We start from the raw sequence: 144179 nt of genomic DNA, 5'->3' as shown, positions 1-144179 counted from the left end.
GCCAATCATAAGTTATTTCAAGTTCAATCTGTTCATATGTTAGCTCCATTTGATTCTAGTCTATCCATTAGCCATCTTTTCCAAATCTTCCCTATCTTCCAAGATTCATTCTTCTTTCTATGCTTTTTTGTTTGCAGTCTTCCAGGATTCCTGAAAATAGTCAGCATTCTTAGTGCTTTTAATCCTCCCCCTCTCCACTCATTATGATCTTTTCTTTGGAATTATTATAATATCAATATTTTGTGTTTGTCTTATGGCATTTACTGTAAAGACATACCTTGTTTTATTGTGCTTCGCTTTACTGGGTTTTGCAGATATTTCATTTTTTACAAATTGAAGGTTTGTGGCAACCCTGCATCTAGCAAGTCTGCTGGCATCATTTTTCCAGCAGCATTTGCTCGCATTGTGTCTCTGTGTCACATTTTAGTAATTCTTGCAATATTTCAAACTTTTTCACTATTATTATATTTGTTATGATGATTTGTGATCTTTGATGTCATTATGGCAAAAAGATTATGACTCACTGAAAGCTCAGATGAAGGTTAGCATTTTTTAGGAATAAAATATTTTAAAATTAAGGTATATACAATTTTTTAGACATAATGCTATTGCACACTTAATAGACTATAGTGTAAACATAACTTTTTTTAATTTATTCTTGGCTGCGTTGGGTCTTCGTTGCTGCGCGCGGGCTTTCTCTAGTCGCGGCGCATGGGGGCTGCTCTTCATTGTGGTGCGCGTGCTTCTCATTGCGGTGGCTTCTCTTGCGGAGCAGAGGCTCTAGGCACGTGGGCTTCAGTAGTTGTGGCATGTGGGCTTCAGTAGTTGCGGCACGTGGGCTGCAGTAGTTGTGGCTCACAGGCTCTAGAGCGCAGACTCAGAAGTTGCTCCGCGACATGTGGGATCTTCCCGGACCAGGGATTGAACTGGTGACCTCTGCATTGGCAGGCGGATTCTTAACCACTGCGCCACCAGGGAAGTCCCAACATTGCTCTTTTTTTGAAGTGTAGTTGATTTACAATATTGTATTAGTTTCAGATATACAGCAAAGTGATTCAGGTATTTTTTTTTCAGATTCTTTTCCATTATAGGTTATTACCAGATATTGAATGTAGTTCCCTATGCTATATAGTAAATCCTTATTGTTTTATCTATTTTATATATGGTGGTGTGTATCTGTTAATCCCCTCACCCCCCCCTTCCCCTTTGGTAACCATAAGTTTGTTTTCTATGTCTGTGAGTCTGTTTCTGTTTTGTAAATAAATTTATTTGTATTATTTTTTAGATTCCACATATAAGTGATATAATATCTGTCTTTCTCTGTCTGACTGACTTCACTCAGTATGATAATCTCTAGGTCCATCCATGTTGCTGCAAATGGCAATATTTCAGTATTTTTTATGGCTTAGTAGTATTCCATTGTAGATATATACCACATCTTCTTTATCCATTCATCTGTTGGATGGACACTTAGGTTGCTTCCATGTCTTGGCTGTTGTAAATAGTGATGCTATGAACATTGGGGTGCATGTATCTTTTCAAATTAGAGTTTTCATCTTTTCCAGATATATCCCCAGGAGTGGGATTGCTGGATCATATGGTAGCTCTAATTTTAGTTTTTTAAGGAACCTCTGCACTGTTTTCCATTGTGGCTATACCAGTTTACATTCTCAGCAACAGTGAAAGAGGGTTCCCTTTTCTCCGCATACTCTTCAGCATTTATTATTTGCAGACTTTTTGATCATGGCCATTCTGACTGGTGTGAGGTGATACTTCATTGTAGTTTTGATTTGCATTTCTCTAATAATTAGCAATATTGAGCATCTTTTCATGTGCCTATTGGCCTGTGCGTTCTCTTTGGAGAAATGTCTGTTCAGCTCTTCTGCCCGTTTTGTGATTGGGTTTTTTGGGTTTTTGATATTGAGTTGTATGAGCAGTTTGTGTATTTTGGAAATTAACCACTTGTTGGTTGCATCGTTTGCAAATATTTTCTCCTAGTCCATAGGTTATCTGACGTAACTTTTATATGCACTGGCAAGCCAAAAAAAATAATGGGATGTGATATTTGCTTTATTATGATGGTCTGGAACTGAACTCGCAATATCTCTGAGGTATTTCTGTATTTTGCCTTGCCTTATGGTTATCTTAAACATATTACTCTTTTTTATTAGAATCTAATTTCCTTGGGCAGGGTCTGCTCTATTACTGACTAAATCCAGTGCCTTGCACATAGTAGGTGAGTTCTAGTTGACGGGCACAGCTATCTATCATTCAAATTTATATTTGCATTTACAGATTCATTAATATCTGTAATTCTCAACCCACTTTGATAAGATGCAAAGTTCAGTACCCAGAGTCCAAGCAAAACAGAGATCCATCTTCATTTGTAAGCTGAGATGCCCAGACCCATATACCCATCATTAGGCCTTATTTTGCTTTAGATGTCTCTTTCCCTTTAGTATTTTATTATAAAAATTCCAAGCATGAGGAATTATATAGTGCAAACCCATATACTGATCACCTAGATTCTCTAATTAATATTTTGTTTTATTTGCTTTGACATATCTATCCATGCTTCTGTTCATCCATTAATTCATCTTACTTTTAGGTGCATGTCAACATATGTTGCCCATCTCGGTATACTTCACTCCTAAATACTTCATGTATGTCATTAACTAGAGTTTAATATTTGTGGCTTTCCCCGCTCCTTTTAAATAAATAAAATATTACAGATGTAGATAAAGCCCCTCGCAGATCCCTGCTGGCTCCCTCCCTTCTCAGGGTTGTCATTCTCATGTATTTTTAGTTTGTATGTATGTATACCTAAACGAAATAAACTTTTAAAGACATGCATAAATGGTATCTCTAATTTCCTTTGCAACTTTTTTTTGCTCGGTATTAATTTGAGATTTGTCTTGTTCCTGTATTTAATCTCAGTGGTACCTGGTTTTGGCATCAGCGAAAAATTTTGTAGACTCTTTGGAATTATTTCTTTTATTTTTGTCTGTTGAGTATATTTAAGATTGGAAGAACCAATAAGCTGGAAAGGATAAAACGAAAACATTTAAATATTAATCTTGGATTGAATTGTGTACGTTTATAAACTGATCTATATTTATGGATGAGAATTCTACAAACATGAATTGCTAAGGTTTTTAAGCATTTAACCACTTTATCATTAATTTTGGACTTACTTTTTTATGTGGCCCTAGTAGTTGTACCCACATATTGAATGTAGGCGGTTGAGATCTAATCCATGTATTCATAATGCATTTCTTAGCAACCATCACTGTTCTTTTTAGGAGCTGTGTTTTTAAGAGCCAGTGCAGCTTTGAGGAGGATGTTTCAAAGATATCTTTTTCTATTAATATAGCACAAGGAGCAACATAGATGACAATAGTTTTGACACCTTCTGCATTACCACAGACCCAAATTAAAAGGTTTAAGTTTGCTCCAGTATTTAACATCAGTATGTTGTCACTTTTTTCCCAGCCTCATCAACACAGTAGATAGACATTATGAATGTTCCCTTGTATATTAAGCCTCAATTGGAGTTACTTTTTTTAACTTAATTTTTATGTGAATTTCACCAAAAGATTGTAGAATATTTCACAGGTACTAATATTTCACAATGCTTCTTTAAAAGTGGTAAGCTTTTATTTCTACTTTAATGGTAAAATAGTTGCAAATATATATTAATTAATTTACCAGGTCAACACTTGTCACTTCACTCTTTTTCCACTGCTCAATTTTCTATAACAGCACTGCTTAATAGAATTTTCTGTGACGGTGGAAACGTTTTGTATTTGCACTATCCAATATGGAAGCCACTAAAGTGCAACTGAGGAACTGAATTTTTGATTTAATTAATTAAGATTTAAAGTTAAGTAGGCACATATGGCTAGTGGCTACTGGATTGGGCAGCATAGCTCCATAAGCTCCACCAGCCCAGTAAACTGCTTCTGCAGTTAACCACCTACTCCCTAATTTCCACATCCGATGAACATGTTTTGTTTGTCAGCTTCTTAAACCTTTCTCTGGCATTTGATTGACTGGGTCATTATTTTACAAACTTTCTCCTTCATTCTCTCCTGGTTCTTAGTCTTCCTTATTGTCACTTTTAGGGTTGGTATTGACGTTTTTAGATGTCTACTTTGGGCTGTCTTTTGTTCTTATACTACACATTCTCTCAGAACTGACTTTAGCTATTCATTCAGCATTTACTGAATATCTACTTTATCAGATACTGGAGCTGGAAAGAACTTATCCCGTTCTTCAAGGAACTCCCATGGCCTCAGCTGGCACTGGTGCTGAAAATGATCTCTCTCTCCCCCTCCTTCCCTCCTCTATTTCTTTCTCCTAAAGTCTAGACTCAGTACTCAACTTCCTTTTGATAGGTGCCTCAGTTACATATTAGGTACTGACCTTATCTCCCATTCCCAATACCCTCCCCCTTGAAATAAATTAAAACCTTCCACCCATTATTCTTTTTTTTTAAACATCTTTATTGGAGTATAATTGCTTTACAATGGTGTGTTAGTTTCTGTTTTATAACAAAGTGAATCAGTTATACATATACATATATCCCCATATCTCCTCCCTCTTGCACCTCTCTCCCATCCTCCCTATCCCACATCTCTAGGTGGTCACAAAGCATCGAGCTGATCTCCCTGTGCTATAGGGCTGCTTCCCACTAGCTATCTATTTTACATTTGGTAGTGTATATATGTCTATGCCACTCTCTCACTTCGTCCCAGCTTACCCTTCCCCCTCCCCATGCCCTCAAGTCCATTCTCTACGTCTGTGTCTTTATTCCTGTCCTGCCCCTAGATTCTTCAGAACCTTTTTTTTAAAAATATATATTCCATATGTATGTGTTAGCATATGGTAATTGTTTTTCTCTTTCTGACTTACTTCACTCTGTATGATAGACTGTAGGTCCATCCACCTCACTACAAATAACTCAATTTCGTTTCTTTTTATGGCTGAGTAATATTCCATTGTATACATGTGCCACACCTTCTTTATCCATTCGTCTGTCGATGGACACTTAGGTTGCTTCCATGTCCTGGCTATTGTAAATAGAGCTGCAATGAACATTTTGGTACATGACTCTTTTTGAATTATGGTTTTCTCAGGGTATATGCCCAGTAGTGGGACTGCTGGGTCATATGGTAGTTCTATTTTTAGTGTTTTAAGGAACCTCCATACTGTTCTCCATAGTGGCTGTACCAATTTACATTCCCACCAACGGTGCAAGAGTGTTCCCTTTTCTCCACACCCTCTCCAGCATTTATTGTTTCTAGATTTTTTGATGATGGCCATTCTGACCGGTGTGAGGTGATACCTGATTGTAGTTTTGATTTGCATTTCTCTAATGATTAATGATGTTGAGCATCCTTTCATGTGTTTGTTGGCAATCTGTATATCTTCTTTGGACAAATGTCTGTTTAGGTCTTCTGCACATTTTTGGATTGGGTTGTTTGTTTTTTTTTATATTATCATATCCATATTGCCTGAATTAAGCCTCTTTCTTTAACGTGGCATTCATAGTTCTGGTTCTCAGGAACCCATAGCATTTATTCCTAACCATTATCTCCCTGATACATCAAAAGGATCCACTTCCTGCTTGTAGCTTTTTACTCATTTGCTAATTGTTAATGTATAAGTTGAGATCTAAACTCCTTGAAAGAAAGCTCTTCATGACCTACTTTGAGGTTAACATGCTTTAACTAGGCCAATCCAATTGAGTTTCCCCAAAATGCTATTTCCTTTTCCTCCTCCATGTTTTCCTTGTGAGAACTCCTCATGTTTAAATAATCAGCTCTTGAGATGGGAAATGTGGTCTTCACATTGATTTTTTTTTTCAGTGTGCACGTGATTAATGTCAGCAGAAAGCAAAGGACTTGAGATAAAACTAAAACCAAAATAAAAGCATTAATGATAAAATTTTAACTGTAGTCTTTGATGTTAGAAATATAATTAGATGTTAAACATTAAAAAGAAGTTACAATATCATTTTCTAATACTCCCTTCTCTAGACAAAGCCAGAAGAGTGTTTTTCTTCTTTCCGTCATCAGCATCACTATCTTTAACATATATTAAATGCTTCCTACAGAGCAGGCACTATACTGAGTGCTGTTTATTATCTCAGTCCTTACAACAGCATAGTTAGGTCTGTAGATACTGAAACTAAGGCACAGAGGGTACCTAACGTTTCCCCTCTTTTTTTCATTTGTGTGATTCTTCTCAGTAGTCTGCCAAAGTGGCCTGTATCATTTTTCATTCCCACCAGCAGTGAATGAGAGTTCCTATTGCTTGCATTCTCACCAGAAATTGGGGTTGTCATTGTTTTGGATTTTAACAATTCTAATAGGTGTGTAGTGGTATCTCATTTCATCATTGTTTTAATACTCAATACCCTTAATGACATATGATGTTGAACATGTTTTCATTTGCTTATTTGCTATCTAAATGTCTTCGTTGGTGAGGTGTCTGTTCAGATCTTTTGCCCATTTATTTAATTGAGCTTGTTTTTGAGTTTTAAGAATTCTTTGTATATTTTGGATACTAGTAATTTGTCAGATATATGCTTTGCAAAGATTTTTCTCCTAGTGTGTAGCTTGTCTGTTTGTTCTCTTAACATTATCTTTCCCAAAGGAGATGTTCTTAATTTTAATGAAATTCAATTTTTTTTTCTTGGAACATGCTTTTGATGTTGTCACCTAGATTTTTTCCTCTGTTATCTTCTAAAAGTATTATAGTTTTGTGTTTTACATTTAGGTCTATGATCCATTCTGAGTTCATCTCTGTCTAGATTTTGCACATGGATGATCAGTTCTTCCAGCACCATCTGTTGAAGACTGTTCTTTCTTCATTGAATTGCCTTTGCTCCTTTGTCAAAGATCAGTTGACTGTTCAACTGTATGAATCTATTTCTGGGCTATTTATTCTGTACAACTGATCTCTTTGTTCTTTTGAAAATACCATACAGTCTTTATTACTGTGGCTTTATAGTAAGTTGAGTGTCAGTTTTCTGACTTTGTTCTTTTTCTTCAGTATTATGTTGACTCTTCTGGGGTCTTTTACCTTTCCATATAAACTTTAGAATCAGTTTGTCAATATCTACAAAATTACTTGCTGGAATTTTTGTTGTGACTGTGTTGACTTTATAGATCAAGTTGGGAAGAACTGATTTCTTAACAATACTGAATTTTCTTATCCATGGACATGGACTATATCTCCATTTACAAACATACCTAGGAGATATTGCAGGTTCAGTTCCAGGCCACCTTAATAAAGAAAATATCACAATAAAGCAAGTCACATGAATTTTTTGGTTTCCCAATGCATATAGAAGTTATGTTTATACTATACTATAGTCTGTTAAGGGTGTAATAGCAATATGTCTAAAAAAACAATATACATACCTTATTAAAAAATACTTTATTGCTAAAAAATGGTAGCCTTCAGTGAGCCATAATCTTTTTGCTGGTGAAGCATTTGAGGTATGGCATGAATTACCAAAATGTGACACAGAAACACAAAGTGAACAAATGCTGTTGGAAAATGGTGCCAATAGACTTGCTTGATGCAAGGTTGCCACAAACCTTCAATTTGTAAAAAACACTGCAGGCACTGTAAAGTGCAATAAAGCAAAGTGCAATAAAATGAGGTATGCTGGTATTTATATCTTCTTTGATTTATTTCATCAGTGTTTTATAGTTTTTATCATATAGATCTTGTATCTGTTTTGTTAGGTTTATACTATACTTAGTTTTTTTTGGTGCTGTGTTTTGTTTTTAATTTCAAATTACAGTTGTTCATTTCTATTATCTAGGAAAGCAGTTGACTTTTGTATATTAACCTTGTATCCTGCAACCTTGCTCTAATCACTTATTAGTTCCACTAGTGTTTTGGTCAGTTTTGGGATTTTCTGCACAGTCATGATATCTGCAAACAAAGAGAGTTTTATTTCTCCCTTCATAATTGGTATACCTTTTCTTGTCTTACTGCATTATCTGTGTTCAGTACGGTGTTGAATAGGAGTTGTAAAAGGGGATATACTTGTCTTGTTTCCTGTCTTGGGAGGAAAGCATCTACTTTCTCACCATGATTTAGCAGTAGGGTTATTGTAGATATTTTTTATCAAGTTGAGGAAGTTCTCCTCTATTCCTAGTTTGCCAGAGACTTTTTGTTGTGAATGAGTGTTGGATTTTTTTCAAATGCTTTTCTGCGTCTATTGATATGATCATGTGATTTTTCTTTTCTAGCACATTGATGTGATGGATGGCATTAACTGATTTTCAAATGTTGAACCAACCTTGCATACCTGCAGTAAATTCCACTTGATTGTGATGTATAATTCTTTTTATTGTATTTTGGATTTCAGAATTTTTTGGCATCTGTGTTCATGAGAGATACAGATCTGTAATTTTTCTTCCTTGTAATGTCTTTGTCTGGTTTGGGTAATAAGGTGATGCTGACCTCATAGAACAGTAGGAAATGTTCCCTCTGCTTCTGTTTACTAGAAGTGATTATGAAGAATTGGTATCATTTTTTCTTTAAATGTTTGGTAGAATTCACCAGTGAAACCACTTGGGCCTAGTGCTTTCTGTTTTGGTATGTTATTAATTGTTAATTCAATTTCTTTCATAGATATAGGCCTATTTATATTATCTGTTTTTCCTTGTTTGAGTTTTGCTAGACTGTATCTTTCAAGGAATTGGTTCATTTCATCTAATTTATCAAATTAGTGCACATAGAGTTGTCATAATATTCCTTTATTATAAATGGCTGGGAGGTCAGTAGTGGTGACCCCTATTTCAGTTTTGATATTAATAATTTGTGTCTTCTCTCTTTTTCTCTTGGTTAGCCTGGCTGGAGGTTTATCAATTTTATTCATCTTTTTAAAGAACCACCTTTTGGTTTTCTTGATTTTCTAATTTTCTTTTCTCAATTTCATTGACTTCTGCTCAAATTTTTATTATTTTCTTCTACTTACTTTGCATTTAATTTGCTCTTCTTTTTCTAGAATCCTAGCTTATTACATTGTTTATTTTATATCTTCTTTTCTAACATACTCATTTAATGCTGTAAACTTCTCTCTAAGCACTGCTTTTGCTGCATCTCACAAATTTTGATAAGTTGTATTTTCATTTAGTTCAAAATATTTTAAAATTTCTGATGAGACTTCTTTGATCTGGGTGTTATTTACAAGTATGTTGTTTAATCTCCAAATATCTTGGGATTTTTCTAGCTATCTTTCTTTTGATTTCTAACTTAATTCCACTGTGGTCTGAGAGTATACTTAGTATGATTTCTGTTCTTTTAAATTTGCTAAGGCGTGTTTTATGGCCTGGAATGTGGTGTATCTTGGTGCACGTTCCATGTGAGCTTAAGAAGAATGTGTAAAGTCCCAGAGTGTGTCTGCAAGGGCCATCCTTACTCCGGAGGCTCTAGGGGAGAATCTCTTTGCTGGCCTTTTTCAGTTTCTGGAGGCTACGTGTACTCTTTGGCTGGTAGCTCCCTCCTCCATCTTTAAAGGTCATCACTCAACCTCTATTTCTGTGATCACATTTCCTCTCTTTTTCTGCGTTTCTTTTTAAGGACTTTGGCGATTATATTTTATTCACCTGGATAATCCAGGATAATCTCCCTTTCTCAAATCCTTGACATAAACATATCTGCAAAGTCTCTTGTACCGTGTAAGGTAACATATTCCCAGGTTCCGGGCATTAGGATATGGACATCTTGGGGATGGGGTGGGGGTGGAGAACATTATTCAGCCCACCACAGTAGTAGAGTCAGGATTTGAACTCAGTCTTTCTAGCTTCCCTGTCACCTTCCACATCTAGTTATCTCCTTTGTGCTGAGTTTTATTTGTCTGTGTTTACCTTTCCCATTAGGATGTGACTCTCCTGAAATAGGACACATAGGATTTGAACCGAATTAGTTCAGATAAAGGAAATTATATGGAATGTTGAGTTATCAACAATAGAGAAAAATCATTGTTTTCGATTCCTCAGTCTTTTAAGGCTGTGTGCATGTCTGACTTTTGTGGTTTATCCATGTACCTCCTAATATTAATATAAATTATAAATTAAATATTAAGATAAGTATATGCATATTTACCTAAATTTAAGTAGCTTCCTGTGGCTAATGGCTGTGTTATCTCTATCATTCCACCGAACTGCTCTTATGGAGCTCTGTTATATATGCTAAAGATGGTTTGTCTGAAATGAAAATTCTAACAACTCATTTTGCCTTAATTTTTGTTTTCTTTTTTTGTGGGAACAGAGGTAAGGTCTACAATGATATACATTTTAGAGGAATTTTATGTCATTATAAGTATGTAGTTTGTTTTGCCAGATATTCTTCTTTCAGTCACTAGACAGCATAATTAATAGTAAAAAGCCATGGTAGTTTATTGTATCATATCCCTTTATTCCTAGAAGTACTTTATGAGAATTCAACTATTAACACAGACTACTATAATAAGAGACTGTGTGAAAGCACATTTGGATAGTGTTTTCATTATGCTGGCAAACTTAACTATGTTTCTATGCAATGTATGTGAGCCCCACCCAAACTTTAACATGTTTCCCATTTTGATGAGGTTCAATCAAGGGAAAATGCAACAACAAAAAATCTTCCTGTGTGGCCTGTAGATATCAGATCTGAAGATTATTAATGCATTTCCAGCTTGGGACCATAAGCAAACAAACTCTTCCACAGATAACTACACCCTTCCTGTTTGGGATTGAGTTTACTGTGGAACAGATTTCGGAAATATGTTTCTGACCGTTGTGAATTTTATTTATAAAAGTTTGGAGGGTGAGGTTCTTCCTTTAACAAAAAACTAATTATTTCCTGTCTAATGCCCAACCATTGCATTTTAAGCAGTCTTTTTAGAAAATCTGTCCTGTAGTAGAGAATTACATTGCTTTGGGCAGTTCTAGTTGTTCTTGTCAACTAATGTACAAAAATTTGTCTATTTCAGTGAATAATTCAAAAAGGATTTACAAGTAAAAAATAAAACACAACCTTTAAATGCTTGTATTATCTTGTCTCCAGAGTGACAGTAGTTTGCAGTTTAAATGTATGAACACATTTTAATACGGTTTTACTTTTGATATGCAAATCTGTAGTACATTTATGTTCTGTAAATATGCTAAACAAAGAGTTACAGTTTAGGTAAAACAGCAGATTTACATCAAAGAATTTGCAGGTTAATTCACAGTGTAACCTTATCCTCATCTAGTTACATCTGCTATAAAAGAAGCCTATAAAATTTAGGCCACCCACAAAGTGGTCTTCTGAGGCCTGTGGTTGGTGTTAGAATGCTGTTATTATGTGGCTTGACTGGTTTGGTAAGGAATTTACCTTCCCCCATGGGGACTGCATTGGCTTCATTAGGTTAGGTACTCTGTGTTTGTTAGGCCAATTCCTGTGCTCTGTTGCCTTGACAGCCTATGTAATATCATGTGAATGGTATACTGTTTCCTAAGTTGGTTTATTAGAGTAGTTAGTAATATCAATTCTAGGTCATGTAAACCTTAAGATAAACTGGAATAAATGTTTGGTTTAAATAGTTGGATTAAACTTAATGGCTGTTAGTAAATTTCATCACTATTTAGAAAAAGGGGTGTGTGTGTGTGTGTGTGTGTGTGTGTTAGTGCTGAGATGGAGAAGGCAGCTGAGGGTTTTATATATTTTAATTTCTAGGTCATTTGAAAAACGTATTCTTTTTAATTTGGGGCTTGTGAATAGTTTTCAAGAGCAAAGAAATGAATTTAGTATAATTTAGCAACCTAGTACTGAGAGTCAAAAATAAATATTCTTCTTTAAATAGCTATTTTAAAGGATAAAAAAAATCTTGCAGACATTTAAAAAATATTAGCAACCACCACAACTAGCAGTGATCATTTGAGGATGGAAAACTATCATAAGCAAAGTAGTGTCTCAAATTACTTCTTTCTAAGGTTTTAAAAAATGAATAAAATCCTTTTTCAGAGAATAAACATGTTATGTTGATTGTTTTTGTTAAATTTGGAAACGTTAAAATTAATGTGACAGTTCTTTTAAATCAGACAATTTGTATTTCACTTAATTTTCATGGAGACTTAACTGTAATATTTCTTTAAATACATGAATTGCAGAGTATGAAAAATAGCATAGAAATCTAAAATGCATTTTGTGACTGTAAACTGAAGAAATAACATTTAGTCTGGAGAAAATTTAGCAATTTTGGGACAGGAAATAATACCTAATTGCCATTGATAAAAATTATATATACATATTGAAGTAAAATAGTACAATATATACATTGAGGTGGAAAAAATTTATACATATATACACATGTATACATGTGTGTATCTATATATACATATATGTGTACACACATGCATGAACCATGTACGTGTATAACATACCATTTTGATCTTAACTCTGCCTTGGTGATTTTAATTATGGTTAAATATTTATAACTTGAAAAGCTTTTTTCAAATAAATACTTTCAGCCTTCTTATAGTTGTTTTTTGTATACTAAATAGAATTTTAAATTTGTCATCTGGTCATGATTCAAACAAATAATCTGAGGTTAGGGGCTTGGAAACTTAACTTCTTCCAAACAAGTAAAGAATAAAGCCATCAATGTGCCTTACCTAGCTGGCATTTGTTCTCAGTTCTTCTCGTTTCTAGTCTGATGTCCTGTTAGTAGACTGCCTGATGCTTGACAAATGCCATGCCAGATTTCTGTAGTCAGTGATGTGGTGTATCAGTGCTTTTCTACTCATTCAGCTTGTCAGCAAATCTCAGAGATAGAGGTTTAAATGGCCTCTGGCAGTAGTATATACTCAGAGCCAGGAGAGGTTCATCAGTACTGTGTCTCCCTTTTAGATTTTAGCACCATAGTTCTGCCAGCTGAATCAGCTCAATGTTTGGCTAATTATTCTTAGCTAACCACAATGTATTTCATCTTTCTAGGTTTACCGACAAGACTGTGAAACTTTTGGGATGGTTGTGAAAATGCTGATTGAAAAAGATCCTTCATTAGAAAAGTCTATACAGTTTGCATTGAGACAGAATTTACATGAAATAGGTGAGCGGTGTGTTGAAGAACTCAAGCATTTTATTGCAGAGTATGATACCTCTAGTCAAGATTTTGCAGAGCCTTTTTAGATTACTTGCTCAGGCAAAAAAAAAAAAAGTTTCTAGATATTTTCCCCCCTGGATTGTGTAAATCCTTAATATATGGAATTTTTGTGGTGAAGAGAAATACTTTATGATAGTGACCATATTTCCAATATCAAATAAACATCTAAAATAGTCTAAGATATTTTAATTAGAATTTTTTTTTTATCTACATGTAGAGCTTCCTAATCCATACTTATCTTTTTTTCCCTCCTAAAATGTTGGGTCAATTAATTTTTCAAGCTTTCTTAAAAATGCAGTCCTGGAGAGCAGCTTTCTGCACTACTCATGTCCTGTAGTCTTCCTTAGTATGCGATCATTTGTTTGGTCACACTAGTGTAATGTATAGGTTAGAGATCATTACACTTAAACATTTATAGTCTTTTTGCATTTTATAGTAAGTGATACCATGTGAAGATGTTAGAATCCTGAGGTGATTTTATTGACTTGTTGCTTGCTTATCTTAGGCTTTGTAACTTTTAATATGTTTAAGTATATTACCCAAATAAACTGAATACTTTGTTATCTTAGAGAATATTTGCTTTGAGGATAATTCTCATTGTGATAAAACAGAGCACTTAAATCTCTAAAAGTCACCCCATAATAAAATCCTGTTTTCCAAGTAAATGAACTTAGTGTCTTCATTAAAATGGTCCTGAAACTCCTGACTAGTCTCACTGATGTGTGAGTTTTAAACAATATCATATATAAGACTAAGAGAAGGGGCAATTTGAGAAGAAAGATGAGGCGTATTTTAAAGTTGAGATTTCTTTAAAACTTTCTAACCAGAGGAGAAAAATTTACAATATGGGGGAGTAGTGGAGTTTCATTTTTTCCATAGGCCCATATTCCCCATCTCAAGAAAGAAGGTGATTGATGACATATCCATAATTAAACCATTTACAGATTATGCCTTTGTTAATCTCTGTTTGTAGTCTAACAGACTCTTTGTTCTGCTGCCCTTTTTAGGGGTGCATAGCCCTCTAAAAGTGTTCTTGAACGAAACGAAGCAGAGTAGGCTGTAAGCCTAGCACAACTACCCTTCACCAAGCAGCCTAGGTAAACAGTCCTTCATGAGTGAGCCATCCAAATCACGGGTTAGTTAAGAATCTAACTGGGACAATTAGGACATTCCACTCATTTCCTGATCACTTCCAGCTGCCCAATGGCATTTAGCCAAAATATGTAATTTCATGGCATGTGTTCGGAAACCTTTAAAAATGTTTGTTATTGCTACCCAATTTCATTATCCTCCCATCCTTTTTCCATTTCTACTCTCTTCTCACTTGAATTCTGGCATTATTTTTAGTGGCCTCTATTGATTATATCCAGAGAGCTACCCCAGAGTAGATAAAAATTATATTAAAAGTGAAAATAGCAGTGTAAATAATTGTAGTGAATCCTGTAATGCGTGCCTCAAAATATGTATTATGCCATTCCACAAATTAAAATTGAAGGCAACAATTATTAAGTTTCCTATATGAGACCACCTTGAATTTAGATATTGTACATAAGCCAGAACTAAACCCTATGTATCATCTTTGCTATTCTTCCCTAATGTGAACAGTGGTTTTATCTGTTATCCACATTAGAAAGACTAAGAAAGTAGTCTTGTTTCTCTCTTGCGCCAATGTTTTTCTTCTTAAATATTCAAATTCCAGGATTCATTTCCTTAAGTCAAGATGTCACAAGTTTAAAAATAAAACTTGAGACTCAACTACCTTGAGGCAAAGGAGTTGTTCACTTTGTTGAAATTCATTAAACTAGAGAAGTTTTACTCACAGATGCATTTAAATATAGGCTCAACAGATAATTCCTTTTCCCCTTTCCCCAAATTACATTCAACACTTAAAGCTGTTTATAGCTTGCCATCAGCATTATTCTGGTAGGCTTGTCAGTGTTAAATCTGTTTTATTTTTAAAGCTTTTTAAAGTCTTATTTTAAGATACATGAATTCAGATATGTGCCCGAGTATGTATGTTGCAAAGTGTTCTTGATTAAAGAAATTTGTTTGTAAATGATCCATTGTTTTTGAGTATGCCCAATTCCTGTGATAAAGGTTTCACTGTCTTACCATTAAGCCTTGATGATCAACAGGGGAAGAGCAGATATTGTGAAGCTTTTTGTGAATTTTAAAAGTGCAAAATAAAGCAACTGGGTTTAAATAATTAGATTGTCTTTTTTTTTTTTTCTTAACAGGCTTAGAGTGTTTTGCTTAAATGTAGATTTTTATTACTCTCTACTGCAAGATTGCTCCTGACTCAGCAGCAGGATGGAGGAAGTTTGAGGATGAGAAACTATTAACTTTGGTGACTTGGGGAGTCTCCACATCTGAGAAAGCAGTGAAGCGAGATAAGATTGATCGTACAGTAGTGCTCAATAATTGTGTAATTAGGAATCTGAGTTTCAGAGAATTACAGAATTAAAATCCTACGTCTTTATAGTAACTTCTGGAGGACAGGAACCACATTGTCTTTGTGACCCCAGTTCCTAGCATAGTTTGGAACGTTGTAGGTCCCCCTATTTTTTGATCCTTCACAAAGGAAGTGACATTTGATCCCCTGGGTCTTGGAGGAATAGGACTTATTCAGGGAGAGAAGGAAAAGTATTAGAATTTCAGGTTGGGGAACACAATAGGGGACGAATGTAGGAAAAGGTAGGTTGAGAGCAGAATATGAAGGACTTTGAATCTGAAATCTCCTACTTAAGAATAAGATTTTAAAATAATTACCTTTCTATTTACTCTTGCCAAAAATGTTGATTTCTCACAGCCCCTCAGCCACTTCCCAGCCCTGAGCCAATTCACAGACCCAGAACCTCATGAAGGAAAGGGAGGGCAGATCCCCTTAAGAAAGGACGATGCTACAGTGCCGAAATATTGTATAGTGGTTTCAGCTTCATTTCACACTTTTTCCTACAAGGGATCCTCAACTCCTAGGAAAATGCTGACAGTTTTTTGGCAACAACTTTGGAGATGGTGATCTGGTCATCCCTGAAATATTCATGGTGGACAATATTCAGTGTTTTGGGCAGCCAGCCACCCAAGCGGCATAATGTCTGTCACACTGCTCAGGCTGGCACCGGCACCTCCAGTGAGTAATGGCCACATTCTGCTTGTTAGACCAAGGTTTGTGGGTTAGCATCTCCTTCTTGCCGGTTCTCTTGAGAGCACTGATGGTACCCAATTCAGTGAAAAAGAAAAAAGTGGTGGGGTGGGGGCAGCTAGTAAAACTAAGGTATAGTTAGCAGAATCTGTTCTTCCCTATTTCCGTGGTAATGGAATTGAAATTGAGTCACATGACAGCCTAATTAGGACTATATTTGCTGTGTCCTTCTTGTCACAGGTGTGATCAGGTGACTAAGTTCTCTCCTGTGGAATTTGAGTGGAAGTGCTGCTACTTCTGGGCTGGGACCCTTAGGACAGTGGATGTACCTCCTTCATGCTCTCTCTTATCCCTTCCCTAAAGTAATAGGAATAGCAACCTGGCCTTGAATTGTTGCAGAGCCACAGATGGAAGGTGCCTGGATCCCTGTGTGACCATATGGAGTGCTGAACTGTTACGTGAAAGAGGAATCAATGTCTTTATGGTTTAAGCCATATTATTGGTTTCTGGTTAGCAGCTCACCTTTTGCTCAAACTAATACAAATGATATTTGAGGGTTAGCTTCACTGAAGTTGGCTTTCAGCAGGCTGCCCCAGCCCTGCATTTCCATTGTACGATAATAACTGATCTTGGAGTAATGGGGACTGATTATATAAAAGGCTTTGCTAGTCTACTGAGTCTGTTTCAAGTTGTGTTTAAGATGTCACTTGATGACAGATATTCTTAAGGCTGCGTGCACATTTCTATAGCAGTAGAGACAGCCTGCTTTTTAGAGCATGTTGTTTTTTAAGCTCTGTTCCCATAGATTAATGGTGTTCTAATGTTAGACCATTATTATTGAAATTGTGTAAGGTTTTTGGGGGGGTTTGTGTTTTAATTTATTTTTTAATCGAGGTAACATTTGTTTATATGTTTCATGTGTACAACCTTATATTTCTACTTCTGTATACTCTACAGTGTGCTCACCACCAAAAATTTAGTTTCCATCCCTCACCATACAGTTGATCCTCTTTAGCCATTTCATCCTCCCTCCCACCCCTACCCCTCTGGTAACCACTGCTCCGTTCTCTGTATCTACATGTTTGTTTTTGTTTGGTTTGCTCATTTGTTTTGTTTTTTACATTTCACATGAGTGAAATCATACGGTATTTGTCTTTTTCCATTGACTTATTCACTTGTCATGATACCCTCAAGGTTTATCCATGTTGCTGCAAATGGCAAGATATTCTTTTTTATGGTTGAGTAGTAGCCCATTGTATATATGTACCACATCTTTATCCATTCAGCAGATGGGCTTCTAGGTTGTTTTCATATCTTGGCTATTGTGAACATAGGCGTGCATGTATCTTTCTAAATTACTGTTTTCATATTCATTAGATAAATACCAAAAGTGGGATAGTTGGATCATATGGTATTTCTAAATTATTCTGAGGAATCTCCATACAGTTTTCCATAGAGGCTGCACCAATTTATATTCCCACCAACAGTGTATGAGAGTTCCTTTTTCTCCACGTCCTCACCAACACTTTTTTTTTTTTTTTTTTTTTGTGGTACTCGGGCCTCTCACTGTTGCGGCCACTCCCATTGCGGAGCACAGGCTCTGGACGCGCAGGCTCAGCGGCCATGGCTCATGGGCCCAGCCGCTCCGTGACATGTGGGATCCTCCTGGACCGGGGCACGAACCCGTGTCCCCTGCATCGGCAGGCGGACTCTCAACCACTGCGCCACCAGGGAAGCCCCCAACACTTGTTTAAAATTGTGTAAGGTTTTAAATCTTTTTCCCATTTGTGTGTGTATGTGAGAGAGAGAAAAGGTTGAAGTTTATTGAAATATAAACATTTGAGGACATGTAAGATAGAAAATAACCACAACATATACAGACGCTTGCTGCAAGAGGACATCTGAGATCTCTATCCACCACCTAAGCTGCCCATGTGCTGTCCTGGTTTTCCTGGTTAGAACATGTATGAGATGGGGGGGGGCGAGGACAGAGTAGTCCTGGCTGACCGGCACATGCCGTCAGGACTGCACCATCCGGGGAAGCTCCCCCTGCCTCAGGGCCCTGTTCCTGGGACTCCTGCCGGTGCCCCCCCTCAGGCTTTCTGGCTGAGACCCTGCTGTTGTCCTTGAGGGCAGCGAGGGTTCACTGAGAGGGTAAGCCTGGGCAAGCTGCCCAGGGAGAGGGAGAGGACCCGGTGACAAGACATGGTATGCTGTCCCTGCATCCTTCGAGTGGGAAGAGGCCATCCTTCATGACCAAACCCCTGAGAAAGACACACGGACCAGACGTCTCCAAGCGGGCCCAGCACCAGCCGACTGGTGTGCCCACACCCTACTCTTGCCTGAGGCTTCTGAGGCCAGAAAGGGAGTCAGCCCCCAGCAGATGGGGCTGCGTGTGTGAGAGAGAGAGAGAGTGTGGAGGGCTCAGGGAGGGGAGAGAGAAGCTACGGTCCAGCAGAACTGCAGCTCAGCAGGCTGAGGTATGTTTCGTGCTCAAGCGTTCACGTTCCCTTTCCTTTACTGGCCAGGACTGAACCTTAGCCATGATGTGGGCTTGGCCAGTGTGGCTTTCCACCATCCCAGTGGGTGGAGTTCTACTGAACCCTGTGGGGCTTACTCAACTGAGAGGTGAGTCTTGTGTGAAAGTCACCTTTTCTTTCCAACACAAGAGCAACCTGGTCCACCCCAGCGGCCAAGAGGAGAGGCACTGCTTTCTCAACATCTCATCTTCTGGGGCAGCTCAACCTCTGCTGCAAAGGCCACGGCCTCCCTGTCCTGAGGTGGGAATGTTGAGTGAAGGAGATACGCCCTGCAAGCGGGGGGAGGGGCATGGGACTAGTCCCGCCTTGTAGGAATTTCCCATTTTTAAAAACTTTGTATTCTGTTACTTCTGTGTAGACTCTAGTGTACCATATCGGATGTAGCTTACAGTACGTTTCAGGTTTAAGATACTAAATGTAGGATTCAGAGGAACACCATGTTTTTCATTTGTTTCATTATCTGAACAAGGTTAGAATGGCCACACTAGTTTCTTTAGATTCACACACACTTTCATGTGTTATAAGCCAATGAGGATTTTTTTTCTCGCTTTACAGTTAAGGGCAGAGGGTATAAGTCATCTAAGGTCATATAGCAGGAAGGAACAGAGGCAAGGTTTTACCCAAATCTTTCAACTCTACAACTCAGTGTTCTTGGAAGAAGTGGAAGTTGGGTGGTCATTCAGAACTAGGTTCCAATCCTGACTCCAGGACACACTAGCTATTGGTATGTACAGTTAAAGCGTGATATGATTGTAATGGGCAATATATAAAAATAACTTCACAAAAAAGTTTCGATAACTTTCAAATCCTAGCTCAGGAGATTTTTCCTGGTTTTCACCTATCGGTTCCCATGACCTGTGCTTTGGAGTTAGTTAGTTTAGAACACACCTTTGAGGCTCCTAAGAGGCGGTTGTTAAGGGGCAGGTAGCAGGTAGGGTCACAGCGCCCACAGCCAGAGCTCTTTGGCTGCGGTACTTGGACCCATGGTGGTTTGCCAAGAGCCATTTCAGTGGAATGAGCCTGGTAATTCAACCCTCCTATTCTAGGAGCCAAGATTAAACACAGTTAACACTTTTTCAGCTTTGCTTACAACTTGTTCAGAGATTCCAGACTATGCTGCCAATAGCATTGTAGAAAAAAAATCTTACTTTTCATCCTGTTAATTGGGGAGAAACAATATTTGGGAGGAAAATACCTTGTCTTCCACATACTCTATGCTATCTCCAGACTGCCTACATGCTCTGATAGGGAGATAACCATTTCCAAACTTCATGGTTTTGTTTAACCTCTTGCCCATTCAGAGTCCCAAGCATTAATATAAAAAAGCACCAACCGTCTTTACAGTTCCCAAATCCCATGAGCCATGGTGCTTGGAAGGATCATCCTTTCAGGAATCCTTGCCTAATATGTTGGTAAATGAAAGAGTCAGAAAAGGGAAACAACACTTTATGCTGAGTGGGAAGACTCTTCTGTTGGCTGACCCAATAAATCCAGTCTCCACAGAATACAGAAGCTGGAAGGAGACCTTTGAGGTGGCTGAGTACTCTCATTTTACGGAAGTGGAAACTGAGTCAGAGCTTTTAACCTGCCTGAGTTAATGAGAGACGTGAGTGAGTCTCCTAACCCAGATCTCCTGAATCTTGAAGTCCAGTGTGCTTTGCGTCACTCCAAGGTCAGCTTTATGGTAGATTTATATTAGACCAGTAATCACCTTTTCCAACATCAGTTACTTGGTTCATTGACCTAAGAACACTATAACAAGTATTAGCATTTAAGAGAACTAGTTTCTTATTTTTAGTATTTTTATGTTTGGAATCAAATGCTTCTGGAGAATGGGCTGCAAGCTACTTCTAAAGTTGTCCTAACAGCACCTGGTACACACACAGCAGTAGGAATGTGAAATTTCTTTTGCAAAAAGAGAAGTTGAGGCTAAAATGGATCTCTCTCTAAAATGGGACTACCTGACCAGCTAGCTGGGTCTGTTGAAAAAGAATAGACTGGCTCTGATCCTGTGACCAAGTCTATACACACACCCCATGTCTTACTTTTCCTCCACACTTCCTTCCTAAACATTTTGTGGAAGCCACCCTTCAACTTTCTTCCCCTGGTAAAGTTACTGCTTCTGTGACTTTGGCAAAACGTGAGCTCAGAGATGCAAATTTCAGTTGCTCCTGTGTATTTCTCCCGTTTACCTGGAAGCCTTCCTCGTGTGCTTGAAAGTGAACAGAAAGCCCATGTGACTGTACAGGAGCATGCCTTGTTTTTAGACAGTTAGAAGAATGTCTAGAGAATCTAGGCAATTAGCAATTTTCTCATTTGCCTAATTAAAAAGGCTTTTTATAATTGTGTTGCTAACATTAAATTGGTAATGAGGCTCTTAGTGGAATTTTTTTTTTAATCCCAATAATTTTTCTTCCTTGTGCCTCAAAAAACGGTCACATGTATTTCTGTAAACAGTAATTAGTCGTGCCTCCTCTAGACAGCTCCAAGAGACAGCTTCAAGTGCTTAATTTATAACCCATGCATTGGTGGCTTGCTGATGGCAGGCTCATTTTGTTCAAAGGGTTTCAGAAATGTTTGAATTAGTTGCTAGCATTGAGAATCTGGCAGACGTTTTACAGAAGTTCAAATTCCTGGTTCCTTTTGGAAAGTCTGAAGGTCTAGCATGTACACTGCTTCTCTGTCCACAGCAGCAGTCGAGTGCACCTTAGGAGAGAGCAGGTCAGTCAACCAAAGCCTGCCCACACAGTGTTGACAGTCCTGTGCACTATGCACCCTCGGGCACTCCCCAAACACCTCCACACCCATACTTGCCCAGCCTGTCACCCAAGGACCTTGTGGGGCAGGGCCACATGCCCCACAGGGAAATCTAGCAGTCTTCAGTGCCCATTCCAATTTTACTACCCCTTTAGGATGGCCCGTGCTTTGTATCTAAAGTGAGAGGGGTTAGACGACAGCAAATCTCTCCTTGCACTTCTGGTACTTTTTATTTAACTCAGGAACTGGAAAGCAGAATGCCAAGAAGAGCAAGTGCACACACAAGGTGAATCATTTTCTTTTACTGAGTGCTGAAAGGAGTTCCCATTGACATTTTATCAGCATCCCTACGTGGGCTGTTTGGTCTGAAGTGAGGAAAATGCAATCATTAGGGTTCTGCTTCACTCAGGTAGAGATCAGAGTCAGTGTTTTAATATTTGATATTTACCTTGGGACCAAATTTTAGAGTTTAGTGACTGACTAGACGCTTTGTTAACTAAATCTATAGAACACTTTATAGCAACTGTAGGCCTAGTTTTCTAGCCTAATTCTTTACAGAACTGCAAGGTAGCTGCGTCCCTTTCTTCCTTTGTAGGTAGTCTTCTTTGTTATTGCTATTAACCAAGATTTAAAATCTTTAAAGATTACATTATTATTATGAATAAATATTTCTGCATTCCCTTAAAACCTTTGGCAATCTATATAACCCTTATATAAGGAAATGAAAAGATGAATAGGGTGATTATTGCCAGAAGCAAAAGCAACTATGACTTGAAAACTACAGAGGACAGTGACTTCAGCTTATACCTGCCTTTCTCCAGGTTAAGTAAGGCTGAGTATTACCTGTTTACTATTTGTTATCCATCCTTTCCAAGCAACAGTCTTTTCTAAAAGGATGCCCATTGTTTGCAGCATAGGTTCTGAAAAGGTCTTCAAAAATCAGGAAGTCTGCTCCTGTGTCACGTGAGATTGTGAGGGAAGAAGCACTCCCATATGTTGTAAATGTAGAGCAGGAGATGGCCTTCTGGAGGAAAACTGGTGATAACTATCAAAATTTTAAATGCATAACCCTTGTCCCAGGAACTGTGGTGCTCAGAATTTATGTGCATATGTGCCAGTGCAGGATAAGGTGTCTATGAGGAAATTCAAGCCCATCACTAAAGGACTGGTGACGTAAATTATGGTATATCCAAAAGTAGACTATTATGCAGTCATTGCAAGAACAGAATGAGGCAGACCTATCTGCACTAATGTGGAATGTCCACATGTAAAGTGAAAAAAGCAAGTCTAAGCCGGTCTAGTTGGCTGCCATTTTTAAAAGATACATTAATGTAAATATGGTTTGAACATCTGAAGGATACACTAGAAATGGAGTACAGTGGTTACTTCTAGGGAGGGGAACTGGGGGGTGGAGAGTGGAAAGGAGATTCTTCACTGTTTTTGTTGTTGTTTTTTAACCATGTGTATGCATTTTCTTTTCACTGCTATGTTTTTAAAATGAACCAGACAAGGGAAATGATGATACAGTTACTGAGGAAAGAGCTCTCCTCTCATTGGTGTGTTTCTGAAGGGCCTCTGTCTAGCCCAGATACCAAACCTTGCCCTATCCAGGGGTGGGTATAGTGGATGCTGTCAAGCACTGGTTTTCCTATTGGATTCAGGTCTGCCCTCCCAAGGTCTAACAGCTTTTCCCCATACCAGTAAATACGGACAGCTTTGCTTCTGTGCCTCAACTTCTATTTTGCGCCGAGGTAGGGCAAGTGGACACGCAGGAATCAAATGTTGGTCTGTTAATGGTAGGAGAACGGCAAGGTAAATCAAAGGAGCAAAATGGATCCAGTGATCTGGACATGTTTGTTTGCAGAGATCTGTGTTCAGAAAGGTAGTTTGTTATTTATTAAGCATTTATTAAATACCTTCCTAAAGTTCTGAGATACCACTGGGACATTGAGTTAGGACTGAAACATATGTGCAAGAATGGCCCATATCAAAATATTAGCTCATCAGTTCAAATCCAACGTAATTCTCCCTTGAAATAGAACCACATATTAACTTGAAGTAACCAGTAACACAGCATCCTCTAAAGATTTTAAAAGAAAAACATAACCAGAAGGCCCGTTTTCAAAACTGCTGCTAAAGGCCAACAAATTAGCTGGAAAGGAAGGATGAAAAGGAATAAATCTACAAAGTACTCTGCCACAGAAAGCAGATCCTTGTAGTTTTTTTGGTCTCTTTCCATGAGATAATCACTACCTTGCTGAAAATGGGAAAGGCAACCCCTGCCCATCCCAAGGGGGAAAAAAAGTATTCACCCAAACAGCTTCTACTTGTTTTTACCATATATTCTAGGTGTACGTGTACGTGTAGGTTTTTTTTTGTTTGTTTGTTTTTACATTTATACAGTTTACATTGCTTGACCCATAAATAACACTTGTAAGATTAATAGGGCCATAGTTTTAAAGAGTATTTACATAGCCCCACCATGCATACAGAGCCTTTTTAATATTGAAAAAAAAAAGGGAACTTTCCATCACTAGGCAATATAAATTTGACCATCTAAACTTATAAACCCTGACTAAAATACAAGCAATCATTTCATCCATAAATGCTGTTTCTGGTTCCCTAACAAATCTAGCACTGCAGTGTAACAAACATCTTACATTTCAGGGATATAAAAATATCAGCTTTAAAATCTGAACTGTACAGTATATACATTAATATTTGCACCGTTAAATTAGGAATACACTTAAGTCTATGAAATACTACATTATAAATAGCAATGTTCTTTTCGATCTCTAGCTGGAGCTAATACAATAGAATGTTTACCTGGCTAATGAGAGTTGGAAGGGGACGACGTGGCCTCGCATGATGGGACGCACAGTGTTGGCTGGGTCACATGACTGCGTGCATGCCACACAACAGGACAGACTGTCAGGACCTGGGCCAACCTGGCGCAGATAAAGGACAAACACTAGTGCTTTACAAAGGTGGCTCAAGTTCTCCATTGTCTAAAATCAACACCCCCATCCAATCACCTCTCAACAGGTTCTTGAGGATCTCTTGAGGGTTGGAGATCAAAGCAGCTGTATCAAACTGTGATGCACCCGACAGGCACAAGAGGTCACGTCCACCTGGCACCATCCAAGCAGGGTAAATGGAGAAATCACACCTTCCAAAGGTTAATCTGACACTGTAAACAGCAGTCGGGGTCTCATTTACATGGGCAAAGCACTTGAATCTATTTTAGCAACTCTCCTATGGAAGAAAAAAGATACGATTTAAGATGGTTAATGGCTAAGCTTACGATCTCCACAGCTACTCGGTTAAGAAATGATACAGTTTTTGCCTTTGTGTCCCTTTTTCTTCTTGGATTTAGTTGTCCTCTGGCCAAACTGAGGAGTGGGGAGTGCGGAAGTTGGACTAGAAAGGTCATCTGTATAGTATGCATATCTCTGCGGCCGGGGCTGAGGAATTGGTTGTCCAAGAAAGTATCCTTCTTCTTCTGAGTCGGAGGAGGAGGAGGTGGTGGAGGAGCACCAGGAGCCATCGTCCTCCCCGTAGAGTCCCAGGAATCGAGGCCCCCCCGGGCTCCGCAGGGTGTAGCTGGAAGCGGCGTGGGCGTACTGCCCGTAGAGCTCAGCGTTCCGGACGTAGGCCTGGATCTCCCGGGCACTCTTACTCTGGATAAACTTCTCATAGTTATCAGGGGCGTAAAGCCGCAGCCTGTCCTTGGGAGAGTGTTTTCTTTCTGTAACAAGGTTCAGAGCATTGTCTGAGCGGGACTTCCTACTTCTTCTGCGGCGATGGTGATGAGACCTGGGTCCCCTTTCTTCAAAATGGTACACCCGTCTCCGAGTTCTCTCACTCATTGGCGGCTGCCGGATTTCGATGTTCTCATAGCTTCCGTTGTCAATGACATCATCCGAAAACTTGACCTGCTGTGGCCTGGACTGAGACTTGGACCTTCGGAGCACTGGCAGATGGACTGGTTTCTCCTCAGGCAGGATTTTTTCTGGACACAACTCTGAACTGAGACTCTTCAAGGACTCTGTGCTCCTATGCAGCATGGAAGAGTTCAGAGTCCCCATATTGCTCATTTTCTCACAATCTTCTGCCTCTATTTCCTCAAAGTTTTGCAGAGAATATAACGATGGCCTTGGCTTGCTTTCTCCATCCACCGAAGCCCCTAAAAGAAAAGCCAAGACAAGATGTGATTCTCAGTAATCCTGATACTCTGACAATTATTACCAACAAGCTACTGAAAGGAAGCATTTCAAAGTGAAGTCTCTCAAACCTCAGTATCTGATTAACGATCACTAGGCAAAACCAACATACTATAATATACACTTAATTGACAAGAGGTATGAATTCTGTTATTGAAACAAAGGGCCCAGCATCTCCTACGAGCCCAGCCGTTTTGGAGCCAAACGTGAGTTACAGCCCATGGGATGAGCAGCCAAACTTTAAAAGCTCTTCATAAGAGTCCTGTCATTAGCTTATTGATAGGACACACAGAAGCTTCTGTCTCTCAACCCATTAAAGCCAGATTGCTTCATCTGATCGTCTCTCAAAGCAGTCCTTCCCTTTGCTCTCACACGGCTACCATTACGGTCCTCTTCCTACAGCCAGACTAGTCTTATACCTGGTCATGCAGCCCAAGGGCCACGTCCAGCCCACAGCCTATTTGTGGATAGAGTTTCACTGGGACACAGCTATACCTATTTGCTCCCATGCTATCTATGGTTTCTTCCACAATGACAGAGTTGTAGTTGCAACAAAGACTGTAAGGCCCCAAAGGTCCTCTCTAGCCCTTTACGGAAGAAGTCTGCCAAACCCCCGACCTTGACCTTCATCCAGTCTTCTGCCCCTTCAGCCCGTGAACTAATCATGCCACTTCCACATTAATCTCATTTTAAAACTTTTCTCAAAACCAATATTGCACTCCTTGTTATAACAGGGCCCAGGCAAGTTAAGAGAAATGGATGTAACCCAGATAGCTGCAAGGAACAACAGGAAGTGGTGTGAACTGTGGTCAGCTGGAGGCTACACAGCTTCCTACTTTCTAAAGCCTGTTTTTCAGCCCATCATTGTCAAGAAATGTCAGCACCAGCACGTCGTATACCAAATGTTGTCTATTTTTGAAATTAAATGTTAAAACACCTGTCACAGGGCCTAGCAAACAGGAGGTGCTTAATATTTAGTCTTACCCACCATTCCTCAAGTCCCCTTTATTGTAGGCCTTAACGTTGACAAGCCCGACCAAAGCCAGGAGGGTAGCTGTCTTACCCCTCCTTGCCCAGTACCTGGCACAGGGTCCCTCCTGGCAGCGGGCAGCTGCTCAAGCCTTTCCTGCCTGTGTTACAATGTAACATAACCTTTATGAAAGGACTGAATGTCGTTCGTTGGACTAGAAAACTAGCCAAGTGACAGCAGTATTTCTGCATCCAAAAACTTACTGCAAATGTAAGATTCAGGAGGGCTGGGTCCCAGGCTCAATCTTGTCTTTAAACACTTACGTAAAGTTGGCATTTAGCCGCTCGGCACCGCTTGCGGTATCTTAGTTCCCTGACCAGGGGTTGAACCCTGGCAGTGAAAGCACCGAGTCCTAACCACTGGACCACCAGGGAATTCCCTAGCCTCTTGGAAATTCAAGTTTCCTCATTTGTAAAATGCAATACTATCCACTCTCTCAGGTCATTTTAAGGATGAAATGTAGATAACTGACATGAATGTGTTTTGAAAACATTAAAGTGAAATTATTTTATAATCTGGGTAAAAAAAAAACTTAGCTATTTTTGAGCTGTCTGTCGCCACAGGGCGATTCAGGAAAATACAAGAAATGTTCTGTGCTTATAGAGTGCACATGTTGATTTTAATATCTTGAAATTCATAGTATGATCCAAAGAGTCCAATATCTTTCTTCAGATACAGATGCAGACTCCATGATCCCAATAAATTCATTTCTCCTCTTCAAAGCAGGGATAATAAGACTTATCCCCAAAGACTGTACTGAAAATATATTTTATATGTATGCACACATGTACACACGTGTTTGTTTTGCTACGGGGTTTGGCATTTAACTGAAACTCCTTCCTCTCCTTGGTCTACAGTTGTAAGTAACATAGCCCCCGCTGGTGCTGACCTGTAATTTGTGGAATGAACTTTTTAGTGGCTCCTTTTTCAGATACCCCATAATCCCTAGATTATGTACCTGTGATATTAGACAAAGCCAAAGAATCCATAGAATCCCGAACACTCTGCTCTGGTTTCAAGTCTGACAAACACTCCAGGGAATCTTCATACCACTGTGTTTGATCATGATTATATCCCGAAGCCCCATGGTCCAGATCCAATTCCTGGAGCCTTCGACTGCTCGCAGGGCCCGGGTGGCTGCCATAAGCAGAATCGCCCAGTCCATCTTGTGACTGTGCCCAATACATATCAGATTGGTATTTTTTACTTGCAAGGCTCTGGTTATTTTGCTTTAACTCGGTCTTATTTTTAACCATGTTATCAGATATCCAGTGCTCACTGGCTCGAATGTCCATCTCATTGGGCTGCTGCTGAAAGAGGCTTTTATCACCAAACTTGAGGAGCAGCTGCGTCATATAATCTTCATGCTCAGCCCATTCTTCAGGGTCTTCTGGGGTTTCGTGCTCTACTCTGCCTTTCCAAAATTCTTCATTGACGAAACTTGCTCCTTGCCTGGAAAGACTCAGATCATCCAGTTTCCGAGAAAGCGTGTCGTCAGCATTGCCTGAAAGGCCAGGAAACTTGTAGTTCAGAGCAGGGGACAAGAGGAGAGACTGTCGACACTGATCTGCTGACCGGCTGCTTTTGCCCATCCGGACACTTCTTCTGGAGTCTCTTGATCGAGCCGACTGGAATGCAGAGTCCGAAGAATCCGAGGCATGGACGTCTTCACCAAGGCTGCATGTCTTTGAGCAATAAATCTGACCTTGTTTGGGAAGGAAGGGGCATCCCAACAGAGAGGTTTTGCACTGGGCGCAGGAAAAGCAGGCCTCTGTAGCGTGCCAGTGCTGCCCATCGTAGGTCATCTGCGCATGGTCCACACCTGTTTCAAAAAAGGATACAGTAACAGGTCATAGTTCCATCGTGAAACAAAGGCAGAAGAAAGAGAAAAGACAGACTGTGGGCATGAGGGAACGCTTGGGGGTGATGGGACTGTTCCAGATCTTGATAGGGCTGTGAGTTACACAGGGGCAATTAATTCTCATTATTTGCAGATTCCATATTTACACATTTGCCTACGTGCTAAATATTTTGTAGTTCAAAAGTCAATACTCACAGAGCTTTCAAGGTCATTTGTGGACATGTGCAAGGTGGCAAAAAAATTTGAGTCAAGTGACGTGTGTGTGTCCCAGCTGGGGTCAAAGGGCACTACTGCACTCACACCTGCGGCCGACTTAGGGCCATTTTTTCGCATTTTTGTGTGCTTTCTGTTGGTGGTTTTGCTGTTTAAAACGGCCCAAGCATAGAGCTGAAGTGCTGTCTAGTGTACCTAAGCGCAAGCAGGCTGTGATGTGCCTTGGAGAAGCAATCCATGTGTTAGATAAGCTTTGTTCAGGCAGGAGTTACAGTGCTGTTGGCTGTGAGTTCAATGTTAATGAATCGACAACATATATTAAATAAGGTATCTTTAAACCAAAACATACACAAAACAAGATTATATATTGATTGGTTGATGACAATGTTGCGACCAGAGGCTCACAGGAACCTAACCCACTGTATCCCTAGGAGCAATGGCTCAGTATGGGGTAATTCAGTGCTCACGGCGACTCTACAGAACACAACTAGCAGAAGTAATGAGAATCCAGTATACACCCATTTATCAGAACTCATCAAACTGAAACATTTAAAACCTATACATTTCACGGTATGTAAACTATCCCTCAATTAAAAAAACAAAAAAAAAAGGAAAGAAAGAAAAAAGAGTGTGGGTAATCAGAGACACACTGATGGATAGGTGACAGAGCCAACAGGCTGGGCCATGGACGCACCAATATGCTCGCCGCAGGTCTCACAGTACTCGGCGTACAGGGACTCGAAGCAGCCGCAGCAGAACGGGCGGCCGTCCTTCATGATGTACCTCTGTCCCCCCAGGACCGTCTCGCACTCAAGGCAGCAGAAGTGTTTCATGTGCCAATGGCGACCCTCTGCTTCTGTGCACTCATCGGCAAAAATTATCTTCAGAGGAATATGAGGCCATAGGATGAAAAAAAATCATTGTGAACGATTTTAAAGGTCAAGTAACTGCACGTTTGCTGGGCAACTGACAGGCACTGGATCTTAAAGTCGCTTAGACAGTGTACTTTGTTTCTTACAGCCTCAAGCTTAACTGACTAACTTGATTTAGCTATAAAACAAGAACAGAAAGTGAAAACGTTGAAAAAGAGAAACTAAGCGCATGCTTATGCTTTAAAAAACAAAACAGAATTCTACATCGGATATAATTCACTTGGTCCTATTTTTGCTCCGCAATCACACTTTGTTGGCATAACCTGGCAAAGAATACATTAACATTGAAATAATTTAGTGGTTTGTGCACCTTTTAATAAAGAAAACTCATTAAAGTGGCTGTGGAGTCAACATAGTTAGCGCTCTCTGAATGCTGGATTATGTGAACACCACTTGTGTAGATAACACTTCGTTTGACGGTGCCGTCTCCAGATTAAGGACTTTTAATTTTTTTACATTTTTGGTTTCAAAAAATTTTCAAATAGCACATCACTGAAAAAACTTAAACATATAAAAGTAAAAACGGAAAGTTTACTGTCACTGATTGAAGTAGACTAGGGAGATAATAATGAATAAATGCAATGAGGTTCCCTGGATGGGGTGAATAAATGCAGTGAGGTTCCCTGGATGGGGTCTTGGAATAAAAAAGGGACATCAGTAGAAAAACTGAGGAAATCTAAATAAAATCTATGGTTTAGTTAATGGTATTACACCAGTGTTAACTTCTTAGTTTTGATGCATATACCATGGTAATGTGAGACATTTTAACAATAGGGGAAGCTGGGAGAAGGGTACACAGGGACTCTCTGTATCTTTGCAACTCTTCTATAAATCTAAAATTACTTAAAAATGAAGAGCTTAAGGAAAAAAACTTCACACCACCAGCCCTCCCGAGCTAACGTGCTCACCACGGTTAACTTAGTGTATGTCTTTACATACCATTTCTGAGTGTTTGCAAATAGGTATACAATCTTGTTCTGCCCCCCTTTAACAAAAGTAAGATCAATTGCTGCATACTCTTCTTGCAACTTGCTTTTTTCTCACAGTCCATCAAGGACATGCTACTTATCAATACACAAAGACACCTGCTACTTTCTCTTTATTAGCTGCATATTATTCCATTGTACCAACGTGAAGGGTTATCCTAAAAATGTACACACAGAGCGCAAGCAGGAGAGATTTGTATTTTGCTTAGGTGTGAACAGTGGAATATTGGCTTACTAGCAGCTTATTTTTTTCCAGTGTTAAGGGATGAACTTTTTTACCTCGTCACATGCTGAACACCGGGGTTTGAGCAGCTCAGCATGGTGCCGGCCACAGTGAATTTTTCCATCCTGATAAAAATAGATGAGGTCGACCAGCAGCTCGTTGCACGTGCAGCAGACAAAACAGGATGGGTGCCAGCATACTCCAGGGCCCGCTCGAGAGGCAAACACTGCAATTTCACCTCCATTTATTTTCAACCCACACTAAAAACAAAAGGATTTAGATCTTAAATGACCCCTTTTTAATGACTGGATTCTTAGCCTTTTCCACTTTACGCTAAATCCCAAATTTGTCAGCAAAACTTTAATTTTTGTCCCCTCCTGCTTTTTTTTTTTTTTTTTTTTCCCGGTACGCGGGCCTCTCACTGTTGTGGCCTCTCCCGTTGCGGAGCACAGGCTCCGGACGCACAGGCTCAGCGGCCATGGCTCACGGGCCCAGCCGCTCCGCGGCATGTGGGATCTTCCCGGACTGGGGCATGAACCCGTGTCCCCTGCATCGGCAGGCGGACTCTCAACCACTGCGCCACCAGGGAAGCGCCCCCGCCTGCTCTTTAATGTTGGATTGTTCGTGATTCTCCACTGGAATGAACATGCCTCAGATTTACTAGCACACTGGACTGCTCCTCGGAACATGCGCAGTGGTTTTCTGGAGGCGTCCTCCTGTTGGATATACTCCTACTCTGAGGACAGCCAGTAAGGAGGCCCCGAATGTCTTCATTACGTCCCTGCGTTCTTGAACACTAGGTGCACCCCAGCACCGCGCTCCAAGCCAAGACCCCACAAAAGGCCAGATTTCTCCCGATGTTTACATGCCTCCCCCATAATACACAGCAGTGTAGCCAGTTACCAACACGAATCCCCACATAGTAAGAAGCTACGCTGCCTTTCGTTCTCTCAGTTTTTGGAGGCTTTTAGGGCCCACGCCTGTGCTGGCGCTGCCCCCTACCCCCCGAGCTGATCCACGCACATCACTACTCATCCTAGAACGGGCTACCTGCTCGCACACAGCGTGCATCACTGCTCTGGACAGAAGTTTAATCGTCCCTCTTCCGAGTGCTTCTTTCTTCCGCTGAGCACTGAACACTTGCAACTCTTTTTTCTCCTCTTCACTCAAAGTCTGGCAATACCGCACCTTCACAGAAAAGAAACAGAAGCACCACTCTGAAGCAAACAGCCTCCGTCACCAATTCTTTATTTCCAGAATCAAGTTTCAGGAAATAAAACAGCAAGTTGAGCTGGCCTGCCCCCGTGAATCGCCAGTTTAAAAATGCCCCGATACGTTTAAAATGACACCAAATCTTGCAGCCTTTCTAGCAAAAGGGAAATGCAATTTGAAGGAATAGACCTTTTTTTTTTTTAAAGATGAAAAGTTTAATTTAAACTCTTACCAGCAGAGACACTAAAAAAAATAAGACATGAACCTTTCTACAAAAGGTTTAAACTTGCTAATTGCCACCTTCGTTCTACATTCTACAGGCCCTCAAGTCCACTGCAGGCCTGAGCCACCATAAAGCACTGACTCTGGGTGAAGGGGTAAGGAGATGGCAGGAATTTGTAGGCTCCTGATAACTGGTGGGTGGCTGCAAACACTGTAAAAACCAACTTGTGTTAAGTTTATTGCACTGACACCCTTTTCTCTCTTAAAGAATGGAAAGCTGTATTCTCCGGCCCAATTTTAACTGAAGAAGGGCAAAAGGGCCCTAGCCAGGGAGGAGCTGGGGTTTATGGGAGGCACCACGATGCTCAGGGTGGATTTTTTTTTTTTTCCTAATTAGCCTTCTTCCTGTTATTTTACCTCATTATCATGTGGTGGCAACTGGTACAAAAGCTGTTTAATTCGGTGTTTCTCTCCAGGGCTGTTAACATAAGGAACCTTTTCCTCTGGTAAGCAAGCAAAATAGAGCTGGATCTGAGAGAGAGAGAAGAGGACATCAGCACACAGGAAGCGAACACTTCAGCTCATTCCATCTTCAAGTTACCCTGCCCTTTAGGTACTGGCTCTGGCCTCTGACAGGATTTGGCTACTCGTAGCTAATGAGAAGAGCAGCTGAACCAACTGAGCAGAACTGCAAACCCTCAGATAGCTAGTAGCATCCAGCTGCTAAATTGCTCTTCAGGAATGCAATTCATAGTGACAATTAGGGGCATCATAAATTATGGACCATGAGACATGCACATTTAATGCTAGGGTCAGCCGAGAGAGTCCTAAATGAATACTGGAAATGACCACGCAAGGCTGTGTGACACGGTCCACAATCCAGCCACTACACAACACATTGGATTTGCTCTCTGAATTTTACACGTTGCAAAGACAAAAGCTGTTTTGTTAAGCTCTGTAAACTCTCCCTTATCAGGTTCTCTCAAGCTTCAGCTTTCTTTGCTTGCATGGGTGCTATTTTCTAAATATCTGGAGTCAGTTTCCCTAAGGAAACTGGAAGGGAGCTATATTAACCTGTACTTAGTTCACTTTGAAAGGAGAACTCAGTTTTTGTTTGAGATTTTTTTTTTCTTTCTGTTGTATCTAAAGGAAATCCTTAATGAGTACTGCGAAGGATACTGCAGTGCTGAGGAAACATGAAAATGATTGAAGGGAAAAAAATAGGAGATTAGGGAATTTGGGGCCTGTCTGCTTCAATATCTTAGTGTATCACAAAACCTACTCACCCTAAGCTGCAAGAAGGGTTCTCTCTTAATAAGCAGTTTATCAAAACATTGCTTTCCTACCTGGAGGACCAGCTCGCCACCCTCTTCCATTGTATCAGCTGCAGGAGCTTGTACGGTTGTAAACACTTACTGAATACTAGCTACCTGTGTGCCAGGTACTGTGCTAGACCCCGGATGAATCGGAAACCCCTCTGCTCAAAGAAGCTCCCATCAAAATGGGAAACACAACCATAACTCAGAAGCAATCATACGCCTAGTTGGCTCTTTTAATTTCAAACTATCTTGGCCCTTATGTCGAACACCAGCAATTTTTAATAAGTTCATCATTATAAGGATATTAGGAAGATAAAAATAGGTACACAGAATGTTCTCATCTTCCTTAAAATAACAATACAACAAAGCACAAAATGAGCTCTTTAATTTTTTTTCCAATTTACACCATGTGGTGACAGAATCTTTCATGTGCAAGGTTACAAAGGTCAAATCCTACGCAATAACACTTCAGATGGTCTCTCACAGCTCTGTATCTCCTCTCTTCCAAAGCAAAGGCACTGCTGAGAACTGACTTGGAAACTTTCCTCTTTCCTTTGATTACTTTTTGTTGTTACTGAAGTTTTTTAAAAAGTTAAACTCCTCCCGCTCTCTCCAAAGGGATACCCAAGTCAGAAATCCACATGACAAATGCATAGGCAGTACTCTGGTCTTCACTCAGTAGGGCAAAAATAGCATCCTTATAGGGCTTCTGGATCCAAGAGTACAAAAGGGATTGAAAACTTCCATGGAGAAACTAAGTGTGACCTTAAAAGCAAAAATTTAAAACCATCCAAAGAGTGAGGCCCAAGGACACAGCATGTCACTGTGACAGTGATAGTTGATCATTTAAAAATAAAAAACCCTTGAAGACCTTAAATCACATTGAAAAATAGAAAAACAGAGGACTCGGTTCCTACCTGCTCGGGTCTGAGGCCTGGGGGGACCCAGGCGTACTCCTCCAGCGCACAGCCCGAGTCGTCATCTGACGTGGAGCTCCGCTGGCACCCGAAGGCAAGTTTGCTCATTTTGGGCTCCATCTCCAAAGGCATCATAACAAAGTCAAACAGCCAGCTTCTCAGTCACAGGACATCAGACAGTGGCTGCTGTGGGCAATATAAGACAAACCGAAGAGATGAACCCGAAGGCATTGCTCGCACCCTCCAAGAGCTTTTACTGAATGCCTGCGTACACATGGTGGGGCCCAGAGAAAGGGACCAAGACGCCAGTGTCACCGTCCCCAGGCCCCGGAACTTAGAATCTAGGGCCGCATGATTTGGAAATAGGCCCTTTACCAGCTCAGCATTTCAGAAAATGCCACCCAAACTAGTTTACTTCCAGATGCCTTTAAAAGGTGCTTCTCTGTACACTGTTCATTAGAAAGGTTCTCAAGAAAACTGCTTTGCTGACTGCCCACAAATGAAATCCTGCGAAGCCTCAGGGGTTGTAGGAAGAAGCTGGGTTTGCGCACCCCCCCTTGCCCACTACTGTGTGCCGTGAAAAGATGGCTCCAGTCACCCCACTTGGTTCCCTGCATTTCCTCATCCATCTTCCCAGCGGAGCACGGCTGCCTGCACAGATTGGGTCGGCTGGGCCACACTGCTTAGGTTTCAGGTTTCCAATAAAGTTTGAGAGGCACTGAACTTCGTTTACTCACGGAGTAGAAATAGCACAGTTAAATCCTTTCACAGCACATTAAATCCGCAAGCCTTTACTATCCATGGGCTAAAGTCAGCCAGACGTTCATTAATGAGTTCCTTCATAAGACAGTAATTGAATCCAAGCACCAGGTTAAAATAAAATCCAGCGTGGTGACAACTCATGTTTAGCGGTGTTCCTAGAAGGCTTCCACTGAAAAGCTCTGCAGTACCTACTGTACTGCATGCTCTCAGCCTGCTGCGGGGCACAGATTCTTAACCACTGCGCCACCAGGGTAAGTCCGCCTCTGAAAGTCTCCTCAGATGAAGGCCTATAAAGATGTCAAGACAACAGTCCCTGACCTACAGCCCAGGAACTTTGTTATCACCTCGTATGTTCCTTCTAAGTTTCTTCCGATTCTGAAAAAATCATCCCCTGTCCCCAGGCACTAAGAAGAAAAAAAAAGATACAAGACTTTCAGGATCAGATGCAGCTTTTTATACCTGCCCCTTTCCCTCCACCAAAAAAAAAAAAAAAAAGAAAGAAATTTACAGATAATTAGCCCAACCCAATTTTAAAGCAAACAGGGCTTAGGGAAGTTAAGTGACTTGCCTAAGGTCACACAACTAAAAACCAGAGTCTAGTCACACTGTGTGTCTGACACATCAGACTTCCAAAGATTCTTCTGCCTTAAAAAATTCTCTCATTTGCTGCAACAAGTATTAAAGACAGTGGAACGTAAACATTGTCAGTCTGACACTCAGTCATTTGTCAGTGACTCTCACAGTGCAACACTAGATACTTATTGTTAGAACACGGTACCTATTAAAAGCCTGTGAGTATGAAAACTGACGATTTTTCTCTGATGAATCAAAGGACACTAAAAAATTAAACTTGTAACAGTTCACAAATGTGAGGCCAAACATCCAACGACTACAATCTTTATTAGGAGGAGCAATGCCCAACAGTAGATATTATTCCAACTAATAAATGTAACTTTCATTCACCCCAAACAAAAAGTAAAGATGACCTCATTTCCTGCCCCACCACTGGGAGGGACTGACCTTTTACACAAGACATAAGTTCACACCGGTGCACTTCATTCACGTCTGAGGAAAGGCTTTCTAAACACTGGCACATTCCTTGTACTCCTCAGTAAAAAAAGGACGTGTTAATGAAAGTCAGAACATTTCTTGGATCTAGTCTTTCCCTTTTGTTTTGAAAAAAAAAAAAACCCACTCCCCCCATATGGAAGGAAGAGAGCTAGAGGTTAAGAATTTAATCCGTAGCTCAAATACCCGCACCAGGAGAATGGGTGCCTTCAATGCAAATGAACCTGAATCATGAAATACGCACATCTACCCTTTGCCAAATCTGGCAGAGGAGGGAAATGTGAAGGTACCTGCTCTGCACAGACTTACTAAGATCATAAGTATTAACTAGAACCTAAACCTTAAATGTCACTATATTTTAAAACAAGAGAAAACACCACAGATTAAGACAAACTGCAAATTTTCCAGGCTAGAACAAAGATGCAGATGACCAAAGAGCTGAATTGCTTTGACAGCTATATTGCTTGGTTAGCCTTCTGTGGAAACTGCACAGAAAATGACTACTGTCATCAAGGGAAATCACTTAGCACTCAGTGCCATGGTCCTGTCCTCCCGATCACCTGGACATGCCGGCTGCGTCTCCAGCCTGCAGCTCCCACAGCCATCCCAGCCTCGGTTCAAACTGAACTGTCACTCACCACTCATCGGCGAAGCGACGAACTTCGTGATGAACTGAAGGAACATGAGTAACACAGGCGCAGCTTTCAGTGTCCTTTGTTGACACTCTGACAGCTACCTCTCACCTCTGTGCCTAGCCTGGCGTGATCAGTGCTGTGACATCTGATCACCACGTCAGGCAACCCACGCGGGCGTATCTTGCTTAAAACCGAGAAGGAAACCGAGCCTCAGAGCGATCCTCCACGGGTCAGCTGTGCAAGGGCAGTGGCCTTAGAACCAGGCTCATGGGTGACCTTAAACCCCTGCAGCCCTGCACCGCCTCCTGGGTGGAACCTTTACTCTGGTGAAGTAGTCACGCTGCTGCACTGCAAACATGCACGATGACACAGCTGGACGGGGGGGCCAGTCCACTTCACCCAGAGGGGGCATTTTAAGGAGGACATACAGTCAAAAAGAATTATAAAAGTCCAATGGCCTCATGAGCTGTTGCTTCAGCATTCTTAATTTGGAGAAAGCCTCTCATTTTCCTTTATATCAGAGGATAATTACTTAAAATGACAAAACATGATATTTACTAACAAGTTCTAAGAGCTGGCCAAAAAATAAACATTAAAAAATATATATATATAGGGCTTCTCTGGTGGCGCAGTGGTTGAGAGTCCGCCTGCCGATGCAGGGGACACGGGTTCATGCCCCGGTCCGGGAAGATCCCACATGCTGCGGAGCGGCTGGGCCCGTGAGCCATGGCCACTAAGCCTGTGCGTCCGGAGCCTGTGCTCTGCAACAGGAGAGGCCACAACAGTGAGAGGCCCGCATACCGCAAAAAAAAAAAAAAAAAAATATATATATATATAGCCTTCTGTGGTGGTCCAGTGGACAAGGCTCTGCGCTCCCAATGCAGGGGGCCCAGGTTCGATCCCTGATCCGGGAACTAGATCCCACATGCAAGCCGCAACTAACAGTTCGCACGCCACCACTAAGACCCAGCACAACCAAAGAAAGAAAGAAAGAAAGATTAAAAAATAATAAGTTACTTCGCGTGACCTCCACGTGCCAGGCGGTGGTACACATGCTGCATTACCACTAGGTATTTTTTCTCTACCTGATAGCATAACAACCTGAAGTTGGATTTTTCTTTTAAAAAGTACCCGTCTTGTCAGCAGGCCCAGAAAGCATACTGTTAAGTATATCGCCATCTCAGACTTCAACATATGGAAGCAGCATGGTTCTTGCACATGTAAGAATGTATAAAATAACAGACAAAAATGTGATCTCACAAATATACCTTATGTAGACATTTACATTACTACATGGTATTTGCTTTGCGGCACAAGAGAAAGAGGGAAGCCTGGCCATTACTTATGCTCTCTGGGTGATGATGAAGGGTCTTCCGAATGCCATCCACACGTGGTTGTGTTTGCTTTGCCAAAATACTACCTTTTAGGCCAAACATGAAACCACGGCTGAATTAGATCTAACAGGAAAATTCCATTCATTCTCTTTCCAGGTGCTGTCTCTTAAGGTTGACCCTGTGAAACAGGACCCACAAATCAGGTTTGCAAGTAAGCTGAATGATAACTGAAACAGGATTATTCTGCTGCGGGCTTTGATATGGAGGGAAACAGCTCTTCGAGATTTCTTTTCAGCAGAACCACACTTAACGTGGACAAGAGTGGCCCCGTCCTGTGACTCGTCCTTTAGTCATTTTGTATGTTATTAACTACTTTTGTACATTTTTATTTTGATGTAATTTCAAACTTCAGAGAAGTTGTAAGAAGAGTAAGGAACTCCTAGACAGCCTTTCACCCAGACTCACCAGCTGTTTGCATCTTCTTTCCTTTGCTTTGTCACCCCCACCTCGTCCTCCTCAGCCTCACCAACACACCCACACACTTTTGTGGGAACCATCTGGAAGTATTTTTCACATTCTCTTACCTAACCCCAATTAAATTAAACATGTTCTCTTAAAAAAAAAGTTTATTTAAAAACAAATAAAACTATGTGCGGGCTTCCCTGGTGGCGCAGTGGTTGAGAGTCCGCCTGCCAATGCAGGGGACACGGGTTCGTGCCCCGGTCCGGGAAGATCCCACGTGCCGCAGAGCGGCTGGGCCCGTGAGCCATGGCTGCTGAGCCTGCGCGTCCGGAGCCTGTGCTCCGCAGCGGGAGAGGCCACAGCAGTGAGAGGCCAGCGTACCGCAAAAAAACCAAAAAAAACAAACAAAAAAAAACAACTATGTGCAAGGTACCGTGTTAGATGTTGGAGATAAATAGAATAAAAAAAGCCAAAATAGCTCAGGCCGCCAGTATTCCGTGCTTATTCTGAGGCAGGTTTATTGTCCTGGTCTTGAAATGCTGCCATAAACTGAATGAACTCAATCACAAGTGTTCTGTGCTAGGTTTGTTAAGGAAATGAACCAGTAGGGACCCCACCGCTCCAATGTCTTTATGATTCTGGATGTAAATAAGTCTGATAAGGCAGGGAAAAGAAGTAAAACGGTTTGAGTCTGACCATGAAGGAAATTTGTATGGGAAGCAACATCTTTAAAGCTAAAACCACTGTCAAAGAGGCCTGAGGTTGGGTAAGGAGAGATGATATATTTTTCCCAGAAACACGAGGATTCAGGGTTGCTCCCCAAAAGCCATGCAACAAAGTTGAAGAGTTCCATTTCCCCCCTTTGTCCTTTCTTTCCCTTCTTCCTTCAAGATAGTTAAATAGCTACTTCTCACCATTTAAAAAGACTCAGAGACAAACAGCCCGCAGATGTATGACTTCTCAATCATCATATACTTGTCAAGAGAACACGTGATGCAAGGGACAGGAGCAGTGCTGAGGGAAGGCAACCTGTTGCCCCGGGCATTCGGTAAGCTCAGCCCTGAAGTCCTCAGACCTTTGACAAGTCACCAAACATTGTGGGACCTGGTTCTTTAAAACAGCAACTATTTTCCTTCCAAAGATGGCCTAAGGATGTGAAAGTTTTAAAGAAGAAAATAATTATATGAATATAATGAATTAAAGTTACCACTGACATGTACCAATCACCACTGTTACTTCCACTGATTACACACATCTTGAAGCTGACCAGTGACATTCGGAATAAGAACACTTTAGTAACAAAGACAGAATGTTGACGGGGGAATTTCATCTTCTTTGTGAGTTCGGGACACTCTAGCCTCCTGAAGGGCAAACAGTTTTGATAAAACTATTGGCCACTACTGGCCCTCAGAGTGAGCTTCTAACCAGTCCCTACATAAAATCTCTGACACAGACATATACACACACACCCCATGTCTGCGGAGTATGGCAGGGTCTTTCCAGGTGTCTTTGGCAAAGCAAAAATTGGGAGCACCCAGTACATGACTGGCTGTGAGATGGCACTTGTTCCCCAAATTCATTCACTTAAGGAGGGGTTCCTTGTGAGATTTACTTTCCAGATTCATTTACTTCACTCATTCATGCATCCTTATATTTAAAGACCATTATTGAGTCATTCTGGGAAACATCAAAAATCAAGGAAACTGACATTTATTCCATTAAAAGCTAGAACTTAGAAAACAAAAAAAAGTACCAACTGTCATAAGAATGTTTCCAAATTCCATTTGGAATTTCCTTGTTTTCTTTAATGGCGGTATGTGTTTAAGTTATATGTGATTTAGCCTTTGGCAGATCATTTCTTTTCATTTTGAGTAGAAAATGAACAATATAAAGAACACTGGCTTCAGGATTCAAGCAAATGGAGTTCTAAGTCAGCCATCCAGTTAGGAGGAGTTGAGGGCTATCTCACAACGCTGATGTGATGTCCAGAATTGCATGACTTCAGACACGTGCCTTTAATTTGTTGCTTTCAGTATTCTATAAATTAGGCAAATACAGTTTGAAAAGTTGTCCAAAAGTATACAGAATAATTATGCTGTGGACAAGGGCTTAAGCATTCCTCCCATAAGCACAGTAGTCACTGGTTAAGGAAGATAACATACAGTATGTGAAGGTGTTATTCAAACTAAAAAACTGCCTTATTATTTTGCTATGCTATTTTGGCCATTTGGAGATCATTTATTTTCTACTGGGCTGTATGCTGCATCCAGGATAGTTAAGGATTATTATTTTGATTGATCTTGACATATACATAAATGAGCCTTTACTATTTTCCCTAAAAAGCTTAACAGGTCAACACAGTATATGAAGGTCCAGAGGCAGTAAAGAGTTGACATTTTGCTGGAAGACACGTTATTCCAAAGAAGCAACAATAGATGACCATGGTCATCTATGCACTGAGTAACATTTTCAAGAATTACACATCTCAAGCAGAAGACTTTGAGCTTAACCCTAATGAGAAAGGACAAGATGCATATGAGTAGGAGGGTGCCACTCCTGGTCTTAAAATTAAAAAAGAAAAGGAAACTGGGAGGGGCCTATTAGCCCACTGTCATCAAGAGAGCCTAAACATGGTGGCTTGGGGAGAGAAAGTAAAAGGAGCCGATAAGAAAGGGGAAAACTGGGTCAAACAGAGTTCTGAGTCCTAGGTGGCTGAAAGATGATGCACCAATATGGAAATACTATATAGGCAAGTCAGAAGGGGAGTTAGGATTTGAGAGCATTGCGGAGAATGAGTTCAATCAGATTCAGATTGAGGTTATAACTGTACATCAGTTCTGGTATGGTTCCTATTATTCATCGTTTTCTTGGACCAAGTTACCAAATCAAATTAAAATCATGCAAATAGAAAACAATAATTTTCAGCGCCTGCCATTGAATAATGAAGCCTAAGGTCGTACCCCTAATTACAAATACTTTTCCCAATGAAATTCCACTCTAGTTCCTATGAGAAGACTACCATAGCATTATAGGATCCCTAGAAAAAAGTATTTCTTGTGTGAACACGCCCAGGGAAGTTAGAAGTCCTTTGATCACCACAAACCAGAACAGATACTGATTTGTGAAGTCACTTGGGCTAACATTCCCTAAGCGTCCCCTGCTGCTAAGTGCCATCCTGTGGGCCACAAGCTGCTTAACAACTTCTTTGTTAAACTGCTTGTTAACAAGGCCTTTGTACATAGAAGATGCAGATCACACACACCCATTCAAGAGCTCCTCTAACTCAGCCGGGCTAAATATGCAGGTGAGTGAAATTTAACTACAGACTAATTTGGTAGTACAGAACCTCCTAACACTTCCATCCTTTTCAACACACACACACACACACACACAATGTATGTACGTATGTATGCATGTATGTGTGTGTGTGTGTGTGTGTGTGTATATATATATATATATATATATATATATATATCTCCTAGTTTTATGACGTCCTTAGCTTAAAACTTTAAAAAAGTCAGAGACCTGCAAAAGCCATAGGTCTTAAAACTATTACAATCAAGATTTGAATTCCCTAGTAAATGACACCAAACTGTAATCTCTTTAAAGTTTTCACACAAACAGCACTCAAGCCTACTGTCTGCTAAAGACAATAAAAAAGTCATGGCCAACAGAGGGCAACCCAATTTAACTTATACTGAAATGAATTATGATAACTGTAAAATAAAAACAGAATGAAGGTATCCGAAGATATTGCTTATGGAAACATTCCTTGACTAAAAGGACTTCATACCAGCAATTAGTGGCATTAGGCCATGTGCCCTTTGGCCTTTTCTGTATTTTCCAGGTAAACCTCCATCCAACTTGTACATTTTCCGACAGCTGAATGGCCCGTCAGGCACCATACCATTGCCAAGAAGCTATCCATTTTTCCAAGAGGAAATGTGGAACTCTGCAGGGTTTCAAAGCATTCTTATTTCATGCACAAATACATTCCACGACAGAAAGACAGCCTGCTTAAACAAAAGGAGGAAACATCATGACAAAGCATGGTCCCTTGCTAGAGCGGCGCTTTGGGGGTAAACCGGTCTGTAAAGATAAAATCCGAAACGGTGGCTACGGTGTAAGACGGGCCACGCGAGGCACTGTTCTAATGAATTCACTATTTTCCATAATGGGGGAACGCAGATATTTTCTCAAAATCGTGTTCAAGTCTCCTATTGATTTTTTGAATTTCCATTTTCAACGGCGGCCCAAGGAAACGGCAGCCAGACTTGACTCCAATGTACACACAGACTCGGGTTTCACCCCGTCACCTGTTGGCTCTCGAACAACACTCCTCTTTGTGAAAGTTACAGCTCTCATTTGAAACAAGTTTCCAGAGAAAACACTTCAAGAAAGTGTTTGAGAAGTCACGAGACTCGAGTTGTAAAAACAAATTCCACACATAGCCTGACTTAGCTGACACAGATTAATGTGAAAACCCGGGCTTTTAAAAAAGGCCGCGGGAGGGGAGTCGGAGGAAAGGATGCCACCGTCCTTAGGGAAAACCCTGCGGGCTAATGAGAGATGGGCCGCGGGTGATGGGCCGCCGGGCTCCGCCGGGCCCTCCGCGCCCGCCTCGGGAAGACGCTCGGAGCGGGAGCCCGCGCCCCCGCGCCCCGCGCCCCGCAAACCCACCCTCCGCGCCGCGCTGGCTACTCGGGCCGCTAGGGGGCGCCCGGGCCGCGGGTCCCACTCGGCCCCCGGCTCCTCCGCCTCCGCGGCCTCCCGCACCCAGAAGCCGAGCTCCAGACCCAGCGGCGGGGAGAGAAGCCCTCCTCGGCGCCGGCGCGAGGCCCGCGAGGGCAGCCTCCCGACGCCCTCGCCACCTCCAGAGAGGGCCCCGCGCCGCCGTCGGCGCAGCGTCATCTCCAAGGGACCGCACTTGCCCCGCGGCTGGACGCCGGCACGGAGTGGCCGCGGATCCCCGCGTCTATCCCCAGCTTCGGACGCGAAGCCCTCCCCGCAGTCTCAGCGTTCAGCCGCTGCCGCCCGGCTGCTATCGAGTCCCGGGACCCAGACGGCGGCTCCCCACCTGCGGCCGCGCGACCGAACGCGGCCTGCAGCCCCTCCGCGGAGCCCTCGGCGCGCACTCGCCGCCCCCCGCTCTGCGACCGGCCGAAGCTGGCGGCCAGGCGCGGGTGGCTCCCGGAGGAAAACAGGGCTGGGTGCTCTGCGGGTCACCCGCGCCCACCCATTTCCGGAGGAGACCCCAGCAGGGCGGGGACTGAGGGGCGGGGGCAGCGAGCGCGGGGGCCCCGTCGCGGCGCAATGCTGGCCCCACCCGGCGGGTGAGGGGTCGCCACCGCCCGCCGTGACGCGCTCACTGCCGGCCGGTCCTCCGCGAGCCCCTTTTCGGTGCAACGCGGAGATCCTCACCCGCGGCCGCCAGCTAACCTGCCGTGGGGGAACCGGCAAGAGGTCCCCCAGTTCCCCAGACACCCTCTGTCCCTGACGGCGTCGCCGACTCTGCTTCCCACGTGTTTGAGTCGCCTACCCCAGGCCACAGCGTCCCCCACGCCCCAGCCCCGCGCCTCTCCAAGATCCTTCACCGCGGAAAGAAAAAACCCGTCTCCCCTCTAGCCCCGGGAGCCGGCCCTGGGCCGGCGATCTTCAGAAGTAACCAGAGCCTGCATTAAAGAAAAGTAACCATTTCGCTTCCTGCCGGTCCTGCCCTCCTCGCAGCGCTGCGGGCCGGGAGCCCGGCTTGTGATCCACGCCCTGCTCCGCACCCGGCTCCCGTCCGCAGGAGGCGCTTGCCCGGCCTGATCTCGCTGCCACCCGCTTTCCAGGAACTGTCACTGCAAACCGTGCCCCTGGCAGGTCTCCACGAGGTCCCGCGCACACGCTACTCCTCGAAAAGTTACCCCCCCACTTGGCCAGCCTCGTAGCTCGAGCACCTACCTCGGTCCGCCCGCTCCGTTCCCGGGAGCCCTAGTGAGTGGAGCAGCTGACATGCAAATACCCCAGGAGACTTATGTAAACTTCCCCCTCCCGCAGGTGCACGCGCGGGCCACAAAACGCTGGGAGCATATGCAAGGCCACCTCTTAAAGAAATCATCTCCACTCTGCCCATGACAATGATGTCAGCAAATGGCACGTTTAACCAAGTTCTCACTTGGAAGGGATCATTAACATATGAATTCTCCTCTTAGGACTTTCCTCGCATTTCGGAGAGATTCCTACTGCTTAGCGCAGGAGATTTATTTTTATCAGTAAATAACAGCAAAAGAAAAGGTACCAGGTCGCGGGATGCACTCAGTCAAGTACATGAATAAGAGTTTTTATAAATAGGTTAAGTGAATATCATTATTCAAACACAAGAACTATGCTCATACTCAAGGCTAATCTTGTTTCTGAGCTACTTATAGGTACACTAAGAGAAAGCGAAGCTTGACATTAGTTGTCTACAGAAAGAACAAAGAGAAGCAAAAACAGGACCTCAAAGCAAGCCCAGAAAGAAACTATAGATTAATAACCCACAGCAGAGGACTCAGTCTTCGGAACTACAAATTTTAATTTCTACAGTAGCCTCCTTATCACAAGGTGAAAAAATGCCAAAGGAAGGGAGAGAAAAACATGCAATATTTAAGAGTTCTATCAGTTTATAAAATGCACATAAATAAAAACAACTTAAAATGGTCACCAGTTCCTTGGGTATCCTACCTCTTTTTCAGGCTATATATTTTTTAAAAATCCTTAAACCATCAGGATTCCTTGGGAGTGATTTGCAACATATATGTTTCTACAGTATACAACTGAACAATAGCCCATTGTAACTGACTTAAAAATACACAAATAAGTTGCCATAAATAGAGCAGTCAAGTAAATAATTCTGCGGCCAATTTCTGTTATCTCCGCTGCAAAGCAAGGCAGCTGAGAAGCTGCTTTTTTTTTTAACTTACTTTTTTAAAGTGGCAGAGACAAGAAAAAAAAAAAAAGGTTGCGACTCGGCTGGTAGACTAGCTTGGAAACACTGATTTAGACAACAGGATTTGTATTTTAAATAGACTCTCTGTTGGCAAATCTAGACCCCAGTTTTGAAGACAGTTCCCAGACAGTTCTCCTATAGAACTCCTCTAGCCTTCAGGTCGTGTGGGGATTTGTGAGAGGGTGGTGGTGGACTTCACAGGTGACCACTTTCCTCTTTGGAGGTGTGAAATTAACCATGAATACCTAGGCCAGATTTCCTTTTTCCTATTTCATTCCCTTTGGGCTTTCTCGGGGAAGTCATCAACTGACAGTGTACAGTCCATTACTGATTTAAATCCAACCCTGAACTATCGTATCATTATAATAAAGGGAGTATCAGCACGCCAATGCTTCACGCCTGGTGGATGGATCCTTTTTGAAAGCTTTTAATGCAGAACTACACATTAGCCAAGGCCCCAGAACCCTCCCAACTACAAGCCATAGCAACACTTTCGAGTATTAAATGTCAGCCATTGTAAGTATGCTTCCTCTCATGCAGTTGCTTGTAAATACTGTTTGTTACATTTTCAACCAGTACTGTCAGCTTTATTGCCTATTGTAAGTGTTTTCAGTGATGAAGCAGTTTGGAGGCAGTTAAAAGCTTCCTACTAAAGTTCAATCTGAATGCAGCAGAGCTTCGTCTGGTCTGAAAGGCACTGTTTTTGTCAAGGGCGAACTTATTCAGGATGGGGAGCAAGACCCCCAACCAGCACCCTTTTGTTTCAGCCAGGAGGAATATTCACTGCTTGCGGATCACACTTGCGAGGAGGTTGAGAAAGGAAGCCCAGAAATTCACAGGATTCGGTTCCCTCTTGCGATCCTGGTCTCTGCCCTGCTCTCACTCAGAGAGGCCTTTTCTAACTACCCGCCCCAAATATCACACACCCCCTTTTATTTGTGCTGTTGTCTTCACAGCACTTTGCTTGACATTATACGTCTATTTGTTCATGTTTGCTTTCTCCTCCCCTAGAAGGTAGGGACTTCGGGGATTCGTTCCTATATTCTCAGCACTGAGATTCATGCCTGGCACTTAGCAGACAAGTTCAGTAAACATGAGTTAAATGAATGAATGATTTTTGGACATTCCTCTCAGGCCCTCACAGCCATACCATACCTGAACAAGGAATGTTTCTAACCTAAAAGCCAGACTGAACTCCAGTGTCCTAATGGAGGAGACTAAGAGAAAGACAGAAAAATGCCAAGGGCAGAGAAATAAAGGAGGGAGCATTTTGGTTGTCAAATGCCAGTCAGCTAGCTTTATTGGGTCTGGAAGAAAGAGATAAACATACAAAATATAAAGCACACCTGGGTTCTATTCCTTGGTTCTCCTATGATTTGTATATAGTGACCTTGAGGTCTTTTCTGCTCTTTTCTTCTGTTTTTTCATTTGTAAAACAGACCTGCTTTCTAGCTTTAAGAGTAAGAGTTGCTCTTGGTCTCGGCCATTTGGAAGGATTTGTAGCTAAAAGCCAGTCATCTAGGAAGAGTCTATTTAAATGATTGGATGTCTAAGTTTCTGAATAGAAAAGAGAAATCAAGGGCTCTAAAATTCATCAAATGATATTTCACTCACTAAATTGAAGGGGCAATCTGCATAAGTAATGTTAAGTAGGGTGACAGCTTTAGTTTTCAGCACAGCAGTTGGGTAGTTCTGACTGTATAGCGATAGGTAACTAAAAGAATCACAACACCTGTAGGACGCAATTTCTAATGAAAATAAAATAGCTTAAAAAATGAATCACAGAGGACTTCCCTGGCGGTCCAGTGGTTAAGACTCCATGCTTCCCATGCAGGGGGCACGGGTTCCATCCCTTGTCAGGGAACTCGGATCCCACATGCCGTTCGGTGTGGCCAAAAACAAACAAAAAAAAATCACAGAATCAGGCAATGTTAGAGTTGACAACAACCTGTAGGACCCTACATCTTGTCCAGAAAAAGAAACCGAGATCCAGAAAAACAATCTTAATCGCAATTCTTCATGTTTGTCACCAAATTTGTTACCACTAAAAGTTTACGTAAAATGTTTTACTTTCTTGTTAATTTTAAACATTTGTGTCATATCTCCGATGGGGCAGTATATCCTGCTGGGTCACTGAACATGTGCAAATTCTAGCATTAGCTGAGTCCGTAGCAGCCCCAGGAAAGGGCCCAGAGGAAGATATCAGCTCTTCCGAGAGTTAACAGGCTGGATGGTGTTTTATAATAGGTTGCAGTTTCTCTAGGTCTCAAATTACTTTCTTTCCCCCTTTGATTACATTTAAAGCAATGTGATTAGAGAGCAGTGGTTCTTTAACATTTTCTACACCCAATCCCTCTTCAGATTTACTACTCCAGTCCTCCCAGCCATCCGTCCCCTCCCCCAACTCCTACCTCTGTGAGTGAGGAAAATCCTCCCTGCAAAGTGCCCAGATGCACTGGGTTTGGAGTTGGGAGACTTAAAAGTGTATTCTCTGTCAATTACTAGGCTCTGTGACATTGGGATAAATCACTTCTCTAAGGTATTAGTTTTTTTCATTTCTAAAAATGCTAGTGTTTGGGCTAGGTCAGTGGGTAGAACTTCTGAGGAGGGAACACAACCAATTTTTCAACTAAAATAGGAATCTTTTTTAAAAAATAAATATATTTATTCATTTTTGGCTGTGTTGGGTCTTCGTTACTGCGCGTGGGCTTTCTCTAGTTGTGGCAAGCGGGGGCTACTCTTCGCTGCAGTGCGCAGGCTTCTCACTGCGGTGGCTTCTCTTGTTGCAGAGCACGGGCTCTAGGCGCATGGGCTTCAGTAGTTGTGACTCACAGGCTCAGTACTTGTGGCACACGGGCTTAGTTGCTCTGTGGCATGTGGGATCTTCCTGGACCAGGGCTCGAACTCGTGTCCCCTGCATTGCCAGGCGGATTCTCAACCACTGTGTCACCAGGGAAGCCCCTAAAATAGGAATCTTAATATAGAAACTGATGAACGTAAAACTGCTCCCTTGAAGCTCTGGGTTGGTTTCTTCCCAAACCCCTCCCACAACTACCTCCCCAAACCTACTCTTCCAACGAGGACCTCAGGCTCCTTCATCTCAGACTAGATGTTCCCAGAGGCTCCGCCAGTTCTAATATTTTTTGAGTCTCTTAAAATTTGATAGCTGGTTGTGACACTAATACCAGGCAGGTGTCTTTAGTCTACAGCCCAGGCTGGGTGGGAGAATATGGGGTCAGGTCCTTTCATTTGACTCTCGCTCAGGGTTATGACTTCTAGCAGAAAATGGCAACCGTCTTTGCCCATCCCACTCCCCACTTTCAACTGCTCTGAAATAGCCCTTCCCCACCCCAGTAAATGTTTCTTTCTGTGGACAGATAATTAAACCAGCATTCAAGCACATTTCCTTAAGTTCTTCAACTTTCTCTACTCCTGTAGACCTGTGGTTTAATACAAACATACTTAAGATTTCATTGCTGAAAAACTGCCAAAATGTTGAGAAATAAAGAATAAATCTTCCAATAAATATTGAGAGATCTATACATGAAAAGAGATCCAAGACAATATTAAGATGCAAATCCCAATATATAGTATGATCTCATTGTTGTAACTAATAATATATGGGCTAGTGTGTGCATAGCAAACTAGTTAGAGGAATATAAATACCAAACCATTAATATGATTTCTAGGGAACGGCAGATGATGGGAAACTATCACTTTTGAGTTTACAGTTGACCCTTGAACAACGTGGGGATTAATCCATGTATAATTCCCTGTCCTCAGTTCCTCTGCATCCAAAGACTCAACCAACCACAGGCAGTGCAGTACTGTGCAGTGCGCTATTTACTACTGAAAAACATTCAAGTGTAAGTAGACCTGTGCAGTTTCAAACCTGTGTTGTTCAAGCATCAACCGTATATTTGTAAAATAAATGTACTTTTATATGTATCTTCACGTTATTTATAAACTTTTTCTTTTTATAATGATCATACAAGAATTTTGTAAATGGTTTAAGAAACATTAAAGAAAATATTCTACAATATTAATATAAGGAAGAAAAGCTCAGAAGCAGAAAGTGACTTTCTTAGGTTATTAGTTGATATAGGAAGAAGTATGAATACGTAATTCCTCACTGTGCTATCTTCCGCTCAGTCACAAACTTCAAGGGTGAAACCTCGGCTGCATTATTTATAATACTTTGGGAAGGGCGGGTCACCACTCCCACATTTCCATGGAGCCAGACATATTGGAACAGGAGCTGCCCCAGCTTATGCCTCATGAACCCATCCATTGATTCACCGACAGATTCTTTGGTTGAATCAAAAGATATTTGTTGAAGAGCAGCACTATTGGACCTAGACCCTCCCCTTAACTTAAGGACTTTGTATTTAAATTTCATATTCTATTTATATCTTGATAAAATAGAGGCATAGAGAAGTACACAAGATGAGAGGGGAAAATAAACAACTGGTCTAATTTTCCAAAATACATAACAAACCATGATATGTTGTGATTATACTACAGTTGAGGTGTGGTTAAAATTCTAATACAGGAACAAGAGGAAATGTTGATCAATCAATTCTGGTTAGAAGGTGAGAAGCCAGGAAGGTGAGGTGACATCTGAGCTGGGCCTGTAAGGATTTGAATAGTTAGTCAGGGTAATGAGTGGAGTTGGGTGTAGGAACCAGGGCCCAGGTTGAGCCAGTCAAAGCTTGAGGGACAAAACCGTGAGCAGCCCTTAGTAAACCCACAGTGAAGTGATGGGAGGACAGGAGCACAGGGGAGAAAGCAGCACCAGGCTCTAAATGGCTGCGTGTGCCAGGACTGCCGGGACCGCTCAGCTATTCCAGGGGCTACAGGGAGCCACAGAAGCTTAAAAAAGAGTGACATGACTTTATCTTTGCCCTTGTTAGAAAGAGGGCAGAGAGAACAGTGCAGGGAAACCAGATGGGAAGAGCCTAGAAGCCGCTCCAGGAGTCAAGGGCAGAAAACACAAGACAGTGCAGCTGAGGGCGTGATTTCTGAGGGTGTGATTTCTGAGGGCAGACAGACTGGACTGTGGTGGCCCAGTGTGTATGGTGAGGACTGAGGGGTGGCAGATGGGGGCTGACATTTTGAAGGAGACAGTGTTCCCTTAGTTTACTGGAAAGACAACCAACGCTTTAGTCCTGATATAAGCTCCAGCTTAAAACTGCGGATATATTTCACTGCCCATGGGAGACAAACTCAAGGTAACCTGAAGTATTTACATTTCTAAGCTCAAACTTTATCTTCCTGTTGGAATCCACCCTTAAAATATAGCATTGGCATCCTTCAGTGTTAAAGAGCTCAGGGTCCATCACTATGAAGGAAACAGGCCCATAACTTTCAGGTTGAAAGATAATCTACGCAGAAGAACTACCCAACCAACGCAGCTGCGGAGATGAAGCGGAAGTGGAAACTTACTGTGTTATGTGGGGTCTACACCTAGCAGTTAGTGTTTTGTACAAAACATCTACATAATAAATATTGCTTTGTCTTAAACTTTAAAGTTATAGAATATTTGCTGCTTTACTTCATGAACTACATGATCAAAGCTATTTCACTCACCTGTGTATTTTCTTATGTTATTTAAACTCTCCACTACCTAAGATGGTTGATTCTCCACAATGAAAAATCTGGGCCAATCAAGGCAGGCCAGCTTTTAACAGTTACCGTGTACAATAACTAATCAAGGTGTTCTACAGGGACTCCCTTGGTGGCGCAGTGGTTAAGAATCCGCCTGCCAATGCAGAGGACACAGGTTTGAGCCCTGGTCTGGGAAGATCCCACATGCCTTAGAGCAACTATGCCTGTGTGCTACAACTACTGTGCCTGCACTCTAGAGCCCGCAAGCCACAACTAGTGAGCCCGCGAGTCACAACTACTGAAGCCCGCGTGCCTAGAGCTGGTGCTCCACAAGAGAAGCCACCGCAATGAGAAGCCCGCGTACCGCAACGAGAGTAGCCCCCGCTCGCTGCAACCAGAGAAAGCCCGCACGCAGCAATGAAGACCCAACGCAGCCAAAACTAAAAATTAAAAAAAATTTTTTTAAGTCTGTGGCTTACAAAAAAAAAAAAAAAAAAGCTTTCTTACAGAGGTGTCAGCAAAGAATTATTTCAAGCAGCCTCTTGCCAAATGAAAAAGGTCAGCCAAGCTTTCCATAACATTTCTTTATCTTATCTAAGATCCCAAGTCCCTTTCTGCAACTGGGAATTTAAACAAGGTGACTTTGTAGTGGGGACTGGTTTACAAGCTTTAATTAGATTGTGCCAGGGCCAGGAGTTAGAATTCAAATTGTTCTGTTGGATTGACTCACATAGATCTAGATACGTAACTGTCTTTTTTTAAAATTTATTTTATTGTTTTTTAAACAGCAGGTTCTTATTAGTCATCCATTTTATACCCATCAGTGTATACATGTCAATCCCAACCTCCCCATTCATCCCACCACCACCACCTCCCCCCAGCCCCTGCTTTCCCTTCTTTGTGTCCATACGATTGTTCTCTACATCTGTGTCTCTATTTCTGTCCTACAAACAGGTTCAGCTGTACCATTTTTCTCGGTTCCATATATATGCGTTAATATGCGATATGTTTTTCTCTTCAGACTTACTTCACTCTGTATGACAGTCTCTAGATCCATCCAGGTCCCTACAAATGACCCAATTTCATTCCTTTTTATGGCTGAGTAATAATCCATTGTATATGTGTACCACTTCTTCTTTATCCATTTGTCTGTCAATGGGCATTTAGGTTGCTTCCATGTCCTGGCTATTGTAAATAGTGCTGCGATGAACACTGGGGTGTATGTGTCTTTTTGAATTATGGTTTTCTCTGGGTATATGCCCAGTAGTGGGACTGCTGGGTCATATGGTAATTCTATTTTTAGTTTTCTAAGGAAACTCCATACTGTTCTCCATAGTGGCTGTATCAATTAACATTCCCAACAGTGCAAGAGGGTTCCCTTTTCTCCACACCCTCTCCAGCATTTCTTGTTTGTAGACTTTTTGATGATGCCAATTCTAACTGGTGTGAGGTCATACAGCAGCAATTTTGATTTGCATTTCTCTAATAACTAGTGATGTTTCGCAGCTTTTCATGTGCCTTTTGGCTAACTGTATGTCTTCTTTGGAGAAAGGTCTATTTAGGTCTTCTGCCCATTTTTTTGCTTGGGTTGTTTGCTTTTTCAATATTGAGCTGCATGAGCTGTTTATATATTTTGGAGATTAATCCTTTGCCTGTTGACTCGTTTGCAAATATTTTCACCCATTCTGAGGGTTGTCTTGTTTTTGTCTTGTTTATAGTTTCCTTTGCTGTGCAAAAGCTTTTAAGTTTCATTAGGTCCCATTTATTTATTTTTGTTTTTATTCCCATTACTCTAGGAGGTGGATCAAAAAAGATCAAGAATGTTCTTCCTACGTTTTCCTCTAAGAGTTTTATAGTGTCTGGTCTTACATATAGGTCTTTAATCCATTTTGAGTTTATTTTTGTGTATGGTGTTAGGGAGTGTTCTAATTACATTCTTTTACATGTAGCTATACACTTTGCCCAGCACCACGTATTGAAGAGACTATTTTTTCTCCATTGTATACCCTTGCCTCCTTTGTCATAGATTAATTGACTGTAGGTGAGTGGGTTTATCTCTGGGCTTTCTATCCTGTTCCATTGATTTATATTTCTGTTTCTGTGCCAGTACCATATTGTCTTCATTACTGTAGCTTTGCAGTATAGTCTGATGTTAGGGAGTCTGATTCCTCCAGCTCCATTTTTTTCCCTCAAGATTGCTTTGGCTACTTGGGGCCTTTTGTGTCCCCATACAATTTTAAGATTTTTTGTTCTAGTTCTGTAAAAAATGCCATTGGTAATTTGACAGGGATTGCATTGAATCTGTAGATTGCTTTGGGTATAACAGTCATTTACACAATATTTATTCTTCCAATCCAAGCACATGGTATATCTCTCCAACTGTTTGTGTCATCTTTGATTTCTTTCATCAGTGTTTTTTTGTTTTTTGTTTTTTGTTTTTTTTTGCGGTACGCGGGCCTCTCACTGTTGTGGCCTCTCCCGTTGTGGAGCACAGGCTCCGGACGCGCAGGCCCAATTGCCATGGCTCATGGGCCCAGCCGCTCCATGGCATGTGGGATCCTCCTGGACCGGGGCACAAACCCGTGTCCCCTGCATCGGCAGGTGGACTCTCTACCACTGCGCCACCAGGGAAGCCCTCATCAGTGTTTCATAGTTTGCTGAGTAACAGGTCTTTTACCTCCTTAGGTAGATTTACTCCAAGGTATTTTATTCTTTTTGTTGCAGTGGTGAATGGGATTGGTTCCTTAATTTCTCCTTCTGATGTTTCATTGTTAGTGTATAGGAATGCAAGAGATTTCTGTGCATTAATTCTGTACCTGCAACTTTGCCAAATTCATTGATTAGCTCTAGTAGTTTTCTGGTGGCCTCTTTAGGATTTTCTATGTATAGTATCATGTCATCTGCAAATGGTGACAGTTTCACTTCTTCTTTCCCAATTTGTATTCCTTTTACTTCTTTTTCTTCTCTGATTGCCACGGCTAGGCCTTCCAAAACTATGTTGAATAATAGTGGCAAGAGTGGACATCCTTGTCTTCTTCCTGATCTTAGAGGAAATCCTCTCAGTTTTTCACCACTGAGAATGATGTTTGCTGTGAGTTTGTCATATATGGCCTTTATTATATTGAGGTAGGTTCCCTCTATACCCACTTTCTGGAGAGTGTTTATCATAAATAGGTGTTGAATTTTGTCAAAAGCTTTTTCTGTTGAGAAATCTATTGAGATTATCATATGGTTTTTATCCTTCAATTTGTTAATATGGTGTATCACACTGATTGATTTGCATATATTGAAGAATCCTTGCATCCTTGGGATCAAATCCCACTTGACCATGGTGTATGATCCCTTTAATGTATTGTTGGATTCTGTTTGCTAGTATTTTGTTGAGGATTTTTGCATCTATATTCGTCAGTGATATTGGTCTGTAATTTTCTTTTTTTGTAGTATCTTTGTCTGGTTTTGGTATCATGGCGATGGTGGCCTCACAGAATGAGTTTGGGAGTGTTCCTTCCTCTGCAATTTTTTGGAAGAGCTTGAGAAGGATGGGTGTTACCTCTTCTCCAAATGTTTGATAGAATTCACCTGTGAAGCCATCTGGTCCTGGACTTTTGTTTGTTGGAAGATTTTTAATCACAGTTTCAATTTCATTACTTGTGACTGGTCTGTTCATATTTTCTATTTCTTCCTGGTTCAGTCTTGGAAGGTTGTAACTTTCTAAGAATTTGTCCATTTCTTCCAGGTTGTCCATTTTATTGGCATAGAGTTGCTTGTAGTAGTCTCTTACGATGCTTTGTATTTCTGCGGTGTCCGTTGTAACTTCTCCTTTTTCATTTCTAATTTTATTGATTTGAGTCCTGTCCCTCTTCTTCTTGATGAGTCTGGCTAGTGGTTTATCAATTTTGTTTATCTTCTCAAAGAACCAGCTTTTAGTTTTATGGATCTATGCTATTGTTTTCTTTGTTTCTATTTCATTTATTTCTGCTCTGATCTTTATGATTTCTTTCCTTCCACTAACTTTGGGTTTTATTTGTTCTTCTTTCTCTAATTGCTTTAGGTATACGGTTAGGTTGTTTTTTTTTTTATTTATTATTTTTATTTTTGGCTGTGTTGGGCCTTCACACTCTTTGCTGTGGTGCATGGGCTCTAGGCACACAGACTTCAGTAGTTGTGGTGTGTGGGCTCAGTATTTGTGGTTCATAGGCTCTAGCACTCAGGCTCAGTAGTTGTGGTGCACAGTCTTAGTTGCTCCGCGGCATGTGTGATCTTCCCGGCCCAGGGGCTCGAACCCGTGTCCCCTGCATTGGCAGGCAGATTCTTAACCACTGCACCGCCAGGAAAGTCCCAGTTAGGTTGTTTATTTGAGATTTTTCTTGTTTCTTGAGGTAGGATTGTATTGCTATAAACTTCCCTCTTAGAACTGCTTTTGTTGCATCCCGTAGGTTTTGGCTCATCGTGTTTTCATTGTAATTTGCCTATAGGTATTTTTTGATTTCCTCTTTGATTTCTTCAGTGATCTCTTGGTTATGTAGTAACGTATTGTTTAGCCTCCATGTATCTGTGTTTTTAATGTTTTTCCCCCTGTAATTGATTTCTAATCTCATAGCGCTGTGGTCAGAAAAGATGCTTGATATGATTTCAATTTTCTTAAGTTTACCGAGGCTTGATTTGTGACCCAAGATGTGATGTATCCTGGAGAATGTTCTATGGGCACTTGAGAAGAAAGTGTAATCTGCTGTTTTCAGATGGAATGTCCTATAAATACCAATTAAATCTCTCTGGTCTATTGTGTCATTTAAAGCTTGTGTTTCCTTATTAATTTTCTGTCTGGATGATCTGTCCATTGGTGTAAGTGAGGTGTTAAAGTCCCCCACTACTACTGTGTTCCTGTCGATTTCCTCTTTTATAGCTGTTAGCATTTGCCTTATGTATTGAGGTCCTCCTATGTTGGGTGCATATATATTTATAATTGCTATATCTTCTTCTTGGATTGATCCCTTGTTCATTATGTAGTGTCCTTCCTTGTCTCTTGTAACATTCTTTATTTTAGAGTCTATTTTATCTGATATGAGTATTGCTACTCCAGCTTTCTTTTGATTTCCATTTGCATGGAATATCTTTTTCCATCCCCTCCCTTTTAGTATGTATGTGTCCCTAGGTCTGAAGTGGGTCTCTTGTAGACAACATGTATATGGGTCTTGTTTTTGTATCTATTCAGCGAGCCTGTGTCTTTTGGTTGGAGCATTTAATCCATTCACATTTAAGGTAATTATCGATATACATGTTTCTATTACCATTTTTTAAATTGTTTTGGGTTTGTTTTTGTAGGTCCTTTTCTTCTCTTGTGTTTCCCACTTAGAGAAGTTCCTTTAGCATTTGTTGTAGAGCTGGTTTGGTGGTGCTGAATTCTCTTAGCTTTTGCTTGTCTGTAAAGCTTTTGATTTCTCCATCGAATCTGAATGAGATCCTTGCCGGGTAGAGTAATCTTTGTTGTAGGTTCTTCCCTTTCATCACTTTAAATATGTCACATCACTCCCTTCTGGCTTGTAGAGTTTCTGCTGAGAAATCAGTTTTTAACCTTATGGGTGGCTTGTAGAGTTTCTGCTGAGAAATCAGTTTTTAACCTTATGGAACTTCCCTTGTATGTTATTTGTCATTTTCCCTTGTTGCTTTTATTTTATTTTTTTTTGTTTTGTTTTTGCGGTATGCGGGCCTCTCACTGTTGTGGTCTCTCCCGTTGCGGAGCACAGGCTCCGGACGTGCAGGCTCAGCGGCCATGGCTCACGGGCCCAGCTGCTCCACGGCATGTGGGATCTTCCCAGACCGGGGCATGAACCCGTGTCCCCTGCATCAGCAGGCGGACTCTCAACCACTGCGTCACCAGGGAAGCCCCCTTGTTGCTTTTAATAAGTTTTCTTTGTCTTTAATTTTTGTCAATTTGATTACTATGTGTCTCGGAGTGTTTCTCCTTGGGTTTATCCTGCCTGGGACTCTATGCACTTCCTGCACTTCGGTGGTTATTTCCTTTCCCATGTTAGGGAAGTTTTCGACTATCATCTCTTCAAATATTTTCTCACATCCTTTCTCTCTCTCTTCTCCTTCTGGGACCCTTATAATGTGAATGTTGTTGTGTTTAATGTTGTCCCAGAGGTTTCTTAGGCTGTCTTCATTTCTTTTCATTCTTTTTTCTTTATTCTGTTCTGCAGCAGTGAATTCCACCATTCTGTCTTCCAGGTCACTTATCCGTTTTCTGCCTCAGTTATTCTGCTATTGATTCCTTATAGAGTATTTTTCATTTCAGTTATTGTATTGTTCATCTCTGTTTGTTCTTTTATTCTTCCAAGTGTTTGTTCATTAATTCTTCTAGGTCTTTGTTAAACATTTCTTGTATTTTCTCAATCTTTGCCTCCATTCTTTTTCTGAGGTCCTGGATCATCTTCACTATCATTATTCTGAATTCTTTTTCTGGAAGGTTGCCTATCTCCACTTCATTTCATTGTTTTTCTGGGGGTTTATCTTGTTCCTTCATCTGGTCATAGTCCACTGCCTTTTCATTTTGTCTGTCTTTCTGTGAATGTGGTTTTCATTCCACAGGCTGCAAGATTGTAGTTCTTCTTGCTTCTGCTCTCTGCCCGCTGGTGGATGAGGCTATCTAACAGGCTCCTGCAAGCTTCCTGATGGGAGGGACTGGTGGTGTGTAGAGCTGGGTGTTGCTCTGGTGGGCAGAGCTCAGTAAAAGTTTAATCCACTTGTCTGCTGATGGGTGGGGCTGAGTTCCCTCCCTGTGGCAACCCAACACTGGAGCCTACCTGGGCTTTTTGGTGGGGCTAATGGTAGACTCACGCCAAGAGGTACTTCCCAGAACTTCTGCTGCCAATGTCCTTGTTCCCGCGGTGAGCCACAGCCGCAACTCACATCTGCAGGAGACCCTCCAACACTAGCAGGTAGGTCTGGTTCAGTCTCTTATGGGGTCACTGTTCCTTCTCCCTGGGTCCTGATGCGCACACTACTTTGTGTGTGCCCTCCAAGAGTGGAGTCTCTGTTTCCCCCAGACCTGTCAAAGCCCTGCAATCAAATCCCGCTAGTCTTCTAAGTCTGATTCTCTGGGAATTCCTCCTCCCGTTGCTGGATCTCCAGGTTGGGAAGCCTGACATGGGGCTCAGAACCTTCACTCCAGTGGGTGGACTTCTGTGGTATAGTTGCTCTCCAGTTTGTGAGTCACCCACCCAATGATTATGTGATTTGATTTTATTGTGATTGCACCCCTCCTACTGTCTCACTGTGGCTTCTCCTTTGTCTTTGGATATGGGGTATCTTTTTTGGTGAGTTCCAGCATCTTCCTATCGATGATTGTTCAGCAGTTAGTTGTGATTCTGGTGCTCTCACAAGAGGGAGTGAGCACACGTCCTTCTACTCCACCATCTTGAACCAATCTCAGTAACTGTCTTTTGATGAAAGTTACTTTTAATATTTCCTTTCTTCTTTATGCTTGGAGCCCTTGCCTCTTCAGCATAGTATTTGCATTGAATTATACAGGGGCTAAGGGCAGGGATCTCACCTGTTTTGTTTAGTGATGGATTTATCCCAAGTGCTTAGATACACAGGCCTGGTCCATTAGATACTTTGCCTGCTACATAGTGGAGTCTCAGTGAGTATTTGTTGAGTGGTCAATGACTGGTTCATATTTGACCTTCCATAAACCCTGACTCAGACCTCGTTAAAACCTCCTATTTTATATCTCAATTATCTATCTACTGATTCTGTTTTTATTTTTATTTGGATAAAAAAAGTGAGTCAACTAATTTAGGGTTCAGTTCTCTTGTTTTAATATTTAAAGGAACCTCATCAAGTTTATCATTTAAGTTACTTGTTCTTTTTAGCATATAAGATCTGATATGAACTCAAACCAATTGGCTAAATTGAAATCTCTTTAGAAAGCTCAAATTGTTAAATCATGTGCTCCACCCACCTCCAGACCAATAGCCTCTTTCCACCTCTATTCCCAGTCTGTTTATGGTACAACCAGTACTCCCAGTAAGCCAGACACCTGACCATCACAGGTGATTCCTTTGTTAGGCGCCCTCCCTCTTGCCTGCCCTCAGTCAGTTGCTTATCAGATCTTTGCATCTTTTCAATTTTCTCTGTTGATTTGTATATCCCTCTCCCACCCCTAAAACTGCTGCCCACCCATCTCCCCAACCCTGGGATGCTACTGTAGCCTAACATCGCCTCGGGGCTTCTCTTCCCTACACTCATTCTCCCTCACTTGACCACCACAAAGCTATGTCATTCTCCTTTAAAATTCCCTCCTTCAGCTTTCCCAACACCTCCATGGAATAAATGAAGGTTCTCCATTTCCAGCCCCCACTGATCCCTCCAACCCTACCTCCATCACTTGTCATACCTCACCTTTGGCTCCAGAACTGGTGGTTTCTAAGTGTATCATGTTGTTTCATGACCCTTTGCCTAATCCCGCTGCTTCCTCTACTTGCAACTGTCTAGCCACTCACTTTTATTTGCCTGCCTAACTCTTACTTCTGACTTAATTTGGGAGGGGTCCAGGAATGTTCCCTGAGGCCCCATCAGACCAAAGGTTTCTACGCTGCACTTCCATTGCTCCAAGACCCTCCATTAGCCCCAAGATACCTATCTTATTCAGACCAGTCCCTACACCATAATTACTGCTTATTTTCTTTTTCAATTAGAAATTCTATTAACTCAAGTGATGTGTTTCTCTTCCTCTGTGCACACAGCTTTGGGATAACCCAGAGGGTCAAACTTTCCACTCAGCAGCTACACCAATAAGGACAGGCTGTAGTCACTATTTTGGTTAATATTAGTATATGGAAGATATGTATTTTGAGAAATAGACCTCCTGATGTTTCTAATTCCTTCAAAGAGCTTTCCCAAACAAAAAGCAGTAACATCATCCCATGATGATCATGGTGAGGAAGCTGTTTGTCAGGGATAAAGCTGTGGTCTGGGTGGATCTGGAGGCTACAAACATCCCTAGTGCCCTTTGGGGAAAGGGAGCGCTGCCTCATAGCAGGCCATCGAGTACCTCATTACAGGGCCTTCCTTTCACTGAACATGCAGTGACCTAAAGACGGGGGTGGGATAGAATGAGCAGTCAAGTATGTATGAGAATTGCGTGTCACTTTGGACATATAGTATGATGTTACTGCATTTTATCTGGTGATATATTGAGTAAGAACATAATGTCGAGTGAACCTCTATTATTATTATTATTAAGCAGCTATAACGTATGGAGTCCTTGTACGCTAGGCCTTGTGCTAAATCCTGTATATTAAAAACAATCCTGATAACCACATATAAGGTAGATCTTATATTCCTCATTTTACAAATGAGAAAAGTAAGGTAAGTTGCTCAGTCATCTGATCATCAGTGAATTAGTGCAAGAGCCTGTATTCAGAACTGGGTCTGACATCAAAGCCTACAGTCTTAAACCACTATGTTATTTGCTTTTAAAGCAGAGCTTCTTATAAACAGTGAAATAAAATGCTTTGCTTTCCCTAACTATTCATTCAGTGATATCACCAGAAAGTAGGAAGGATAATTCTAGAAGTTTCATACTGCATTATTTCATCTAGAAATGAAGCAGTGATTTTTGGCCTCACTGAGGGGTGCACAGCGAACACACTGGCTGTGCTGACCTCTAGGACCAATATGTTGCACAGCTCAAAGGAGTCGGATCACCCTCAGCCCCCAATCCTGGGGATCCTCAGACAAATGTGACTCTGAGCCTTTGGAAGCAGTTCACTGCACCATTTTAATTTCTACAGATACAAAATCATTTATTGTCCAAATACAACAAAACTGGCCTGTATTTGAAGATCATTTTTATAACAGTTGCTCTGATGCAACTATTCGTCATTACAGTATCAGGGCGTGCTAAGCTCCTACTCAAGTAAGGGTATCACTCTCAGATGGGTTCAGAAGCCCAACCATGAGCTCCTCAACTTAGAGGCAGATTATGCTGAACAAAGGGCAAACCATGAGAATGGTTCGCTTTATAGCTCGTGTGTGACCCATTCTACTGAACACATCTCACACGACATGCTGAAGGCAAAAAGGCACTGAAGTAATAATGCAGCCATTAATAAGCCTGTCAGACAAAATTGATTACAGCTCAACTCCCAGGACCATAATACATTATTATTATTATTTTACTAAGGTCCTTCAGTTCAGTTGTAGCACATGAAAGAAACAAAAGACAACAGAATTAATAGTCTGTCTGGCAGCATTTCTTGGCAATTGTAATTGCCAGTATGTTCCCCAACAAAAATTTGTTGCAGATGAACACAAATAATAGGAAACTATTAAGACTCATATAATACCACACAGGCTTGTAAAGATAATCTGCTTCTTACTGAAGGGCACACATTTTCTACGTAACACAAACTCTAGCTCTGATTTAAGACTGCTGATTACTTTGTTGCTTATGTAATAGAACAAACCACGTTTCCATTATCCACCATTTCTGAAGTTTTTAGCTTCTCTTTCAATAGATGCTAACAAGATTCCAGGAATCTCTGAAATGCTTCTCTCCACCTTTTGGAAAGGTAAGTTTCGGAGGGGGAGTAATTCAGTGAAGACTGAACGTATCATTAGCAAAATAGTTTTATGACATAATGCTTTCAGGATTTAAAGAGTCAAATGTTTTTTGAAAAAATCCGACGACATGGTTAGATAACCTCTTCAAACGGAGCCACCATTCAAAAGATAAAAGAGGAGCACCACTTCCTGCACAAGCAACATTTCTGATCATCTTCTTGTCTTTCCAAGAATCTTTACAGTGACTTTCCTGAACATGTAACTATCTGATTCCTAAGAACACCAACCATGAAGTGCATTTTTTTTTTTTGCACAATCAGGGAAATTAAAATCTACAGAAAAATGCATGTCACTCTACAGAAAAATGGTTCTCATGCCTCATTAAGAGAGTTCTTAGGGAGAATAAGTATGATGTTCACATACATAACTATTTGGGTTCCTTGAAAGCCTACAGTAGGAACATCTAGGCATTTTGACGCTGATGCAGTGTAATAAAAAATTTAATTTGTAGTGGAATTATAAGGGGAAAAAGAATTCAAGATGACCACTAGTGTGCTAGCTAGGCTGCAAATTTTCTGTGCATCGTGAGGAAGATACTCTCACGACTAACAGTGCTAGGACAAATTAGGAAAAAGTGGGCTGGGACCTCTGCCATGTGACTCCTAGAAACTTGTCAACAGGTATGGCAGCTAGGACCCTCACTGGGTAGATGCTCGGTGGCAGTTTTTGTTTTGAGTAGGTGAGGAACTGACAGTTAATTTAAAGAATGGCTTGGGAATTAATGGACATTTATGGTTCTGTTTTTTTCCCAGAGGGTTTTATGTGTTAGATAGCTCTTAAAGGGGAAATATAGGGGCTACTTACCCAAGGTATTAATAGGCAAGATTTTTTTTTTTAAGTATTTGCTTCTCTGCTCCTTTATACTTCCAACTATCAGGGACCCACATTTTACACTGGAATGTATTCTTAGGGCAGATGGGGAAAAAGGGCCAAGTTTCAGATGTCTCTTTTCTCTATTTCTTTCCTTCATTGTAAGGTTTCCTTATGGAGCTTTCAGTCTTAGGTTTCCATAACCTCCTAATGCAAAACAGGCTAAGAGGAGCAGCGAATGTAACAAACCACATGTTGCTCTGCTTTCCTTTTTCTGAGGAGGAAAAATCCAGCTTACAAGAAGAGTATGCAAATTTAGCAGTTCACTGAAATTAAAGATGTTTTAAAGGTTTCTTAACCCCAGTCTTGGCCATCTTGTAATATTTTAAAATATAAATTGAAACATATGATTGTGATAAGCTCTGATTTTACTTAGAAGCACAGAGAAGATGCTAAGACCATGGATAATAGTTTACAAAATTAATTTTGACTTATGGGGCAATCTGAATATTGTCACCTCAGCCAAAGATAAGAGACACACACAAAAAATAAACTGTAAGGATTTCATTGTGAAATTGACACTAGTGCTTTCTGAATCCTGGATTAACAATCTATATCTGGGCTTCAACAGACTTGCATAAATTATTCAAAATTTTTATGGCTCCATTCACCTGTCAAAGAGAAGGGCCTTTTGACAACACTTACACACCTGTTACTTATCTAGAACAGTTCTGGGCTTAGCGAATCCCCACCTGGATGAGCCTGTCCAGACTTTCCTCACACTCATTTTACACAAGGGGATAGATTCTTCGCAGTGCTGGGTAGTAAAGAAATTAAGACACACACTAAAATCCCTGGAATTTTCCCAAATAGACTATCACAATACAGATCTTAACTAAAGTAATCACAGAAAAGAGCACAGACCTTTACAAAACCATCATAAGAGACAGTCTATTTAGAGCTCTTCCATGTAACACACAGAAAACAAACAATTAAAGGCCATAGACTTCAATGTCTGTTCTAAGGAAAGCACCATCCAACCAAAAACAAACAAACAAGTAACAAATTATGAAAGCTGGTTTTTCTTCTAGGTCTTACAGTCGTAAGAAATGTGAATGTCCAAAATAAATTCTCATCAGAATATTCCCAGCTGGGGTAATGCTCAGCTGTGAAAATCTTTATCCCCACACTTTCTTCCTTCCCTAACTCAATTACTATAATAAAGGGATGAAGCCTAGGTCAAGTTTGAGATTCCCACATCCTCCACAAATCCGTCCCTGCGGTCCTCCCATCATCAATCTGCAAGTAATTCAAAAGGGGGTCCTGGTTATTTAATTAAGTGACAAAGGGGATTCTTGGGGAAAAGAGGTTTGACACAAACATCTAGTTTAAATTTTACGTCTGTGGCAAAAACAACAACAACAACAACAAAACCCCCACTTCCTCACAAAAATCATACATGGATTTTAGAAGTTCTAAATGATCACTACACTGGAGTATTAATTCTGCTGATGGTTTTTTAAAAAGGGAAATGAGATGCGAACAAAAGTGGAGTCCTAGGAAAAGTCTATGTTATAAAATATGAGAGTGTTTAAAAAGCAGGGGATGGGGCTTCCCTGGTGGTGCAGTGGTTGAGAGTCCGCCTGCTGATGCAGGGAACACGGGTTCGTGCCCCGGTCCGGGAAGATCCCACATGCCATGGAGCGGCTGGGCCCGTGAGCCATGGCCGCTGAGCCTGCGCGTCTGGAGCCTGTGCTCCGCATCGGGAGAGGCCACAACAGTGAGAGACCCGCGTACCGCAAAAAAAAAAAAAAAAGCAGGGGATGTTAAAAGTTGAATGCAGATTTCTGAAAACAGAGCCAGAGTAAGCTCAGAGGCGCCTCTCCTGGGCCAGAGTCCTGGGAGTGGTGCCAGGAAAGGAAACTTCTTGTTCAGGGAAATCTGGTAGGCAGAGTATAGGAAAATTGCTTAGTTATAATCCAAGGGTCTTTAAGGAGAATATTACAATAATGAACAAGTGTACCTGCCTCCCAGATGAGCACATTTGGGCAGAACGTCTGAATGGAACTTGGGTCACTCGGAACCGATTCTACAGACGAGGCTACTTCTCCCTTTTGGTGGCATCCAAACATGTTAAGTACATTAGGGAACTATACTGCTGCAAACTGGGCTGTGTTGAAATTAATGAGGTTTGTGTTAGTGAGGATTCTTTTTGTAAGTAACAGAAACCAGATTAATTTAAGGGAAAAAAGGGTGGGGAGTGATCATTTACTGGATGGATACAAGAGGTGTCTCAGGTAACACAGAGCAGGATTGTAGCTGAGCTTCAGAAAATGTCATTTAGAAAGAGAAGGGCTCAGAAATCTAGACAGTATTCTTTCTTCCTCTAGTCTTCCGTCTGCTTCTTTCCGGTTAACATTTTGTGCTTCTTTCTTTTCAGACAGGGCTTTGTGGCTCCTTAGTCTATGAGGTTAAAAAATGGCCCCCTCTCAGTTCTGGGGTTGGAATGCAACATGACCGCCAAGGGCCCCACTCCTTGACCATGTATCCACGTGGGTACATGGATTTGGATTTGGGCATGTGTGTTTTATGGGCTGCAGGCCAGTAATTCCCAGCGAAGGTGGAACTGTTTCTGTCCTGCACAGGTACTCCAAAAGTGTCTATTACGTGGATTAAAAAATTCTATTTGTACAATGGGGCAAGAGTACTTGCTATTAGATATTATGGATGGGCATTGTCCCTAATAATGGTAAGCCAGGAGCAATTGATGCTGAGCTGGTTGACAGTTTAAGAATCACCTGGAAAGCCTAAAAATATATAGATGCCTGGACCACATCCCTATAGATTTTGATTCAATAAGTCTGAGTTAGGACCCAGAAATTTGCATTTCAGGCAGTCTTCCCAGGTAATTGCAGTTTGTAACTGGGTTTAGGAACCATGCATTGGTCTATAGACACCATTCACTTTGGTTACTAGCTCTCCTAAGACAGTGGTAAATTTGTGGAATGAAAAAGAGAAGCTACTTCAAGTTCTTATTGAATAGTTGGTCGAAGCACAATTCTACCCTCCAGTGTCTTCAATATTGCTTATGAAGCAGGCATGCTGATGAGTAAATCTCAGATCTCTTTCATAAAAAGTTCTAAAGGGATACATATCATTTTAGGGATCTGACCCACCTTAGTTAAGATGTCTTGCTCAAGTGAAAGTTAACTTCTCTTTTATTATATTAGGTGAAACTATTCTTTTGATGTGGCCTGTGGTGCTGGTTTTAATCCACAAAACATTTGAGAACTATGGTTTCTAGAATGGGTTAGAAAAAAGCATGAAGGGAGAAATTTAGAACTCAAAGCCATTTAATATCTAATATTTAAACCTATAATTTGGGGGACATGCAATGCTTAATTTTACTTATGCATAGTTTCTGTCATTTCAACACACTTCCCTGCAAAAGCTCCACTCTCAGGATGCTTTTGAGGTGAGTACTGCTCCCACTGATGTAAATTAACTGCTGTCCTGCTGGGTAAGGCTGCTGAAACTTGAAGGCTGCTGGGAAGCTGCTGTCTCCCTGAGTTCTGAGTGTTCATTAGCTTCCCAGCACATGGACACATAGCAAGCAGATCACATGTCATTTTGGGAGACAGGGGATATTTACTGAAAATACTAAGAAGATCAAGGTGTGTAGACAAAGCAGAAAAATAATAAATCACGTGACCCTTATAGACATAAGCTGGGAAGGTGTTTGAACGAAACAAACTAATTCACTGGGAGAGCACTGTCTTGGCAGAGGATAGAAAAGGCTTCCCCTATCCCACAACTTGCTGTCTGTCCCAAAGTAACAACCACAAACGATTCACTGTCCACAACTGTATCTCTTGCTCTTCTCTGCTATAGTATTTTCCCTTTCTTCTTGCACCAGCTTTTTTCGTGCTCAGTCTTCTAATTTGTTTTATTACATGGAAGATTCTTTCCTCCAGATATTATTAATATTACTGTAAGAAAGAATTATTCTGGAGGAACTAACCTCCAATCCCCATCACACCATCAATGAAGGCTGCATCGTGCTGAGCAGAAAGCAGAGGCTAAATGAGGTTGATGGACATTTCCAAAGCCAACGCATCTGTGTTGATTTAATGCAGGGAAACAGAAGATGACTATGGTTAGTCATGTGACAGATGACATAGAAGCTTATCACCAGGCTGAATCACAGTATTGACAGGCTTAGTTTTTCCTCATTAGTCAGAGAACAAGATAAATACATATCTGAGGACACAGAGTAGGATAGGATTACACCTCCTGTTCCTGTGTGATTTTTATCAGGATATGAAATGCAATTACATCAATCTTATTTGAATTAATCCATCAATTTGTCACTATGGGGTTTTACAAAAGTTAACTGTATAAATAAGCAAAAGTGAAAATACACTTTAACGACGATTGAGAACACTGCTTTTACATTTATAAAAAATCATGAAAAGATAATAATCCTTCTTTTGTAATGGTTAGCGTGGAATATGCGAAGTATGGAGAATGTGGCTCTGAGAAGGAAGGAGGGAACAAGAAAAGGGGAAGGGGGTGGAATATTTGTCCTAGACTAAGAATTTTTATAAAGGATCCTCCCCACTCATGCTGCTTAAGGGCACTAAGAACTTATTATATGGCAATAATCTTAGCACAACATACTTTTCTGTTAGAATATCCTGTACCATGGAGTTTCTTGCCTGAAAACTGAAGTATGCCTGAACATAATGTGTAATGTAATTCCCACAAATGAGCTACTGTTTGGGAGGAAAAAAAGGCAAGTGGTAATAAATCTGTAAATCCCTACTGCAGTTTTTAGGATAACCTTTATTGGTCTGGGCTCAACAGTTTTATGTATGGGTATATAACATATACCAAATTAGAAATTCATCAACGGAACTCATTGATAAAGAACTGTTGCATAAATAGCTTTATTCTTTTATTTTATTTATTTATTTTTTTTGCGGTACGCGGGCCTCTCACTGTTGTGGCCTCTCCCGTTGTGGAGCACAGGCTCCAGACGCGCAGGCTCAGCGGCCATGGCTCACAGGCCCAGCCGCTCCGCAGCACGTGGGATCTTCCCGGACCGGGACGTGAACCCGTGTCCCCTGCATCGGCAGGCGGACTCTCAACCACTGCGCCACCAGGGAAGCCCAAATAGCTTTATTCTTTAGAGTTTTACTTATTACTTAGAGAGCTATTATAAACAGCATTATTATTTAGTTGTTTGTTTAAAGGAAAAACAATATAGAGAGACATTTAGATTAGGTCAAACGTGGGAAATCGCTCACAACTGTGGGCTTCCAACACAGATGGGCAGAGAGGTCCCGGAAGCGGTGAGAATGAAGAAGCGTGATGGAAGTGGGTGGGTGCACTCTCAGGTTCCTGGAGCGGGGGCTGCTCCTCTCCAGATGTGGGTCGGAGGGGAGGGCAGGGCTTGGCGTGGTAGTCCTGCCTCTGCCAGTAACTGGCTGGAAGACTTTTACCCTCTGGGCCTCAATTTCTCATCCACAAAACGGTAGATGATCTCTGAGGTCTTTTGGCTGTGAAATCCTCTAATTCTCTGAATTCTTCAGTCTAGAAAACCTAGGAATGGAGGTCAGCTGTATGCACAGGGGCCACTTTAACCAAAGGCTGGTTTTAGCATTTATTGCCACACCCCAGCATGGTGAAGTGGACCCAATGCCCGAATTCCCAGCGAGGGCAGCAGGAGAGAAGCCCACACACAGTGATGGGCCTGACCGTCTGTGCAGCCTCATGGACGCTTCTTGTCTCTTTGGGGTTTAGACGGTACAAAACTTCCAATGAAAGTTCCCAGGCATGTACCCTAAATCCCCCATCTCATCTGCGGCTCCTTAGTCTGAATGGAAAATTCTATTTCGGGAAACCATCTAGGGATACATTTAGGCTAACTTGAAGGAACAGTTGGAAAGCAAACTCGGTCATAAAACATAGAAACTCTCAAAGAACTGTTGGAAAAGGAAAATGAGATTCTTCCTTTAAAGCACACTCCAGAATAAAGTTCTAAAGGACTTCTTAAGAATAATGTTACCACAGCACCTCTCACTTCCCTACCATATTCTGTTCACCCTTTAATCATTTGTGTGATGTCTGGGGTCTCTGCTGGCCTGGAGGATCTATGTAGATGGAGAGCGAGATGGTCTTGCTCAGCCCTGCCCCGGAAAACAAGCCTAACACCCCTCACGCCGTCAGGACTGACAAAGGTGTGTTGAGTGACTGAATGGTTGAATGATGAGTGCCATTCATTTTATGAGAATATCCAAGATGTGGAACATTCAGGATATTAAAATGTCAATTAGGGCTTCCCTGGTGGTGCAGTGGTTGAGCGTCCGCCTGCCGATGCAGGGGACACGGGCTCGTGCCCCGGTCTGGGAAGATCCCACATGCCGCGGAGCGGCTGGGCCCGTGAGCCATGGCCGCTGAGCCTGCGCGTCCGGAGCCTGTGCTCCGCAACGGGAGAGGCCGCAACAGTGAGAGGCCCGTGTACCGCAAAAAAAAAAAAAGTCAATTAAAAAATGATTAACATGTACCCAGTTTTTCTACTTTCTGTTCTACTAATGACCTGTATTAAGAAATAAGTCATGCCATTTGGTCTGAAAGATAATCAAGATCATGTTTTAGTCAGAAACATAACATTTTCTTGAAAAAGTCTTTAATTGAGTTTCATTTGTATTTTATCCCTGGTACAATTCATCTTTTTGTTATGAGTAAACAAACAAATCCCCCAAATTGATACTATTTCCCAAAAATCTTCATTGAGATGGGCAACTGGAAGGTTTACATCTTTGTCAAAAAGGAGCTCAGGTCCCAGCCTGTGTGATTACTGAAGAGCTTGAAAAACCTTTATTTACCTGCCTAGCAGGGACACTAACCTGCTCCATTCAGAGCCCTAATAAAAAGTATGTGATAAAAATGCCAAGGCTTGCTTATCTTAAAAGATTCTTCCTAGTTCAAAGGGTCAGTTTCACACCAGGGTCCCAAGTCTTATCAGCTAGCTCTTCAGAGCCCTGCCATTGTAAAACAAAGGATTCCTCCAACTGGCATGACAATGGTACAATCACCAGACACTTCAAAAGAAGCAGGCACTGCACAGAGGATGCCCTGAGTTTACCCCTCACTGGGATGTTTACACACGCGTTCCAACAGCTCATCCCACAATAAAGGCCAGGCGGGACAGTCAAGGGCATCACACCTGCAGAGTAGTCAAGGACTCTGTCTTTACCAATAAAGCCAGCGGAAACTTCAGTTTAAACACCATTTACTCCCAACATGGATTTCTCAAAAGCCAGCGTCTCATTTTTCTACTAGGGTGAGGAAGCTGCCAGGGGATGGAAGTGAGCTTCAGCGCAGCGTCCTCAGCACATAATTAGAGAGAGACAGAGAGAGACAGAGAGAGAGAGAGACAGAGAGATGTCTGCAGATAACCCAGAATCATCTGCAGGTGTCCGCATGAAATTTGCAGATGTGGATAAAAATAAAAGTAAAAGTCTACCCTGGCTTAGCAGGATGCAAAGAGAAAGCCTACAGGTATGAGGATAACAGAAGAAAAGAATTTGCTGTATTCCCTCTGAGGGTCTGGCCTTGTGATGGGGGCTCTGATCTGTTGGCCTTGTTTGTTTAACTTCCCTGAAAATCAAAAACAAATACCAATTTTCCCAAATCAAGTTCCACAGGAAAACAGGTATGGAAATGATTGAAAAACTTACCTTTGAGATTCCCCAGGACTTTCTTGGAGATGTGCATTAGAGACATGTATAGATAGTGTTATTTCAAAGAAACCCAGGCACTTAGATACTGGAAACAGGAGGCCAAATAAGGAACAGCTTGATGTTGTCGACATCAAACAGTAAGTTATAAGGTTTTCTTTATTTTTCAAAGCCTGTACTTTGTATATTCTAGGATATCAAGGGTGTTTTAAAAACAAGCAAACAACCTCCAATTATTATAGGGAACCCTTTGTACTTTGCAAAGAGCTTGGTGCCCTTGCTGAAGACCAATAAGACTGTGAGGTCTGGACAGTCCTTTAAGCCATCACTCTACCCCCAGTGGGGTCGTGCCATTCAAGCAACCTCACCCTAGTTCTTTTCAGGTTCCTGTCTATGCTTCAACCCCAATGAGGAGCCTGAATGCCTGACAGTGCATGTCCTACTAATCCACCAAAGGGGAAGAAAAAAAAAAGAGTTCAGACAAGGTTCTCAGGGAGATGGACAGATTTGTTTTTGTCAAGAAATAATTTCAACAGGCATTTTAGTGAGCCCGTTATGTATCCACCCTAGTTAAAATTGCACCCAGCCCTCTCTCTGCCCCTCACTTCTCATCTCTTTCTTCCAAGTTATTTTTCTTCATCGCTCCTAGCCCCATCTCACAGACTATTGTTTTGTTTGGTTCCTGCCTCCATCCCTGCCCCCAACACCACTAGAATGTAAGCTCCACCAGGCAAGGATTTCTGTCAATTTTGTTCACTGTGTAGCTCCAGGACCTGGTGCATAGTAGGTACTCAATTAATATGCATTACATAAATGGATATAAGCAACCGTGCTGGACACTGCGATATAAAGAGGAACAACAGCTGCTTTTTGCCCTGAAGCAACTCACTACTCCCTCTATTTAAATATATACTGTCAATTCTTTCCTCATTTTTATGTCTCTCTTAAAGCTTTAGTGTGTCTCTTTTAAAAAATTATTACACAATAAAACATGGATATAATCTCACTGTATATTAGTGAGCTATTCAATTTAGTATATACAGTAGCCCCAAGACTGTAACCATTCCAATATATATTTGTTGTCTTTAAAAATCCTTTGAGGCACCTTCATTGCAATAAAATAGTCCAACAGTTGTTTGGTATACAAATATATCCCCAAATCATGAAACATTAATGATCTAATAAAAGCAATTAGTTTCAGGTTGCAGCAAATGAAACTATGTCTTCCATTCTGGAATTACAGATCCTTTTATTTTCTGCATTTCCTATTTTCCTCTGTGTGTGCTGGGAGACTATTAAATCCCCCACCAGACAGACCTCTTATCTCATGGTTATTCAGTGGAAGAAGAATGATCATCATTTATTTTTTTTCTGAATTTCTTGTCAGTGTTCTTATAAGAAATAGATATCCAAATACAGCTTAATTTTTGTTACAAGAGAATGATTGCATGCAGACCAACAAAAATGCCTTGGGAAACTCACTGGCTGATGAGCTAAAATTAAATCTGAACAATTTATCTATTATACGTTGTCAAATTGAAAGATCCACATTATCAAAAATGAAAACAAAGTTTCTTTGCCCATCCTGGCCTATTCCACTTTTCAAGTTTCTTTTTTAAAATTTCATTTTAAATTATACAAGCACATACTTTAAAAATCAAACAATTCTAAAAGGCTTTTTTTGAAAAATAGAAGTCCCCTCCTGTGCCTCCCTCTCTCCTTTTCTGCTTCCCAAAGACAGCCAAGTTCATCGCTTTTTATTGATCCTTTTACTATTTCTCCAACTTCTCTAGATAGTGCAGAGATATTAATACTGTGATTTTTCTTTTTTTAAAATGTATTGTCTATTAACTCCTACCCTCACTCTATCTCACGCACCCTTTCATGGGAGGTAAACCTGTCGAAACCTCTCATCCCTGATATTACCATGACCTACCCTTAACTTTAAATGATACTTTGATGGACTAGTGAATTCTAAGCCCAAACTGATTTCTCCAGAGAATTTTGAAGGCACCACTCTGCTGTCCTTTAGCTGCCAGCGTTGCCGTTCTGATTCTTCATCCTTTACATGAAACCTGTTTTTCTACCCTTTCTGAAAGGTTGTAGGACCTTTTATATTCTTAGCATTCTAAAATTACCTGATTATGTGCCTTCATATTGAGTCTATTTCCATACACTGGACAGGGTATTTGGTGGGCCTTTCAATCCAGAAATTCATTTCCTTCAGTTCAGGAAAATTTATGGAATGATTTCTTTGATGATATTCTCCCCTCCATTTTCTCCTCCTATTTAGATGTTGGTTCCCTGGACCTGACTTCCCATTTTCTCATCTTCTCTCTCATATTTTTCATTTCTTAGTGCTTTCATTTTACTTTCTAGGAGATTTTCTATTATTGTAGCTTCCAAGGCTTCTAGGGGATGGTTTTTCATTTCTTATTTTTAATTTCCAAGAGTTGCTTTGTTTGCCCATGAAGGTTCCTTTTTTGTAGCACTCTGTTCTTGTTTACTGGGTACACTAACTTCTCCTTTCTCAGACAATGTTAATTATATATATATATATTTTTTTTTCTTTTTCTTTTTTAAGTGTTCTTCTCCTTGGGTAGTATCTGTTCTACTAGTACTCTCTCTCTCTCTCTCTCTCTGTTCATTTCATATTAGATATTTCTTCCAATGTCTTCCAGACATTCTTCTAATGTCTGATGATCCTTGGCTACCTGTTCATATTTCAGAGTGAGACACTAAAAATCTGATTGGATGCTGTTTGTTTTTGGGAGAATGGGATCAGGGGAAGGGAGCTTTTTGACTCTGTCTTCACTCTAGACTAAGATAATACAGGAACCCCCAAAGTCAGTATCTCTAGTTTTGTTTCATCTTTTGCCCACTTTTGGCTAACCAGATTCTCCAGAGAACACTTCCCATCTCCTGCCTACAGGATGATACCCAGCTGAATGATGTGGAAGGCAAGTTGAGGCACGTTACCTGACTCCTCTGGTTTTGGTTAGGGATCCCTGTATGGTCAGGCCACCCAAGATGCCTGTTCTCTTGCTCTCTGTACAGCCCCTGCTTGACCAGTGTCTGCTTTAGCTACACGCTATTCACATGACTGACCTTCCTACATACTTGCCCCAGGCCCAAAGCTAATGAATGTTCTAGCTTTAGATCAGAACTCTCCACTATGCTTATCAAAGGGGTGGTGAGGGCTGTGCCCCTCTGCTAGCTTCCTGGTAACCAATGAGCCAACCTGTTGTCAATTCCCCTTATAACCGGTAAACTCCCTTTCCCCCTGGGAGCAAAGGCTGCCGCCACGTCCTGTCCCCTGTCCACTGCACACAGTGGGTGTCACTCCAGGACCTTACTTCAGACATGTAAGCCCCCCCTGTCCATTAGACCACTGATATCTCTGCTGCTGACTCCGGGCTCTTTCTTCGCTCTTGAAGCTGGGCAAGTGCAGGCCTAGTGGGCCTGTGGGGTGCAGCGTGACAGCCCCTCCCTCAGTTGTGCTTGGTGTCTCACAGGCTAGAAAGGCTTGTTCTATTCTCGCAAGGGGTAAACCTTCTTGAGTCTTTTGGGATGTCTACGGAATAACTCAGGTTGCATCTCAACTTTCTCTAGTTCTAGATTAGGATCTGCTTCCTTGAGTCTTCTAAGTCAGTTACCAATTACAGTCATCCCTCAGTATCCACAGGGGATTGGTTCCAGGACCCCCCCATAGAATGTTCAAGTCCCTTTATAGTCCACCCTCTGTATGCGAGAATGCAGAACGCATGGGTACAGAGGGTGACTGTATCCTGCTTCCAGCCTCCAAGATGTGTTATTTTCTTCTCACCCATTCTCATCTTTGTGGGTTATCTCCTTTTAAAAAGTAATTTATTTACTGTCATCTTAGTGAAATTCTGAAAGAGGACAGAGGTAAATGTGCATATTCAATCTGCCGTCTTTAACCAGAGGTCCCTATTTCATTTTTTCCATGGGCTTATTTTTAAGGCCATCCTCGAATACCAGTCTCACTGCCTCCTCCCAGCTCAAGGTCACCTTGCAGCTCTTAAGTCCTGAGTTTGAAGGAAAAGGAAAGGAATTTCTGTTGATAAAAGGCAAATGTGTCCTTAAATACATAACTGGACACTTAACAAGAAGAGTGGGGACTTTAGTAGTCTGAAAGGTGTTTCTCTGCATAATAAATGGGTTTCCTTCTGCACATCACATGGACATGAATTTCTAGAGCGCGAAGGAGGAACTAAAAGGTCTCAGGATGTCTCTTCTAGATTTGAGTTTGTAATTCTAAAAATAAGAGAATTAAAAACCCAGCCTCGTGGGCTTCCTTGGTGGCGCAGTGGTTGAGAGTCCGCCTGCCGATGCAGGGAACACGGGTTCGTGCCCCGGTCCGGGAAGATCCCACATGCCGCGGAGCGGCTGGGCCCATGAGCCATGGCCACTGGGCCTGCGTGTCTGGAGCCTGTGCTCCGCAATGGGAGAGGCCGCAATAGTGAGACGCCTGCGTACCGCAAAAAAACAAAACAAAACAAAACAAAAAACCCAGCCTAGTATAATGCCTTCATTTCATAAGCAAGAAAACTGATTTTACTGTAAAAGTTAGCTAAATTAAAAGCATCAGAAATTTTAAAGGACAGATATCTTGATAGCACTATGACTGCTTGCCTGCTAACAAGGACAACTTTTTATACCCTGGAGAATTTCTCATTTTTTTCAACTGATGTGCCTTTCCCTAAAAAGCACAAACAATAAATATACGACATGCTGAAATCCATATGTTGTGGATTTATTTTTTAACGAAGCAAAGTTATTTACGTTCTGACACAACAACAGCTGTCAACTTAATTTTAAAATGTTAAAAATAGCTCAGGGGTCCTTAATTTTTCTATATTTGTCCTTGCATCTGTCTTCCAATTTTAAAATGAAAACACTCTTGAATTCACCCATATAAAAGTTATGAGATGAATTTTAATCCCATTTTTATTTAAAACTGAACTGTATTCTATATTAGCATCTAGTCAAATTGATCCTGAAATTTATTTGGCAATATCTACTCATTGAGGCAAGAATAATACATCTTATATTTCTAAAAAAAAAAAAAAAAAAAAAACCACCTAGCAACAATATCCCTACAGCCTTCCAATAAACTGTAAATTGCACTTATTGACAAGATAATCTTGGAGCCTTGGTTCACACAGCAGCTTTGTCACTAGTTGCTGTGCCACCTCCCTGTGCCTCTATTTCCTATTCTCTAAAATGGGGGCAATAATAGCACCTACAGCATAACGGTGCTGATGTGGGCAATAAAAATGGTAATTCATATAAAGTAGCAGGTCTTCCACGAGAGGCACTGTGGCTTCATAATGGATAATTCTCTGCTTTATTTAGGAAAGTCAGACCTGAAATGTTGAAAGAATGGCTACTTTATTTCTCCCTCATGTACATAACCCTCAACAGTAATCACTGTCATCTTTAATACTGAAAAATGTCTTCAACATGACCAATTCTTTTTTGTTGTTTTTTGTTTTTATTTTGCGGTACGCGGGCCTCTCACTGTTGTGGCCTCTCTTGTTGCGGAGCACAGGCTCCGGACGTGCAGGCTCAGCGGCCATGGCTCACGGGCCTAACTGCTCCGCGGCATGTGGGATCTTCCTGGACTGGGGCACGAACCTGTGTCCCCTGCATCGGCAGGCGGACTCTCAACCACTGCGCCACCAAGGAAGCCCCAACATGACCAATTTTTTTTTTTTTTTTTTTTTTTTTTTTTTAGCGTTACGCGAGCCTCTCACGTTGCGGAGCACAGGCTCCAGACGCGCAGGCTCAGCAGCCATGGCTCACGGGCCCAGCCGCTCTGCGGCATGTGGGATCTTCCCAGACCGGGGCACGAACCCGTGTCCCCTGCACTGGCAGGCGGACTCTCAACCACTGTGCCACCAGGGAAGCCCCATGACCAATTCTTAAATAGCACTCAGGGAACTAAACTATTGCCTCCCCTGTGTTTTTTTGTTTGTTTGTTTGGTTGGGTTTTTTTGGCTGCACCACGTGGCAGGCAGGATCTTAGTACCCTGACCAGGGGTTGAACCCACACCCCTGCGGTGGAAGCACAGAGTCTTAACCACTGGACCGCCAGGGAAGTCCCTCCACTGTGTTGTTAATAGACATTTACTGAATTTTTAGCTCTAGCTTTAGACTTTTACCAAAGAAAAGGGATACTTCAAGATTTCTGTGGCTTACGCGGAGCAGCTGGGCCTGTGAGCCATGGCCGCTGAGCCTGCGCGTCTGGAGCCTGTGCTCCGCAACGGAAGAGGCCACAACAGTGAGAGGCCCGCGTACCGCAAAAAAAAAAAAAAAAAAAAAAAAAAAGACTTCTGTGGCTTAATGTACTTGATCAACTCCAACCCCTTCACTGATCTTGGTGAGTGAATACTGATCAGTGCTGGTGATGGTAACAAAACAGCATTCCGACACTTAGTAAAAAGGCCTATTCTTTTGATTAATCCACAGCTGGATGAACATTGATGCAAGACTGCTTTACAGAATTCTAGACCAGTGATGGGGTAGGTGAGGGAACACCTCTAGAAATGGTTAGCTAAAAGGAGTGGGGGGAAGTTGGGCAGTTTGAAAACAAAGCAGAACTTTCCTGTGGCTTTGAACGTTTTAATCCAGTGTTCACTTTACTTAGCAATTCAAATAACATTAAAGGCAGACCTATGTGTTTAGCAGCATAGGCATGTGCTTTTATCTTTTTTTTTTTTTTTTTTTTGTGGTATGCAGGCCTCTCACTGCTGTGGCCTCTCCCGTTGCGGAGCACAGGCTCCGGATGTGCAGGCTCAGAGGCCATGGCTCACGGGCCCAGCCGCTCCGCGGCATGTGGGATCCTCCCGGACCGGGGCACGATCCTGTGTCCCCTGCATCGGCAGGCGGACTCTCAACCACTGCGCCACCAGGGAAGCCCCTAGGCATGTGCTTTTAAAAACAGTTGAGAAACAATGCTCTAAACCAGAATTTCTCAATCTTCTTTGTCCCAATCAGGATCAGTAGCAGTCCCCAGGATGGTGTATTTCAACCCACAGCACTCCCTACCCTGCAGTTCTGATATGGCACACCCTCGCAGCAACCACTGCTTATGTAACGTAACCCACACGCCCCATTTTGATTTGGAAAATCTTAGTTTGTGCCGCCTTTCCACATACAATTATTGACGGCACCCTCTTTCAACCTCTCAAGTGTTCAGGTTTGGACAAAAAATGATAAGGTCATTGTATACCTATGAGTCCCCAGATCTATGGTGGATCTGGAGTCCTGGAATTAAGAGAGTTATATGGAATCTGCACAGGAGAACAGATGATTCCCCCAATACACCCTGGCAACCGAACCGCTCACCATGTTTTTCCGACATAACAAACCTAACATGTGGAAAAGAAAGATGCAGGGCCTTCGTGGACAACATACATGAGAAGAATATTAAGAGAGAGTGGACTGTGCAGAAGGACAGCCCTGAGTTAGAATGCCAGCTCTCCCATTTAGTAATTTCCTGATGGGGGGCATCTCACTTCATTTTCTTAGCCTCATTTTCCTCCACTATGCAATGGAAATGTAAAATTTCCTTCACCAAGTTGTGATGGGGATTAAATGAGATGATGCATGAAAAGTGCTTAGCACAGTGGGGAAATTCAGTGAACAAGATCCATGCCAAACAGTCGTTTACATTGTTTTAATTTGATTAAGGCTTCACTTTAGTTTGTGTTATCTGTATAACCTAACAATACACTTTTTTTTTTTTTTGCGGTACGCGGGCCTCTCACTGCTGTGGCCTCTCCTGTTGCGGAGCACAGGCTCCGGACGCACAGGCTCAGAGGCCATGGCTCACGGGCCCAGCCGCTCTGCGGCACGTGGGATCTTCCCGGACCGGGGCTAGAACCCGTGTCCCCTGCATCGGCAGGCAGACTCTCAACCACTGTGCCACCAGGGAAGCCCTAACAATACACTTTTAATTCAAAAGGTTTTGAACTTAAGGAAAAGTTCTTTACTTTAGGCAGAGCCTCAAACTGTCGATTGAATTTGGTTGGTTAGCAATACAGTGAGGTATTGCAAATCAGAATGTAAGCGTCAAAGAAATTTCACTATATGCACAATTTGAATCAGATGTAATGTCATGTTTGGTAGTGTGTGCTTACATCTACTGATACAAGGATAAATGAGTTAATCTAGGCAATTTATATTGTATTAATACAAATGTTGATTATACAGTTGAAAGTCAAAAGAGTGATGGCAAAGAAACTTTAAAACCTTATTTTGAGGAACATTATATTTCTTTACTAATTACATAGTTAATGGATGAAGAGAAATACTTTTAAAACCACAATGTATTTCAATTTCAAGACAGTTAGGAAGGGAATACAGTTAAAAGTGATTAACAGTGGAAATTAACCAACCAGTTAAAATTCAGAAGAAATGGTTGCTGCAATCTGTCCCATTTCTCCCAGCACTGAGAATGTCTACTATGAAGACACTAGCTGTATAAACCAACAGTGAAGAGTGAGACAACTACCCTCAGGACAACCCAATTTGGTTTTAATTATCTAAATACTTCAAATGAAATCAGGGTTTTTTTAGGCCTGCCATTTTCTACTTTGCTTGTACAACTAGAATAACGTGGAATTAAATGACTACAGTCCATTTGCAATAGAACCAGATCAAAGCAGACAAGTTTTACTGAGTTTTACTCAGATAATTCAGGCTATATCTTGGCCTTGAAATTTGGAAGTTTGGTATTGTAAACCCTGGTTTCTAAATTATACCACAGCACAGTCCATAGAATTACCACCTAATGTGACAAGAGAAAGTATATTTATCTGACAATGTATCTTGTTTAAATAAATGTAGCCAACAGTCAAAAAATACCCTAAAAATTTGAAAATGAGAGCTATATACATCTGGCGGGGTTTGGGACTTGGCCACATTAATGCTCCTTTCCTTTGCACCTCCTGTGGCACTTTGCCATGGGAAACCCACCACTGCACCAAGTGAGTTTTATTACTTTGGTGGCTGAGCAAAGTTTTCTTTTTTTCCATTAGCAAACAGAATCTTTCTTTAAAGCAAGACACTGGCAAAGTTATTTTTAAAGTGGATATGTTACATAAATTTGATCTTAAGGGATCTAGGAATTTTCAGTGAACTCTCATAAAGAAAGCAAGCTTTGTGCTACTCCCCCTGTTTTATCCTTAACCACTTTAATATAAAGACTGCCCATGTCCCAAAGCAGTTCATGTTAGTTGAAAGGTGATTCTAAAAGAGGTTTTTTTAAAGTTCTTTTTAAACTTGGAGCAGGCATTTAAAGGTTAATCAAGTTGCCCATTTTCTGATTTTCCCTCTAGCCCAATTGATGCAGGGGCACCTCTTGAATTGTGAACAGAACACAGGGAACTAGGTCTTTTAATGGCTACTTTACAAAAGGGTCACCTGGTAAATATTTCAATAAACTCTTTTTCATACAAGTGCATCTGTTCCCAACCTGTGTGAAACAACAGGCTGATACTAACCACCTTTCTTGAGTCTTCAAACGACCAAGAAAGGAAAGAAAGAAGACGGGTGGAAGCAATGGATTTTCATATGCATGTCTTTCACATCCTCAGGGTTTCAGATGGTTCAAGGAATGCCCGATTATAAATACGAACCCTCTTGGTGTATTAAAGGGTAAAAATCTGGGGGTCACATTACGTAGTACAGGTGGAAATACATCTTACAAACACAGTCAAAACAGGTGATCTGTATAAACCTGCAACTTTTATCTATCTGCAAACTTAACCAAACTTATCCCATGCTTAAATGAAATTAAACCTCGTCAGCCACAAAGTTCAGGATAAAGATCTTGGATGTCAGGGACTTCCCTGGTGGCGCAGTGGTTAAGAATCCGTCTGCCAATGCAGGGGACATGGTTTCGATCCCTGGTCTGGGAAGATCCCACATGCCATGGAGCAAGTAAGCCCATGTGCCACAACTACTGAAGCCCGTGCACTATAGGGCCCGCGTGCTGCAACTACTGAAGCCCGCGCGACTAGAGCCAGTCTCTGCAATAGGAGAAGCCACCACAATGTGGCCCACACACCACAACGAAGAGTAGCCCCCGCTCACCCCAGCTAGAGAAAGCCGGCGTGCAGCAACAAGACCCAACGCAGCCAAAATAAAAATTAAAAAAAAAAAAAAGATTTTGGATGTCAAACATAGCATTCGGAAGCAAGTTTTTATTAACTAGGCATTTTGTAAATAACATTTATCCTCAAAGTACCAAACACAGTACTCATTCCCAGGTAAGTAGTAAGTGCCTAGGAACAACAATTCAACAATGTTGAATTAATTTATGACCCTAAACATTCTTTCCTCTGAAATATATTTTAACACTTTAATTGAATTGACCATGGCTTCATTGAGCTAATAAAAGGCACTTCCTATCTTTAAGCTAATTTTATTTCCATTAAAATGGCCTTTGCAACACAGGTAATTTGAAACAGCAAGCACACCTATAATACAGCAGCTTTACAAAGTGTTGTTTTGTATAGAATGTGATTATGAAAATCAAGGCTATTCTGAAACACTGCAAATAATAGAAAAACAAAGAAGCAGTAAGTGCAAGCACTTGAATTTTAGTCATGTAATCCTTTTTAAATTAATTTTTTCCTACTAACCCAATAGTAGATTAAAGTTTTCCTGAAATAAAGACCAAAGTTAAATTATTGAGTAAAAATTGTAATAATTACTGTTTAAATTTTTCACATTTACCTTAAAATTCTTCTTTATTAGTTATGACCCTTTTTAGAAGAAATGTTTGTTTGGAAGACAGTAAGGCACAGTGGTTAAGGACATGGGTTCTAGAATCATCAAGACTTGGTCCATATGGCAGCTCTGCCACTCACTAGCTGTGCCACCTCCCTGGGCCTCCATTTCCTATTCTCTAAAGCAGGGACAATAATGGCACCTACATCAATAGCACCAATAAAAATGATAATTCATATAAAGCACCATGCCTGCTACACAGTAAGTGCTCAACAGATGTTAAATGTCACTATTACGAATGGACCAAAGACCATCACAATGGGCAAGGAGGGGATGAATGCCTTTTCCCAAGAAATCTGCGTGTTTTCCTGCCTAGAGGGTAGTGAGAGGTTCCGTGACTGAGAAACAGAAAGTGCAAGTGCAAAATCGTGGACAGAGAGGTCTAGAGGGTGGGCTGGGACCACTTTGCAAGGGCCTTGCATGAGAACTCCAGTGAAGGGTGATCCAGTGGCATGTTGTAGCAGGGCCAGGCCATGATCAGATTGCCCTTCAGAACAGTGACGATGGCTGCAGTGTGGAATATGGTTCAGAGGAATGCAGAAAGAAACCTAGGCAGAAAGACCAGTTGGGAAGCTGTTAAATAATCACAGTGCCTTAAGCATGGCAATGAAAATGAGAGGAAGGCTTAGATTTGAGGGCGAGTTCCCAGGAAGACACAATAGTCTATGGTGCTTGAATATTACAGGGGCCATTGTGAGATGGCCTTGTCAAGGACAATGTGTCCAATATCAAACTGTGGACCAGCACTATCTCTACACATTCAGATGATTAAGCAGTTAAGAAAGAAGTGGGGCTTCCCTGGTGGCGCAGTGGTTGGGAGTCCGCCTGCCGATGCAGGGGACGCGGGTTCGTGCCCCGGTCTGGGAGGATCCCGCATGCTGCAGAGCAGCTGGCCCCTGGGCCTGCACGTCCGGAGCCTGTGCTCCGCAACGGGAGAGGCCACAACGGTGACAGGCCCATGTACCGCAAAAAGAAAAAAAAAAAAAAAAGAAAGAAGTGAGGAAGTCAGATTGGGTCACTGGGAAAGGGTAGAATTTAAGGGTGTGTTTTCCTAAAGGAAAACTGCCTCCTTCTCTCTTCCTTCCAACCCAAGATGCAACTCAAGATTCACTTAGCACTCAACAAGCACTACTGGAGGCCCCAACTCATGACCAGGACACCTTGTCATGAGAAGACTTTACTGGGAGCCCATGAAGACATGGCATGCAGAGGGCACTTAATAAACACGTGTCCGTGAATTTGATAAGCAGGAAGTGAATAAAACAGTGGACTGGGTCTCAAAATTACCTGTGAACTCCTGTGTTTTGATTTTTTTCATTTATAAAACGGAGATGAGGGCTTCCCTGGTGGTGCAGTGGTTAAGAGTCTGCCTGCCAATGCAGGGGACACGAGTTCGAGCCCTGGTCCGAGAAGATCCCACATGCTGCGGAGCAACTAAGCTCATGCGTCACAACTACTGAGCCTGCGCTCCTGAGCCCACGAGCCACAACTACTGAGCCCGCGTGCCACAACTGCTGAAGCCCACATGCCTAGAGCCTGTGCTCCACAACAGGAGAAGCCACTGCAATGAGAAGCCCGTGACAAAGAGGGGCCCCCGCTCACTGCAATTAGATAAAGCCTGCGTGCAGCAACGAAGACCCAGTGCAACCAAAAATAAATAAATAAATAAGTTTATAAAATGGAGATAAAAATGTTAGGAATTAGAGAAAGAAAATTCTTAAAATAAGCAAGACCTGATCAAGAAGTATTGACATTGGAAAGGAGTAAGTACCCAAGTTCTGTATCTAATGATAAGCAATCTATTAAAAATTTTATACATACTCTATACTCTTTAATGTCTATCTAAAGTTTTATTTTGTATCTTTTTGCCATGAAGCAATTAAACAAATAAAATGAAGTGCAAGCTTTCTCAAATTTACATGGGAAAGCTAATTTGTATGGAAGTCTTACTGTGGAAAAAATTATATTTAAGGAAAGTTTTGAGAAAAACTTCTTAAGTTTGAGAAAAACTGAATATTTGCAAGAAGTCTTCATATTTATAAAGATAAGAACATAATACTTATGGCCTGGTTTTACAGTTGCCTTTAAACATTATTTCATAATAAAACATTATTATTTTAAAGATCTTAGGTATTAGGAAAAAGTTAAATGTATTAAATTTAAATTGCCAGAAATTTTTATATTCTATCAATCAGGCAGAATTTGATGTAATTAGAAATGTTTGGAATATAACAGTGAGACTCCATTTGATATTCTCACAGTGGCTCAAAAAATACCCACTGACATACCTATTAGAATGGCCAAAATTCAGAAAACTGACAACACCAAATGCTGGTGAAGATGTGGAGCAATAAGAACTCTCATTCATTGCTGGTAGGAATGCAAAATGGTACAGCCACTTTGGAAGACAATTTGGTGGTTTCTTACAAAACTAAACATGCTCTTACCATACGATCCAGCACTCACACTCCTTGGTATTTACCCAAAGGAGTTGAAAACTTATGTTTACAGAAATATGGATGTTTATGGCAGCTTTATTCATAATTGCCAAAACTTGAAAGCAACTAAGATGTCCTTCAATAGGTAAATGGGTAAATAAACTATAGTACATTCAGATAATAGAATATTCAGGTCTAAAAGAAAGAAGGTATGAAGCCATGAAAAGACATGGTGGAAACTTAAATGCATATTCCTAGGTGAAAGAAACCAATCAGAAAGGCTACATACTGTATGATTCCAACAATACGACATTCAGGGAAAGAAGACAGTAAAAAGATGAGTGGTTGTCAGAAGTTGGGGGAAGGTGGAGCACAGACGATCTTTAGGGCAGAGAAAATACTCTGTATACTACAATGATGAATACAGGTGGTCATATCCCATACAATGTACAACACTATGAATTAACTGTATGTAATGTAAACTATGGGCTTTAGGTGATTATGATGCATCAATGTAGGTTCATCAATTGTAACTAACGTACCACTGTGGTGAGGGATGCTGATCGCGGGGGAGGCCGTGCACATGGCGGGGCAGGAGGTATGTGGGAAGTCTCTGTACCTTCCTCTCAGTTTTGCTGTGAACCTAAAACTGTACTAAAAATTTTTTCTTTTAATCTGTTGAGTGTGAAAAAATCAAGAAATAATCATCACATACCTAATATGTAGGTGTACGACGTGCATGTGAATGAGCTGTGCTAGCTAATTTTTTAAGGACTGCACAGCCCTCCAGCATCATAGTTAGAAAGCAGTCCTTGTAGCCTCTCAAATAAATCTTCATGTGAAAACCAAAAGATGGCTCTTTGCCTCTGAAGTACCACCACTAAGGGAAGCTTCCCTTGAAAGCAGCTCCTCTTCCTCTGTACTTTTTTTTTTTAAAGAATGGATGTGTCAGATTTACACCTTCTGCTCTGTGGCACTACACACGGAAACACTTATAAAATTACACTAAAAAATGGCAGGTTCTTTTTTTAATTAGGAAAAATTTCTAGTCCTTCAAAACTAGATATTTTGCTCTGATTTTATTTGTAATCAAAATATTTCTCTGGAAGCATTTTCTGTAGCTTAATTACTCAATTAAACATGTTCCTATGTGACTTGTACGTCGCCACCGCATGGTAATCCTGCAGATGGCAAAGATTTAATATGGAATTAAACTAAGATATTAATTATATACACAAGTTAAAATAAATCTAAATGAATGACCTCTAAAAAAAAGTTTCTCATACTTGTCTACTTACCTGGGAGATACAAGAGTCAAGCTAGAAACAGAGTACGAATGAAGTGCTTGTACTTTGCTACTTGTTTTTATGAAATAAAATACTAGCCTTTTATTTAAAATGCCACCATAGGATAAAAATGTGATGCTTACAGAAGTCAGGTGATCTCAGATCTACTGCTACTATACCCGATCGAAAATTTAAAACTATCCCAAGCTAGTACGACATGGTGTACTTTCATGTACGTTGAACTGAGAGGCAGACAGCGAAGTCTGTAAAAGATGATTTTCACTGAAGACTCATGTTAAAGTGAATAAATGGAGAAACTTTTTTTTTGCAATCAGATGGCAAAGATGGGAAACATTCACTGCAAGTTAGGAATAAAAGAGTTATGTAAATATTTTTATCTTGCATGGTTATCTCCTCTGGAGGGAAGACAAAGCAACTAAATAATAATCCAAAATGTATAGATAGTAGAGTCTTACATAACATTATCTTCAGGGACTAAAAATTCTTTTTTGGTAGTTCTGAATACCATTCCATTGAAAGTCAGTCTTCTCTTCTCCCCTCACTCATAAGGGGAAAAATCCAGCTTGGAGTTTCTGTTCATGGAGGTAGGGTTTGGATCAAATTCATTAGATCCAAAGTTAGGAAAAAGGAAGAATTTGTCAAGTTGGATTAAACTATGGATGTTCATTTCTGCTTCTTCCATTGGTAGACAATGTAATTCATTATTTTAAATGAAACACTGACAGAGAACCTGAAACTCTTTCTTTTATACTTTAGAAATGCCATGAATCATGCCCCCTAAATTATATTGAAGTCACTGTTTAGTGACTTGCTAGCTTCCCTAGTCAAACATAAGCTCTCTTTTTGAATCGGCATTGTCTTTACTACTCCCCTGGGGAAACGAAAGAGAGTTCAGCAACTCCTGAAGGTTCCTGTCTTTTTCTCTAAGAGTCCCTGAGACACTAGAGAAAAGTACAAAAGGCAAAAACCCTAAATAAGCAAGGAAGGTTTCACAGAGGATCTACTGGCCAACTGACACAAAAAATTAAGTGTATTTTGTCCAGTTAATATTACAAGAAAAGCACAACCTTGTTCATCGAACATATGCCTTATCGCTAAACATCCTAAGGTTTTGTTTTTAATGTACAATAAATAGTGTAAAACAGTGGTACCTTTCCACCAATGATAGATCAAATGCTCTGGATCTCTGATAAATGATCTTTTAGGCTCACAACCCCTTCCCCCTTCACATCATGTAGTTTTACAAAGATAAATCAGAAAGGTTTAAAAAACTATATATTGTTAACCTTCTCCATTTCATGATTGTCTACAAGCAACAACTGAGAAAGCGTATGTGTTTTAATTCAGGAGGAAGAATAATGCTGAGTCCAACTCTTAACCCCTTATGATTCACATAAAACATGAAAATTCAGAGCCAACTTTACAGACAACTTAGAGCTAATTTTGATTTATTTGAATATAGTTGACATAATATTTTTGATTCAATGTAAAATGAGCAACGGTTAATAATCAGAAGCATATCTTTCTCTACGAGGATGATAACATAATGAGAAACGAAAGCACTATTTTTTTCTTCTTCATTTATTTATAACATATTTCTCATTTAAAAATTTATGTTCTCGGGCTTCCCTGTTAGCACTGTGGTTAAGAATCTGCCTGCCAATGTGGGGGACGCAGGTTCGAGCCCTGGTCCGGGAAGATCCCACATGCCGTGGAGCAACTAAGCCCGTGCGCCACAACTACTGAACCTGCGCTCTAGAGCCTTCGAGCCACAGCTACTGAAGGCTGCATGGCTAGAGCCTGTGCTCCGCAACAAGAGAAGCCACCGCTCACCACAACTAGAGGAAGCCTGTGCGCAGCAATGAAGACCCAAGCAGCCAAAAAACAAAAAGAATTTCCATTCTCCCAGCATTTCTACTTCTAGCAGTAAATCCTAAGGAAGTAATCAGAGATGTGCAAAAAGATTTATGTACAGGGTGTTCCAAGAGTAAATTTTAATACTGAAAAATAAGAAGTACCTTGAAGATTCAACATTATGGGACTGATTAAGAATTAGTTAAATAATTATATTCAAGTGGTATAAAATTGTTCAGCTATAAAAATGATGCTATAGAACCAGTGCTGTCCAACAGAAATAGAGTGTGAATGATATTTGTAACTTTAAATTTTCCAGTAGGTGCATGAAAAAACGTTTTAAAAAAGTGAAATTAATTTTATTACTATATCTTATTTAACCCAATATTTCAACAGGTAATCAACGTAAAAATTAATAATGAGGCATTTTCCCTTTTTTCGTACTTCCTCTGGAATTTGATGTGTTTTTTTGTAGTTACAGCACACCTAATTCTAACTAGCCACAATTCTAGTGCTCAACAGCCCATGCTGCTGTGGTGACAGTATTGAACAGCGCAGTTACAGACAATATTTAGATCTAGAAAGTAGTTAATAATGTATGAAAATTTTAAAACAGATTATATGACATATCTATAGTATGATTCTAATCATATGCTTTAAAAATTCATGAACAGGAGAAAAAAGCATAGGAGGGTATATGCCGAAATGCTCACAGTATTATTCTAGGAAGCAGGATTATAGTTATTTTCTTGTTTTCTTTTTTCTCTTCTGTATTTTCTAAATGTTTGAAAATAAACCTGTATTATTTTGAATTTAAGAAATGATTCTGTTAACATGCTCCAATCAGCACTGATTAGATTTATGATGACCTTAGACATTCAACTCTTTCTAAGAATTTGATCCCTGAAAAGTAACTGTATTTATTTTGTATTTCATACTAGTGAATACAAATTTCATTGTCCTTAGAGAATAATTCACCACTATGTACAAGATTTATATTTTGAGCATGAGCCCTAACATTTGGCCCTTAAATGTAGTATATTTACAGTATAAGAACTGTGAGTAAATTATTTCATTGCCTGTTAAATAACCATTTTAAGTCTAGACAAAAATCATAAATAGCCATTATTTACAAAGTTTCCATTCAAGGTACTCGGGAAATTGTATCATAAATAGGCAATGTGAACAACACCTCCTCATACTCCCAAACCACACACAAAAAAGAGAGAGAAAATATATAAAATTGGCAAAGATGCTAAATAATGACAAAATCCACTTTGAAAAAGTGAGACTAAACTAAAATGACTGTTGCATGCTCTGCATCCACCTTCAAGCAGCAGAGCGCTTACTCTGCCGACTCTCTTCATCACTGTAACCCACCCTCCCAAACCCCACACAAAAGGCTCTTAAGACAAACGAGCTTATATTTCCTCTTCAACCATCTCTTCTCAATATTCCCCATCACGAGCTCTGCACTGTCTAGCTCTCTGGCAGTCCTCACTTTATCCTCAACAAAATTCCTGTGACCCTTAAGGAGGTCCAGAAAATGTTTGACATTAATTTATTTTAATGATAAATATTTACTGAGCTCCTATTTACTGCATTAAAGTGGGGCTTATATCAGCTAGGAGAAATACCCAAAAACATAAAAATACAAAAATAATTTTAAATGGTGGTAAGGAAAATAACGGAAAAGAAGAGAGTGCTATGGAAGAAGATAATAGACTGGGGCTTGGGGCAGGAGCAGGGTGGTGGTCAGGAAAGCCCTCTCCAATGACAAAGAACAAACCCACTGATGCTGAGGCCTGATGGATGAGAGGGAAAAAGCGGGAAGAAGTGTCTTCCTGAAGATGTGCCTGTCCCAGCCCCGGGTGGATGGGAGCCCAGGTAAATTCAGGAATCTACAGCTGGCTGGGTTAGGGTTAGGGAGTGGAAGAAGGCTGGAGCCACTGCAGCCCGTGGGAGTCTAGTAGAGGGGCCAGTGTGTAAGCATGGTCATTACTAGTATTAATAACGACAGCAATAGATAAAATATAAGCATTTTTGACAAGCTAGGCACATGCTAAGAGCTTTACACACAATCATGGACTAATTCCTCACAGCAGCCCTTTGAGATGGGGATGATGAGGCACCTGTGAGGTTAGAAACTTGTCTGAGGTGACATGACTTGTAGAGGGCAGGGCAGGGGTCTGCTGACACAGCATCCTCTTGGATGAACTGCCTCTCCTTCCAAGTTTTGCACCCTGGTCCACTGTCACCAGAGTTATGGGCAGAGGCAGAGTGTTTTGAAAGAGGAGACTGGAAAAAAACAAAGAAACTGAGATTTCTGTTCCTAGAAGGAGAAACCTATCTTATGGACACGAAAGACCAAATTCGCTCAAGTCTAAACCACAGAGGAAGGACAAAGAAAAATATGTGTAGCACGCTATAGTAGATACCTGCAGGTTTTGTCTTCCTGACACATTATGTTCATTTTCTTCTAGTAAAAACTATTTTCTTTGGGCAGCCCTCCCTCCCCCACTCTCAGTCTACAGTGGTTTGGGTAGGGCAGACCCTACCCCTGGCTTTAGGGCTGAGCACATGACTCTTCACACCTAGGCAACTGGAACATTTCATTCCCTAGAGTTACTGGCTGCTTGAGGTGTGCCAGACTCCGCGCTGGGTGCAGGAATATGTTGATGAACAAGACACAGTCCCTTTCCCCCTTGGAGTTCATAGCTACTCCAGAGGGGAAAGGAAGAAAGCACAGGTGAGCGTACCTACATCATAATTTACCTACAAACTGAACACAGTGCAGTAAAAACAGCACCTGATTAAAAAGAAAGTCTTGGTTCTCTGGTCTAGACATAAACATCATCCACTGAGCTCTATAATGAAAGACTCGAAAGTGCAGAGGCCAAAAGACAGGGAGACCTGGAAGATGAGAGACCAGCCCTGGTAGCAGCAACAGCTATGGGCAGAAAGGCTTAGTTAGAACCAGAACTGCAGGAATCTAAGTGGACTCCGGTCTGTTTCCAGAAATAAAGTTGCTCAAGAAAGAAATCAATCTAGGAACTGAGAACAGAACGTCAGGGGGGACCCCACAAAGAGCCACGGTGAAAAATGCCTCCAGCTGCTACAAAAGGACATGAACCCTGCAAGACTTTTCTGGCCTTTACCACCATAGCTCTCAGTAGCTCATCTCTCCTCCTGACCAACTACTGGATTTCCCTGAGCAATTCTACATCGGGCTCCCTCCTCAGTGAGGCGGGACATGAACTGCCCTGCCAAACGCAGGATCCAGGGCCCCAGAACTTACCAAGAGCACCTGGCTCCTGGGTTCCTACATTCCTGTGTCCAGCCTTCAAACGGGGCCTCTTCCCAACTCGCTGTGCAGATGTGTAGGTTTTTCACCCTACTTGCTATGAAGACTCATTAAGTTTCATGCCCAAATCACAGATTTAATTCATAGTTAGTGGAGGTGAATGCTCTTTTTTTTTTTTTTTTTTTCGGTATGCGGGCCTCTCACTGTTGTGGCCTCTCCCATTGCGGAGCACAGGCTCCGGACGTCCAGGCTCAGTGGCCATGGCTCACGGGCCCAGCCGCTCCGTGGCATGTGGAATCTTCCCGGACCGGGGCACGAACCCGTGTCCCCTGCATCGGCAGGCGGACTCTCAACCACTGCACCACCAGGGAAGCCCGAGGTGAATGCTCTTAAATTAACTGTTTGGAAAAACTACATGTAGTCCACCTAAAGAGTTATTTTAGTTCTTCTCCATTCTTATATTTACAAGATCTCAACATAAAGATCCCATTTGGGTGTTGCTAAATTAAAACGCCTCACTCAACACAAACACGCCTCCTGAATTATCTGTTTTGTGTTAACTGGGACCTGAGGGGAGACTATTCTTGAATAAATGCACCAAGGAACAAAAACCAAAACCCAGTAATAATGGACCAAGCCAAACGGACTTAAATACCAACTCTGATGATTTGAGCAGTCATTTAACCATCACATTGATTCACTTATGCAACAAATTTACAGTAAGTGTTTACTGTGTATCAGACAGTGATCTAGGCTTTGGGGATAAAGCGGGAACAAGACATTTTCTGAATATTTTGTATGTACTGAGTACCAAACTATGCTCTCCTCCCTCGTGGAGATAAATCCATCTTTCCTTCTTACTTTATTTACTCTTCCCAGGATATACTCTTACGAATGTCATGTCCATGTCAAGACTCAGTTGTTCAAAGAAGCGTTCTTTCAACAAAAGCAGTGTTGTAACAGTAATACTAAAAAAAAAAAGAAAAAACCCAAAACAAACACAAAAAACCTTTAAGATCATCTAATTCAACCCATCATCTACAGATGACAAACCTGAGGCAAAGTAAGTTAAGGGTACTTCCCCAAGGTGGTACATATCATTAGTGCTGAAACAAGTATTAAATCTCTTGGTTTTTCATCCAGTGCTTTCTTCTCCCGCACGGTCCAATACGGTAGCCACTAGCCCCATGTGGCTATTTAAGTTTAAATTTAGAATGAAAAATTCAGTTCCTCAGCTGCACTACCTCCATTTCAAGTGCTCAACAGCCACATAAGCTAGTGGCTCTTGTATTGGGCAGCAAACAAAAGAGACTATTTCCATCATTGCAGAAAGTTCATTGGACAGTGCTGTGGGGTCTAAAACACACTGCTTGCGTTATTCCAGCTCAGCACTTCTCAAAGTTTAATAGGCAGAGTACTCAGTCTGTGGGGATCATGTACAAATGCTGATGCAGTATAGGTTGGGATGGGGCCTGACATTATACAATCCTCATAAGCTTCCATCCACAGAACTGCCCTGGGTCTGAGGACCACACTTGGGAGTGTGGAGTGTCAAGGTTCTGGTTCAATGCTGCAGTTAATATTGCAAGAGTTAGTGTCCTAACACTTTAATGTGTATGACGTTTTTGTCTGCCCCATGAGATTTTAAGCTGCTTAAGACAGCACCACATCTTATACTTCCCATCCCTCATCATGACTGCACAGCGTAGGGATAGACCAGGGGTAAGTTTTCCTATCTATTAAGTGCATTATATTTGGTGCAAGTTACTGCAATGCTACACATAAACGCATACACATAAACAGTTTCTTTCCTTTTTTTTTTTTTTGGCCACACCACACGCCTTGTGGGATCTTAGTTCCCTGACCAGGGACTGAACCCAGGCCCTCAACAGTGAGAGTACGGAGTCCAAGCCACTGGGCCGCTAGGAAATTCCCTCTTTTTCTTTTTTTTTTTTTCGTAAATATTATTATTTTTTATTAGTTTCTGCTTTATAACAAAGTGAATCAGTCATACATATACATCTGTTCCCACATCCCTTCCCTCATACATCTCCCTCCCTCCACCCTCCCCATCCCACCCCTCCAGGCGGTCACAAAGCACCGAGCTGATCTCCCTGTGCTCTGCGGCTGCTTCCCACTATCTATCTACCTTACGTTTGGTAGTGTATATATGTCCATGCCTCTCTTTCGCTTTGTCACAGTTTACCCTTCCCCCTCCCCATATCCACAAGTCCATTCTCAAGTAGGTCTGTGTCTTTATTCCTGTTTTACCCCTAGGTTCTTCATGACATTTTTTTTTTAAATTCCGTATATATGTGTTAGCATACGGTATTTGTCTTTCTCTTTCTGACTTACTTCACTCTGTATGACAGACTCTAGGTCTATCCATCTCATTACAAATAGCTCACTTTCGTTTCTTTTTATGGCTGAGTAATATTCCATTGTATATATGTGCCACATCTTCTTTATCCATTCATCCGATGATGGACACTTAGGTTGTTTCCAGCTCCGGGTTATTGTGAATAGAGCTGCAATGAACATTTTGGTACATGTCTCTTTTGGAATTATGGTTTTCTCAGGGTATATGCCTAGTAGTGGGATTGCTGGGTCATATGGTAGTTCTATTTGTAGTTTTTTAAGGAACCTCCATACTGTTCTCCATAGTGGCTGTACCAATTCACATTCCCACCAGCAGTGCAAGAGGGTTCCCTTTTTTCCACACCCTCTCCAGCATTTATTGTTTCTAGATTTCTTGATGATGGCCATTCTGACTGGTGTGAGATGATATCTCATTGTAGTTTTGATTTGCATTTCTCTAATGATTAATGGTGTTGAGCATTCTTTCATGTGTTTGTTGGCAGTCTGTATATCTTCTTTGGAGAAATGCCTATTTAAGTCTTCTGCCCATTTTTGGATTGGGTTGTTTGATTTTTTGCTATTGAGCTGCATGAGCTGTTTATAAATTTTGGAGATTAATCCTTTGTCAGTTGCTTCATTTGCAAATATTTTCTCCCATTCTGAGGGTTGTCTTTTGGTCGTCTTTATGGTTTCCTTTGCTGTGCAAAAGCTTTGAAGTTTCATTAGGTCCCATTTGTTTATCTTTGTTTTTATTTCCATTTCTCTAGGAGGTGGGTCCAAAAGGATCTTGCTGTGATTTATGTCATAGAGTGTTCTACCTATGTTTTCCTCTAAGAGTTGGATAGTTTCTGGCCTTACATTTAAGTCTTTAATCCATTTTGAGCTTATTTTTGTGTATGGTGTTAGGGAATGATCTAATCTCAAACTTTTACATGTCCCTGTCCAGTTTTCCCAGCACCACTTATTGAAGAGGCTCTCCTTTCTCCACTGTACATTCCTGCCTCCTTTATCGAAGATAAGTTGGCCATATGTACGTGGGTTTATCTCTGGGCTTTCTATCCTGATCCACTGATCTATCTTTCTGTTTTTATGCCAGTACCACACTGTCTTGATGACTGTAGCTTTGTAGTATAGTCTGAAGTCAGGGAGCCTGATTCCTCCAGCTCCATTTTTCGTTCTCAAGATTGCTTTGGCTATTCGGGGTCTTTTGTTTTTCCAAACAAATTTTGAAATTTTTTGTTCTAGTTCTGTGAAAAATGCCAGTGGTAGTTTGATAGGGATTGCATTGAATCTGTAGATTGCTTTGGGTAGTAGAGTCATTTTCACAATATTGATTCTTCCAATCCAGGAGCATGGTATATCTCTCCATCTATTTGTATCATCTTTAATTTCTTTCATCAGTGTCTTATAATTTTCTGCATACAGGTCTTTTGTCTCCTTAGGTAGGTTTATTCCTAGATATTTTATTCTTTTTGTTGCAATGGTAAATGGGAGTGTTTCCTTGATTTCATTTTCAGATTTTTCATCATTAGTGTACAGGAATGCCAGAGATTTCTGTACATTAATTTTGTATCCTGCTACTTTACCAAATTCATTGATTAGTTCTAGTAGTTTTTCGGTAGCATCTTTAGGATTCTCTATGTATAGTATCATGTCATCTGCCAAGAGTGACAGCTTTACTTCTTCTTTTCCAACTTGGATTCCTTTTATTTCCTTTTCTTCTCTGATTGCTGTGGCTAAAACTTCCAAAACTATGTTGAATAAGAGTGGTGAGAGTGGGCAGCCTTGTCTTGTTCCTGATCTTAGTGGAAATGGTTTCAGTTTTTCACCATTGAGGACAATGTTGGCTGTGGGTTTGTCATATATGGCCTTTATTATGTTGAGGAAAGTTCCCTCTATGCCTACTTTCTGCAGGGTTTTTATCATAAATGGGTGTTGAATTTTGTCGAAAGCTTTCTCTGCATCTATTGAGATGATCATATGGTTTTTCTCCTTCAACTTGTTAATATGGTGTATCACATTGATTGATTTGCGTATATTGAAGAATCCTTGCATTCCTGGAATAAACCCCACTTGATCATGGTGTATGATCCTTTTAATGTGCTGTTGGATTCTGTTTGCTAGTATTTCGTTGAGGATTTTTGCATCTATGTTCATCAGTGATATTGGCCTGTAGTTTTCTTTCTTTGTGACATCCTTGCCTGGTTTTGGTATCAAGGTGATGGTGGTCTCGTAGAATGAGTTTGGGAGTGTTCCTTCCTCTGATATTGTTTGGAAGAGTTTGAGAAGGGTGGGTGTTAGCTCTTCTCTAAATGTTTGATAGAATTCGCCTGTGAAGCCATCTGGTCCTGGGCTTTTGTTTGATGGAAGATTTTTAATCACAGTTTCAATTTCAATGCTTGTGATAGGTCTATTCATATTTTCTATTTCTTCCTGAGTCAGTCTTGGCAGGTTGTGCATTTCTAAGAATTTGTCCATCTCTTCCAGGTTGTCCATTTTATGGGCATAGAGTTGCTTATAGTAATCTCTCAAGATCTTTTGTATTTCTGCAGTGTCAGTTGTTACTTCTCCTTTTTCATTTCTAATTCTATTGATTTGAGTCTTCTCCCTTCTTTTCTTGATGAGTCTGGCTAATGGTTTATCAATTTTGTTTATCTTCTCAAAGAACCAGCTTTTAGTTTTATTGATCTTTGCTATTGTTTCCTTCATTTCTTTTTCATTTATTTGTGATCTGATTTTTATGATTTCTTTTCTTCTGCTAACTTTGGGATGTTTTTGTTCTTCTTTCTCTAATTGCTTTAGGTGCAAGGTTAGGTTGTTTATTCGAGATGTTTCCTGTTTCTTAAGGTGGGATTGTATTGCTATAAACTTCCCCCTTAGAACTGCTTTTGCTGCGTCCCATAGGTTTTGGGTCGTCGTGTCTCCATTGTCATTTGTTTCTAGGTATTTTTTAATTTCCTCTTTGATTTCTTCAGTTATCACTTCGTTATTAAGTAGTGTATTGTTTAGCCTCCATGTGTTTGTATTTTTTATAGCTCTTTTCCTGTAATTGATATCTAGTCTCATAGCATTGTGGTCAGAAAAGATACTTGATACAATTTCAATTTTCTTAAATTTACCAAGGCTTGATTTGTGACCCAAGATATGATCTATCCTGGAGAATGTTCCATGAGCACTTGAGAAAAATGTGTATTCTGTTGTTTTTGGATGGAATGTCCTATAAATATCAATTAAGTCCATCTTGTTTAATGTATCATTTAAAGCTTGTGTTTCCTTATTTATTTTCATTTTGGATGATCTGTCCATTGGTGAAAGTGGGGTGTTAAAGTCCCCTACTATGATTGTGTTACTGTCGATTTCCCCTTTTATGGCTGTTAGTATTTGCCTTATGTATTGAGGTGCTCCTATGTTGGGTGCATAAATATTTACAATTGTTATATCTTCTTCTAGGATTGATCCCTTGATCATTATGTAGTGTCCTTCTTTGTCTCTTCTAGTAGTCTTTATTTTAAAGTCTATTTTGTCTGATATGAGAATTGCTACTCCAGCTTTCTTTTGGTTTCCATTTGCATGGAATATCTTTTTCCATCCCCTTACTTTCAGTCTGTATGTGTCTCTAGGTCTGAAGTGGGTCTCTTGTAGACAGCATATATATGGGTCTTGTTTTTGTATCCATTCAGCCAATCTGTGTCTTTTGGTGGGAGCATTTAGTCCATTTAAGGTAATTATCGATATGTATGTTCCTATTCCCATTTTCTTAATTGTTTTGGGTTCGTTATTGTAGGTCTTTTCCTTCTGTTGTGTTTCTTGCCTAGAGAAGTTCCTTTAGCATTTGTTGTAAAGCTGGTTTGGTGGTGCTGAACTCTCTCAGCTTTTGCTTGTCTGTAACGTTTTAATTCCTCCATCAAATCTGAATGAGATCCTTGCTGGGTAGAGAAATCTTGGTTGCAGGTTTTTCTCTTTCATCACTTTAATTATGTCCTGCCACTCCCTTCTGGCTTGTAGAGTTTCTGCTGAGAGATCAGCTCTTATCCTGATGGGGATTCCCTTGTGTGTTATTTGTTGTTTTTGCCTTGCTGCTTTTAATATGATTTCTTTGTGTTTAATTTTTGACAGTTTGATTAATATGTGTCTTGGCATATTTCTCCTTGCATTTATTCTGTATGGGACTCTCTGTGCCTCCTGGACTTGATTAACTATTTCCTTTCCCATATTAGGGAAGTTTTCAACTATAATCTCTTCAAATATTTTCTCAGTCCCTTTCTTTTTCTCTTCTTCTTCTGGAACCCCTATAATTCGAATGTTGGTGCGTTTAATGTTGTCCCAGAGGCCTCTGAGACTGTCCTCTGTTCTTTTCATTCTTTTTTCTTTATTTTGCTCTGCAGCAGTTATTTCCACTATTTTATCTTCCACCTCACTTATCCGTTCTTCTGCCTCAGTTATTCTGCTATTGATCCCATCTAGAGTATTTTTTATTTCATTTATTGTGTTTTTAATCGATGCTTGATTCATCTTTAGTTCTTCTAGATCCTTGTTAACTGTTTCTTGCATTTTGTCTATTCTATTTCCAAGATTTTGGATCTGGGAAATAGAATCTTGGATCATCTTTGCCATCATTATTCTGAATTCTTTTTCAGGTAGACTGCCTATTACATCTTCATTTGTTAGGTCTGGTGGGTTTTTATCTTGCTCCTTCTCCTGCTGTGTGTTTTACTGTCTTCTCATTTTGCTTATGTTACTGTGTTTGGGGTCTCCTTTTTGCAGGCTGCAGGTTCGTAGTTCCCGTTGTTTTTGGTGTCTGTCCCCAGTGGCTAAGGTTGGTTTAGTGGGTTGTGTAGGCTTCCTGGTGGAGGGGACTAGTGCCTGTGTTCTGGTGGATGAGGCTGGATCTTGTCTTTCTGGTGGGCAGGTCCACGTCTGGTGGTGTGTTTTGGGGTGTCTGCGGACTTTTTATGATTTTAGGCCGCCTCTCTGCTAATGGGTGGCGTTGTGTTCCTGTCTTGCTAGTTGTTTGGCATAGGGTGTCCAGCACTGTAGCTTGCTGGTCGTTGAGTGAAGCTGGGTGCTGGTGTTGAGATGGAGATCTCTGGAAGATTTTCGCCGTTTGATATTATGTGGAGCTGGGAGGTCTCTTGTGGACCAGTGTCCTGAAGTTGGCTCTCCCACCTCAGAGGCACAGCACTGACTCCTGGCTCCTCAATTTGGGATGATTTGTTGTCTATTCATGTATTCCACAGATGCAGGGTACATCAAGTTGATTGTGGAGCTTTAATCCGCTGCTTCTGAGGCTGCTGGGAGAGGTTTCCCTTTCTCTTCTTTGTTCTCACAGCTCCTGGGTCTCAGCTTTGGATTTGGCCCCGCCTCTGCGTGTAGGTCGCCGGAGGGCGTCTGTTCTTTGCTCAGACAGGACAGGGTTAAAGGAGCAGCCGCTTCGGGGACTCTGGCTCACTCAGGCCGGGCGGGAGGGAGGGGCACGGAGTGCGGGCGAGCCTGCAGCGGCAGAAGTCGGAGTGACGTTGCACCAGCCCGAGGCGCGCCGTGCGTTCTCCCAGGGAAGCCGCCCCTGGATCCCGGGACCCCGGCAGTGGCGGGCTGCACAGGCTCCCGGAAGGGCGGTGTGGACAGTGACCTGCGCTCGCACACAGGCTTCTTGGCGGCGGCAGCAGCAGCCCCAGCGTCCCACGCCCGTCACTGGGCTCCGCGCTTTCAGTCGTGACTCGCGCCCGTCTGTGGAGCCCCTTTAAGCAGCGCTCTTAATCCCCTCTCCTCGCGCACCAGGAAACCAAGAGGGAAGAAAAAGTCTCTTGCCTCTTCGGCAGCTCCAGAGTTTTCCTGGACTCCCTGCCGGCTAGCTGTGGCACATTAGCCCCCTTCAGGCTGAGTTCTCGCCGCCAGCCCCAGTCCTCTCCCTGCGCTCTGACCGTAGCCCGAGCCTCAGCTTCCAGCGCCGCCCGCCCTGGTGGGCGAGCAGACAAGCCTCTCGGGCTGGTGAGTGCCGCTCGGCACCGATCCTCTGTGCGGGAATCTCTCCGCTTTGCCCTACCCAGGTATGTGGGGAGTTTCTTGCCTTTTGGGAGGTCTGGGGTCTTCTGCCAGCATTCAGTAGGTGTTCTGTAGGAGTTGTTCCACGTGTAGCTGTATTTCTGGTGTATCCGTGGGGAGGAAGTCGTGATCTCCGCGTCTTACTCTTCCGCCATCTTACCCGGAAGTCCCTTTGGTCTTTGATTTATCTAGCACCTTTGAGGTGTGGGTGCTGGAACCAGTCCTGCCCAGCACGTGAGAGCTGGCTTGTTCCCGCTGGAGTTGCCTCTCTGGCGGCTCAGGTCACAGGGGGACTTTCCACGAAGAGCTACCCTGGGAGGGCTTTGTGCTAACAGCCCAAGCAGAGATGCGGCCCCACTTTATTTGCCCTCAGAGCTATTTTCAGCTGCTCAGGGGCTGCCTCTTCCCCTAAAGACCGTCTTGTCTCCTCTTTTTCTTTTTAAAAGACACCAGGTCTTTGATCTAACCATTCATTGCCTTTTGATTTCCCAAAAGTGAGACACTGGTAGCTGTACTATGTCAACTTCAAGAAAACACATAGGAATTAATTGTATTTAACGGCTTTAAAATGAATTGTGAATTTTACTAAAGCATACATATTTAAAATAATTTTTAAATAATTAATGCTAAACAGTCTCCTGAAAGTATAATTGAATATCCAACTTCTCTCTAAAATTAGAAAATGATTAAAATATTTACAAAAATAATACAATCAGAAAGTTTATCTGTGTCTTTAAATTACTGTGGCCTTATTTCCTAGCCTGGAAGCACACAGCACCCTTTCTTAATGGGACAGCTGACAGCTGTCCTGGTGTGAGCAGGCACTTCTATAATTCTTATCATAGTTTTCCATCGGCAATTTCCATTTTCCTAGAAATTTCAGTGATTACTATATGTAGTCAGTTATTAATTAAGAACCTTGCATTAGGTTTAAGAGTTCAATCACTTTTGTATCTAAAAGTCACATATTTATGCATTAAGCTTTCAAAGAAATGAGTCCTTTGTGCCTTTCTAAATATATTCCTTATAAAGCAACAAGAAAAAAAAAGTTTTATTAATGCACAAGACTGAAAGAAATGTTAAGTATGCTAGAGTTCTGGTTTTGATTTTGGACTTCAGAGAAAGTAAGAGAAGCAGTGGAACAAAAGAGCCCTTTAATTACAATCCAATGTCCTAGAGAAGACTATCTGATATCTCTTCCAGTTGGCATTCGAGCCGGTGTAAGAAAATCAACTGCGATGAGTACAACACAAAATCATCCCACCTCGTCAAGATAATCAGGAATTACACTGTGAGTATGTCATGAACCTCCCTAGTTTTGTTTAAGACCTTCTTGGACACATTAAAAGATGGAAATGTTTCAGGAGTTAAATCAATAAATTTATTTATGCTACACAACCTAAGCCAATAAAAGTTTGTGCTAAGATTCCTCAAACTCCCACTTCATTTTGGGGAGGGTAACTAAATGAGCATTTTTTCCCCTGGGAGGAGAGTAGACTGCTGTGTGGCAGGAAGATGGCAGCAGTATGATGGTTGACAGTTTGAGTCTGGAGTTACTGGCTGCATACAGATTCTCCACTCAGCCTCCTCATCATGTCAGCCTTAGGAAAATTAGCTATCTCTTTAAGACTCAGTTTCTTCATCTGTAAAATGGGAATGAGAATAGGATTGCTGGGAGCATTTAATGCAATACTGATCATATGGCACTTGACACAGTAAATAAGCACGTAGCACACAGTAAGCTTTAAAGGAACCTTAATTATTTTTACTAGATCTGAAAGGGATATATCATAGCTCAGTGGCCACGAAATATTTTCCTTCACTTTCATCAAGCTCCTTTAAGACCTCTTACTTTGTGTTTGTATCTAGAAATCTTCCTTAAAATACAAAAAAAAAATCTATTTATGAGAGAAATAAAAGATGTATTTGGGGATTTGTTTTCAAAACAAGTATGTCATCTGCTCACCTGGAAATGCTCTATAGCCCTTATTCAGAGAGAAAATGATTCAAAGACACTGAAGTACAATCTCAATAAATATAGTATCAATATCCAGATTGAGTCAGTAACATTAGATACACTCCTCTAGAAGAAAACTTTCAGTCATGGGGTTGCTGAAGTGAGGTCCAAGTAGCTCAGAACGAAGTAGAAGTAGACAAATACATAATTTATATTGCATAGGGGAAAAATTTGACTTAGTTCACACAGAGGACTGTTTTTGTCCTTCAGTATCTAGTCTGGTTGCTGCCTACACAAGAATCATGTCAACTCCTCTCTTTCCTTATTGAGCGCAGAACTGACTGAGAAAGAACAAGAACCGTTCTCCTCATCAGGGACAAGAGACAGTGGTCCCAGTAACAATCGCTCGGGCTGGCCAAGCTCCCATCATCAGCCAAAGAAAGGGCTTGTGCATCGCACAGTCAGGTGAGAAGGGGTCTGATGCGCACACTCCCTGCATCAGGGTGACCTTTCTCTGAAGGGAGGGCGGTGGACACATTCCCATTTAGGATGTTTATGACAGTGCTAGTCAGTAACAGAATCCAGGCCCCCTCCAGTCATACAAATTCTCCACTCAGCCTCCTCATCATGTCAGCCTTAGGAAAATTAGCTATCTCTTTAAGAGTCAGTTTCTTCATCTGTAAAATGGGAATGAGAATAGGACTGCTGGAAGCATTTAATGCAATACTGATCATATGGCACTTGACACAGTAAATAAGCATGTAGCACACAGGTGCGGGGCAGGGGGGTGGACCAGGTGCGGGGCAGGGGGGTGGCCTGGAGCAAGGAAGAGAAACAGGCTTGGCACTGCACATGCGCACAGCACTGTCCCATCTACAAGGTCATAACAGAACTCACTTGACCATGGTCCTCATGAGGTTGGTACAGTTATTTTATCTTGTCAAGAAATGAAGGTCTGAGGGGAAGATGGCATGCCCAAGAAAACCAGCAACGTGGCAGAGGTAGGAACTCCATCCATGTCATTCTGTGGGCAGAGGGCGAGAAAAGCATTGTGGGGAGGGAAGCACTGAGAACTCGGCTGTGGCAGCACTAGATTTCACCAAGATGTGGTTCTTGTGGCCTTTGGTTTTATTTTCTACACTGTCAAAGCAAGTAAGGTTCTAAAACTAGGGTTTTTATATAATTTTTCATAATATCATCAAATATTTAATCTCTATTCAAAATTTTCAATTTTTTTTTAAATTTTTTTTTTTTTTTTTTTTGGCTGCACCACTTGGCTTGCGGGATCTTAGTTCCCAGACCAGGGGTTGAACCTGGGCCCTCAGCAGTAACAGTTCAGAGTCCTAACCACTGGACCACCAGGGAATTCCCTAAAATGTTTTAATAGCAGCTTTTTCTCACCTAACCAGGATCCGAACAAAGTGGTACACTGCGTTTGGTCACTAGGTCTCTTTAGACCTTTTAGACTAGAATAGTGTCCCCATCATTTCTTTAAATCACACTGGCTTTTTGAAGCATCACAACTGTTGTCTTCTAGAAGGGCCACATTCTGGATTTGGTTGTTTCCTTATATCGTCTTTTAACATATTCTGCTAGCCCCTCTATTTCCTGTAAACTGTGTCAGGTTTGATTGGATTCTTGGAAAGAAGATTTCACTGGTGGTGGTATGTTTCACATTGTTTCACGTTGCTCACCTTGCTTCCTGTTGTTTCACATCAAGAAACATATAAGATTGCCCCACTGTTACTGAATTTCAGAGTGATCACTCCATTTAGTTGGTGAGCACCATATTTCTCCATTTTAAAAGTGGGTTTTTGGGCTTCCCTGGTGGCGCAGTGGTTGAGAGTCCGCCTGCCGATGCAGGGGACATGGGTTCGTGCCCCGGTCCGGGAAGATCCCACATGCCGCGGAGCGGCTGGGCCCGTGAGCCATGGCCGCTGGGCCTGCGTGTCCGGAGCCTGTGCTCCGCAGTGGGAGAGGCCACAACAGTGAGAGGCCCCGCGTACCGCAAAAAAAAAAAAAAAAAAAGTGGGTTTTGTTTTGTTTTTGTCAATCGTTAGTATACGTAATTTTCTTGGTACTATGTAGATATGCTATTCCTCAACAATTTCTCAATTTTTGTAGCTATTTTTTATGTTATGTTTGTAAATCTATCATGTTTTACCAATTAAAATCCTCCTGCAACATTCATTATTTGGGTTGGGAATCTGGTGAGCCAAATCTGCCCTACTCCCACCTCCCAGTGTTACATTCATGGACCCAACCGCAGGTTCAGGCCTTTTCCTCCACCTGCCAAGTAAAGATGGTGGGCCTTACCTTTTGCAGGACAGGGGAGTTCCATCAGGATATGGACAGAATTCAATCTCTACCCAAAACTCTAAGAACAATGCTAACCATCTGGTAAAATTAGTTATGCTTTTAAAAATGTCTATTTTATCAAAGATTTATATACACACACAGACACACATACACTTTTTAAAAGCAAAGCAATGCTAAAAGGCTCACAACAGACACAGTAGTCATTTGGCCACCCTTGGCCAACAGAGTCAACCACTTTTAACTCTTGTAGTTATTTCTTCCACTACTTACCTCCATATGTCTAAATAATATGTAGAACTATTATACTTAATTTAAAAATTTTAGTCATTACCTCTGACTTCCTCTTATAGTAGATGAGGATTAGCTGCTTTTCCTATTACTGGCTTTGGAGGAGAAGTGAACGTGAACTCCTAAGGTGACCACACCGAATTTTGACAACCACTAGCACATGGTTAGTGGGCCTTAAAAATACTGTTGAATGTCATTGGATGAATGATATAGATATCCAAATGCATAAAGCCAGGATGCATTCTGCAGTTTCTCATAGCAAGTATGCATTGAGCAGAATGTAGGAGAAATACCTAATCTTCCCAAATCACATACATTAAGTTGGCTATTTGTATTTTGTTTTAGTATGTTCTTAGAAAACATTAAAATTCAACACATTAAAATATTTTTAAAAGAGGAATGTCATGAAACTAATTTAAAGGACTCAGTAAAAACATCTCTGCAGCCCAAAGATGTTTTTTCAAGTAAATTCTTAATTGGCAGTAGAGAAAGAAATCTCTACTTTCTTACTTTAGATGTGAGAAAGTAGTCTTTTCTAAACAATGATGAACAAACATGCTTGAAAATATATGGGAGACCTTCCCTGGAGTCATGCAGGCTCAGAATTCGGCCCTTTGCCTCACAGAATTTCAAAGTTTGATGCTAAGCCAAAAATAAAAAGTATAAGTTATGAATACTCTGAAAAGACTCCCACCTCATTAATATGTCTGAAAACACATTGCTTAAGGGTAAAGTTAATGAAATCACAGTACACATAAATTTGAAATGGACGGCTAATCAATCACAGACAAAATTATGTTATACAAAGACAAAATAGGTATAGTGGACATTAATAAAAGTTAAATGAAAACAGATTCATACAATGGAAGGAATTTTTCACCTGACTTGCCGCTGCCTCTTTGTATTATCCAGCTCTCGGGACTATCTGAGGCAAATTGATGAAAGAATTAAATATTCCTCTTTACTTGGAACCCTTTAAAGCGGCAAATCTTCCATTTAGTACTTGAGAATTTCTCAAGCTGACTTCAACCAGCATCAAATTTTCTAACAAGGCACTGAAACTCTTAAATTTACTGGCTGAATCATGTAGCTTTGTGAATTTTCCAAGAAGTCTCTCTCTGTGTTTTGTTGTTGTGTGTCTTTGGGCCTTTCACTTTCATTGCATTTCAACTATTTTGCAAGAAGAGAAAAGAAAGAAAGAAATTGAAACCAGCCATTTTGATTACTTGTTAACAGTTCTGACAAAATAGACCCTGAGTTTTGTTTTTTGTTTTTGTTTTCTGTAATTAGCTGCAGGCTCCAAGTATTCACGTATTATTACTAACAGGAGCAATCTGGAGCAGATTTGAAATTATTTTGTGTAGCTGGAATAATTTCTACCCCCTGTAGTATTATTTCCCTTATATGTCTAGCTTTGATAACATTGAATCTCAGAGTGGGGAGGCTCTTAGAATGAGCTACTTTCAAACCTCCACCTGAGGCATCTTCCTAGCAAGTGCTGATAATAGGAAGTGGTGTATGGTGGTCAAAAGAGCAAGGGATTGGGAGCCAGATAGTTTTAACTATTTCTAACAGAGGCTAACAGATACCCAGGAAGTACTTGGGCAGTTATGTAATGTAATAGACACACAAGAGCCAGTAGCACAATGCAATAGACAAAACCCCAGGATGTAGAGGTGGAGCTTTGTAGACACCTGTGTGCCTCAGGATAGGTTACTTCTCTTCTCTGAGGCCCAGCTTCCCCAGCTGCCTAATGGAGAAAACAATACACCTAATTCACAATGTTATTTTTAAAAACCAAATGGGATAAAATGTGTGAGGCTCAGAAAGTATGAGCTACCATTATTAGAACAATTCAGATTAAAAACCGGGAACTGGATAAACCTACTTTCCAGGTTCTCAGATTAACAGTATTATGTGCCTAATGAAGGCAGTGATATTTATAACTGACAATTTTAATTTATGAGAGAAGAAAATCAAGGTTAAATTTCACAGTATATGTAGTAGAAAACATATCCTCTATCTTTAAATCTCCCTAATATATTAACAGAAAAATATGTATTCGTGCTTTCTAAGCATAAGCGTAATACAGGCGACAAAAAGGACAATCCAGGGTCCTCCCCCAAGGACAGTCCATCTAGGGAGTACACAGCAGTCACACACACCGGAATAACTAAGTACACAAGACCGTATAAGCTAAGTGGTGAATAAAGGGTCCAGAATAATAAGTTCCAAGGAGCAAGGGCTGGCTCCCTTTCAGGAGGTGTGGTCAAAGGTGGGGGGTGCTTCCCTGGTGGCGCAGTGGTTGAGAGTCCGCCTGCCGATGTGGGGGACATGGGTTCGTGCCCCGGTCCGGGAAGATCCCACATGCCGCGGAGCAGCTGGGCCCGTGAGACATGACCGCTGAGCCTGCGCATCCGGAGCCTGTGCTCCGCAACGGGAGAGGCCACAACAGTGAGAGGCCAGCGTACCGCAAAAAAAAAATAAAAATAAAAAAATAGAAGAGGGGAAATTGAGCTGGGCCCTAAAGGTCAGTTTTCCGGAGAGGAGGTGGGGAAGAGGAAGGTCATTATTTCAGATGGGAAGAATGTGCTGGCCTGTCCAACCCCCATCTGCAATTTAAACTAATGATAAAGCTGCAAACCAGAGTCTCAGAAGGTTTCCTGATTTGGCGTAAGAAGAAGGGAGAGAACTTGGGGAGCTTAGAACTTTCTAGATAAGGTCGCCTCCCCCCACAGGAAGCTAGAATAAAGTTATGAGGCGTAACAATTGGCACCCATCCCAGCGTTCCTCATCCGCCAGGGTTCCCAAGCCCTGTGGCATCGAGGGGTCTTGCTGAAGCTGGTCAGAGGTAAGAACATACATCCAACAAGCTACAGCAGAATCCACACCAAATGGGGGTTTGTGAGAATACAAAATAAAGAGTGTAAGAAACCAAGAGGGAAACGGGTTAAAATACCTGTTGTTGTTAAGCTGATCTTGACATAGTTGCATGGGTCATATGCAGAGTTCTCAGAGCGGGGCTTCCAGTGACTCAAAGTCTCCTTTATGCCCTGGGACGGTGTAATGCCCCTATCTTCCACCCTACTGCTACTGACCATCTCCACTTGGGTGACTCCAGGCACCCTTTCCTTTCTCTTTCCACAGTCTATCTCATAGGATATGCATGCCTCCTCCCAACAGTGGCCTAAACCAGAAACCTGAAAGTCCCCATGGACTTCCGTCTCTTCTTTAGACTCTTTAATGGATGGGTCACTATCTCCCCAGTCTGGTCTCACCTCCTATAATCTATACGTTCTCCAGACTGCTGCCACAAAGGGTATCACTTGCAGGATAAAAATCTCAACTCCTTTTTAGCAAGGCAGAAAAGGGCATCATTATCTGGCCCCAGCCGACCAGTCTGACCTGAGCTTCCAACACGCTTTCCTTGAAATTTGCATCCTGGCAACATCTAATTACCTGAGAGGTCCCGGATCCCACCCTGCTTTGGGGCCTCCCCACATTGCAAACACTCTCCCCTCCCACTGTGCTGACAACTTGAAACATTTCTATTCATCCTTCTAGCCTTAGCTCAAGTCCCTTCTCTGCTCTGATTCTTTCCTGACACCTGCCCATGTGCTGAGATGCTCCCTGTCCATGTATAGCCTAGAACTGTGACAATTTACAATGTCTGTCTTTGCACCTGCTTTGTAAGCTCCTTGAAATCAGGAACAAAAACCTTTTTCCTTCCAGCTCTAGCATCCTGCACACAGCGCCCACCCGAACAAAACTTTGTTGAGCAAATGACTGATTTTAAAACGAAAAAGAGAGGAATCAATATTATTTGGTTAAAATCAACAAGTCTGAAGAAATCCACTGCGAACATTAGTCTATTTAATTGGAGGTGGGGTGGACTTGCATGGGAATATTCTCCAACAGTTTATCTTTTCTTTGAAACTGTCAAGCCAATGAAATAGACTCACGCATGTTGTACAACAGGGCAAGGAAGCAAAGGAGCATTTGTTTAAAAGAAATGACCTCTATGGTACTACCTGAATTTACAGGGTTTTGGAACTCTTTTCCACCCTGCTGGTATTCAAATTTAACTAGAATATTTTCAACCCCTTCTCTACTACCAAAACAACAAAAATACCACAAAAATTTAGAAGCAGCCAGGCAACAGAGATTTAGCATCAACTTAGCTTTGAGAACTCTCAAAATTACATTCAAAACCCCCCTATAAAATGGGCGATGTTATGAAATTGTCTTTGCATCCCTTGAAGAAAAGGATGACACACAGACTCATGCTGGAAATCGTAGGACTGAACTCTAAAATCCTCAAGTTTTGAGTATTTGGTTAATTGCAATCATTTACTTTCCTTGGGAATTAATAGAAACCATCTGCTTAATGATAAAGCCGAGCTCTGCAATTATTTGAGGAAACATGTGCTGTAGTCAGCGTATTACTGAGGAAGCCTGCTAGACATACGTATTTTTTATAATTAAAGCCAATCACATTCATTAATTTAAAAATGCTGGGTTTTTTAAATTTATCAGCACCACCCTTGTTAATATGCACCTATGTAACCTTCAATTTTTTTTTTTTTTTTGCGTTACGTGGGACTCTCACTGTTGTGGCCTCTCCCGTTGCGGAGCACAGGCTCCGGATGCGCAGGCTCAGCGGCCATGGCTCACGGGCCCAGCCACTCTGCGGCACATGGGATCTTCCCGGACCGGGGCACGAACCCGTGTCCCCTGCATCGGCAGGCGGACTCTCAACCACTGCGCCACCAGGGAATCCCCAACCTTCAATTTTAAACTTATGGTAGGTTAAATAGCTATAATTGTACAGATGGCTGTGATCACACATCAGAATGTTGAGGTGATCATGAGAAAAAAATAAAGATGAGAAATAAATGTCCACTCTGAACCACATACCCGCCTCTGGGTCTCATGCCTGTGTTCGGAGGGGTATTTCCCTCTCCTAGCAAACAGGAAAATGGCTGAGTGCTCCAAACAAAATTCCTTTGAACTGGCCATCTCTCAAAGCTCCTGCTAAATCTAACTGCAGTTCTGCTAGCAGATGTGAAGAAAAACAGGCAGCTTTTGTTACACGGCAGCCTAGAAAACGGGAAGAGCCAACGTCTCCTCTGAATGGCTGTAAATATTGATCCACCTGTAAAGAATAAGGGTGCCATGTCTGAATGGTGGCAAATAAATAAAGCAGGAGGAGAACAGAGGAAAGAGAAACACACACGTTGGGCCAAGAGCTCCAAGCCAGTTTCTTCTGTGTGTGTGTGGCCCAAGGGAGGAGGAGATGTTTATTTGGACATCTTCCCTTCTGAAAAGAAGCCAGCTGACTGTCTGCTTTTGTATGCGTCCACTGTTAGAGCCCAGTTCACTTCGTAGGCAAAGACCATCCAGTTTTTAACCAATGTAACGAAGGATTTTGAATGTTTAAAACCAGTTGGTAAGAAACAGCTAATCCTCACCACTCCAGCCCACCAAAAAACCCACTTTGGCTCTACGATGTTTAACTAGTTATTACTATGGTCCTTAACCTACAGAACAGCAGAGGGGTTAAGAAGATGGGTTTTGCAAAGCATGACAGACACTGATTGAAATCTCCATTAGCCATTCACTACCTGTATACACTTAAGAAAGTTACTTAATGTCCTAACACCTTATTTTCTATTTCTGTAAAACGGAGAAAATAATAGTATCTACCATAGAGGGCTGTGAAAGTCAAAAAAGGTAATGGGGCTTCCCTGGTGGCGCAGTGGTTGAGAGTCCGCCTGCCGATGCAGGGGACACGGGTTTGTGCCCCGATCCGGGAGGATCCCACATGCCGCGGAGCGGCTGGGCCCGTGAGCCATGGCCGCTGAGCCTGCGCTCCGCAATGGGAGAGGCCACAATAGTGAGAGGCCCGCGTACCGCAGAAAAAAAAAAAAAAGATGATGTATGCAAAGTGCTTAGTCCAGGGCCTGGAGCACAGAAAGTGCCCACAAATATGAGTTATCTTTGTCATTTTTATTCTTATTATCATTATGGCCAGTCTTATGGTAGAAACTAGCAGGAAAATCTTAGGAATCATCAAGATTCCTGAGGGATCACCCCTGCCAGGGGCATCATTGCCATAAAGAAGGCATCCTCTCTCTTCTTTTGAAAAGGAATCCAGGGAGGAAGTTGAAAGAGTTGGGCTGAGGTAGCTGTGAGCAGTACCACAAGCAGCCGTTTTATCAGAAATGTACATAAAGACCCTGTTTTAAAGTTGAGTAAACACAACAAATCTTTTGGCAAAGAGGGAAGAGGTGTTTTAGAATATGAATATTTGTATGCCGCCCTCAGTTTCTTTTAAAAAAAGTTTCAAACAAATATGTCCATTGTATTATGTTATCAAAAGGCATATGGGTTCTAGAGTCAGAGGGACCAGGGTGCCTCCCCCGTGCTGCCACTTACCCTAGGTGACCTGGGGCAAATCACTGAATGTCTGCCTCAGTTTCCTCCTTTGAAAAATGGTGATAATAAAAATACTCATCAAGTTATGTAAGCATTAAATAAGCTGATACTACAATGGGGCTTAGAACTGAATTCATTTTGCTTATCATTGTAAAGATTAAAAGAGATAATGCATGTAAGCCTTGCATGTATTAAGTGCTCACTACACAGCACCTACCATTCTTACTGTAAAGAAATTAGAAAATAAAATGAACGAGCCAGAAAAAAGTAAAATAACTCAATTTTTAAATGGAAACTTTTACAATTAAATAGTATAAAAATGACCAGAATTGTGGTTGGAGAAAGACACTACTTCCAAGAAAACTATGGAAATTTATTTCCCTAATAATCCTTTAAAAAGGAGTCTGGACTAAGACGTTCCAAAGGTGGGAGATGACTTCTGTGTTTCCCTTTTAGACCCATTAACATTTCACAAATTATTCAGTGGAGGAACTATTAATAGAAACCTGTAAGACAGCAAAAGTATCACACGAAGCAAGGCCAATGCCTACTAAAATGGGAAGCTCCAAGTTCAATAAAGACTTTTAGCCAAACCCGACAGAAGCAAGGGAATGCATTTATTAATGTCAACAAATCCAAGCCCTATTCGAGGTGGAGGTTTTAAAATATGGAACTTTCCCCCTAAAACCCAGGTTCAAGTTCCCTTCATCAACTCTTTCCCTAAGGCACTGGGCAATAATGGGTATTCATATGAAAATTTCTCTAGTCTGAATCACAGAGAATGGACCTAGACCTTTTTTTTTTAAACCAAGAGTACCATACTAGGTAGTGCAATACAGACACTTGGAGGGGATGGTCCACTTAAAAGTATTGCTTTGAGTGGGCAGCTTTAAAAAATTTTTTCAAACTCCTTTAGAATACACAAATTCTGTTAGATTATAAAGGAAAATAGAAGAAACTTAGCCCAAATATTTTGGGGGGTTTAAATAATATTATTTTGTTTAAATATGTGGAAAACAATCATCTTTCTGTGGGATTATAAAATCAGTTTAGCAATGTTTCTTTGCTTTCCTTTTCTTATCCCCACCTCCAAAATTTAAAAGCTTTCACAACATATGTACTGATTACTACATACATATAATTAATTTTTAAAATAAGAATGTACAAAAATAATTGCTTCCAGTGTATTTTCAAGTTTCAAATGACATAAGAGCTCAGGGTTAAATTTTTTCTCATGTCTTTTTATGGTCTGACACATAATTTTGAAATGTGACACATGAGTATTTGTAAGTTATGAGTCTAAATATTTTAATAAGAAATAAAGCTTACTTATTCAAGAAGAGCTTTTTAAAATCATCCCTCTAGGATCCTTCTAGAATAACCATTATTCCTATACAGCATTTTCTTTGTAGGTTACATGGTTACTCAGAATTAGCAACAACCTTACTCTTATTCCTAGCGCATATAAACCTTTCATTATTCTAGGGAACCCAGAACGTAAAAAGAATTACACCTTTCAGCATTTAATCACCAAATTTGATTTTCTTTACAAATAGCCTGAAGGTAGGTCTGTAATATTATGTACCTCTTAATTCCACTTTGAAGGTAAGCAAACATTTACCACCTCACTTAGTTCCTGAATACAATCCATATTCTTTTCCGTGGTTCAGACATAAAGCCCTATTGATTATGTTCAAGTGGCCACTTACAAGGCTGCCTTAAGCAAGTGCTTGTTGAATTCACTGAAGGAGGTTCTCTGGCCTTGGCAGAGGCAAAATGCTACAGACTTCACCACCACCGTGCCCCAGCTTGAAGGCTTTGATGGCTTCCTAGGATGGAGGATGAGGCCCCAAACTGGGAGATGTGGTCCTCCGACCTTTCCGGCTTCATCTCACAACATGCTCATCTTTGTTCTTTCTAATAACCACCAACAGTAATAACTACTACCCACACAGGGCCTAAGCACTGGATATAAAGCAAGTAATTTCATCCTTACAACACACTATAGTGGAGGGGCTATTATTACCCCCACTCTACAGAAGAGATTAAATGACCTGCTTGAGATCTGCCAGCTAGCAAGTGTGGCAGCCGGGATTCAAACAAGCACAGTGTGGCTCCAGGTCTGAGCTCTCCCATCTTGACACTTATACAGAGATAGGGTCTGGCACAAAGTAGGACCTCAATAAATCTTTATTAAATGACTGAACAAATGACTTCTACAATTAGTCAAGAAGTCTATACAGTCAATCCTGACTTCCCAGTTTCTACACATAACTCCATTATGAGTTTCAAAGGAGGATTTAAATGGCTAATGCAGAAATTTGCTCAGCAAATATTGCAGAGTACCTACAATGTGCCAGGCACCCAGGCTAGAAGGAGAGACTGCCCTGCCTCCAAAAAGCTGATGGCCCAGTGTAGGATGCAGACCAAGAACAGGCCACTAATTGCTACCAGAGTGGTGACGGCTGGGTGCTACTCAGCCACAGAATAGCTCGTCTGAGCTGCAAAGAGCTAAGCCTTGGGGAGGGTTCAAGACAACAGTGAATGCTCTATAAATAAAGCCAGTTTATTCAACACATATTCATTCTGCTTTAGCCTTTTGTGAGGTGGCCTGGGACAGTGCCTGGCCTGAGGAGCAACTCAGTTACTGTTTGTTAAATGGATGAAGGAAGGGATAAATGAAGGAAGCAAGCCAACTGTGACTGGTCACCTTGTTTGATGACCTTGGAAAATGCATTTCAGGTTCTAACCAAACCTGCAGACTCATGTAGTTCAGGTCTCTCATTATATCAGAGCAGGAGAGGAGCCATAGTTAGCAACTCCCTGCCCCCGACATATGCTTCCCTTAAAAATGAGGGGCAAGCCAATAATCAAAATAGCAAATGGAAGTCCAGATTTTATATCACCTATTCACACACCACCCTCTCTTCCTTTCTGCAAATGCTTTATTTTTAAAGATGTCCATGTTTACTTAAAAGATGCTTTAGGGATTGGAAGGGCTGGATCGCTCCTTATGTCATCTGTGACATGGAATACTTGAGTTATTACAATTCTGAGCTTTCTGTGGGAGTCATTTTGTTTTTATAAAACTGGCAAATCAAAATTCTAGGTTTCATGACTGCTTTATGTAACCATGCAAAGTTTTTCTCTCTATATAAAAAAGGTTCCTCATACACATTAAAATATTCCAAAATCATCACAATTTTTTCAATCAAAAACTGAACAGCTTTGACATTTTAAAATAAGAAACTGTCACTTTCAGAATTGGATTAAACTATTCTAATAGCAAGCTGGAGTCATTAAAATTGGCTTTTAGAGAGATACTTCACATGCTTCATAACTGGCATACTGTAGTGGTGACAGCCTCCAAATCAGGCTTCCAAGTAAGACAGTGTCTCTAAAGACTGGATAAAGGCATGTCACACACGAGCCGCCCATTAGAAATGTGTTTCAATCTTGTTTAATCATACAAATGCTACATCTTCATAATAAAGTAATGCTATTTTGCATAAATAAAATGTAATATTTACACTTTAGTGCACACATCTTCTTGTGTTAGAAATGGAAAGATATTCTGGGAAACACTTATGCCACCTTAATTCAAAAGTAAAGTACAAAAGAGCATTTCATAATTCTTCTCTTTGTCCATTATTACCATTAAGGGTGAAAAAGGGAGGGAAAAACCAATAATTTGTTAATGGTTTACGAGAGAAATGCCAGGTTAATTAAAACAAAAACGGCACAATGTTTCCTAAGATTTACTACCATTTTATTGCAGGGCAAACTTTCTTTAAAATTCCAGATGTGAAAGTGCCTTAGGAAAATTCCGAAGCTGTTGTGGAAAATGCGGTGACGGTCTCCAACAGGATGCGGCTTGTCTGGGTCCCCAGCAGCTCTCCCGGGGACCAGCAGATGCCAGCCGGAGGTGGGTGCTGGACCACAGGCTCACTGGACAAGCATCACTTTTTGCCTTTGGGTCACTAAGCTACAAAGAAATGCTCTGTTTTAAAAGTCTTCTTACAGAAAGTAATAAAGTGCTGTTTCTTGGCTTTTACGACCTTATATTCCCCCCCTTTTTTTTTTTTTGGCTGTGCCATGCAGCATGTGGGATCTCAGTTTCCTGACCAGGGATCGAACCTGGGCCTCTTGCAGTGGAAGCACAGAGTCCTAACCACTGGACCGCCAGGGAAGTCCCATGACCTTATATTCTTTTAAAGAACTTCCTTTTCCCATAGAAGAGCCAGAGCTGCTGTATACTGTTGATATGGTATAAGCCACAGCCAAGGGAAGCTAAACTGAGAAGGCAGAAGATACTGTTGGAAGTACAAGTATATTGAATTAGTTAATTTTCTTAGGCCATCAAATAGCTACCAAATAGGCAGGATTTTTTTTTTAATCTGACATTTAACCAGGCGTACTGAATTGAATGATTTATTTTACACGTCTTTTTTCATTTGTGAGATGTCCTAGCTTTTAGGTTGCAGTGTAGAGGGTAAATTTCTGTAGAAAACTGAGAAATTGGGAGCAGTAAGTAGTTTGAAAGAAAAGAAAATCAAAGGACAATGAGTTCAGGCCTATGTGAAGTGCTAGACATGCACTGAAACTCCTTCAAAGAAATCACTTTTTCTTCTTTGTCACTAATATCATCTCTCATTTCAACAGCCACTCTGTTTCCTGGTGGCCTTTAGAAAATAATGTTAACCTATATAATCCATTTAGCCATCAGAGGTCTTTTATTTAGAAGAGTTATTTTAATGTCAAGATGCTTAAATGCTCCTTCCTAATTAAAATGTACCAAAATAAAGCCTACTTAAGACTTTCCATGCGAAGGGAAACATCCTGATCTCTCTTCCCTTAGATATAGGCTACCGACCTGCCCTTGGCTCCAGTATTGATTTTACCTGATTTGATTGACCATAATTAAACAGGTTTTTACCACATTCTCACAGCGGGGGAAGTACATTCCAGGTGCAAAGTCTGGAGCTTGTGCTGAAGGTGTTATACGATACACAAATCATTGGCAAGCAAAACAGCTGTATCCATGCTCCCTAAACATCGCTTCACAAAATTAATGTGCTAACCATTAGTTCTACATACGCTGGAAAAGAAATAAATAGGAACAAGTTCTTCAAACAAAGTGGAGATATAAATTTTTAAATATCACAGATAAAATGGGAAATCATTCAACATTTAGATATTCTTAGTCTTTGAACTCAGTATTCAAACTTATTTATACCATTTCTATTGTCTGAGACTATTTGTTGAAGAGTGTGGAAATAGTGCCAGAGACAGAGTGTGGGAGAGAGAGAATAAGTGATCCAATTTTCCATTAAAGGCAAGCTTTTGTTAATTCTGGACTAGGCAGTTATTTAGTTACATCTGTGCTTTGCCGTGGCTGAAGGCAGTAGCCCCAACCCTGGACAGTCACTTCACACATGGCCACTACTGTTCACAAGGAACAGTAGGCAAGAATGGATGTGCATCTGATTCCGGAAAAAATTTCCCTTAATCTTGGCAGGTCCCAAGCACCATCTTCATGCAAGAAACACATGTACCATTGGCAGTTCTGAAAACCAGTAATAATATTGCTAACTTGTGTTAATAATATAAAAATATTAATAGAATCCTACCCCCCAAAAGAACAAAAATGTCTTCCAGGATTTGTGATGCCTGAAATGCTATAAATCTCTGAAGACAGGTTATATCCTTCCCACTTCCCTGAGGCATTTGCCACATTGCCAGACAAGATTAGAACCAGATAAGCCTCAGACACTTTTTGAAGATATTAGAAAGATCATGTTAGGGGAAATGGCTTAGGGGTTATACTTTATCAAACCAACATCCTTCAAATGCCTCTTACTAATAATACACTGTTGTCTGCTACAGCAAGATGGTGGACACTGAGGCAAGAAGGGAACCATATACTTAGTAATAACCTTTATTCTGTTTTCCTTTTCTGTGTGCTAGTGAGGGAAAGATCTATTAAAAAGATAACACAATAAGACAATAGAAAATAAGACAATAGAAAAGTCTCCAGCACCAAAGGCATTTTTCGTTATGAAAGCCCTTTCTAACCACTCCCAGTCACTTCTCTGACCTTCTTTTTTCTAAACTTTCCTGTTACTCCACCCAAATTTTTCTCCTGAATAGTATTTTTTTTCCTACTCCATTGGACTCACAGTTTTGTAACACTCAGTCACAGAATAGCTTACTACTGGCATCTATCTTGGGTGAATATGTGTTTTCAAATGCGTTATTTACAGTAGAAAGTTAACACTATTCTGTCCAAGAACTAATGAACTAATTTGGTTTAAATTTAAAGGTCATAGTTTAGAAGCCCACAGATGTTTTTCAATTGCAGGCAAATATATACATTACAAATCCTCACTAGAAATTTTATCAGGGTGTATAATGAAATTTGTCTTATTGTCCATTTTAGATGTCCATTTTTAATGAAAATGACTCAACGCTTATGTACAGTAACTATGAAAAATCATCTCTAAGAATGGCCAAGATATATTGCTAATTCAAAATCACTGTGGGAAATTTGTCAGTCGTTGAAGTCACCTTACGGTTGCTCCCAGGCAAATAGGTGAAAATGTAATGTCTCACCCCCCCATTTTCAAATCAATCAAAAGGCAAAGATATCTTATCTCATTTATTGTATTAGAAAATTAAAATATATGTGCTAACATGGTAAGATTACAAAGGGAAAGATTAGGAGGGGGAGGGAAACCTCACTAGAGATTGTCTAAAAGAGTGAAACCCATTTTGAAGATGTAAAAGACGTTGATAACAGACTCAAAGTATATTATACACATAACAGAGCTAAAGGAAATTAAGAAAAGTTGCTAATGTACTTGAAATGTTCCTGAAATCAGCTGAAGTGAATTCTGAAATAAAGCGCCTCTGGAAGATATCTTAAAAATAAATTTAAAAAAAGAAAAAAATTAGAACTACCAATGAAAGAAATGAGAAATGAATAAATGAATGAAGATATGTAAGAAAAGCCAAGATGAGAAAGAACCAAAGCAAGGCAAAGACCTGCAGATAAAATTTAAATATCAACTTCATACTGTGGTGAAGACGTGAACTCTTCTCCTTATATGAAGAGTGTCTTCAGTACCCTAAATCACAGATGGAAAAGAGAAAAAAATAAATGATGTAACAGTGGAAGAAACTTTGCTGCTAAGACAGATGATGGAGATCACTGGCCAGAAACACTGGATCACCAACAAAGACATAGCTTGCATTCCAATTTTAGCAGATTTAATTAAAATTTTAAAATTGTGATCAGGACAATTTCACAGCTCTGGAAGATAAAGAGCTAAGTTACTGCCACAAACAGAAACTTGCCTGTGGTGAGCCAAGTTCAAGCAGGGTGAGTAAGAATACTGACTGCTTCTTTCTCAAACTACTTACATATTGGAGTTTTTTAAAGCCATTTATATATGTGTATATATATATATATATATATTTAATTTATATATATATATATATATATATATATATTTTGCATTTCTTTGCAAGACTTAATTACAGACAAACAAAAATCCTGATCAATTGTTTCATAATTAAATAGAATACAGTTGGGAGATCATATAATTTATCATGCAAACCAGGACATTTTTTGAGTGCAATTAATAACTATGTTGGGACAATAGACATAAACCAGGATGTACAGTCATCCTAAATATAGCACAATTCTAAAGTGAAATAACATTAAAAAAATTGGACTCACCACCCACCCTTCTCCCACTATGAAAAATGTCCCTTTCCAAAATGCTATTGCAATCCTTCTGGAGGTCATATTTTAAAATGTAGGAATAACATTTCCCAAACTTCACTGAAGAATTCAAAGAAATATCCTCAGAAGGGTTAGTTGTAAAAGGATTTAATTCAATTTTTGTCAGTTTCAGAATCATTTGGATTCCAAAGTTCTAGTGGAATGTAAACAAAAGCAAAAGGATACATTTACTGTAATGTATCCAGATGTAGAGCTTAGTGACACTGGTAATAAAGAACAATAATTCAATTATTGCAAAAAGGATTAGCTTGCATTTAATTTGCATTAAATAAATACAAATACATTTTATCTGGGGCAAGACACTAGCACTAGCAAACTGAAAGTAAACAAAGAATCTCAAAAGGAGTTAACATTGATACCACATGTTTGGAAATATCATTCATAAATATCTGAGTCAGTACGGTCAAGGTCAAATACAAATATTAATATCTCAGTTAGGGTTCCCAGATTCAGGGACATCTGAGTTGCTGCTGGATATCACTAGCCTTCTGGGGACAGCAGCTCTTTCTGTGCTGAGGAACATTCAAGCAGCACAGCAGGACTGCCCTGGGTGACGCCTAAGGGGAGAGGCCATCAGCGCTGAAAGTTTTAAAACCGGGGGTTCTTCCAAATTCTCATCAGCCAAGCAAGTTGGAGAGAGGGGAGAGCAGTGTGGGGAAGAAAACCGGTGGGTTGGGTCGCCTTAAGAGCCCAGAGACTCTGGGAAGTACCTCCATCTAGGAGGGGTGTGTTTTGGAGACAGGGGGAATAGAGCAGGGGTGTGGGAAGCAACTGTCCCACCTCAACCTCCCCCCATGTCCCATTCCCAAGGTGGTGCTTTATCAGAGGCCATGAAGACCCTGATGAACTGGCATTAAAGAAAGCAACATGGAATATAGGATGGGATCCTTAAGGGACACAGGGAAAAAGAAGAGGTAAACAAAAAGGGAGCCCTTTTTATGGGTTCACTCTCCCCAACGACCAAAGGACCAAAGCAGCACCTCCTCCTTACTGGTAAAGTCTGGCTAATCTTGCAATTTTTTTTTTTTTTTTTGGCCTCGTGACTTACGGGATCTTAATTCCCAGAGCAGGTATTGAACCCTGGCCCCAGCAGTGAGAACACCGAGTCCTAACCACTGGACCACCAGGGAATTCCCCAATCCTGCAGTTTTATCCATTTGTTCTGTGTATTTGTTTGCATCTGCTTTTTTTTTGCTAATTGCTTTTCACCCACAGCCAGTTCCCCTAGCTTCCTTTTTTCTTTTTTTTTTTCCGGTACGCGGGCCTCTCACTGCTGTGGCCTCTCCCGTTGCGGAGCACTGGCTCCGGACACGCAGGCTCAGCGGCCATGGCTCACGGGCCCAGCCGCTCCGCGGCATGTGGGATCTTCCCAGACCGGGGCACGAACCCGCATCCCCTGCATCGGCAGGCGGACTCTCAACCACTGCGCCACCAGGGAAGCCCCCTTTTTTCTTTTTAAATCAGCACTGACCTCATGATCCCAGAGGCTGGTGAGGGAAGGTTGCTGGAGACGGACTGGGCTAAAGGAACTGATGGAAGAACTACAACTACTCTCTGAGGAGCTTTCCTCCAGGTCTCTGCCTTTAAGGCCTGATTCTGTGGCTTTTATACTCACCTACAGTGGGCCAGAATGAGAATCTGGGGGTGGGGGGAGGGGGAGGGAAAATGTGGTTCTGACCTGGAAAGAGACAATCTAAGTAAGATATCGGGGCGCGCTGTCTGGCCTGTGTTGCTAGATGGTTAAAGGCAAAGGAGAGACTTGAGTGAGATGCTTGACGGGGTGGGCTCAAGAACCAGGTCACGGAGGGCTCATAGGAGCAGCACAATTTGAACGAAGCAGTGGCACAGTCAGATTTTCATTTTAGATCACTCTGCACTGGGAAGGCAGCAGGACTAGAGTCCAGCCGTCTGGATGGTGGTTTAGTGAACGAAGATGAAGAACTGAATCTTGGAGAGAAGAGGATGGCTGGTCCCAGAAACGTCCAGGAGGTAAATTAGATGGGACTTGTGGTTGAAGGAATGTGAAAAAGAGGAGTGGAGGATAACATTCAGGTTTCTAACTTGGACAACTAGGTGGTTTATGAAGTTACTAACTAAGGACATATATAGATGGTGGGAAAGGTTTGAGGATGGGCAGTGGCAAGCAGAGTGGCTGGCCGGGGAGGTGACAGTGGTGTCTCAGCATAGGCACCCTACGTGTTGATCTCAGGCAAACTAGGGCAAGAACGTACTGGACTCGTGTAAGAAGTCTGGATTCCAGTCTGGTGCTAACATTTAGTAACTGTGTAACCCACAGTGATTCTCTCAACCATGGGGAACCTGATTCTTCATTTATCAAATGAGACAACTGACCCACAGTTTGTTACCAGGACTAAATGAGAATGTGTGTAAAAGCATTTTCAACGCTGAAGCATTGAAAGTCTGAACCTAAGAAAGCCTCCACACCCCGCTACACTCATCAAACGCCTGGTACTATTTTCAGCCAGGAACCAGAGGTACAGAAGTGGACAGTGATCTCACAGGGGCTGATACAGTCATCAGGATCTGGTGTCCCAAACTTGGCTTTTCACTTGAGAAACATTTATTTACTCATCAAGGAAAAAATTTTTGAGCCCCTACTTTACACTTATTCTAAAAACAGAAACACAAGTAACACTGTTTTCCTTAAGGGCCTCAAACTTCAGGGTGCAGGAGATAAAATATAAAGAGATGAATTATAATATGTGTTCAGCACTGTAACAGAGGTCCGAGGATGAATGCATTGGATGAATTTGCACACCATCTTTGCCAAAGGGTTAGCTAAACCCCTTACTATTCCAATTTCTGTATATGAGGGGCAAAAAGATTATTACTACTATTTTATTTTATTATTTTTTTACTACTTTAATTTTAATTTTATTTTTTTTGGCCGAGCGGCATGCAGGATCCAAGTTCCCGATCATGGGTTGAACCCATGCCCCCTGCAGTGGAAGCACATAGTCCTAACCACAGGATGGCCAGGGAAGTCCCTATTTTAAATTTTCAATTGGAGTATAGTTGCTTTACAATGTTCTGTTAGTTTCAGGTGTACAGCACAGTGATTTAGTTATACATAGGGTAGGTGTGCTGAATGCATTTTCGACTTATGGTATTTTCAATTTACAATGGGTTTATCGAGACACCTAACCTGTGGGCTGAGGAAGATTTGCATATGGAATACTTTTCCATATCAAAAGCAAAATTTTATATTGTGATATTAAGCTTCATAATGCCCTTATATTTGCAATTTTTATAAAGTATAGTTCAAGTCCACGTTCATTTGGAACAGAAGTGACTGCTTTTAGGTAATGCATTTGTTTTAAGAGAGGAAAGGTCATTTCAAGTTTGTTGAAGACTGCCATCTAGTGCCTCCTTTCTCCCTATTGGATGCAGAGGCTTTCTGTGAGTAAGTCAGTTTAAGGAGAGTCTATAGTTAACTTTCTGGATTGGTTAACTCAGGTTTTAGATAGATAGCAGTAACCTTTTTCAGCTTGGATGGCATTCTTACAGTACCAGCTGTGCCGATTAAGGAAATTAATTGTCCTGCTCAGCAGTCTTAGAGAAAAAGTGAGGCACAGACTTGAAGTAAAGTAAAAAGCAGTCATTTATTATCCTTTGTTGACCTATGCAATTAGACATGACCCTCAAAACAAGACAAATTAACTCCTTTGTGGTGATGTAATCCCTAAAACAGATGGATCGATGATGGAAACATGTAACCCCACCAAGGTTCAAGTTTAAGATGAGCAGTGTGGCACTGGAAACTCTGTTCTGGCCGGTACAGCTGAAAGATTATGTCAGCTGCTGAAGAGCACAGATTCTGAAATCAGAGTCCTGCAGAGACACCTGCTACAGACTAGATAGTCACTGTGTGACCCAAAGCATTCCTTTGTGAATCAATGTGAAATCAATGTCCCAGCATGATGTTAGGTGGAATTGTGTTAATGGACAAGTAAACCAGTAAGGGACACACAGCAAAGGAGACTTCAGCCTTATGAGCTCATTAGCCAATTGAAACTGGAATAGTTCCAAGACACCTGGGTGGTTATGTCCACCTACCTGAATTACCCTGGAATTTTCAATTGGATATAGTTCCCTTCCATGAGTCATAGATTATTTAAGTTTTACTGTGCACTGTTAAACAATTGTCATATTCCACGCTTAAGTGGCTGCCTTCCAAATGGGGTATGAAGTGATTTTTGTGATAAAATTCACTGGAGTCCTAAAGTATAAACGAAGTGTACTGGTTTTAGATAAAATTCCATCTGGCAGCTCAACTTATCAAGACATTGATTTGATTTCAACAGCTCACAGAATTATGATTAGGCAACTCTGAATGGCACCCATATTTCTCTTTCTAGAAAATACCTAGTTTACTCATAAGTAAAATAAATCTTTAAGAAAGTCCTTTCACATTTATTTCAGTTTAATATCACAAGTTAAAAATTCCAAATTCAGTGAGTTCTTGAAAATTATTATATAAACTTTAAAATATATAGTCAAAAGAAAATATTTAACTTTATTTTGAAACAACTATTTTGTATATTTGGGAAATTATTTTCACAAGCATTTATGTGTTAAGGTCAACAATAACCAGTTTAATTTAATATGCAATAGTTTGTGCGAATGTAACCTTAACCCCAGAAGTTGTCTTAGCAAATATAAAACCTTTAATTTCCTAGGCTTTATCGTGCAAATCCCCTCAAATCACCTGTCAAATTCTACCTTCATCTAGCCACTGAAAAATGTAGAGGAAAATGTAGCCTATTTGAACTGTGAAAGTAAGTATAAACATCATGGATAGGTAATTTTTGCACATGTTAATATTAGAAAAGAAAAAAAACAAATATTTTGGGTTTCTCCATATTATAGACTTGGTATGAGTTTCAGAGTCAACAAAAAAGACCAGTAAAAGGGATTTTATGAAGAAGTTATTTCCTCCTCCAAAAGAATTCAAAAAGAAGCTAATAGGAAAAAGAAAATATCCCTGTAGCTTATATTATATATTGATCAAAACCAAAATCCCTGAAACCAGACTAGGGGAGGGTGAAACCATCCAGCACAAACCCAGTCTGTAGTTAAAGCCAGTGGTGAGAAGCAGACGAACTCCGGGGTCCCAAGCCTTTGGTTTGGAAACAAGCAGGGATTCTGATGGCTTTTCAAATCCAGCTCCTGGGATGGAAGCTTGTGCTTGTTTTTATGGTACAAGACGACGATCCCCCAGCAGGACTCGGGTGACCTGGGTCTTCAGGTCCTGATGTGCCAACAGCCTCGTGAAAGTCACTTTCATTCATTGAGCATCAGAGGGCTCATTTACTAACTGAGGCCAAGCATCCTTCCTCTTGCATGAGTGCATTCCCCAGCCCAGCCCACCACATCGTGGCATCCTGAAGGATGGAGCAGGTGGGTCACATCTTTGGATCTTCCTTTCCTTTTGCTTCCACTCATCACCCCCTTTCTTGTGTTGTATAGGAATATGTCTATGTTTCTTCAATAAATATTTGTTGAATGAATAAAATGAATGAATGAGAGATAAATTTTAAGTGTGAACAATTCGGGTAGATTTCATATTACAATTAACCTTCAAAGATATATAAGCATTTGCAAATGAAAACTATCTATATTCCAGATGATCTTCATCTACACTTTAGAACATTTAAACAAGGAAATATTTATGGGTTTTCCCCCTGCCAAGAAACATTTAAAATATATCACTAATACTTAATTTCCTTATTTAAAAAGTAACACACCTACAGCACAAACTATGGAAAAAATGAAAAAGGGACACAAAGCCATAACCATTCCTAATCTACCCACCAAGAAATAAACCATTACTAACATTTTGCTGATACAAAAACTTCATGGAGAGTCAGTAGGCCATCCACACAGGGCATCAAACCCAAAGCACCTGGGGACCCATAGGTCCGGGAGAAGGTCCTCAGTTTCTTGTACGTTTTTAAAAGACTTTTCATCAGTTAATCCAGGGAGTTCCTCGAGCACTGCAGGATTGTTTCATCCTAAAGAAATTTAGTGGCTTCTGATCACTAATTAGACTGTACTCTGTTACACTGAGAAATGTAATGGCCAAATAAATAAGAATATTCCACAAAGGAGTCAGCTTGAGAAATGAAAATAATAATCTGAGGGCTGCTTTAAAATACTGGAGCAAAATAACCGAATTACCTTAACAGGTATTATCTTCAAGCCAGGACCACTAAAACATGTGCATGTCAACTAGACCAAAAGCCAAGGATGGGCCCATGCAGGCACCTCTCCCGTGGATTGCATTAGAATCAGGCTCACAAGCTCCCATCCATTTTTCTCTTTATGGATGGACTCTGTTTGGCCAACCTGCAATTCTGATTTACCATCAGTTCTCCTTCCTCTTAAATTGCTGAATTATACGAATAGGTGACTTGACAAACATTGTTCCCAAAGATTGGGAGACTAAAGTATTTTATCCTAAGAAACAAGAAAGGCAAAGCAAAGGCAATAATTCTTTACAACTACCGTGTGCAGCAGTGGATGCATGGTCATGGAGATTCTCTAACACAGCCAAGGAAGTGATAATACTTCCTAAATTTGGACTGAGAAAGAAAACGTATTATTAATTCTCTCTCAGCATTTGTATAGATTTCTTCTATCTGTGGTTTTCAAACTGTGTTCAAGGAACCAGGACCCTCACCTGGCTGAGGAGGAGACAAGGGCACTGAAAGGGCAGGGCTATAAACGGGAACTTTGAGTTGCCAGGTAACATACAGGATGCACGGTTAAGTCTGAATTTCAGACAAACCGTCAATCATATTTTTAGGGACATGCAATATTTGAGACACACTTATACTAAAAATTCTTAATTGTTTACCTGAAATTCAAATCAACTGGGCATCTTGTGTGGTTTTCTTATCTTGACAAATCTGGCAGCCCTATCACTAACTCCCTTTCTCCCTCCCAACAAAAGCAGTTTCTAATTGACGTGCTGGAGTTCCAGATTATCTTGTGTTTGAGAAAAGTGTTCAGCTATCCAAAAAAAGTTTGTAAACCACTTTGCTAGACGAATCTGGGCAACACTCTGAACTCCACTGTCTGTGGACTTCTCATGAATAAAGCAGAGTGCATCTGGTTGTTGTGAAAATTAATTAAAGCTTGTAAAGCCCTTTGCGATTGGCATGTTCAGCCACATATGCTACAAAATATTTATCACATGCCAGACTGCCTGAAAACATACTGATTGCTCAGTGAACAATCAGATGGCAGAAATTCTGAAAGATGTTAAATCACAATCTTAATCTCACCACACTGAAGAACCACATATTGAAACACAGCAGGCCTTGCAGCCTAAGAAGTGAACTTACCTTTGAAAAACAAACATAACGTAATTTGCTTTTAAAAGGTACAGTATTCTAAATTATATTGTTATGGATTTTTTTCAGCTGAATCAGTTTTTGAAACAGGAGATCAAGAAATAATAATCAGGAAATGAAGAAAATAGTTCATCTCCTACAAGTCTACTGTCTGCTATTTCTGCTTGGTAAGGTTTTTTAGACTAAGAAAAAGTTTTTATGAAAACAAAACAGAGATACCAACACAATAAAACACATCTAGTGGCCACTTTGTGACATTTAGGCTCTTTTTTGTCCCAACCATTAGCTTTCATGGAAAGCACTTACAGTACTAAAGCAGATGTCATAAAAGTGCAACACATTATATAATGTTGTCTAAACACTTGAGTCTGAAATTGAAACCTGGCAGTGAAACTGAAGAGTAAATAAATTTAGATTGTACCAACATAACAATGAAAAGACACAAGTGTAAATAAATACCTGGTGGGTTGGCCAGGTTAATGCAACATTTAAGGAGAAGAGAGAGCCCTTATTCAGAAGCTTAAAGTCAATTACAGAGAAGAAAGACAGGGTCACAATTAAAGTTGTCAAAACTCATCTCTTACTTCTGATTGAAACTGTAGTTTTATAAAGGTGACAATAAGTCCATGACGAAGAGCATAATTAATCTTAGAGCCAGATAGAAAGATTTGCAATTCACTGAGCATCATGCTTGTCTCATGTTTCTTGCCTTTGCACACACTTTGCCTTTTCCCCAACCTGAGTCATTGTCCAATTCTAATGGCTTGGTCAACTCCTATTCAGCCGTCAAGACCCATCTCAACCATATCCTCTTCTCTGGAGGCTTCCTTAACAATTCACACAGAACAAATGACTTCCACTTTTGGCTTTTCACTATTATATCTAGTACATTTCTATTCCTGCCTCTACCACAGTATTTCACAAGTGCTTAAATGCCTTCCTTCCCTACAAAATGGTGAGCTTTTTAAAGACAGGAACCATTCTTATTTGATGTTTGTGTTCCCAGAGCCTAGCACAGTGCCTGGCAAACCACAGGACTCAATGAGGGTGTGCTGAAGTGAAAATGGTGCCCCCAAACTGAAATAAAAATGGGAAGTTTAACATTAAATGGTTAACATGCGTTTATAAGTGCAATTTCTTCTTACCTTTCAGAGGAGAGAAAAGGCGGTAGAGAATATGCAAAATAGCTACCATCACTTTGAAGTGAATAAATGGTCAGGAAATGAGGCAGAAGATGAAAGGTTCTGTATATCCATTTAAGGAGCTAGAACAACAGAAACCACTGTGAGCTGTCCCTAAAACATCTCTGCAAAAGTATGCCAACTGTAACCTGGAGGGCTGGCCTCCAGACCAAGGAGCAGATGCGACTTTACTTCTATTCCTCCCTCTAACCTTCTGCTGAGAAGGCCCACAAAGGTGTCATTAAGAGATGGAATGCCTTCTTGCAGCACTTTCACACACTCATTACCATCTGATAGCGTTTGATCTCTGAGTCATGGCTGAAGCGACCCAGATTCAAACTGGTGATTATTAATGTCACATTTCTATAGTACTTCCTATTGGAACGGCACTTATAATCACTTGCAAATCTGCTGGGATCAGGGCCACGGCTCATTGAGTTGTTCATCTGAACAACTCACAAACTCCATCTTCGGAGATATAATATAAGTAGTACCCTACTTCCCAGTGGGCGGCTGTAACTTCAGGCTCAGACTAATTAGAAAGTGAATAAGATCCAAGGGCCTGAGAATTTGCGTAAAAGTTAGTGATTTAATTAATCACAAAAATGATATTTTGCTACAAAAATGGAACAGCCAGGCCAACTGTAGGTATGGTGACACAGGCCAACATGTATTATTTAAGATTAATACAGGAAGAGTTTCACCACTGACTGCATATTTATACCAGCTTTTATTGGGGGAGGAGATAAGAATATTATTATGGTTTAAAAAATATTAAGAATGCAACTAAAATGGATGCTGGGCTACTTTTATTTTCCAGCAAACCCTCTCTAAACCTCCCCCAATTAATTCCAATTTGGTCAATGGACACGCACATTTTAAACAAAATTATAATCACTATTGATTACATAAGTAAGTGAACATACTACTTTGAGTCTTACTTTATAAATTTTCCATATTTCCCATGTATAAACACAGTACTCACGTTTGTAACTTTTAGTATGAATATAACTATGCCACTGTTGTAACTACATCAGATTAATAATTTGCTCTGAATATTACTGCATTTTTTAAGCTCCTCATATTAAATTATAATGTAAATTATTAAACCAGACTTTTGGTAAGGGGAAGTGTACATTCTCCTAGGTCTTTAAAACACAGCTACTGTTGAATTTTGAATTGGACACACTGAATCATGAATAAAGAGACCATTTTTAAAAGTTGCACCTGGTTAACATGAATAATTTTGAGTAGATTGTTAAATAATTCTAGTCAGGGACTTAGGTAATGATGAAAATTAATAATAATAACAATATTAGCTCCCATTTATTAACTATTCCCCTAAAGTTTTAGCCTCCAAATCCAGTATTTTAGAATCAAGGAAATTTTGAGCCTAAAATGTCATCAGGCCTCTCACTTATCATTCAGGAAACTGAGGCACAAAGTGGGTAAGAAGTCCAAAAAATTAAGGACTTGTCCAAGATTACATGTAAGTTAGTAGTAGTAGAGGCTATAACTATCTAAAAGCATTTAATATAGAACAAATATAAGCACAGCAATGTTTACAAAACAATAAAACATCATCAAACTATTTTAGATAGATTGTAAGTGCTTGCTTAGTTTTCCTCTTTCGTTTCTTTCTTTAGAAAAATTGAACTACTAATTTATTTAGGAGTCATCAAACCAAAGCTCCTTAGAAGGTGCATCTTGAACGAACAGGCAGCTTCTCCATCAGTAAATTGGGGATAACCCTGGTTAGACCTCTACACAAAGATGCAGTGAAGGTAAATGAGATGAATCTGAAATTGCTTTGTGTACTTTGGAGGTATTAGCCGTATTAGTAATAAAGAACCCGAGTTAAAACATGATAATTTCTGGACAAATACATTGGCACAGCTCCTTAACAGGAAAGCTGACTCACTGCCAATTTAGCCCTGGAACCTGAGACATTAAAATAATAATTTCAAGCAACCAGGTTTCTTACTGAGCTGGCTGAAATCACTTAGAGGATTAGCTTTTCACCTCTGGAACTTAAGTCAGGATTTCTTGAGTGAAAGATAGTCCATCATCCTTATTTTAACATAAAAGTCTGTCAGAAGATACTACCTTTTTTTTTTAAGGTTACAGAGCAGCATGGGTGCATTATGAAGTGGGAAGTCACATAGCTCACAAATATTTGGTCTTACTTCTATTAATATGGCATCCATTCGCTACATGATTACATATCATTGAGCACTTTGTGGTGGAGAGAAGGGAGGAGGGGTATTTGATCAGTTTCTTTCCTCATACTCCGTAAGATTTCTCTGGCTTTATTCAGATAAGGGAGGAAACAGCTCAGAAACTCCACTGTAGCTGCCCCCAGCCAAATACACCAAAAGACTCTGTTTTGGAAATTTTCACTCAGATAAAAACAGCAGTCAGGTCTCTGTTTTGTTTTTTTGTTTTTTTTAAAGGTTATTTTATGACATATAGATTTTTCTTTTTTTTTTTAATTTATTTTTGGCTGCGTTGGGTCTTTGCTGCTGCGCGTGGGCTTTCTCTAGTTGCGGCGAGCGGGGGCTACTCTTCATTGCGGTGCGCGGGCTTCTCATTGCGGTGGCTTCTCCTGTTGCAGAGCACGGGCTCTAGCCACGCGGGCTTCAGTAGTTGTGGCACGTGGGCTCAGCAGTTGTGGCTCGCAGGCTCTAGAGCGCAGGCTCAGTAGTTGTGGCGCACAGGCTTAGTTGCTCCACAACATGTGGGATCTTCCTGGACCGGGGCTCCAACCATGTCCCCTGCACTGGCAGGTGGATTCTTAACCACTGTGCCACCAGGGAAGTCCTGGTTTCTGTTTTTACTTTATATATAACATTAAAATAGTCCATAAATGCCTACCCTGTAAAATGAGGGTGGCCATTTGCTAACTTTATAGTTCTATTATGAGAATGAGAATGTAAGAGTAAAACCCTCTAACTAGCTTATACACATTATTATACATATTATTAGATCAGGGAGGGGTGTTCCAATTCGAAGCTCCCTAAGTATTTGCAGTCATTCATTCTGCAGGTATTTATTAAGTAGTGCCCTACTATGTGTCAGACACTACTCTAAAAATGGGCATAAAGCCATATACAAGACAGCATAGAGATTTCTTCCTGGAACAAACAGCTACGATAAGTAGATGTCCGTCCAGGAGTGGTAAGTGCTATGGAGAAAAGTGAAGCAGGTTAAGGGGTTTTGGGAGTGCTAACTGGTGGCTGGAAAGCCAAGGGCGCTGCTGTTTCATGTAAGGTGATCAGGGAGGGCTTCCCTGATTATCAGATGCCTTTTGAGCTGAGACCTGAAGGGATGGAGTGAGCCATCTTCCCACTTGGAAAAACCAACACGTGTGCTTTTATATTAGCTTGAAGTCCAGAACAAACAAGAAGATTAGCTGTGAAACTTCAGGAAAGTGAAACCTACAAATAATAAGGCTTATACCATACTTTGGACCAGCCCTCAATTTATCTCCAATGATCCTGAAACCCTGTTTAGCGACTACTTAATCTTTTTCCAGACTAAAATGCCTCACAGTAGTATCCCTTCACATAATGACTAAGAGAGAGCTTTCCTGTTACGTTGTACAAACAACCCAAGCAGATAACTGAGGTGTCAATGTCCACTCTGAGGCCCTGATTAGTTGATTTGGCAGTGGGTGTAGGAAAAAAGAGCTCACGCTAGCTGATTTTGCTACTGGCCATGCCTTCACAGTGAAAAAGTTCAGAGGAAACTGGACAGTTATCCAGGTTTCAGAAAGGTGAATTTTTAAAGTTCTTTTAATTAAAAACAAAACAACACCCTCCCTCCTCTCAAGAACAGCAACATACAATAACAACAAAAAAAATCAAGTAAACTAGGTAAGTATCAAATGTCTCCTTTTGTTCCTATTATGCAGACACAGCCAGCAGTTATACTGATTGGTTTAAGTTCTTTTTATTTAGTCTATGTTCTACAGTAACGGTAATAATGGATAATGATAGGAAATAACCCAATTTTTCAAAGACTGAAGAAAAGAGCAGAGAAACAAAACGGGCAACAAACTCTTTTAATCAGTTTGCACAAAACTATGCAACCAAGAATTTTCCTACCCTTGATAATAAAACTTTCAGATGCATCATAGTTATGAGAAAAACAGAGTGTGCTTATCATATTTTATTGAGATTTTCTGATTTATCGTAGCTAGAACAATATACATATGTGTGTACATACACATATATCTGTGTATACACACATGCACTGTGGATATGGACACTTTAAAAGCACTTTATATGTTATGAAATATATGATGTGGAATCATGTCTGTAAAAGGATCCAACACAATTGCTGGCTATAAAAAACAATTATAATTAGCAATCGATTTAAAAATTTTGACCTTTGTAATTTAAAATATTTTAAAGTAAGACTTAAAATTGTAATAAAGTTGTAAATTTGTCAGATAAGCTCTGAAACCTTTATAGTGATTTGGTTGGGTTATACTTCTTAAACTGACACACATAGGTCATGGCAGAAAACTGAACAATCATTCATACAACAAATGCAGGAGCCCAAGAGATAAGGAAACATAAGACACATGATGGTTTTCATAGGATAATCTGTTTTTCATAGTACATTAATTGCACTTTCAAGTAATATGCTTAGTATCTTTTTTGTCAACCTCCAGATACCTTTTCAGGTGATGTAACTCCACATTTAAAGCAATGAGACCAATTGTTAATCTGGGAAAAACTACAATTGGTACACTATTGAGTATCCCAAAAGTCTGGAAACATAAGGGAAATAATGTATTTATTATGTTATTTTTCAGATGAACAATTACATCCATTGTTTTCAACTTGGAGGCACTTTACCTGAAAGGTACCTGGAGGCTGACAAAAAACATATTGAGCATATTATTTTACTTTATTTCATTTTTAATTTATCTTTTATTGAGGTAATATTGGCTTATAACATTATATAAGTTTCATGTGTACAGCATATTTATACTTCTGTGTACACTACAGAATGTCGACCATATTATTCTAAAATAACTAACATCACATTTTCAAAGATTCCTGAGTTTTGGGGCTCTCTGTTGTTGAGTGTCCACTATGTGCCAGGCACGGTGTTAGGCGTTGGGTATGAAATGGTGAACTAACGTGGTTCCTCCCTTATATCAATTATCATCTACTCACAGGAGCAGAACATAGATCTTCAGAACTGAGTTAAAATGATGTCTATATTTTGACAGCAACATTAGGAATGAACATAGCTGTTAAGAATGAATGAACAAATGAACAAAACAGAAAGGAAGGAAGGAAGGAAGAATGTTCAGTCTAGTAGGATTAGAAACATAAAATTTTAGAACTGGAAGGAAATCTTAGAGATCATCTAATTTAGTGGCTCTTAACCACAGCTGTGTATCAAATTACTTGAAGAGCTTTTTCAAGTTAAATGTGCAAGACCCCACCCCAAACCTGCTGCCTTAAAATTCTCTGTGTATTTGCATTTTGAAAAAGCTCCATAGGTGTTTACGGTTCAAACCTTTGGTTAACATGCACTGACCTGGCCTAATTCCCTTACTTTATATATGAGGAACTGAGGCCCAGAAAGGCTGAGTGGCTGACTAGAAATCACACAGCTATTATATTACAGTCCAAATTTTCTGATTTTCAGAAAATGATGGTAGAAAAACTGACTTTTTCTGTACTATTATATTGCATCACCACTGTCTGTTCTTGAATTTCTGCTCAAGAAGAAACAGGATAAATGGACAAGTACTTGACCAAAAGTTACTGAACCAAAGTAAAAAAAGCTAGTGTGTACAAGCAACATGAACACATAAAAAACAAAGACCCATCATGTACCATTGCAACCTGGTTGCTCCCTGCTTCAACAGCCAAGTCAAGCCAGTTTAAAACTCTCCCACACAAATATCATTATTCTTATCAGTTTCTCATTTCAGCACTGCACTGAATAATAATTTTGGCTTTTGTGGGTAAGGAGAAGAAGAGAGTAATTTTTTCTGGTTTATTGCTAAAATTTAGAAGGTTAAAAAAATATGTTTCCAATACCTCAATATGAAGAAAGCTTGGTGTGCTTTTAACACATTTGGCAGTACTTGAGGACATGTTTTTGGCTATTAGCCTAACAAGCTGTTTAAGCTTATAGAAGACCCACAAAGGGAACTTATATGATTAAGTTAGTTAAACACAAACATCTTCTCTGTATATTTTATTCCCTCCCTTCACATTCACAAAAACATAAAAAGCCAAAGCATTTCAGAACTAGGTGAGGGGGCAAGTTATTTATCACTTCAGCTCCCTTCCCAAGGCTTGTGTAAATAAGAACTGAAGCAACTCAATGAAATTATTCATATGATCCTTGCAAGGAACAAAGCTAAGCAGCAGAAACGAGTTCAAAATTCCTATGAAGCATATGAATTTTCTTACAAGAAACATCTGTGATGCTCTAATGCACTTCAGAGCTAACTTTATCTCTTTCAAAAAATTATGTAACATGCACATACTTCAAGCACTGAACATACTTATTAATTACATAGTCACGGAAGAATTTAAAATGCTGTCTCCTTTTGACACACATTATAACAAGTATTTCAACACTAGAGAACTAAGGATTCTTCTTACATAAAACCTAACAGTTCCTGAAATTGTTTGGCAGAGATATTTTATTTATTGATTTTTAGGTCTTTTTAAAAATTAGTTATCCATTTTATACATATTAGTGTATATATGTTAATCCCATCTCCCATTTCATACCATCACCACCCTCCCTTCCCCACTTTCCCCCCTTGGCTTCCATACGTTTGTTCTCTACATCTGTGTCTCTATTTCAAGGCAGAGATATTTTAAAGCAAAACAAAATGCCATGCTATCTAGGTCTTTTTCAGATCCTAACGAAGGAACATAGATTATTCAAGCATGTAAATAACAGAGTTGGAAACATCAATTACAGTTAACAAGTTATGAGTTTCTTCAGAAGAATACCATACTATTTACTTATCACTGAGATAAAAGACAAAAGAAAAAACAAGTACAAATGCCTCTCATGAAACTATAACATTGTCTAAATCAGTTTACTATTATTAGATTAAAAGAATGTTGTGTATGAGTATGTGTGTGTGTGTGTGTGTGTATCCGGAAGACTGCACTGCAATGAGGGCAGAGGAGCTGGCCAATATAGAAATGGGTTTTAATAGACTTTCTACTTCAACCATAGTTACTATAGTGGGTTTTGTCACTATAGCAATGGACCTGGGTGGGCTGAGTACTTGGCAGGCTGGGTGCTCAGCTGGTAAAGCAACATAAATCTCATTCTACCTTGAGTTGTGTAAATTTCCTCTGAGAAGGTTTGCTTAATTGAAAGAGTTTTCAAGGAGAAAGGACACGTCTAAGTGTCGGTTGGTGTGTGCTTCTTACACTAAGGCTAACCTCGCACCCTCTCCTAGCTTTGGTCAAAGCCCCCCACCATCATTCATTAGTGGTAGGACACTGGATACAGGCAGTAACTTAACCTCCAGGATCTCAATGATCCCTAGCAGCCTGGGTTAATTTCAGCTGTCTCTACAGGGGCTACATGAAACATGGCATTTACAAATTTGGATTATACAGCACTATTTATTACATGATGGAAGATTTCCAAAAATGCCAGAAGAGATGTTGGCATTTATGCAAGTCAACTACTGTTCAACCCAAAGAAGCACTATATTCTATAGGATGTGTTTGCCAGGATTGAAAGAGCCTATGTGAAAACACCCTAATTGGGACCATCTTAGCACCTCAGCTATTGGATACCCTCTAGCTCTATGTGTTATGTTTCAAATGGGCCAACAAACCATCCTGGAAACAGAACCCCCCAGTCCTGCAACTAATCCCTTCACTCTAAATCCTGAAAGTGTATATTTTCTTATTTTCAGATTTAATAAGTCAAGTATATCTGGTAGCTATTAAAAGATTTAAGCCACTACTGTTTTAAAAGGTTTCAGTGTTCAGAGATTTCAAGCCCACAGAGGGGGTGATCTGGCAGGTTTGGTTGCTGTAGATTGGTGAAATTATTTCCATGGTTCCCTCCCTGCCCCGCCCCCACCATGCCCACTGTTTTAAGAATATTCTTATTGACTTTCTCTACCTTTTTAATGTGTCTTTAACATATGTTCATGGGCTCACAAAAAGAAAAGTAGAAGAAGTTGAAGGAAAGACACTGTACCCAATAATCTTCAGTGATCCAAATAGATAATTATAATGACAGATGCCTAAAGAAGGAGGGGGAAAAATTCGAAAACGTTGGCTACTTACAATATGTGATCAGATAACCTTTCCTTCTTTTCTTCTTTGGGGAAATCCAAACTGCTGTACAATGTTTCTTTAAGTTTTCCTTTATTCAACAGTCCTCATGCTTGCACAAAGCCACAGGCCATCCTAGAAAACCAGGGCCAATACTGTATCACATTAAGTGGTGGCTACCTTATATCAGACTTTTTTTAAAAGGTGACAAAAATGGGGTGGGGGAGAGAAGGTGGTTATAAAAAGCTTCCCAGGAAACCAAATAGCCTTTATTTAAATTAAAAGCAATCACAGCCTGATTCTTGGAACACACTTGGAAATGCTTTTTGGCATGCAGCTGCTACATGCCGCCAATATTGTGTGTAATTGGAAACATTTCAAACAGAATTGTTACCAAAGTCAAAGACCATAATTGTAAGCTGTGGGATCTGCACTGCAGATAAAAGCAGGGCAGCTGAGGGAGAGCACGCTGCACCCAGGGGTCTCCTTAAGGCCACATCTGACTACAATATTTTCACCGTATTATTGACAACTCTTTCTTTCCAAAGGCCCAATGAGACAAGAAGGAAACAGAGAGAAGCGTACACAAAGCAAAAGCTGGTGGGTGCTATAAATCAGCAGTCGGGACAAAACTTTTAGAAAGGAGTACATGACTTTAGTACTTGAACAACTGAAATAACACAGCCCGCACTTTTTTTTCTTCTTCTTCTGAAGTGTAATCCACTCGAAATGAAAGGCTTCTCTCCCAAGACTTTAGGACAAACCTACCAGTGAGAAAAAATGCAACTGCAGTCGAACTGGTCAGTTGTTTTTTAGGATCGCTTCAGATGACGTTATGGACAGGAAGGAAGAAGTTAAGTAAAGGGGAATGACAGCTGCTCGCTAGTTTACAGCTCTAAGTTTTAAAATGTTTACACTGGCTTCTGCCTTGCTGGTATTTTTATTTTTATTTTACATTTAAAATCTCTCTTCATAAGGAAATGAATCTGGAGAGGTCTAATCAGTTCAGGCTGGGCAATCGTTCTTTTTCTAGAGAGGTCCCTTCAAAAGTGACCAAAATGCATTTAGAGTTTAGTCTAAACAAGCACACAAAACAGAGACCAGGAAGAATTACTGCATTCTTTTTGAGAGGTTTGAACCCGCCCCCCACCCCCGCCCCTGGGGGACTGGAAATAGAGCCAGTGGACCACTGGCTCAGGAACGTTTCTTGGAAAAATCGTGTCATTCTGGCACACGGGAGAGGGGTCTGATTATTCTGTCGTGTCTCTGCACCAGGAGTGTCATGACATCAGGGTGCTCCATCTTGTAATGCCTGTCTCTTCGCACCATCCCTCCTTCAGGAGAGAGGAGAGTGAGGGAAATGGAGAGTGAGGTGGACCCCCATGTGCCATTTCGGGCCAGGCCTCTTCCACTGCTCCAGAATGTTCCTCCACCAACACACACTTAGTTAACCTCCGCGACTTCAGTTCTGCACGGCCACAGACAGGAAGGTTGGCTATTGGTTGCTGGTGGCGCTGAGGTGCTAGGCTTGTGTGCATCCAGAGACGGAAGAGTCCAGAAGGGGGGCCGGCTGGGTTCTGGCACTCGGCTCTGGCTCCACGCACCACCTGAGGTTTCGAGGAACTGCATCAAGGCAGGACTTGGCACCAGGACTACTGTACTTCCCTCTCCCAGCTCGTTTGCTAACACGACCTTCTAAAGACATTAGTGTGTAATACGGTACTGCTGTATTCTGTGACCAGAAGACAAAGCAGGAGTGGCCCCTCAAAACACCAACCAACCAATAAATATAACTAATTCACTTTCCTAATTCCTCTTTATTGTGAAATAATTGGACCTGCATTTAAGCAAACTGAATATTCTCACATGAATAAGAGTTAAACAATTAACATTATTTTATGTAACCTGGAGGGAAAAAAAGAGAGAGAGCTATTTTTTTTTCCCAAGGGGAAGGAGTATACCCTGGTCTACTGGCATCTTTAACATTTTTATGCACAGATGAGAATCACTTTGATTTTCAAAATTACTTTCCTTCTTTAAAAGGAAAAATTTACTCTTTATAAACTACTTTAATGGGAAAATTAACAGTAGTTAACTAGAATAATCTTTTCTGAAAATTGTTTCCTGTAATATGGACAACCCAAACTATATCACTAAAATAGTTACTTAATTACTGGAGAATCATTTTAAAAATTCTTGTTCCATCTCACGAGTATTATGAAAAGTCACTCATAATACTCAAGTATTTGTATTTGGTTTTCAAGTAATTATAAACGGTTTTAGAGAAATTATCTTACACTGTCACTTTTTAAAACTTAGATTTCAGCTTACTTTTTAAAATTCTAACTTAAGAAATTTTAAATTGTCACCTTTTTTCTTTTGTGTCTTTTCAGAGTTATCATAGCAGAGGACATTAGGAATAACCAGACTTTTACCCATATCTGACTCTAAACTTAACAGTTTAGCTATTAACCCTATAAGGGTCTTTTTTTTCCTCCAGCTGATATTAGCTTTTATTTGGGTGACCCAAGCTGACTCATTACAACCTCCTTTATTATAGAGACAAATGGTGGTTCCATGGACCTTGATTTTAAAAACATGATAAACTTTTAATTAAAGGTTCAGTGGTATTGCTGGCAGAACTGATTGAATCTGTCACTTGAGTAAAATACATCACTTTTCTTTTAAAAACCTGTGAACCAACAGGCTCCCTCAGTGATAAATCACCAATTAGTACCAAATTAAGGATTGAAAATTAATTTACAAAATCCATTCTCTCACATCAATATAGCTACCCCTATGTCCCATCCAGTCCTTTAGCCCTCTCTCCCTCCCTCCCACACTGATTCACAAGAAGAAGTCACTATTGTTAGCCATGGTTTATTAAAAGAGAGATTTTCAAGTTCATCAGCAAGTGTGCTAACTTTCAACTGTGGGTAACGTCCATTCATTTCTAGCACCTTTTAGTATTAATATGTAGAGCACAGGCATTGTTAACCTTTAAATCCTTTGTATAAACATTTCTGGAAGAGCTTGTAAAATATCTCCTTCTGTGTTTCCTGACTCCCCAGTTGATGGCATTTAGGAACCTCCTGGTACCAGCAGGTGCTGTATTTTGTTTTCTTCAGGCTCCAGCTGGGCTACAATGACAGATCCCTGTCCCAGGCCCGGCCCAGCCACCTAGGCTAGGACCACATGGAGGCAAACTGAACCGGGCCCCACCAGACAGCAAGATAAATGGCTGCTGTTTAAGTTTAAAATCCCCTAGTGGGAGTAAATATTGTTCCAAAGAAAAAGGCTTGACAAATATTGCGTCATCCTTCCAGAGCTGTCTTGATTAAAGCAGAATCTTTGGAGTAAGTTGGTGCTCAATTCAAAATGTATCTATCTTGCTGTCATGGGATTTTTTTTTTCCTTCCTAGAGTCTGAAAACAGACATATTGTTGGGGATGGTGAAACAAGGCTGCCACCTCCCAAGGGGCTAGAGTCCACTCTGATAATAGAAGGCGGCTGAACATTGACACTTCACTGAGGATAATGGAGACAGCAAAGGCTTAGCGGGAAAAGGCCAGTTGTCACCTAAGTGACAGGCAACAGCTGAGCTCACACATCTGGAGCCAGACCAGGGCAAACATTCAGCAACCCTCACCCGTCTACACCTTGGGTTTGTCTGAAGTAACAGAAGGAAGCTCCTTTTACTCCAAAGGCACATTATAAATTCACTGATGGTGAACCGCATCAATTACATAACATCAGCTGCAGACAGTGCCTTCTGAAGTCTGGTTAAAATCGGGAGGTAGACAAAACTGTACCGGCATGCGCAAATACAATTTCATTACATGCAATCTGTCCTTCATAAAACCCGTCCCCAAAGCCACGTATATATGCGTGCTTTTTATAGCACAAATGCATCTGAACTCCTCGGGAGAGGCAAGATCCTTACATGTTCTTTTCCTTTAGGCAGTTCCCATGCTGTGTTCTTCACCTCGCTCAGGGCCGCAGCTCTGCCTACCATACTCTTCAAAATCAGCAACCAAACGTGTTTGGCTTATGACTCTGAATCCTCCTTAGGGAAGCTGGAACTCAGGGCAGTGCCAGCCATCCTCCCCCCACCCCCACCTCCTTCTTCAGCCTCCTGAAGACAATCTGTGGACAATTTTCCCGAAGTCCCCCAAATAACATGGCACTGCCAACAGTCACTGGCGATGCCGTCTGTTTTTCTTAGAGGGCAATGAAAATTTAACAGCTTTCTGCTGCATCCTGAGTCCCGGTCCTGCTAATTATTAACATGCCCAGTTTCTCCAACTTTTTCTGCCTAAAGGCAAGAAGACGCTCCCACTCTTTCCCATATACGTGCAAAATCCAGAAAACATCACTGCTGGGGCGGGGGCGGGGGTGGGAGGGGGGAGCTGATGCACCTCAGCCAAAAAGCAATCGGCCCTTTCCCCAGAGCGTTAGGAGAGAATAGGCACCCTGCCTCCGGACGCCAGTAGGTGACAGGCGATCCTAAGAGGTGGACACAGACCAATGCACCCCGGCCTCCCCGCGCCCCGCATCGCCCCAACTCTGGGGCCACTGAACGGGTTTCCACGCAGGAGAGAATCAAGGGAAGAGTTGGTTGTGATGCCGCAAGCAGGAGCCGTGCGGGCAGCCTCTCTGAAGCCCTCTTGGTGCTGCAGCCCCAGTATCTGCTTTCACTGTCTACCCAGCCCAACAAACAGATTATGCCCGTCTCCCCCATTTTCTGCGACACCGACCCAGTCTGGGTGTCACAGACCCCCCGCAGTGACGCGGACCGTGCCGGGCCCTTCCCCCTCGGCGCTCGCCCCTCACCGCCTCACCCGCAGCCCCTCTGAGGAGCCCACTCACCCCGGCGAGGGAGCGGGACTCGGCTGGACTGTCGTCGGCGCCGCGGCGGGTCTGCGGACCTGAGGTCCGCGGCGTCAGCGGTGGGCGAGAGTGGGCAGCACGCGAACCATCCGAAGCCCGGGACGTGGCCGTACCGGCCGCGGTGCCCCTCGCGGAGGTCAGCGCAGGCTGTGCGAGGTGGGCACGCTCCGGGGCGCGCTGTCGGGCGCGGCGGCCGCGGGAGGCGGCGCTCGCTGGGCTGCAGGCGGAGTGCGCCCTGCTCCGCAGCCCGCGCCGCGCTGCCGCGCACCCCGCCCTCGGCAGCCTGCCCGGCGCTAGCGAAAACGCGGAGCGCGGACACCGCCGCGGGATCAGGGCTGTTCGCGCGCCCACGCGCCCCTGGCTCCGCCTGGAAAGGCCGGGTCGGCGCCCGGCTCCGGCGGCGGGGCGGGCAGGACCGGCTCGGCGCAGCGGGAGGGCTGAGCTGGGCGCGGGGGACCAACTGGATGAAGTTCGCCTGGGCGCAGCCCAGGTTCTCAAGTGCAGTTGGGTCGTCTCCTCTGCCCCGCCCCCGATCTTACGCCTTTTTTTTTTTTTTAAACCAACCATTCTGATGGATTGAAAGACAGGAAGGGTGAAGGGGGGAAAAAGACCCAATTTCCTCTGATCAAACGGTTTGGGGGTTGCCTATTTGGGTTTCTTCTCCTTTGGCGTGTGTGTGTGTGGGGGGTAGTTAATTAAACTCTTAACTTAGATTCCTTCCGGCGCGCCTCGCCTCACTGGGGACCTGCTTGGACTCGATCCTATCTCGTGTAATCCCACAGGCTGGGCTGTCTCCGCCTCGGAGCACGAAGCCAAAGATTCAGCCTCTAGTCTGTTCCGTCCCTCTCCGACGATCCTGGTCATCTCAAAAACAAAACGAAACAAAACAAAACAAAACAAACAAAAAAAACAACAGTCTCTAAGTCTGGGGAGTGCACGTGAGAACCTCAACCCATCGCAATGTCCCCAACCTGACCCAAGTTAGCGTGGAGAACTTAAAGCCGTGTTCAAAGTGTTAATTTGATCACGATGATCATTTTTCATTGGCCAAGTTACTCTCCGTGTTTTCATTCTGCCCAGTTCCCAGGGCTGGGCTCTCAGGCGCTTTCGCTCAGGAGGAACTCGGACTTAGCCTGTTTGAAAGTTCTGCCCTGACATCTGGGTTACCTTAGAACCTTAAAACCCTTCACTCGTTCCAGTTCCAGATCAGTGGAGTCTCACACCGTGGGAGTACTGTTTCCCCCGTTGCAGAGGGTGAATCCGACAGCAGCTGCTGAGCCCAACTTGACAGGTGTCTCTGCAAAGCTGGGGCTTCGTTGACCTCTCAATCCCTCCTACAACCCTCTAAGACACTGTAACATCTTCCAGAAAGATGAGGATGTGTGTATGCATGTGTGCGTGTGTGTGTGTGTGTGGGGGGTGTTGATCGATGCATTTTTTTATTCCTTTAAGAAAAATCAAAACAGCCAATTTCAGGATATTTCAGAGCACCAAATCTCCTCGATTTTCATTGGGAGTAAAACAAGGGAATACTAAACAAATTCGGAGCCGATGAAAAAGAGGATGTAAAGCAATAACATCTAAAGGCAGAAGGAAGGAGAAAAAGTACAAATCTAGGAAAATGTTTGGCCACAGCCCTGTGCTCTGTGATTCCAAGTCAGATTCAGATCTCCCTGCACTGTCGAAACTTTCTCCCCTCTCGATTCACCACTGAGTTTCTAAACCTCTGAGCATAGATCCCTCAGGAAACAAGGTTGTTGCTTTTGAAATAACTCCACTTGTTCCTGGTGTTTGTAACTGATGGGAATCTAGGGAAAAACAATCTGGGCTGTCTTGCTCCTCGGCATTTTATTGGAGTTGGCCTTTTAAGTTGTGTCTGTTTATCTTGCCAGGGTTACAAATGCTTCTATTAAGCTGTAAACTTTTATCTTCTACCTAAACTCCAGAAATGCCAAGAAGACTGACAAAATGATTTATTCCACCCATGGAGGTCATGAAAATTAGTACTTATAAGGGCGAAGAGTCCACTCTCCTATTAGCATCTGTGGGTGCCTATCTGTCTATTGTCTCAATGGAGACATTCAAATGAAAGCAGTTTCCCAACAGACTGAATGACTCAGTGGAATAGAATCAGTGGAGGATGGAGTGGAGGACAGCATCATTGAACTCCTGCAGCTGTGTCTTCATGAGAAAGTCCTCTTTGATGGACCCGTAGACATTTGTAGCACGCAGAACCGAGTATGGAGAAGCTCAAGAGAAGGATATTTATGGAAACTGCACTTGGCTCTCCCTATTAACTGGAGACAATGCTACTTTCTTATGATTCGAAAGGAATCTGATATCAGAGGACTTACAGCTCTATGGTGACTTCACAAAGTTTTGTTTGTTGAGCACCTATTGTTTGGTATCAAACATATTGGGCACAGGAGGACATTCATAATTGTCCCTTAAGAGGATTGTTGCCTCTTTGGACAGTGTGCTGGGTAGCATCTTTTGGACCCATGGCAAAGAGGAACCCTTGGGCTTCAACCAGGACTCACAAAATTACTTTGGATGGTACATGTAACAATTTGTGGTCAGAGAAATTTGAGTTCAAATCTCAGCCCAACTGCTTACCAAATGCAGCCTAGAATAATATAGTTAGGATTAAAGTGGTGCTTAGCTTCTTGATCTGTAAATGAGGATAGTAATATCCACCTCAGAGAGCTGTTGGGAGGATTGAATGCTAGGTATGCAGAAAAGACTCAGTAGGTGGAAAGTTTATACAATACCATTGTATAAGGCATTATCTCACACCACCCTTCTCTACACCGGCCTCCATGCAAAATCCTACAAATTAGCAAAGAACAATTTTGAACGTAATCTGAAAAAGCATTCTTCATTGTGGACTATTCGGTTGCTTCTGGGTCTTTTATATTAATGGTGTTATTTTCTTTGTCTTTTCAAACCAACAAGTACCAAATCTTTTATAAATAAATCAATTCACTTAGGGAATGTCTACTTTTCTTTTAAAGCTTTGATAACAAATGCATCTTTTTGTAAATGATACCTTTATGCATTGAAGTGTCCTCCAAATATTCATGTGTTGGAGTTCTTGCTTCCAGTATCTCGGAATGCAACCTAATTTGGAAATAGGGTCTTTACAGAGATAATCAGGGAAAAAATTAGGTCACTGGGCGAGCCCTAATCCAGCATGACTGGTGTTCTTCTAGGAAGTGCAAACAGACACGCACATAGGGAGAATAGCATGTGAAGAAGGCAGAGGTCAGGGTGATGTGTCTTATAGATAAGCCAAGGAACCACCAGAAACTAGGCACGAGACTTGAAACAGATTCTTCCTGTGGTTCTCAGAAGGAACCAACCTTGCTGACACCTTGATCTTAGACTTCTAGCCTCTAGAGCTGTGAGACAATATCTCTTGTTTAAGCCACCCAGTTTGTGTGCTTTGTTATGGCAGCCCCACTCACAAATACAATTCCCAGTCAAGTCATGCTATGAATGCCTTGGCTCACTGAAGAGTACTTTCACGTGAAGATGAGGAGTTCACGATGGTTTAGGCCACAAGCTTGGGACTTTAAAAAGGAAGAACCTGATGGTGTTGTCAGGCTCTGTTTGATTCCCAGCTCTGCTGGGTTCCTAGGCTTTGCTTGGTGCCTGTTCCTTGTATCTCTTGTTTGCCCACATCTGGGACTCTTTTCCCTGACCTGCTGACTCAGCCCTACTTAATGTTTCCAGAATGAATCATCTTGACCCTGTAATGACCTGCATGGGCTTAGCTGTAAGGCATGTTCCCCTGTTGAGGAATCCTACATAGACTTCCCAGTGCTTTCTGGATAGAGTGCACCCTATCTGGTGAGCCTAAAAGGTCTTTCATATTTTCACTCTGCTTATCTTTCTAGTTTATTTTCCTACCACTCCCCACCCTATTTGCTCTTACCATATTAAGCTATTTACAATTCCTTGAAAGTATCAAGCTATTTTATGACTCTGTGCTTTGAACACACCTAGAACATTACCCACTGACAAAAGGTCCTCTTTATTAGCTAATTCCTGCTTATCCTTTAAAATACAACTCAAGCATCAACTTCTTGACAGCTCATTGATTTGCATATTTGTTGTTTTGTCTGCCCAGCATTTGTTTTTCCTTTGTAACACCCCAGATTTCCTTTGGGGAACCACCTTCCTTCACTGTGAGTGCACAAGCTTTCATTGCAGACTCATCCCTGGTTTTGCTGTTGGGATCATGTGACCCAAGCCTGGAAAGGGAGAGCTCTGAATCCCCCTGATCAAAAGATTGATTCAGGGAAGGGTATGTGATCCAAGTCAGGTCCTGAGATTTGTGCACGAGCTTTTAGGAATTCCACAACAACAAATTCAACAAATATGTACTGAGCACTGATGTACCAGCCACCTTTTTACTGGAAATCCAACAGTAAACCAAACAGACAAAGTCTCTACCCCTGTGGATCTTCTTTGAGCCCCTGCTGGATCAAACCCTACCTGAAAACAATCACCACTGAACTTGTCAGATTACATCAATATCTTGTTGTTGTTATTTAAGCCAATTAGGGGTTTAAATGACTTAAAATTAAAGAATATTAACTGGTATATCCCTCCCCCATTTAGATGCCACTTTTCTCTGTTCAACTTTCTACTCCTTTATCACTTTGCTTAATTAATTAAACCTGATGTTATTCCAGAAAAGATTTAAGTCCACTTACAATTACACGACAATAAA

The 144179-nt window shown here is 41.1% G+C and overlaps 2 protein-coding genes across 11 annotated transcripts in view; one reads left to right on the top strand and one right to left on the bottom strand.

Moving 5' to 3' along the window:
• The window catches only part of PPHLN1 (periphilin 1), a 141920-nt gene extending 126558 nt beyond the window's left edge, over nucleotides 1-15362 (top strand). For all 7 annotated transcript variants that reach the window (XM_081248640.1, XM_081248636.1, XM_081248637.1 and 4 more), the window contains one exon: nucleotides 12988-15362. In XM_081248640.1, the coding sequence (XP_081104766.1) occupies nucleotides 12988-13182 (195 nt within the window). In that variant the 3' untranslated portion in view covers nucleotides 13183-15362. The remainder of the gene's footprint in view (nucleotides 1-12987) is intronic.
• Nucleotides 15363-24073: 8711 nt separating this feature from the next.
• Nucleotides 24074-139676, bottom strand: PRICKLE1 (prickle planar cell polarity protein 1). Of its 4 annotated transcripts, XM_081249867.1 has the most exons (10): nucleotides 139421-139676; nucleotides 134564-134686; nucleotides 101740-101866; nucleotides 34734-34919; nucleotides 32915-33028; nucleotides 32114-32251; nucleotides 31120-31323; nucleotides 29617-29803; nucleotides 27807-28670; nucleotides 24074-25781 (listed from the first exon to the last, which is right to left on the bottom strand). In XM_081249867.1, exons 4-10 carry the CDS (start codon nucleotides 34866-34868, stop codon nucleotides 24919-24921), a joined length of 2505 nt encoding a protein of 834 aa, XP_081105993.1. In that variant the 5' UTR covers nucleotides 34869-34919; nucleotides 101740-101866; nucleotides 134564-134686; nucleotides 139421-139676; the 3' UTR covers nucleotides 24074-24918. The 4 variants fall into 4 exon arrangements, with proteins under 4 accessions (XP_081105993.1, XP_081105990.1, XP_081105992.1 ...); XM_081249864.1 differs by lacking the exon at nucleotides 101740-101866; XM_081249866.1 differs by lacking the exon at nucleotides 101740-101866 and having other exon boundaries at nucleotides 34734-34916.
• Nucleotides 139677-144179: the final 4503 nt, after the last annotated feature.

The sequence above is a fragment of the Mesoplodon bidens genome (assembly GCF_964165515.1).
Source record: "Mesoplodon bidens genome assembly, chromosome: 11".
NCBI classification, from domain to species: domain Eukaryota; kingdom Metazoa; phylum Chordata; class Mammalia; order Artiodactyla; family Ziphiidae; genus Mesoplodon; species Mesoplodon bidens.
This window is presented reverse-complemented; position numbering and strand designations above follow the sequence as displayed.

Coding starts and splice junctions, on each gene's coding strand:
- PRICKLE1 (XM_081249867.1), bottom strand. CDS start 34,868: ATGATGCCTTTGGAGATGGAGCCCAAAATGAGCAAACTTGCCTTCGGG. Junction 32,252..32,914: donor TGCCACCACATGATAATGAG/GTAAAATAACAG, acceptor TTTTCTGTGAAG/GTGCGGTATTGCCAGACTTT. Junction 28,671..29,616: donor GACCTGCGGCGAGCATATTG/GTGCGTCCATGG, acceptor TTTTTGAAACAG/GTGTGGACCATGCGCAGATG.